Raw genomic sequence first — 123,974 nt, 5'->3', positions numbered from 1 at the left:
GGAATGAAGATTGACTGGTAAATTGAGAGCTTTGCCTTCTAGCTCAGCTCCCTCTTCACCACAACGGTCCGGTACGTCTGCATTACTGCTGATGCTGCACCAATCTTCCTGTCAATCTCCTGCTCCATCCTACCCTCACTCTTGAACAGGACCCCGAGATACTTGAACTTCTTCACTTGAAGCAACAACTCATCCCAACCTGGAGTGAACAATCTACCATTTTTCGGTAGAGAACCATGGCCTCAGACTTGGAGGTGCTGACTCTCATCCCAGCCATTTCACACTCAGTTGCAATCCGCCCCAGTGCATGCTGGAGGTCACGTTCTGATGAAGCCAACAAAACCACATCATCTGTGAAGAGCAAAGATGCAATTCTGAGGTTCCCAAAATGGACACACTCCTCACCTTGGCTGCGCCTTGAGATCCTGTCCATGAATATCACAAACAGAATCGGAGACAAGGGACAACCTTGGCGGAGTCCGACACCCACCAAAAACGTGTTTGACTTTGTGCCGAGAATGCGGACACAGCTCTCACTTTGGTTATACAAGGACCGGATGGCTTGTAGCAACTGCCCCGGTACCCCATACTCCCGTAGTACCCCCCACAGACTGCTCCGGGGTACACAGTCGTAAGCGTTCTCCAAGTCCACAAAACACATGTAGACTGGCTGCTCAAACTCCCATGCACCCCTCAGCACTTCTGCAAGGGTAAAGAGTTGGTCCTGTATTCCACGACCAGGATGGAATCCACATTGTTCCTCCTGGATCTGAGGTTTGACAATCGGTCAGAGCCTCCTTTCCAGCACCCTAGAGTAGACTTTCCCAGGGAGGCTGAGCAATGTGATGCCCCAATAATTGGAGCACACCCTCCAGTCCCCCTTTTTAAATAGCATTGGGATAGGGTGCAACGCAAGCTAGGCGGCAGGCAAAGGCAGGGACCGGGGTGTGCCGACTTCCGGCATCGCAGATTTGTCCCCAGGACGTGGAATGTCACCTCTACCTGGTGCGGGAGGTGGAGCGGTACCAACTAGATATAGTTGGGCTCACCTCCACACATAGGGCTCTGGTACCAACTAGATATAGTTGGGCTCACCTCCACACATTGGGCTCTGGTACCAAACTCCTGGAGAGGGGCTGGACTTTTCCGGAGTTGGCCATGGTGATAGGTGCCGGGCGGGTGTGGGGATACTCACAAGTCCCCGGTTGAGCGCCGCCGTGCTGGAGTTCTCCCCTGAGAATGACAGGGTCGCCTCAAAACGACTGTGAGTCGCTGGGGGGAAGGCTCTGACTGTTGTGTGTTATTATGCACCGAATAGCAGTTTGGAGTATCCGGCCTTCTTGGGGTCTGTGGGTGGTATCCTGGATAGGGCTCTGCCTTGGGACTCTATAGTTCTGCTGGGGGACTTCAACGCTCATGTGGGCAATGATGGAGAAACCTGGAGGGATGTGATGCAGACATGACTTGCAGCTTATTTAGTTTTTACACCGACCACCATGCAGACATGACATGCAGACATGCAGACATGAGCAGGTTATTTAGGTCAAATAATGAGCCAGGGTGATGATAATACTTGGGCACATCTTTTAACACATTGCCTGCGTGTGTGTGTGTGCGTGCACGCACGTGTTTGATTAACCTTTTCTGGTTCAAGTATGGTGCTTGTCAATTTGTACTGCTGTATTTCGATATATTTTTTTTTACCATTAATTATTTTCAGGACTACAAAATAAACTGGCCACAAATTGTAAATGTAATTACATGATACAATTTCAATTGTTGTGCGTCTTACTTTCGTATCTGTTGTCTGATCACACTGATACACTGTCTGAGGCGAGTCAGCCGAGAGGATACGTTTTAATAACACAACACCTTGTGTATCCTATGTCAATGTACACTGTGCCATAAGTAATAAATCCCCTGAAAAACTGTGTCAGCTTTTTATGAGTTAAAAAGGTAGCTTTAACTGAAAATATGAGCTTATCTTGGAAAATACAGTAGAACTCTTACTGACAAACTGGGAAATTGTATGGAAATATTTTTGTTATATAGAAATATTTGATGAAAATATTTTGGTAGTAGAAAAATATTCAATATTAGCTTACTATGCACGTTCTATATATTGTCTTATTTGGTGATAACAGGCTTTATAATAAATTGCAACATCCATTGATTATTGGCAATGACCTGGGATTGAAAAATAGAAACAAAGGGCATATTCAACTACAGTAAATGTTTTGTTTGGTTTTGGCCTAAATTCACGTGGACTCATTGAATATGCTGTCCATAGAGCCAGGTTATTTTCATTACTTTCTAAACAGTCTGAATTAACATTTTTGTATCCAGACTGAAAATGAATAATGTTTATGCTCAGCTCAGAAAGAGTCCGATATGCCAACCAGCCACCGTCTGTCGACGCGGGACATGAGTCGCTGCCTCTTATGAGACTCACCATAGGATTGACTGAAGTACAGAGAATTATACAGTTGATGGAAACATGTTTAGACAACATTGCAAACATAAAAGGAAACACTAATTTTTATCCTGCAATTTTGACTGCTTGGTTGAAATTCAAGCACTGAATTTATATGTCATTGCACATGTCAAAACATTTAGCAGAATGGGAACTCGCTCATAAGGTCTGCGTCTGTGGTGGTAGTCGCACTTTCACAGCATGGGATTCAACCATCCATCTATCCATCTATTATCCAAACTGCTTATCCTTACTCAGGGTTGCAGGATGCTGGAGCCTATCCCGGCAGTCATTGGGCAGCAGGCGGGGAGACACCCTGGACAGGCCACCAAGCCAACACAGGCCCTCCCCCCCACACCCCACACACACACACACACACACACACACACACACACCTAGGGACAATTTAGTATGGCCGATTCACCTGACCTACAGGTCTTTGGACTATGTGAGGAAACCGGAGCTCCCGGAGGAAACCCACGCAGACACGGGGGGGAACATGCAAACTCCACACAGAGGACAACCCCCAAGGTTGGAGTACCCTGGGGCTCGAACCCAGCACCTTCTTTGTGAGGCGACCGTGCTAACCACTGCGCCACCGTGCCGCCCTCGTGCAGATCCTGTCTTACCAAATTCATATCTATAAAATGAGTCACTGATAGTCCCTGTTATTACAGCTTTTATGACTATCTCTCTTGATACTTTTACTAATGTCATGTCAGCTTCTAAACCAACTACATGCCTACTTGACCCCTTACCAGCAATACTTTTTAAAGACCTCTGGCCTTTCCTGGGACCTACAATGCAAGACATTGTTAATTTATCACTTACTACTTCCCAGTAGTTTTAAGATAGCTGTGGTTAAACCTCTACTTAAAAAATCGTGGGATTGTCGATTGATTTTTATAGCCATGTGCAAAACTAAAACCATATATTTGAACAGTTTTAACCTGTGTCATGACTGGCCTATGTGCCATTTGGTGTGTAGTTTCAATGTGCCGGTTTGTGCACACTGAGGCACAACTCAGTCGTGCCTTTCTGGCTGAACGTGATGAGAAGATCAGCGGTGACGCTGCTGCTGCTGCTGCTGCTGCTGCTGCTGCACATCAGCCCACAGGCACCAGACGAGCTGTGTCTGGCGTGCATTGCTGCTGTCTTCCACTAGAGGGCGTCAGATTTACTGGGGCGATGGAGGGAAGACTGACGGAGAATATAAATATAGTCTGTGAAGATGAAAACACACCCCAGTGGAGCTCCAGTTTGAAAAAAGAAACAGAAAGGTTGACTCTTCTTTGTTGACTTTGATTTGTGAAGTAGTACATCAAAAAAGACCACGTCCGACACATCTTAAAAGAGTAGCACAAACAGTTTATTCAAACATACAAAAATGAATGAATACATTCGACAGTTTATCAAAATATGCCAGAAAATATATGGAAATATTAAATTAGGAATTCTTGAATGCACACAACAAAAAGCTACACAACACCACAGAGGTGTAACCACGTTTACTGAAACGTAGCTCACAACAAGCCAGAATGCACTCAGCGTGAAAACGGTTCTGAAATACCATCCGATTTTATTCCCTGTGATCAAAAAGTGTGACGATTCTTTTCTTTTTAAAAACAAGAGGATTTCTGGGGTGTGGATATTGTGCAAAAATGCTTCTACTTTCTAAGCTGCTCTATGTCAGAAGTCTTTTTGTGTTTACTTATGTATTCTGTGCCAAACAGTAATTCCTAGCTGTGCCTGTCACGTCCTGCAGGTAATGTGTAGCTGGTAAATGCCATTACTGAGCCTCTGCACACAGCTGTGTCCACTATGTAATGAACAGAAAATGACTTGCATGACTTCAGGCTGAAGGACAAAGCACAGCATAAACACCTGAGCTCAAAACCAGCAAAACAAACTACTGTCAAAATAATGACCATTGTAATTTTGGGCTTATTTTAACTGTTGTAATCATAAAGTCTTCATAAAACCGTAGAAACAAGATCCAGTCTCCCGTTGCCGAGTTTTGTACCTAGGTTTAAACAGGATAAAGCATTCTCTGGACCGGAAAGGACTAATTATGTACATGCTAATAATTCTCATCATGCTTTTCTCCCCAGCAAACGCATAACATAATATAATCCTCGCTTTCTAAAAGCACACATCAAGCACTTGGAGCAAGGTATGTAGGCTTTGAATGTGAATTGCAGGAAAAAACAAAATGCATATGCTTATTAAAATCCTGTTAAAACTCTTTGGACATTTTGTTGAACAATTCAAGCTCTTGATATGTGTATCATTCATTTATTGCACCACAAAATAATATTGCATAGGAAGTAAGCTGTTCACCAGCCCCTCGTTGCCCAGCCACAATACTGTGTGTAAAAAAAGAAAACTATCCAAATGGCACCAGTGCAGGAGTAAGCACTTAACTTTGAAACCTCCAAATTGTTATAATCGAATAGTGAGAGGGTCCGAAGTACATGTCACAATCCATTTCCCAAAATGTGTCTGACTTTGCAGGCAGTTTTGTATGGGTCTTTGATTTGCCAGAAGGATCTTAGCCCTAAGGTCATTTTTAGATCCAGCGTGCTATGTAGAAAGATGACCTAAGCTCTGACAAGCTTTTTAGAGACTCAGGCCAGATAGAAAGAGTTGTGCTTCTTATTTTTTGGGCCTCCCACTAGACTTGCTTTGGGGTGTTTTCACCGAGGCGGTAATCGCTTGTGTTGTCAGTCTACCTAGCACTCCTGGCTCTCGCTGCAGGTGGAGGTGACCCCGGCCTTGGACAGGAAGAGCTTGCCGCTGGGGCAGACACACACCTCATAGAGACCCTGAGCATTTCCAGACAGCCCTCCTCCGCTCTGACGCAGGCTCGGCAGGCGCACCACCTCAGCGTCCAACACCAGCTGCAAAACAAACCACACCACCCGCGAACAAGGAATCTCTTTTTAATCAGCAAGTACAAATGGATTTATGGAAACTTGTCTCGGTGAGGAAGGCACATCGACGTTTTGCAAAATAATGGAGTAAAATCTTCACTTAGCATCAGCCCTCTTGCAGTAAGACTGCCAACACACAGACCGTGGGCTAATTCATATAGGTCTTCATTTCTACATTTCACAATCAACAGCTGTGTTCATTAACATTGAGACATACAATATTGCTGTTTCTGCAGTGTATTGTAAGGAATTTGTGCTCCGTAGCCAGAGATGAATGAAATTAATTTGATCCAACAACATTCCTCTGGCTGAAATACTACTGATTAGCAGTAGGTTTGAGCAATCAAATAGCTTTTTCTCTACCACCGTTGGTGATAAATATAGTATGATTTAATATTCCTGTTGACCCCTATAGCGAGAGATAAGAGTGAAAATATGTTGCCATATGAATGTACTGCATCCCAGGAGCATGAATTAGAAAGAAGTGAAAAGTAAGATATAAAGGTATATTTTAGCTTGGAACGATTATCAACTCTATAAAACCAGTTGTCTGAGTCTAAATAAAATAAGGAAGCCAGCCTTGTTTGGCTCACGGAGATTTGCACACCTTTTCATGTTGGTGTGTCATGAAGAAGTGAGGTTGCACAGACACACCTCCCATAGAGGGGATGTCAGTGTGCCACAGAAGTACCTACAACAGCCACTGTCCCCTCTCTCTGATGCTGCCTGCAACGCCGAGAGGTTCACATATTCTACGTGTTTGGCATAACTCACCCAGAGACTGAACCAACAAACTCTAACTGCTGGACCACATCTTGTAAAAATCTCAAACAGATGTTGTGTGTATCAAATGAGTACTTGTGTTATTGCAGTCCACAGACACGCGTCCCAGTACAGGATGTCAAGATGTAGCACAGAGCTCTTCATGTTCACTAATACTGACTAACTCCATTTAAGTTAACTGGACAAATGTCAAGTTTCAAATTATGTAGTTTTTTGTTGAAAGTGCAATAACTGAAAGAGCCTTTACAAGTACAGGCAATTTATATACATTATTCCAACAAAAGCAACAGGCGGTTTTGTATGAGCTGAGCTTGATGGCTGCTATCATTCCCAGTTTACCATCCACCTGTCCAAAAACAATGCATGTTGACTTCAAACTCTGAGGGACTCCAGGGGAAAACATCCTAAAATGATGCATGATTTTTAGGATACATGACTGTACTATATCCACTGTCAGATACAGCAAAACTGTTGTCAACCTACCCTAAACCTGCATCTGCCCCTGTGCAGCTGCTCACTGGTCACCAGTGGAAGCTATGGTGGTACTGGGCAGCTCCTGCTGCTGGTGGATGTTGTTGACTATGAGCATGTGTGCTCACATGCACATCACATTTTGGCTAAATGAAAGCAAGAGCAGATCAAAAGAGCTGCTATGAGAATGTGTGAATGGGGTTAGATTTACCAGTCCTTCACTAGACTTCAGTAGAACGTCCATGTTGGAGGCGACTTCAATGTTTCCAGCCAATGCTTTAACATGAACTCCCCGGGGTGCTTCCATACTGAGGGAACGGGTGGGGGACTCCAGCCTGAAACAAAACGTGGCACTATTATAAACCGACGCATCCTCTTTCTATTCCTCACTCTTTATTATTTTTTATAGTGAGCACACAAAATCATAGAAGCAGCTGCTCTTTCCATGAAACAGACCGACCAGCTGAATACAGGTCAATGTTAGTCTTTCTGTAGCTTTCACCAAGTAAATCTACTTCAGTCACTGAGGAGGAGATGCAGATGAGGGGGAAGAAACACTTTAAGTTTTTATTTTTTTTTTGCAATCGGTGTACTCTCTGCCACCACGTGAAGTGGCCGATGAACTACAGCAATTGGAACCAGTGTAACATATACTTTTCCTATGATTAAATAATTTTCTGGGCTCATCATTCATGTGTAATGACATGATCAATACATGATGGTTTCAGGGCTCACATCAGAAGAGGTTCAGACTTCAGCAGCGGCACCTCTACGGAGTGCTGGAACAGCGCTCCCTCAGGACCTGTGGACAACACAAATACACAAATAAACATAAAACAGACACGTTACTCTGCTGTATGCAGCTTAAATACTGACCTCCAGCATGGTTTCTTTTCTCTTCTCTATTACATTTAACTTAAACCAACTGTAACACATATGGGTACTACTTTACAATAAGGCAGACATTGTTAAAGGTCTATAAGTACTGACTAACCACTTCAGTAAGACTTAAAAACGTGTTTGTCTGTGCATTATACATCTTGTTATAATGTATTAATAAGAGGATTTTGTAGGTTCCCAGGTTGGGAGCCCACATTTTATCAGCATGAGAGTCTCCACAGAAATTCCATGTGACCGGCAACGCCTGCCAATTCACATTCTCAGAGGGTCGTGCACAAATAACACTACTATAAATGTTGTGCAATGCACAGACAAAAGTCAACTTTCACTATAGTGATGGAAACTACGTTACAAGTGTCTCGTCTTAAGGCTATGGTTAGCGTTAAGGCTTGGGTTAGTGTTAAGGCTAGGGTTAGTGTTAAGGCTACGGCTAGTCTTAAGGCTGGGGTTAGTCTTGAGGATCGGGTTAGTCTTAAGGCTAGCGTCTAGTCTTAATGTTAGGGTTAGTCTTAAGGTTAGGACTAGTCTTAAGGCTAGGGTTAGGCTGGTTCTGCTGGTGTAAAAAATGTGTTTACATTGGTCATGTGTGTAACCACTGAAGTGAAACAGGCCTTTATTTTCAATCAGTGAGATGAGAAAGACACAACGCTTATTTTTAAACTACAACTCCAACTCTTCAATTCATTCATTCATTCATTCATCCATCCATCCATCTATTAGCTGAATCGCTTCCTGCTCTCAGGGTCGCGGGGATGCTGGAGCCTATCCCAGCAGTCATTGGGCGGCAGGCGGGGAGACACCCTGGACAGGGCTGACACACACACAAACAGTCATACCTAGGGACAATTTAGTATGGCCAATTCACCTGACTTTTAAAAAAATTTTTTTTATTGGAAACCAGTGTTACATACATGTTAGACACAAAGAACAGATCAGTGTTTCACAACATTTCCCCCCTTTTTTTGGTGTGTTAGAACAGAGAACTACAATAACACCTTGTTCCAACCCCCCAACCATCCCAAATTCTTAAAGAAAACAGGGAAGAAAAAAAATTGCACATACAGAACTGAGTAAGTAAATAAGACACACACACACATACACACACACAGGGAGTTGATAAAATGAAATAAAATAAAGTAGGGAGGTCAGTGCAATAAAAAGGATCCTCGGGATGCCCACCTCAAGGAATGGATTCATTGATAATCAGTTGGGGTCCAGAGAGCTAAGAGAATTTACATATGAGATAATAGGCTGCCATTTTTTGTAGAACTTAGCAGTTGAGCCTCTTAAAGAATACTTCGACTTCTCTAATGGGAGAAATGACATTAAATCCTTTAACCAGGAGGTAGCGGAAGGTGGATTTGGGCTTTTCCACTGTAACAGAATGCGTCTATGGGCAATGAGTGAGGCAAAGGCAACAACATCAGAATTTTCCTTGGTAAGACTGGTTGGCATAGGGGGTACAATTCACCTGACTTACATGTCTTTGGACTGTGGGAGGAAACCGGAGCCCCCGGAGGAAACCCACGCAGACATGGGGAGAACATGCAAACTCCACACAGAGGATGACCCAGGATGATCCACCAAGGTTGGACTACCCAGGGCTCGAACCCAGGACCTTCTTGTTGTGAGGCGACTGCCCTAACCACTGTGCCACTGTGCCGCCCAACTCTTCAATTATACAAGCAAATGTACACCCATTTTATATGGTCAGGTAAGTCCCAGGTTGGGCCTTAAATTTCAGGTATTGGTTAGTGAGGCTGTTTGTCTATCTTCATCTCATCACAAGAGATTATCTATGAAGACTCTTCCCTCATGGGCTCCAAGTTTAGCAACCCACGAAGCTGTTTCATCAGTGTCTGGATACAACTTCTTAATTATTTATAGCCCACCAATAAATGAGTTATTAACCATTCATTAAGTAATGCAGTTAACCACTTATAAACCTTCTATAAAGTGTGCCTCATGGTCATGTGCTGGCCATATATGCTAAGTATATGCTAAGTGTGCTGAGCTGTTGGTCGTGGTGTGCAGCAGTAGCCAGTGGCATCAGGTTTGGCATCAGGTTTGAATAATTACATCTTGGGCTACCAGTCGGATGAGGCTTATCACACGAGTCCATACAATGAGCACCAGAATGTTAAGACCTTTTGAGAGAAAATTACAAATAATCTTATATGATTGACTATTCTTGTGACACAATCTGAACGGCCCTGCTATTCTAAGTGGTTTTGAGAATGATTTCTTGATCATTCTCTGAGAGGAGTGTACTGTTGTCTCTGTATGAAGTTTTTTTTGTTTATTTTTTTGAGAATGAGAGTGGCTGAGTTCAATCATCATTAGCATTAATTTAGACACGATAAAAATAGAGTGGAAGACAAAGGTGAGGCCCAGGAAAGAAAGGAAACTGGGGCGGGGCATTGATCCAGAGCAAGCAGCGGATGCATCTGTTTGTCTCCAGAGACAGAGAACTCAATTAACCTCTGACCTCTCTCTGGTCAGGCTCTGGTCTAGCCACAGTTTGGATGTTTACTTGGTAAACAGTTCTTTGGTAAAGGTGGCCATGGGGACCGTCACTGCTTGACGGTCACCATAGCTTGAAATGGGCCAGACATAATAAAGGATGGCTGTGCTGCAGCTGACGGGCTCTTCGGCACTAATTAGCTATCACAGTGTGAAGCTGCTGACACACCATCAACACACTGACTAGATGCTGAGAGACCCTGAAGGCAAGCATGACAGAATAGACCACTCAGGCATTGGGAGAGGATGCATCTGTTAGAATAAATGGTCTTCTGGATTACTTTTTTCAGGACTTGATCAAATTCTGTTGTTCGTGTAATGTGATAAATCTCCTTTAATTCTAATTTTGATAAATTCTCGGCATTCTCTCCCAGGGTTCTTTCATCAGAAGAACACATTCTTAATTTTCACTTTATGTTGATGTACACTTTTATGATATCCGTTTCTTCTTCTTTATTTTTTTAAACCCCCCCCCCTTTTTCTCCCCAATCACCCCACTCTTCCGAGCCGCCCAGGTCACTGCTCCACCGCCTCTGCCGATCTGGGGAGGGCCGCAGACTACCACATGCCTCCTCTGATACATGTGGAGTCACTGGCCGCTTCTTTTCACCTGACAGTGAGGAGTTTCACCTGGGGGACGTAGCGCGTGGGAGGATCATGCTATTCCCCCCCAGTTCCCCCTCCCCCCTGAACAGGCGCCCCGACTGACAAGAGGAGGACACGTACCCACATCCGGCTTCCCACCCGCAGACACGGCCAATTGTGTCTGTAGGGACACCCGACCAAGCTGGAGGTAGCACGGGGATTTGAACCGGCGATCCTCGTGTTGGTAGGCAACGGAATAGACCGCCACGCTACCTGGACACCGTGATATCCATTTCTACCCTTATTTGTGAATGTCTGTAAAGTATATGAAGATGAAATGTCACTGTTTTATCTTCTACTAAAGGCCGTCAGCACAAATTTATAACAGGTTGCAGCATATATGTATATAGCAGTTGCAGACATAGATATAAGCACCTATTTTGTAACTATAAATAAATCATGCCAATAGACAAATACGCCCCCCCTCCCCCACTGGACCGTTAGCAATCACGTGTGTTTGAATTGTTGAACGTCACACCTCTCCTTCCCCATTGGACGTTGTGCGCGTGATGTGCATGACGTGGCAGCAAATGGTACGTTCTTTCCCGAGCAGCTTTATTGACAGCTGATCATTGCTTACGGCAGGAAACAGGCTTGTACTGTCTCATAAACAATTTACTTGACTCACTGGATTATTTTGCCCCTTATTTGTTGAGCACTTTCCCTAGCGTTGAGTGTTTCTTTAAACAGTTATTTTCGCTCTTCATCTTGTTGGAACACTTTTGAAACCGAGATGGACCAAGTACATTTCGGCTACTCGACCAAGAACATACCAGCACCGACGCAGAGAGACTACCCCACGTGTCTTATTTCAAAACCCGAGACGTTCATAAGAGCGGTAAGATGGAGAGCTTTTCTCTTTCTAAATCCGGACGACAAACCAATTGACAAGCAAAATTATGGATTCAAATCTACAAACTCCCCGCCGTCCATCCCCGAATTGAAACTCTTTGAAGATGGCATGCTCGAAATGATTAAAAACATCACATTTAAACCACCAGTTAGAACATAACAGAAGAAATTGCACAATGACTCAGAAAAGATAATGCTTCTCATTGCAGCCAACAAACCCACTAACTTTTACAAACTAAAACCCGAGCAATATGGCGACCTACTAGAAAATAACGTCACAAAATCATACAAGAGGGCCGCAGAGATCGCCGAAAGAGAGGTAACAATGAAAGACAAAAAAAGAAATCACCTCGGACCTAAAATTAGACAACCGCATTGATGTCACTGCCCGGAACCAAGCCTTTATCACCCTGAAGGACCACAGACCCAACTTTCTAAACAAGCCAACATGTAGACTGATCAACCCCTCCAAACCGGAAAGATAAGTTAAAAAAAAAATCATCGAAAACATGAACAATCAAATATTGAAAAAAGTCCCCGTAAACCAATGGAAAAACACGGACCAAGTATTAGAATGGTTTAAGAACATAGTACATGATGATGCTGGTCGCGTGGCTTGGGTTCTGGACTGCTCCGTTGGCACGTGGACACTGCTTGGCATCCTGTGCATCATGTTCTTCATAAATTTTATGTCCATTATAATTCTGTTATCCTCTTTCAATGTTGTGTTATGTAAATTGCGTGAACACAACATCTATTGCACGCTGTCCGTCTTGGGAGAGAGATCCCTCCTCTGTTGCTCTCCCTGAGGTTTCTTCCTATTTTTACTCCCTGTTAAAGGGGTTTTTTAGGGAGTTTTTCCTTATCCGATGAGAGGGTCTAAGGACAGGATGTTGTGTTACTGTTAAGCCCACTGAGGCAAATTTGTAATTTGTGATATTGGGCTATACAAATAAAATTGATTTGATTTGATTTGATTTGACAAGAAGAACTGCAAATTTATATGTTTTGATATCTGCGAGTTCTACCCCTCAATAAGCAAAGAGTTACTATCCAAAGCCATTGATTTTGCCGCCAAACACACAGTCTCTGTCTTGCTCGAAAGAATCACCTTTGTACCACAATGGAAAGCCATGGCAGAAAAAAGGTAATAGCAAATTTGACGTAACCATGGGCAGCTTCGACGGGGTAGAAACGTGTGAACGAGTTGGAATGTATTTGTTGTCTCAGCTACAGGACCTGGACATCAATGTTGGACTCTATAGGGATGATGGGCTAGCAATTTGTAGCAAAACACCAAGAGAGGTCGAGCAAATTAAGAAAATAATCTGCACAATATTCTCAAACAATGGGCTAAAAATCACAATTGAAGCAAACAAAAAACAAATTGACCTTCTGGACATCTCAGTGGACCTTAGTAACGGCACATGCAAGGCACAAATATGGCACAAATCAACAAACGTAGCAGAAAACGAAACATCACCTGGTACAACCCCCACCCTACATTGATACCGTGGCCGCAAACATCGGTAAGCAGTTTTTATAACTTTTGGATAAGTGCTTTACCCCGGACCATCAACTGAGGAAGACATTCAAGAGGAACACCATCAAAATTAGTTACAGCTGCATGCCTAACATTCAACAAATCATATCGTCCCACAGCAAAAGAATCATGACAAAAATCAATGACACCTTCATCACAATCGGACTCGCCCAACTGCAACTGCCGTGTGAACGACTCGTGCCCCCTCGAGGGAAAATGCCAGACGAAGGAAGGGAGTTATCTACCAAGCTACGGTGACGAGAAATGACAACGGCAAAATAGAGACATGCCTCTGTCTAACAGAGGGAACATTCAAAAAAAGAGACATGTGTAGCTTCAGAAACAACCGTTTAAAGAATGTAACATCTTTAAGCCGTTATATTTGGTCATTGGCGGACGGAAACATTAATTATTCTACCACCTGGAAAATCCCCTCAAAGAATAAAGCATATTCAACCAGTAGTAAAATGTGCGATCTATGTCTAACTGAAAAATATTTTAGCATTTGCAAACCACAAATGTCCACACTGACTAACAGGAATGAATTGGCCAGCAGTTGCAGTCATAGATATAAGCATTTATTTTGTAATTATAAATAAACCATGACAATAGACAAATACCAACACCCCCACCCCCCCCAATTGGACCGTTAGCGATCACGTGTTTTTGAATTTTTGAATGTCGCACCTCCGTTAGCGATCACACGTTTTCGAATTTTTGTATGTTACTACTCCCTTCAGAGGACAGCACAAACAGGCTCTAACAGGTACTATTTAATGAAGATGCCAGTTGGGGACCTGTGAGGCGTCTGTTTCTCAAACTAGAGACTCTAATGTACTTATCTTCTTGCTCAGTTGTGCAACGCGGCCTCCCACTTCTTTTTCTACTCTGGTTAGAGCCTGTTTGTGCTGTCCTCTGAAGGGAGTAGTACACACCGGTGTAGGAAATCTTCAATTTCTTAGCAATTTCTCGCATGGAATAGCCTTCATTTCTAAGAACAAGAATAGACTGTCGAGTTTCAGATGAAAGTTCTCTTTTTCTGGCCATTTTGAGCGTTTAATTGACCCCACAAATGTGATGCTCCAGAAACTCAATCTGCTCAAAGAAGTGCCCATCCAACCAATCCAACTTGTGGGAGCTGCTTCTGGAAGCGTGGGGTGCAATTTCTCCAGATTACCTCAACAAATTAACAGCTAGAATGCCAAAGGTCTGCAATGCTGTAATTGCTGCAAATGGAGGATTCTTTGACGAAAGCAAAGTTTGATGTAAAAAAAATCTTATTTCAAATACAAATCATTATTTCTAACCTTGTCAATGTCTTGACTCTATTTTCTATTCATTTCACAACATATGGTGGTGAATAAGTGTGACTTTTCATGGAAAACACAAAATTGTTTGGGTGATCCCAAACTTTTGAACGGTAGTGTATATATATATATGTATATATATGTATATATATGTATATATATGTATATGTATGTATATGTATCTATATATCGGAAATGTACACATAAAATTGTTAAAATAGTTAAAAGAAACACTCAACGGTAGGGCAAGTGCTCAACAAATGAGCAAAATAATCCATTAAGTCAAGTAAATTCTTTATAGAATTTAAAGAACTTACTCGACTCGTTGGTATATATATATAGATGTTGGTCTCTTCACATCTGATGATTTTCCTTATTTCAGATCTTCAAAAACAATCAATTTCTTGCCAGATTTTTCAAGGAGAGCAATGGGTTAAGGATGTTTGGAGGTGCCTATAACATTTTCATACCTGTGACACGAAGTTTGTCTGGTCCAATCTCAGCCTGTTCACTATCTGCGGTAAACAGCATCTTGTCATTGTTGGAATTAATGACCAGATTCTGAAAAAGTCCCTGTGCCTCCTTTGGACCTGCAATGACAGCAATGGAACTTACTGAATAAAAAAGTCAAATCAAGTCAAGTCAAATTTTATTTGCATAGCCCTACATCACAATTCAGTCCCAGAAGACATTACAATCACATTAAATTCAGTACAATATATGACAGGTTTAAAAGAAGAAATAGACTAAGAATTAAAAAGGCTCTTGTACCGAGAAAACTGTATTGGGCAATGTCCACACTATTCCAGATATACTGAAAAATGCTGGGATAGGCTCCAGCATCCCCGCGACCCTAAGAGCAGGATAAGCAGTTTGGATGGATGTTAAACGTCGAAAACAGTTTGAGAGTTTTCTGTCCACACTAGCCCCTTCAGATTGTTTTTGAAAAGTTTTTCGTTCACATTGAAATGCAAATACAATAAAAAAAATTGCTCGTCTCCTCTGGGAATGTGGCGGCCAGCTGCCATGACAACCGTACATCGGCGTTTTCAAAAAGCTCAGTTTTCCTCGTTCACACTACAACACAAGACCAGATTTTTCAAACATATCCACTTGGGAGAGTGTTTGCAAACAGATGTTTTCAGTGGACAAAAATGTTGGCTTAATGTGGATGGAAGGCAACAACAGTGAAGCAATGGTAACAAATAGTGATAAAACAGTGAAAAAAATAGGCCTTAAAACGTATCCATGTTGTGGCCATGTGACAGTCACCAGACACCAATGAAAGCTCACGACACACCAAGGACAAAAAATAAAAGAGCTCCACGCCCGTCCAGCTGCTCATGTGGTGATGTAGTAGAAGAGGTGCGAAGGTGAACAGGCACCTGGACATGCATGCAGGCAAACGACTGAACAGACAAGCAAATGGACAAACAGATGAATGACTGTTAGATGGATCGATGCCACCTACATGTAAACACACAGACATAACTAGTACAAGTCTGTTGGTTGGTAATAATTTGGGAAGACAGTCAAAAGTATACTACTGATGGGTCTTTCCCCAAAAAGTATTTCTTGCATCTGGGTAGCGCGGCAGTCTATGCCGTTGCCTACCAACACGGGGATCGCCAGTTCGAATCCCCATGTTACCTCCGGCTTGGTCGGGCATCCCTACAGACACAATTAGCTGTGTCTGCGGGTGGGAACGCAATGTGGGTATGTGTCCTGGTCGCTGCATTAGCGCCTCCTCTGGTCGGTCGGGGCACCCATTCTGGGGGGGGGGGGACTGGGGGTGAATAGCGTGATCTGCCCAGGTGCTACATCCCCCTGGCGAAACTCCTCACTGTCAGGTGAAAAGAAGCGGCTGGTGACTCTACATGTATCGGAGGAGACGTGGAAGTCTGCAGCCCTCCCCGGATTGGCAGAGGTGGTGGAGCAGCAACCAGGATGGATTCAGAAGAGTGGGGTAATTGGCCAAGTACAATTGGAAGTAAAAGGGGGGGGGGTATTTCTTAAAGTTCCTAAAGCATCTGTGCTGCCTCCACCAGACTATGCAACAGTTTCATTCCTCAGGCTGTGAGGTTCCTCAACAGCCTGAACCTCTTTTAAACCTCCCGTAAAATGACTTTCTGACCGCCTTACTCACTGTCCGTGTCAGGTGTGCTTGTGATGTTTGGGTCTGTGAAGTAATTCTTGTTTTTAATGCACCTTTTTGTTTTAATATTTATTGTGTGTTATTTGTTTTTATGTGGCATTGAGGTCCTTGTGAAATGTAATTTCGTTCCCTTGTATGTATGAGACATGCATATAAGGCAATGACAAATAAAATCAGTCTAAGTCTAAACCCCGTGGGACATGTCTAAATGACATTACTGGTACCCTCCTACATCAGACGAATACTCTGACAATGAACAAGTGCTGTCTTTCTGTGTGCATGTGTCTCCTCTGCCAGCATCTTACCCACAGAGAAGCTTCCTTTGACATCACCCGTTTCATTGCGGGCATTGATGGACACCATTTCAGAAGAGCCCACTAGGAGAGGAAAGTCCTGAAACAACAAGTTAGTGGTTACTGTATGGTAATCCAGTGCAAAGTGCACAGGAATATGGATGAGAAAATAGAAAAGTATTCTTAATATCCGTCACAAAAAAATAACAACACTATTTTGCTCAAACGTTCGACACAATCTAAAAACACATTACTTATATGGTTTGCACAGCTAAACAATAGTGGACAAATCATGACTCAAGCTAGGCCTACAACAGTTTGATAAACATGATATAAACATGCATAATAAAGGCAGAATTTTATAGGTGCTACAGAAAATCACTGTTGTGATGGAAATTCTTACTAGTCTTCCCAGTGAGGCTTAACCAGTCACTGTTTATATGTAATTGCTGAAAAAAAAAACTATATTGTAGGTCTATACTTGGCGACTCAACAATTCCCAAATCTCTTCAAACCATAGCGTTCATTAGTAAACCTGGTGGCTCATAAATAAGAAATACATTGTTTTTTAATGACGCCCATAAAGAAAGAAATGCTGCAACGAGCAAGAAAAACCCATAACATGTAAACAACTGCAGCAAAGTGTTCCCATCTGCTGCGAGCAGACGCACTATAAACTACTTTCCACTACAAATATCCAGAAGGTTAATAGGGAGCTCACTGCAGCACTACGCATACCGTGAGGGACTGCCAAATCACTTTTCATTCAGACACATTTTTCTTCTACTCCAAGAAAGTACATTCAAAAATATTCCATTCTGAGACAAAAGTTTTTCAAAACTGTCTCAGTGTCTGCAGTTAACAGGAAAGGTAGTTTGCAGGGATTCAACAAACTATCGACTTTAAATGTGGATGAACAGCGAGCTGAAATGAAGTACTGGCTACCACAATGCTTCATTCAGCATGTGTGTGCTGACTGGGAAGAGGACGGTGGAGGGAGCACAAATTAGACGAAGGGGACAGAGGAGGGGGAGGAGGTAGAATTACAGAATGAGGAAAAATAAATTGTGTGGTATCTTACTTGTCTGGAGTGGATCTCTTGGGCGTAAAGAGGAAAAAGGAACTCAGACTCGCCCTCGTCCAGTTTAACCCCATCTGAGTTTACTTGAAGTAGTCCCATTCCTTCCTGCAGTAAGCAGCAAGCGGGAGATCCATTTAGCCCTGATACCGGTTTAGAAATAGACATGCTTACCAGTATAGCATGTAACATGAAACCAGTAGTGATCTTAAAACAAAGCTTAAGGTATTTAGACAGAAATCCCCTGAACAGCTTTTTCTCTGAGGCTATGATCCAGAGTATGGAAATGTAAGGAGGTCAGTGATTCTGATTTCATCAGCTCGCATGGCTACAGAGTTGTTCAGAGTGCCAAAGGACATCAGAATCAGATTTATTGCCAAGTACAAGAAAATACAAGGAATTTGTCTTGGTATGTTGGTGCAAGAGGAAAAAATTAACAGTTAATAGTAAAAGTTAAAGTTAAAAAGATTAATAAATAAAACACATATATAAGATATAATAAAATATAAAATTAAAGTACGATGCAATAATCAGGAATCAGGGACACTTTATTTGCTATTTCACTTGATGCACTTGCACACATGAAATGAAACGAAATGCCGTTTCCCTCAGCCCACAGCAGTACAACACAAAGAAAATAAACACATCCAAAAACTACAAGAACTACAAGAACACACATATCCAAACTAACACATATCAAAACTAAAAAAACAAAAAACAAATCACTGTCCAAGGGAACGAACGCCAGCCAGGATGACTGTCGGAACCACCAGTCTGCATGGGCTAGTAGTTAGCTTAGCCCGCCCCGCTTCCATGTCCAGTCAGACTGCAATAAGGTGCAATAAACACTGGTTCAGAGTTGAACATGAGACCATGTGGCAGCCCCTGATGCCCGGCACTGGGTGGCAGGAGTGGTATTTGTAAAAAGTTAAATTAGAAGTTATTTACAGAGTAAATTATTTACAGGGTGGTGCACGTTTTATGCAGGGTTTCCATGTACAGAGAGCACAGTAGGGAAGGTAAAAGGGGGTGGGCGGGCAGCAATGTCAGGATCTGTGGATGTCTGGGGTCTTTTTCAAAAGGCCTACTGCTGTAGGGAAGAAGCTGTTCTTGTGGCATGAGGTTCTGGTTTTTATAGACCTTAGCCCAGGGATGGGCAACATGATCCAGAAAGGGCGGGTGCAGGTCTTTGTTCCAGCCAAGCAGTTACACACCCAAGTCTACAAATAAAAGTCCTTAGCAAAGACTATTGGTTGACTAATAGAATCAGAACGCTAGCCTCTTGCCAGAGTGGAGTGATTTGAAGAGACCATGGTCTGGGTGGGAAGGATCAGCCATGAAGTTTCCTGCTCGCCTCAGTGTCCTGGAGGCATACAGGTCTTGGAGTGATGGCAGTTTGCAGCCAATCACCCTCTCCGCAGAGCAAATCATATGCTGCAGTCTTCCCTTGTCATTAGTGGCAACAGCGTACCAGATAGTGATGGAGGAGGTGAGGATGGACTCAGTGATGGCAGTGTAAAAGTGCACCATCATTGGCTTTGGCAGATTGAACTTTTTCAGCTGCCACGGGAAGTACATCCTCTGCTGTGCCTTCTTGGTGAGGGAGCAGATGTTCAGCTCCCACTTGAGGTTCTGAGTGATAATGGTGCCCAGGAAGCTAAAGGATTCCAGTGTCGACTGGGGAGCCACACAGGGTGATTGGGGCGGGTGGGGCCGGTTACTTTCTGAAGTCCACAACCTTTTCAACTTTCTTTAGAGCGTTCAGCTCCAAGTTGTTTTGGCCGCACCAGGGGCCTCATTCATCAATCATTCGTAGGTACAAATTTGTTCCTACACTATTTAGCTCTGAGGTTTGTCTGAGAGGTCAGTGTAGAACCTGGTAACCCCTGAATTTAGACACCAGTTGGTTAACACTGATGTCTCTGCAAGCCTGGGTGAATGTGCATTGTAAGAGGTAGGCAACAGATGTTAGGGGGGAGGAATTACAAAAAAAAAAAACCCCATCGGGCCTTGCCACTGACTGTCAGACAATTTTGAGAGCTAAAAAAAGCCATGGGTGTGTAGGAACAAATTTGTGCTAAGGAACATTTGATGAATGAGGCCCCGGACACTAGATGGTCAATTTCCCACCTGTAGGTGGCCTCATCCCTACCAGAGATGATCCCAATAAGGGGCAATAAGGTCGTCAGCAAACTTCAGGAGCTAGACTGACTGATTACTGAAGGTGAGGCTATTTGTATACAGAGAGCAGAGTAGAAGGGAACGAACACAGCCTTGAGGGGTACTGGTGCTTCACGTGCTGCTTCCTGTCAAATAGATAGTCGGCGATCCACCTGCAGGTGCTGACAGGTACGTGCAGCTGGGAGAGCTTGTCCTGCAGCAGATACAGGAGAATGGTGCTGAAATCAACAAATAGGATCCTGGCGTAGGTTTTTGCATAGTCGAGGTGCTGGAGGATGAAGTGGAGCGCCATGTTTACTGCATCGTCCACAGACATGTTGGCTCTGTAGGCAAACTACAGGGAGTCCAAGTGTGGGTCAGTGATAGTTTTAAGGTGGGACAGAACAAGAAGTTCAAAAGACTTCATTACCACAGAGGTCAGGGCGACGGGTCTGTAGTCATTGAGTCCTGTTTTGGGATGGGGATGATGGTGCACTTTCAGATTTCGTTGTACTTGTACAATGACAAATAAAAGTTCTACTATTCTATTCTATTCTATTCTATGGTGGAGGTCTTGAAGCAGGCTGGTTTAAGGCATGTCTCCAGTGAGGTGTTAAAATGTCTGTGAACACCGGAGACATCTGTTCAGCACAGTGCTTCAGAGGGTGGAGGGAGAGACAGAGAGACAAAGACTAGTCCAGCAGCTTTGCAGGGTTCTGTGTCTTGAACAGCCTGTTAACACCCCTCTCCAGGATGGAGAGAGTTGTCCTTGTTGTAGGGGAGGAAGGGGCCTCCAAGATGGGCAACTCTGGAGAGGCCCGGGTCCCCTGCTGAGTAAGGGGAAGAGGAGCAGGTGGATGGTGGAGTCATGGGGGATGGTGAAAGAACTGTCCCATTGCATTATAGAGGTTCTGGTGCTTGGAGTAAACTCACAATAAACAAGCCTGATTCAGCAGGTTGTTTTTAATCCCAGTGCTGGATTTGCACAGCAGTAGTTATGCATGCATATGCATATGTGTGTGTAGGTGTATGCTTATGTGTTCAAGTTCAAGTCCTTTATTTGTCACATGCACAGAAATACAAAGTAAAACATGCAGTGAAATGAAGTGAAGAGGGGTACTCCGTCTGTCATTATGTGAAAAGACATGGACCTAGATAAAAGACAAAAGATCAGTGCATTTTTTCCCTATTTTTTTAAGTCAAAATAAACAATAAATAAAATGTGTGTGCATTATTTGCCATTTTTCATGCATCTCTATACATCCACAATTAAAATCTGGACCTCAGACAAGGAATCGATAACAGTGTTATAAAAAACACTGTGTTGACAGCCAAACATCAGTAGATAGTATATATTATTTATTGATTTTATTTTATTACTTTATTGATCCCTGTGGGGAAATTCTTCCTCTGCATTTAAGCCACCCTAGCTGTGTAGCTAGGAGCAGTGGGCAGCTGTTGTGCAGCGCCTGGGGACCAACTCCAGTTCATCTTGCCATGCCTCGATCAGGGGCATGTTAGGGTCGGTCAGGGGCATGTTAGGGTTAATACTGTAAGGGTATTAACCCTAACAGCAGTATAGTACCAGGCAACAGACAAAATATTGGGTAGAGATAAATAAAATTCTTTGTTGTGCCAGACTTAGTGTTAAATACTGTCTTGATGTCTGCTCAAGCCTCTGGACGTTGACTTACGTAGTTGGAAACATAATGTAGTTGGGAAATAGTTGGGAGTATAATGATATCAATATCTATGGGATGCTTTAAAGATCAACTAAGCCCAACACCACTTTTGTGAGTTTGCTACCATCTCAAGGTGAAAAACCATCTATAGTTGCTGAGCTGATTTTGGGACACACCCCTCTGTCCCAAATGCATGCTACATACTAAGGCTAATGCTAACTGTTTTGAGTGTGTGATGTGGTCACACTGGAAAACTGACAAAATTAAGTATACTCCAAAATGCCATCCATTTGTAACCCAGGTCAAGATAACCCAGGTTCAAATAACCTACATATAATTACAGTTGAATCATAATAAATAATTAATTATCAATCATTTTGCAAATAAATAGTAAACCGTAGATAAGTAATTCATGGTACCAATAAATTCATATTCATATTGTTGGTTCAGATTGCTATTTCTTGAACGCAGCGCGTGCAGTGCTGATTAGCCAATCAGCTGCCTTGCTCGAGAGGGAGGACGTCCCAGAACCAGCTAGGTTTCAGAACGCCAGGCAAACGCTTGAGAGAAGCCACTGGAACGAGAGATAAAAGATTCTGCTTTGAAATAGCAGTGAGCTACAGTTGTTTCTTTCGTTATCCAAGTTGAGTATTTTGTTGGTCTGGTCATTCTCCGGGCCCTGGGTTTTGTATTGTGTCCGAGTATCGTCCTGGACTTGGTGAGTCAATTGCTAACTAGCCAAACTTTTCCGTTTTCAATGTCTGTGTGCATAGGCTAGTTAAAGCTATAAGTAGCTGTTATGTTGTGGATCATAATTGGTGTAAAGATTGTTGAGGAGCTACGTTTTTCTTTTGTGCAAACCGAATTGATAAGCTAGCTACTTCCAGCTGGGCTGCAGCGGCATGGTGTATTGGCACAGAAATTAAACTGCGTCACGTGTTAGCGGTCGGTAGATTGACTATGTCAATCGGTACTTCTGCTGTTTTCTTTTGATAATTTTATTGAGAGATATGTAAACTAATGTCTTTGCATGTGTGATGTGCCTGTTATAATGCAGGCCAGGTTTCTTCTTGGATTGGGAAGATCGCGCTTGGTGTTTCTTACCCCAAGCTGGAAACAAGATGGCGAGCCACCTATAGGAGAGCCCTGCTGAATCCGTGTGGTCTGTCTGCGGCTGCAGGCAGCTCATTCTCAGCACTGTAGCCTACAGATTCGAGCACCTGGATTGTGGTAGGCCTGAAATTTCCAGTTTGTTACTGCAAAACGCAGTTGGACTCATTGGAACAACAACGGACTTTCCAAAAAGGACTGATTATAACCTACATTGATTATTGATCTGATTTTTGATCTGATATTGTATTGTTAATTGCAGTATCGGCTGAGTTACTCATTCATACTGTTCATGGGGTAATGCAATTGTGTGTTACTTTTGGCATTCTGATTTACTGGTTAAGTAACTTAGGTTAATGGAAATTAGAACTGAAACTTAAAGGCCTAATGGAAAAAATAGAACATAAAACAAATTAACATAATTTGTTAACTCAAACAAGAGATAACTTCAAATTAGAATTAAAAGGATCCTAAATTAGAGCTAAAATATCTATCTAAATTATCTGAAACTCAAAATAGTGGTTTAATAAGGGTTAAATCATAAAACAAGAGGTTTCAAGGAATTTATCCATTCTCACTGTGTTATTGTGTAATTGTGTATGTTTCTCTGTCTATGTTTACAATTCTTTATATGAAAAACAAGCCAGCAGTTCAAACTTTATTCCCTGGTCTGTGGTCTGCAATCATTTGATGCTAGTTATAAACTGCTCCTACGAACCTAGAACTGGTCCTAGTCAACTGTTAACATCTACAGTTCTACACATTCTCAACCTACTCGATTTTTGAGTGAGCTGTTGGTGGACACTAATATCTAATAATGCAATGCGCTTTGGAATCAGAGGAGCTGGAAAATTCTGAGAAAAATGGTGGACAGCAACGTGACCCAAAGCCTAGAGACAAGCCATGTTCATGGATTTATTCACCTGAACAGCTGAGGAAACAAAACTAATTTATATTTCATGTTTTGTGACAGTAGAAAAGTTTGCTTCAAATTTGCTTGACAGTTGAATGGAAACATTCCAAATGTTGGTTTTTCATCTAGTAGGTAGTAGTAGATAGTAGCGTACTCTTAAAAGTGGCAAAGGGTTTAGTTATTCTTAAGCGGTCAAAGCAATCTGTTCAAAACCAGGACCTCTCAAACAGTAACAGTAAAGGTATATAAGGAAACCAAGAAAGGAACTAACTAAATCACAATGTTATTTCAAAAGGAGTCAATTGGCGTGATGCATACCGTGTTGAACCACATGACTTTGAGGATCCAGATGGTGAGGGCAAAATTCACCACCAGGATGACGATCAGCAATAGCACAAACAGGTACAGGCAGCGCTTCCTCCAGCCATAGATACCAATCTTGTAGATGTGATCAGGTGCTGGCCTTGGGACACTGCTGTCCTGGGTGGTGGTGACATACTGCTCCCGCACCATCTGATGGGGGGCACAACACAGGGACATGGCCATGGAAATGATAGCAGTGTAAGAAAAGCAGTACAGACACAAAACTATCTTGCCCTCGCAGGATGATCGGTGTGTTTGGACATAATAGGTAACTGTAATAGAAGTCTATGGCGCAATGGAAGGTCTCAAACATCACAGAAAATGTTATACCATATCAAAGACCTGGAAAAGGACGATGTTAATTCAGGAATCAGCCACCAGGAACACTGTCATTTCACTTCATGCACTTGCGTACATGAAATGAAATGAAATGCCGTTTTCCCCAGCCCACAGCAGCACAGCACAAAGACGAAAACACATCCAAAAACTACAAGAACACACATACCCAATCTAACACATATATCCAAACTAAACAAAAAAAATCACTGTCCAAGGGAACGAACGCCAGCCAGGATGACTGTCGGAACCACCGGTCTGCATGGGTTAGCGGTTAGCTTAGCCAGCCCGGTTCTGCATCCTGTCAGACCGCCCTCGGCGTTTCCTCTTTTAGGCACAGCTCCAGGCAGGGGCTGTGGTCACTGGGCCCATCAGAAGAAGGAGACCAAACCCTCCCAGTCAGACACCCACTGTTTTTTTTTTGGGGGGGGGGGGTTGTGGATTTTTCTCAGTTTCCCTCCCCAGTTGTACTTGGCCAATGTTATGTTTGGATGTGTGTTGTGTAAGCAGTGTATGCATAAGTAAGCAAGTAAGTAAGTAAGTAAAGCACAGAGCAGAGTAGTAATGATCAATCGTTTCTTATTCTCTTCTGACTTACGTTATGTATGATTCGTAACATTGGTTTCACCTACTGGCGTATGCATAGAACACAACATATTCCTTTCCATCCATCCATCCATTATCCAAACCGCTTATCCTGCTCTCAGGAAGACAATACTATGCCATTAACAGAACCTGGCATAGCTAAAGATAGAATTAATAATTAAGAATAAATGCATAACCTTAAGTACTCAAAAGTATCATCAGCATTCAATACCATAAAGTGTTATCGCTAGGAATGAGAATAGTAATAAAAAGAAGAATACTGTTAACATTCTAAAATATCATTAGTAACTGTTAGTAATAGAATAATAAAAATGGAGCGTCATATCGTTTAACACTCTAAGCATCAATAGAAATTTGTGGAATGATTCACTCTCCATGTCCAAGCAACGATGAACATTTTCAAAAGGTTACATTAAGCAACACGAATATTAAAGGGGGAATATGTTGTGTTTTATGTATACGCCAGTAGGTAGAACCAATGTTATGAATGCCCTGTCGTGTGTAACATAAGTCAGAAGAGAAGAGAAGAGAACTGAAGAAGAGAATAAGAAACGATTCATCATTACTACTGTGCTCCGTGCTTTACTTACTTATACTTACTTACTTATACATACACTGCTTACTCAACACACATCCAAACATAACTAGTGTAAGTGTAACTGTAATTGAGTGTGTGCTTAAGTCGCATAGTCTTGAATCCAAGTAGGTGGTCGTCTGACACGTGCAGGGGTCATGCGAGTGTTCATGGCTTTGGTGTTGTCCTGTTCGGGAACGGAGAAGTTGTGACTCGGTAGATCCCGTGATGAGCTTGTGCATGTGTTAGGCAAAAGAAGTGCATGACCTTTAGATAGATTGAATGCATGCCGTTTCTTACTGTTAGATAAGTGCATGGGCCAATTTTCTTTCTAATCTGCAACGGCTGAGTATGCGCACTCTGTCCCCCTCTTTGAAAACAGGCAATCGTGCTCCACGTCTGGAGTCAGTGTAAGCCAGGGGTGCCCAACTCGAGGCCTCGAGAGCTGCAGTGTCTCCAGGTATTTGTTGCAACCATACACTACACGACCTGATTTAACTAATTCCTTTCCCTCCTTGGTCCAAGAGGTGAGCTAATTAGTTAAATCAGGTGGTGTAGTGCATGGTTGGAACAAATACCCGTAGACACTGTGGCCCTCGAGGCCTGGAGTTGGGCACCCCTGGTGTAGGCTTTCATTTTTCCCTGATGAAAGGACGCTCTCTGACGAAGCGCATTGGCGTTGGTGTTCGTCAGTGGTGGGGCGAGAACTTTGAGGCGTGTGCGCATTTTCCTGCCTTGTAGTAGCTCGAACGGAGACACTCCGGTGGTGACGTGGAGTAGCACAGTACACTTGTAGGAAGTCTGTGACTGTAGTCTTCCACGGCTTCTCTTGCAGGATAGCGGACTGATGCATGACTTGAGTACACAGTGAAAGCATTCAATCGCTCCATTTGCAGCTTGATGGTACACTGAAGTGTGGACGTGTTGTATGGCGCGATCTTTTAAGAATGCAGCGAATTCCGCAGACAAGAACTGAGATCAATTATCAGACATGATGTTACGTGGATTACCTAATCTACTAAAGACTGATGTAAGAAAAGCAATGATGTTTGCAGTAGTAGCACAGGCCATGATGCTACTTCAGGCCACTTACTGTGATAGTCAGTCAGTGTGAGTGCAAAGCAGCAGTCCCATGCAGCAGTCTCGAAAGGACCAACCACGCCAATGCCTAGCTTTTCCCATGGCTCTGATGGAAACTGTACGGGTTGTAACGGCGGAGCAGAGGGAGCAGCAGTCTTGTCTGAAGACTGGAACAAGAGGCAACTCTTAATCTACATGTTCACCAGGTCACCAGTAGACTTTGCGGAGGCGTTGTTTAGTTCTCACAATGCCTTGGTGGCCTTCGTAAGCCAGCCCAACCAAGGTGTGATGCAGTGAGACAGGAACGATGAGTCTTAAGCCTCAGAAAACGTAATCGTCTTGCACAGTCAGTTCATCACGTAGACGAAAGTATGGACGTAGGACTGTACTTACAGCAGCAGAGGAAGGAGGCCAACCATCCGTGATTTGTGAGCGTAAAGCTCTCAGTTCAGGGCAGGAAGCAGGGGCAGCAGCGAAGTCATCTGGAGAGACGGCAGACAGGACAGCAGCAGAAAGCAAAGCTACAAATTCTGGTTCAGCTTCCACACACTTGTCAGTGGCAGCAGACAGAGGCAGGCGGCGTAACTTCTGACATACAGGCGGAAGAGTCTCTGAAATCTTCAACTTATGCACAAATCCTTTTGCTCAGTTTGACAGTTGGGGTCACAGGAGCAGTGGACATCACAGGTGCAGAGTTCATCGAGGCAGCTGGTAGCAGTGTAACCTTTAAAGCACAGGCTCAGGCATTGATGAGATCCATACCGAGCAGAGCAGTACCGGATTCAACGATGAAGAGTGCAATTGAACATGTAGAGTCAGTCCAGGACACAGTCGCAGGTAGACATCCAAGCACAAGGATAGGTGCACAGGAGTAGGCAACTAAGTTTACTGTCGGAGGCTGCAGGTGTTCTCCTTTTTAAGTATTATTCATCGAGATGTTTCAGCAGAATAGAAACGGAGGAGCCCAAATCCACCATCAGTTCCACGGGCACTGTAGCAGTCGTAGTCTTAATGTTAACTGTGCAACGGATTTTGTCAGATGCTGTATGTTCATGCAAGTAGAGAATTTTAACTTCAATTTTGAAGTCAATTTCGTGCACAGAACATGTTTGTGAAGACCGACACACTCGCGCAAAATGTCCAGTCTTGTTGCAATGCTTACATTGAGCGGAGGCAGTGGGGCAGGATGGATCGTTTACAAGATGTCGATCAGATCCACAATGGTAGCAGGTCCGGTTGGATGTAGGACGAGAAAAAATAGCAGCAGCAGGACGAGACAGAGCAGGACGAGAAGGAGCAGCCAGCGATGCAGACGGAGGCTTCGGCGATTTGCGATGGCAGCATGCAGCGCTATGTGCAGACACAGCTTGCACAGGCGTTGAGCGCTCACCAGCAATGACCTTAGCTTGCTCAGCAATGGCTTCCATCAGTGTTGCAATTGTAATGGCTCTTTGCAACGTTAAGTCTGGTTCTAGGAGCAGTCTCCCTCGTACGCGATGGTTTCCACCAACTGATCTCGTAGAATTTCATCCAAGTTTACGAACTCACATGTAGATTCTAAGTTTAATCGGACCATAAAGCGAGCAAAGTAGATCACCTCCGACCCCTCACATCCTGCTCATCACCTCTTCCAGCTCCTTCCCTTAGGGAGGAGCTGCAGGTCACTGTCAACTAAGACTAAACGCTTCGCAAACAGTTTTTTTTCCCCTAGCCATAAGGACTCTGAATTCCTCCCCATAGTCCCCTCCTCGCACACCATTGGCATAAATACCACCATTCACCTGTTATGCCTCATATGTTTATTTCTGTTATTAAGTAATTGTATTGTTCATGATAATATGTGGAGTGTCTGTTGTTGTCCATGTATGTATTGTGCTACAGAGTGTAAAGTGTACCAAAAAACAAATTCCCCCGGCCTTGGTCATGTGGCTGATAAAATAATCTATCTATCTATCTTAATGCTGCAACGTACTGTAGCACAGATTCATTGGGAGCTTGAGCGCACTTTCTGAAGGCGTGACGCTCAGCCACTATGTTCCGACGTGGAAATGTGCTTCTAAAGCTTTTACAGCACCTTCCATGGTCTGACCTTGGTCCGGCAGTGTATAGAAGAGTCTGTGGCCCTCAGTCCCCAGGCAGTGTAGAAATAATGCTTATTTCTGAGTATCGGGCTAGTCGTCTGTGTTCGTTGCAACCACTTGAAGATAGTTGCAGAACATTTTCAACCACGTGTTGAATGGCAGTGGAGGCTCACCAGGGCACGGGAAAAAAAGAAGAAGAAACAAGTGTAGAAAAAGGTGTAACTGCAGCCATCTTCAGTAGAGTGGGTATAGAACTTGTCACCAATTTGTTCTGTTTGGATGTGTGTTGAGTAAGCAGTATGTATAAGTAAGTAAGTATAAGTAAGTAAAGCACGGAGCACAGTAGAAATGATCAATCGTTTCTTATTCTCTTCTTCGCTTCTGACTTACGTTACACGCAACAGGGCATTCATAGAATTGGTGCCACCTACTAGCGTATGCATAGAACACAACAGCCAGTTATCCCACTCTTCCCCACATCCGGCTCTCCACCTGCAGACACGGCCAATTGTGTCTGTAGGGACGCCCGACCAAGCCGGAAGTAACGCGGGGATTCGAACCGGCGATCCCCGTGTTGGTAGGCAACGGAATAGACCGCCACACCACCCGGACGCCACCAGCCAGACACCCTTGACAACACCTCCCCGCACTCCTCATGACATCAAAAACACCACAGCCAACGCCAGGCAAGGCTGCCGCCAGACCACCTGCCGGTCTGCATGGGCTTGCACTTAGCTTAGCCTGCCCCGCTCTCCCAGCCATCAAACGAAGACAAAACTTATTCCGACACCGGCACTGGGTGAGGCCGCTGCAAACGCGAATTCGCGCAACCATCTTCCCACACCGGAAGTGGAATTCAATTGTGAGATTCAAAAAAAATTTTCAACTAAAATCATAAATGAAATGTAATTGTATTAGTCAATGCATTTCCCCCTCAGCTGAACTGAACTTTACAATACAGAAGTTTAAAGACAACGCCTTCTTTAGACAGTATACAGTGTGTTATTCATGAGCTCATATGCACTGATCCAGCGGATATCTGGCCAAAGCCCCAATGGAAAAGTTGACTTAATTTCCAGCATAACAGAACATATAACTGAAAGCAAAGGAAAATACCGCTTATTACAGAGTAGATGCAGAGTAGACTTTGTGGCTGCAATGCAGTCAATGACTAAAAAAAACAAAAACAAAAAGAAAATGACAAAAAACAGAATTTCAGCACCACAGCAAATTACGGGGATGAATCGATACCATTTCTTTTTGAAAATTAAGAAAGTGAAATTATAACTTTGGATACTCTCCGGTGGCCTGTACAACATAAGTAATCCATACTTAAGCATACTCAACCATACATATACATACCAGCAATACAACTTCATCAAAAAGACATTGTGTACCAGATCACTTCACAGGCCACCTTTGGGGATTTATCAACCTCTGTATTTCTCATCAGATAGAAAACTTTTATTCCCATTTGTCTACCAAGTGAAGCATTCAGTATGTTAAAATGGATCAAACATGCATACAACTTCACGGTACTGGTTCTTGGCACCAGTATACTTCACACCTCACAAATGCCAGTTACACAGATTTTAACCAGGAATCAATTTAGGTGAAGCCCTCATAAATTAAACGATATATATATATATATATATATATATATATATATATATATATATATATATATATTTCTGTGTGTGTGTATTTATATAACTTCATTTGTTAAACGAAACACTCAACGGCAGGGAAAGTGCTCAACAAATAAGGAGCAAAATAACCCAGTGATTAAAGTAAATTATTTAATGGACAGTACAATACTGTTTCATGCCATCAGCAACCATCAGCTGTCAGTGATTGACAGCTGATAAGACCGCCATTTGACTAGTGCTCATGTTCTGTATTTTCTACACATGAGGGCAAATGAAACCCTAACCACAAGAGTACAGAACCTGTGGTCCATGTCCAAGCACACTACTAGTTATCTAACAAGCATGAAACAACATATTTTATGAAGACAAAGGCATGTCAGCTGAACACAGAGGTGCATAATACTTCCTCTTTCAAGTCCGACAGGCCGGGCAAAGGCCAATGTCACATTCTATAGATTAATCTGCATCATAAGCAAGCACAGGCTATGATGAAAGCTGCTCTCGCTAAAGACAAAAGCCGGAGAAAGCGCTGTGAATTCTAGATTTATATGGCCCAATAAAATCCCCGCCAAGAGCAAAAACCATGGAAAAAATCCTAACCCAAGTAGTTCAACATGGAAGCCTAAAAATATAACCTTGTCGACAGAAAAAGACAGAGTGAAAAATATATTGTTTTGCAGGGGAGAAACAAAATTTCGATGGCACAAGTAAGAATGACACATATGGAAATACAAGAAAAACAAGCTAACAACAACAGACCCTTACTAAAACTTCTTCAGTTTCGCTAAAGGGACCATTGTTCTCAAACTTGCTGCCACATCCAAACTTGTTGGCAAAAGTTATCTGAACAAATATACACCTACTCCATCTCATCAGCGTGATTCAAACCTGACACGGACTGGGCTGATTTACATATGGGGCAGATGCTGCATCTTATTGCCACATTATACATGCTCTCCATCAAATTTAAAGGGCCACAAGTCATTCTGAGCCGTAATACCTAATTGACATTAGCAGATGTTCCACACACAGGCACCACAAACCACTGTGTTGAGGGCTCGAGGAGTTTGCTTACCAAGTATGGCAGTGACAAAGGAGCATTCTGTTCCAGAGCCAGATTCAACAAATACTTTTGTGAAACTCGAAATAAAGGTCTACTGGAGTTTTTATGATTAATGAAGGCAAACATGTCCCTCTTTCTCGACTATATCTTTGGCAAGCACAACGGATGACAGATAAAAGTGAGCAGTCTTGGCTGTTTGGGTGTGGGGTATCTGAGGTCTGGAGGCTGTTCCAGAGGCAGTATGATAAAGGCCCAGTCTCCATGGCCACAGCTCCTTTCCTACTGTTTGCGGTAAACACTGGGACCAAGATGGTGTTAGTATAAAGGGTTGAGAATATATCTCTCCCAACAAAAGCCGCCTCTCCTCAGGATCCGTCGTACGGCCTGCGAGTCCAGCCGTGATGAATAACCCTTCTTTCACAATAGAAAACAAATGAATGTTGCCTAAAAACGCCTCACCCAGCACTACTTCTACTGGGAGAGGGAGAACAAGGGGGCGATAAGGGCAGAGTTATTTCATGAAATGTGGCTTTATTTGTCTGTATCTTGGCTCATTTATATTCATTAGACTGATGTATGGGAATGAGTCACAATAATACACCGAATCCCAGCAACAACTCAGATCACCAACATACTAACTCTGAAAGACATAAGATTCATTTAATGAATTACTGGCAGGTCTCCCTGCATGAACTTTCAAACCTCTGCAAATGACAAAACAGCACATGCCACTCTGCTGTTCATATCCCTCCACTGGCTCCCAGTTGCTGCCCGCATCAAATTCAATACTTTAATGCTTGCTACAAAACGGCAATAAAAACGGCTCCCGCCTACCTGAACTCCCTCATTCAGGTCTACCCGCTCACTACACTCTGCCAATGAAAGGCGCCTGGGACTTCTGCCACAACAGGCCCCTAAGTCACTAGCCAGTCTCTTCTCTTTTGTAGTTCCCGGTGGTGGAACGAGTTATCAAACTCCATTCGATCCGCCGAGTCCCTCTCCATCTTTAAGAAGAAGCGAATGACCCAGCTCTTTCACGAAGACCTTCACACTTGATGGTATTGTAGCAAATTCAGGGGGCAGCTAGGTACCGCTGCAGCCGGACGCGAACTGTGCTAACCAGTCAACTAAAGGGTCCGACCCCTTAGCCACGGGCTAAGGGGTCGGACCACGACCACGACCACGAGTCTAGTCATTCGTGGTCGTTACACTACCCCCCTCCTCTGGAAAGCGCCTCCCTGCACTTCAGCATATCAGCTCCCTCACGCCTCTGGGCGCAAGTGCTTCCGATGGCCTCACAGTCCAACCATCCCACTTCTGACACCAATGTGTAGCAAATTCAGGTGGCATCCGGGAATCCACCACAGACGGGATGCGAACCCAGGTCACTGCGCTAACCCAGTGGCGCCGGCAGCCGGAATCCTGTACTCTATTAGCGTAATCCTGTATGCTGTGCGTTATTAGCCAGTGACGTTAACACCAATCATCGGCCTTCAAATGTATTTGCATCAAACAGTGTGAGTCGCAAAAGAAAAAAAAAAAAAAAACTCGAACAAATCATAAAAAAATGTACACACGGTGCATACAGGATTACGGCTGCCGGCGCCACTGCGCTAACCAGTCAACTAAAGGGTCTGATTCAGCTCTAGTCCGAGCTCCCTCCAGATGTACGAGCTCCTCACCCTTTCTGTAAGGCTGATCCCAGACACCCTACGGAGGAAACTCATTTCAGCCGCTTGTATCCGTGATCTCACCCTTTCAGTCACTACCCAGAGCTCATGACCATAGGACACTGGTTTTATTAGCTCCCCGACCGTCCAAACCATCCATCCATTCATCCATCCATTCATTATCTGAACCGCTTATCCTGCTCTCAGGAATGTTGGAGCCTATTCCAGCAGTCATTGGGCGACAGGCAGGGAGACACCCTGGACAGGCCGCCAGGCCATCACAGGGCCGGCACACACATTCATACCTAGGGACCTTTTAGTATGGCCAATTCACCTGACTTACATGTCTTTGGACTGTGGGAGGAAACCGGAGCCCCCGGAGGAAACCCACGCAGACACGGGGAGAACATGCAAACTCCACATAGATGACGACCCGGGATGACCCACCAAGGTTGGACTACCCCGGGGCTCGAACCCAGGACCTTCTTGCTGTGTCACGACCGCGCTAACCACTGCGTCACCGTGCCGCCCCCATCCAAACTGGTGATTTTCAAGTTAGTCCAGCTTCTCTTACCTTCGAGGCTTAGCGTTATGATGTAATGCTTCATCAGAAACGCACATGTTTAACAGGGAAGCCCACAGATGTAGTGTATAATATGGTAAAAAAAAAAAAAAGCCTAATCATGGAAATTTCTTCTGGATCACCACCTTGCTGTGGTTGGGGAAGCTTGTGTGTACCAATGATCCCAAGAGGTATGCCATCCGGAGCTTGGGTCCTGGTAGGGCCACCCAAGTCGGACCCTTTAGTTGACTGGTTAGCGCAGTGAGCGACCCGGGTTCGCGTCCCGGCTGCAGCGGATTCCCGGCTGCCCCCTGAATTTGCTACATTCATGTCAGGAGTGGGATGGTGAGACCGCTGTCCCCTGAATTCACTACATTGGTGTCAGACTGGGATGGTCAGACTGTGAGGCCATTGGAAGCGCATGCGCCCAGAGGCGTGAGGAATGGGTCAGACCCTTTAGTTGACTGGTTAGCGCAGTCGCCCATGGTGCTGGCAATCCGGGTTCGCGTCCCGGCTGCGGCAGATTCCAGGTGGCCACCCGACTTTGCTACAGTATTAATCCATCCATTATCCAAACCGCTTATCCTGCTCTCAGGGCTGCAGGGGATGCTGGACCCTATCCCAGCATATTAAAAAAAAATGCTTCTATGCACCCTATGCATTGCCTTTGTGCATTGCCTGTTGACCTATAGGTCCTATCAGACTTGAATCTAGTTTTTTGTTTTTTGTTTTTTTTACACTTACTTGCATTGTCGCCTCCTCACCAGACCCTTGCTTTTGTTGTATTAACTCTCAGATGTACGTCACTTTGGATAAAATTGTCTGCAAAATGAAAATTTGAATTTAAATCGTAAATTGAACCTAATCTTATTTTTGGGCTGTTTCTTTCTCCCTGATATTGGTTCTTTTCTATGGAAACTGACTGTGAAACTGACTCTGAGCACATCGTCCTCATAGAAGACAACACCAGACAGTGATCAACACAATGCCCTTTGGGAGCCAAAGTGAAGCAGCTCTAAACTTCTTCGTTATGGTGTTAATGAATCTGTTGGAATCATCTAAACTGTACATTTAAATGAAAGCGTTAAGGAGTAATTTTGCTTTAAACCAGAGTGGGGGGGGGGGGTATGTTGAGGCTTGACCCTTACCGTTTCCCTGCCAGATCCAGTTTCGGCGCACCACAGCCGGCACGCTGTGTGCAAAGGAAGCGATCTGGACTCTAAAACACTGCTGGGTATCACCATCTTTAACGGGCACAGCTTTTCAACTTCCATGTTCCAAAGCCCCCCAGAACAGGAATACTCACTGCTTCATTTGTACGGGACCCCTCTCCGTTTACACCACCCAAAAGTTTGTCATTCATAAAAAAACAGCCTTTGTTATTATTGGTTTTTAAAATAATATCCTATCGAGTACTTAAATGCACACAAATATACAAAGGGATCAGCAAAAAGGATTTTGAATATAATAGACACCAATTATGTGAGGACTAATGAGCCTGTCCTTTTTCCTCTCTTCTGTACTTCCACAAGGCCATGTTGTGCGCTTTGTTTGAGAGGAAATGTAATAAAATTTGAGGTGCCATGTACACAGTAAAAACCTGAGTGTTAATTTAACTGTTGAGAATGTACAAGCTCAACACCAGTTGTTGAGCTTGTTCTATTTCCTTCGCTCCGTAACGTTGACTTGACTCTGGGAACAGCTGATGTATTGCTAACTAGCATATGTCCACTAACACCTCCTGTCAGAGTGAATGTGCAGCTGCCTAAAGGAAATCTGAATATTTGACTCTGTGTTTTGATTTGTGTCTGAACATGTATAAGTTTGCCTCTAAATGCTACTCACTTTGGTTAATGGGGGATTACTTTTAAATTGGGATTTTTTTCCCCCTCCTAAGCATCTGGGCTGTTGTACTGAGTTGATTTGACGGCTACAGAAAAGGTTTGCAAGAACAAGTCTCATTTCAGCTGACCTTCCACAGACAGCTAACCATGTTAAAGATGAGCCTACATCAGGACAATATTACACTGTTGTAGTGACATGTGAAGGGAGCTTCACAGTCCACCTGCAGGATCACGCTCCCTTCAGGACGTCATATCTACTAACGAAGCACTATGGATGCTTATGTATCAACAGTGACACAGAACTGTTTTTCTCATTGATCTACAACCTGAAACATGACCTGAACACCAGATCACCACTTTTACTTTGAGAAGCTTGTGCACTCTGATCACAACTTACTTACATACTGCTAAATACCAGTTTGTAAAGGTAACTAAAGGCTCTTGGACCCTGGTCCCCTTCCTGAAACTTTACCCCAGTCCTGATGCAGAGTAGGAGCCGATTTGATTGAGAGCTTTGACATTGCTGAAATAGGATGTTTTTAACTGTTGGGGCAGCCTCTCCATGAAAGCCTGTGATGCTCCCCGTTTCCTCCATCCTTTGCCTCCTGATGACGACCCATGACTGGAGACACCTCCAGGGACGAACCTGTCCCTGCCGCAGACCTGGCCACATGCCGGCTGCTGTCACACACTTTTATGATCACGTCTGAAAGTTGCTAGCTCTCACGTCTGAAGTCACGCAGATCATTAACCTGGAACAGGGCTGACGGAGCTCAGAGGAGCTCACAGCTCCACCTCGCTGTGAAGCCTGTCAGTCTAAAAACACCATCCGGCACCATGGACCGAGTCTAAAAACAGCCACAGGACACGCGCGCGCGCGCGTGCAAGTCAGCAGCGGGGGGAACTCTCGCCGAAAGTTACTCAAATCAAATCAAATCAAGTTTATTTGTACAGCCCAACATCACAAATTACACATCTGCCTCCGTGGGCTTAACAGCAACACAACATCCTGCCCTTAGACCCTCTAATCGGATAAGGAACAACTCCCGAAAAGCCCCCCCAAAAAAACTCCTGTCTTTGAACACTGCTGACCATGTAGGGTAAACTGGTCACGGTAAAGGAAAACGACTTCCTTCCCTCGGGGAGGAAAACATCTTTCTTGGGGAGGTCAAAGTCAGTAAGTTGTGCTCTGATACTCAACACACGCACACCAACGAACACACTTGGTCCGAGTTGAGATAGCGGCTCCACTCTAACCGCAGAGGAGGACACGGGGAAACAGGCATCGACCCGAGAGGAGAAAGTACACGGACAGAGAGAAGGCTGAGTTTTCACCTTACCGTGCCCGCAGCCGGCAGCCCCGCGTGAGGCGGCGTGAGGAGCGGCGGTGTCGGCGGCGGCGGAGCCCCGTGTGAGGAGCGGCGGTGGAGCCCCGGGTGAGGCGGTGTGAGGAGCGGCGGTGGAGCCCTGTGTGAGGCGGTGTGAGGAGCGGCGGTGTCGGCGGTGGTGGAGCTGCTGTCAGCAGCTGCGCTCATAAATCTGTCTGTGTGCAAGTGTCTCCACTGATGACGAGGACACTCCACTTCCTGCTGCTCCACCCTCATGCTCTTTCCCCCCCCGACTCTCTCCCTGCCCTCATCCAGCACACACACACACACACACACACAAAACCCTAAAATAGCCACTTTTCCTCATGCGGACCCATAAAATGTCCCCACAAGGTAGGTAGTTCTGGTTTTTCTATCGCAATGAGGACATTAACACACACACACACACACACACACACACACACACACACACACACACAGAGTAACAGAGAAAGCATTAACAACAGATAATAATAATAATGATAATAATAATGGGTTTACTTCTGACACCAAGTGCACAAGTGTTAAGAATCCATAGTCAACCAAAACACACACACACACACACACACACACACACACACACACACACACACACACACACACACTAGTGAGTCACTTTCCCAGCCCAACCCCGGTCTAAATTAAGACTTTTAGGTTATGATGTGTAAATAAGTAGAGGCGGTCTCCCAGACAGCGCCGCCTTGTGACGGGCAGGGAAAACAGCAGCAGTGCTTGAAGAGCAGCTCGTCAGTGAGCGCGCGGTGTCCGCACAGACAGAAGACAGCAGCTGCATGCTGGTCTCTATGGGCCGTGTATTCTTCCGCTGGGGTGGGGACTTTTTCTTTTACTACACAGTTTTCTCTATATATGTACGTATATGTTTCTAACTACTGTTTTTGCCATATACATGATGTTTATATGCCATTATTTTTTACGTGTGTTTTAAAAAGTTTTGAAACAATTGAAGCGATTGTTTACAATGTTAAAACATTAAAAAAAGAGTTTGGGAAAAAAAGGTTCTTGGTTCCTTTCTTAAGCTTGTTTTTGGATGAACGTCATCAAGCCCATTATCCTTTAGGTGACATTCAATGAAATACAGATGATTCACATTGTACAAGTACTTTCATTTGGTCCATCATGATATTCACAAGGCAGCAAATGACCTTGATTCATAAGGCAGCAAATGACCTGACCAGGTTGTCCTGCTGAGGCCTGTAGGAGCAGACGTCACGCTGTCAGCATGCAGCACGGGCTTATTGTGGAGTCAAACTCAGGCCGAGTAATAATGTTAGTGCTGCACTCAACAGACGTTATGTAAAATACTGTATAAAATACACTGTATATAATTAAGTTGTCTCTCAGATGCGAGTAGTGGGTGTGACTCCAGTCCATCTGCCGAGTTCCAATGTTCTCCGTCTGCAGGTCTCCTCCCACAGTCCACACACATATGACAGTCCACACACACGACCGTCCACATATGTGTGACAGTCCACACACACACACACACACACACACAACAGTACACACATGCATGACAGTCCACACATGCACGACTTAGATTTAGACTGCTTTAATTTGTCATTGCCTTATATGCATGTCTCATACATACAGGGGAACGAAATTACGTCTCACAAGGACCTCGGTGCCACATAAAAACAAATAACACACAATAAATATTAAAGCCAAAAGTGCATTAAAAACAAGAATTACTTCACAGACCTAAACATCACAAGCACACCTGACACGGACAGTGAGTAAGACGGTCAAAAAGTCATTTATGGTGGTCTAAGTGTTCAGGCTGTTGAGGACCCGCACAGCATGAGGAATGAAACTGTTGCATATTCTGGTGGAGGTAGCACGGATGCTCCAGTATCTCCTCCCAGCGGGTAGGAGGGTGAAGTGGATGTGGGAAGGGTGGGTGAGGTCCTTCACGATGCTAAGAGCTTTCCGGGTGCACCGTGCGTCAAAGATGGCCTGGATGGATGGGAGAGCAGTTCCTATGATCACCACAGCCCACACACGCATGACAGTCCACATGCATGACAGTCCACACACACGCATGACAGTCCACATGCATGACAGTCCGCACACACATGACAGTCCACATGCATGATAGTCCACACACACGACCGTCCACATGCATGAAAGTCCACACACGACAGGGAACGGGAATTGGGGGGTAAAAATTACCCATAGGTGTGAGGAATGTGTGTGTGTGTACTAGTGATCTGTCCAGGGTGTCTGTGCTTTCTGCCAAGCGCATGCTGGAATAGGCTCCAAATCCTGAAAGTCAAACCCAATGTAATCTCGTGACATTCTGGCACTGCACCATCAACAAAGCAAAACGTGAATTTTCTCGATAGCGACACAGATATTAAGTTGGGGTAGTTAACAATTAATAATTATGATTCCATAAAGCCAGTTTCTCATCCAGTGTATTTTGGGCAGCTGTAATTTGTTAGTAACGTCACTTATTTCAACGTTACTTCTTAGGATCCTGCTCGTTGTTCACGTTTACAGATGTTGGGTCATTATCCTAGATACAGAATATAGATATCTTCTGTATTAAGCATTTTTCACAGAATACTTTTACCAACTGGAAGTGGAACCTTTCACTATCAGTGTAATACTTTTCCCTCTATACACAACTCGTGATTTTTATTGGTACTTTGATAAAGACATCCATCAGCTAATTACAGGGGGAAACTACCTAGACTTTTACAAATCAAGTCGATGTTATCTATCTAGCCAGGACAAATCAGTCTTCATCCGTTCTAGCAGACAAATCAGATCTAGCAGAATCGATGAAGACATGCCAACAAGTTGTCTCAGTACCGCCCTGTAATGTGAACGAGCATCAATACACAATATGACCCGGGTATCAACCCCGCATCATGGATGCACATGGATATGAATGGATGTTGTTTTACTCAGAGAAAGCTGATGTTGTGCAGGGACACGAGGCAAGCCATTCCTGTGACATGCATCTGATCGATACACCTAGCCGTCTTCCTGCTCAACACCAGCCTTCCACGCGACGAACCAGAAAGAGGTCTTTGTCTAAAAAAGTAATGGGGGAGTAGAATAATTGCCTTTTGTTCTGCTTGGCACATGTGCCAGAGGACACAACAGCAGGCGATGAATGGTGCATTTGCCAGTAGTGTTCGTCATGCAGTTTGTTTTGCCATAGCTGCTGGAGGTGGCGCTGCGCAGGGACAAGACACACGAGACATGCGACAGCATCCATCAGAGGGCCAGCCTGTCTCTCACGCCTCCAGCAACAGTAAAAAAGAGAAAAGAAAAGAAAGAAAACAAAAAAAAAACTGCTGAGACAGTAAAGATAGATACTTCATTTCATCGTTTATCAATAACTCATAACCTTCAGCAGCTATTCATGGAGCATTGAAAGACAAACATAATTGATGGAAACCCTGCAGTTTAAAAACCACCCACCTTGCATTAAAACAAGATCATGAGTCAGGGTCTCCCTTTAAATTTACCGGACGGCAACACTAAGTTCCTGTAGCTAAAACAGCCGAGTTCCACTGTGCAGGACAGGGACTGATCATAACTGACAACGTGCCAAATGAGGCACAAACGCACTCAGCTGCAAGGTGCACCAAGGATGGAGCATGGGTCAGCTCCCAAGCCGTCGTCTCTGGTCCACCTGCACTGCAGTGACAGCACAACACTAGTTTAACATGATTTACTAACACTAGTTTCACACGGCATTGGTTTCACCTGCCTGCCATATTGTGCTCCATGGAACTGAACGGTCTGAAGGGGATGAGCGACTATAGTCAACTTAAAATGTCACCAAGACACTTAAGCTTATGAGGGAAAGTTGAATTTTTGCATCAAGTCAAAGCTTTGTAAAAATGTTCCATGTTTTGCCACGTGCTCTTCTACTGTATATCCAACAGAGCAGGGCAATAATTCTAAATTGTCATTTATCATCTTTTAAGTGTTATTGGATTTTGTCATGATACACGATTTTGTCGTCTAAATGAGGACCCATTAGCCAAGATTTCTCACGAAATGAGGTCTGAAATAGTTGGAAGTATACTTTTAAAACTGGTTTTGGTTATATATTATACTTTATTATCCATTACCAAACACCTCATGATAAACCAGAGAAATTCCTTACCATGGCATTTTTGCATACGCACACAGATATTGTGGTACACGTAAAAAATTTCCAAAGATTATCATGATAGTAACATTTTCCACATCACCCAGCACAAATAACTAGTTAGAATGGGTGCAATACCACTTTTCTTGAGTTGTGTCAAACACCCTTTGCCCATATATACCTCAAATGAACATAACTGCACAAAGGACTGGGGACAAGGCCATTTATAACAAGCACGTAACAGTGAAACTCTGGAACAGACCAACATTCAGGGAGGTAGGGGATCAGGCAGTCAGTAAAATGTAAAATGAATGGAGAAGCAATTAATACAGACACCAGATATGTCTTTACAATTTTTATTCACCTTTCATTATAAACACATCATAGGAAGCAAAAACAGCCAAACCTAGAAGAAAAAAAAAGAAGCCATTCAATGAATGGAAATCATGGCTGCAATTGAGTCTGTTTATACAGTTGCCACAGAAACAAGCCCCACCATATCATTACATTAATGAACAGAATACAGATCCACGTTTAGGTGATCATACCGGTTTATGCTTTCTCTGCTGCAGCCTCCTCATCTCCACCCTTGGTGTTGCGTGTGTAGATCAGCTGTGCTCTGTGTTTGGACACAAGTTTGATCATGCCTAGAAAAGAAAACAAATAAGGTTGGCTCATTTTCTACCACTTATCCTCTTTTCAGCCCTTCATCTCATTTACTTCTGTCCCACCTAACATCTGAAATTGTTTTGGAGTGCATTTAAAGGTCTGACCAATGGAAATGTGCCAAGTATCACACCATTGTGGCCACAACATGCTCCAACGCCAATCAGATTCTGACCACGATATACTAAAGATGTTTTTCTTAGATTATGATACAAAGACAAACGTGTCAAAAAAAAAGAAAAAGAAAAAAGTACACGTCAGATTCTTCTAAAGAGATAGTTTCGTGTCTGAGATTTTTCTTTGGATTGCCCCCCCCCTTTTCTCCCCAATTGTATCTGGCCAATCGCCCCGCTCTCTCCCTCTGCCGACCCGGGGAGGGCTGCAGACTACCACATGCCTCCTCCGACACATGTGGAGTCGCCAGCCACTTCTTTTCACCTGACAGTTAGGAATTTCACCAGAGGGAGGTAGTGCGTGGGAGGATCCCGCTATTCCCCCCAGGCCCCCACCCCCCCGAAAAAGCGTTCTGGCCGACCAGAGGAGGCGCTAGTGCAGTGCAGGACACATACCCACATCCGGCTTCCCACCCGCAAACACGGCCAATTGTGTCTGTAGGGACGCCCGATCAAGCCGGAGGTAACACAGGGATTCCAACCGGCAATCCCTATGTTGGTAGGCAATGGAACAGACCGCTATGCTACCCGGACCCCCTGTTTCTTGGGTTTTTACCACGTGTCCTACTTGCATGGAGTCAAACAAAATAGTGGATACCTTTATGTCTGTGTGTGCAGTTTGAAGGTACACTGAACAGCAAGTTTAGCTAAGCTTAGCTCCTGATGATCCTGGTAGACATCCAGTCTACCAGGATCATCAGCAGCTCTTCTCAAAACAAGGGAAATACACTCTCTGAAGCAGATCAATAATACTTTTTACTTGTTAACAAGTTCTCTTAAGCCATCATTTCCAAAAATAGATGCAAAATCATAAAAATAAGATTTACGTTTTGAACCATCTGTTGTCTTCTGCCATAGAAGACAGATATGAGTCATTTTCCACCATAAAAGATGCGTAGTATGGAAAAATAGCCTCATTTTAAAACGGAATTTACAATTCATTCTTTTTTTACAATAGAATGATTAATTTTCAAGGAAAAGTCGGCTTTTTCTTTGATATATTTTACTTCGGCCTTTTTAAACAAATATTCAAAGTAATGTCATTCATCAAAATGATACTTGCATGCATTGGTGAAACTACCGTAAGGTTCCGGTGTGCTGTAATATCAACTAATATCAAACTACATTGTTCAAGTACTTCCTAGGGAAAAAGGGAATGGCAATACTCAATCTGTATCTTGAAAATGTCAGTTATACGAAAAACAACTGTCATAATTAGTAGGGTTGGGCATCGAGAACCAACCAGTCCCAAAATTCCAATTCCAAAGGAATCATTAAGAAATTCAAAAGTCGATTCTGCCTATCGGAAATTTCACTCGCGCTAAAGTTAGTTTCAGTTTCCATGGTGGCGGCATGCAGCTTCCGTAGTTTTCTGCCTCAACAAGTTAACTATGCACCATCATGGACCAGAGTAAGTGGCGGTCGAAAGTATGGCTTCATTTTGCCTTGAAAAACGAAGGGTTGGCACAGTGCAACACCTGCGGCCAACTTATTTCGTGCAAGGGAGGATGCACAACAAATATGGTCAAACACCTTCGCCTATACGGTGTAAAAATTAACCAGTGTACCGTTTGGCACATTGCATCGGTCTCCATCTCCTGCCTCGGTGTCCTCTTCAGCCAACCCTGAGCAAACAGCACCTCGTCGCAATTGGGTAGGCGAAAATTAATAATGTTTGTCTTATTCGCAACAGCGAGACAGCAAACACCTTATACTTGAACGAATTGCTATAAACTATACAAATACTGAAATGTGTTCTTTTTCCTGTGCTGAACACTCGCGTATACAGCCTGAGAAGGCAGATACGCTCATTTTTCTAAACAAGAACTGTTTCTAATTTAAGGAGTTTAATACCTGGTAGTCCGGACCAGGTTGTGACTGTGTCTTTATTCCTTCATCTTCATGTATGAAGACAGTTGTTGTAAATGTGAGTATAAGAATGAGACATTCCCATGAATGATCCGTTCTTAAAACAGAATGGCTTGTATAGGGTCTTTTTTAAATACAATTTTCTTCTGTGAAATAAACATGTGACTTGTTTTGAACCCGCCTCTCAAAGAACCGGAATCCAGCATCGTTAAGAACCAGATTTGAAAAGCAGAATCTGAATCAGAATGATTAAAATCCAAATGATGCCCAACCCTAATAATTAGTCAACGCTAACAGTAATCAAACAATTTTAGTTGCTTGTTTATGAGCAATGACTGCCTGTTGGACCATTTGTCTAAATGAAGTTGTTTTTGCTGCAGTTGGACCATGTACAACAGTTTTACTACATTTCTATATTTTTCATGAGTTTTCAACTTTGTACCATTTGCTTTCGTGAACTCATCTCTCCATCTTCTATTAGTTTGTTTGAGCGAATAACTGTCAAATTAAGCAAAATCCTTAAATTGTCACTGAGCTGTGGCAGGCAAACAATTTTAAAACAGGTTTTTTTAACACCAGAACGACCGGGATTTCACTCCTACCTACCAAATTGAGATATTAATGCACTGCATATGTTAGCATGTCTGTTAGGAAACGATTGACATCAAAATTAACATTTTAACAACTTTAATACTATTTTTAAACAATTTAAACTTTAGAGACATGGTTGAACTTGAATAGCAAAATTGAAAAAGGTAAAATATTACCTAAAAAAAAAGAAAAAAGGAAAATACATATTGCTAATCTGACAAATGTAACAAGGCCTATAAAACGTGAAATGTAAAAAAGAACTGAAAATAAATATTGAAACAGTCCCAATGACCGGAACTTAAAAACTAATAGAATAACCGTGGGCCGTCAAAATGACTGCCAGCTTTTAAACTCTATAATCTGTCAAGATAAATACACAATTGAGATATTTAATAATTACACATGTTTAATTAATTAATGTATGTCTATTAAGAAACGACTGACACCAAAATTAACATTTTAACAACTATAATGCTATTTTTTAAACAATTTAAAATGGCCGCTGTCCAACGCCTGTAAATACTGCAACGTGTCGGTGGTAGTCATGGCGCGTCTGAAACGGCATCTGTGACCAGACATGTTGGCAATAATCAATAACCAAATTTAGTCTATTACTCTGCACTGGAGAACACTAGTGTGTTTCTAGTACAGAGCAATGAACTTCGCGAAGGAAATGATGCGACCAACACACGTCATATATAGTGACATGACGCGCAAATTACGCGTGGTCATTTTGACCGCTCATGGTCATTTTAGGTAGATCTCACCATAATTTTTTTTGTGCAATTGATCTAAAACTCATTTAAATGCAAATATATGCAATTTTAGGAGCATTCAGGGAATGGCAGGCCTGCATCTTTTTCCCCCAACAAAGTTATTAAGTTTTGAAAATCCAAATCGGTCAAAATGACTGCCTTGGTCATTCTATCATTCTAGTGCTAAAAAGGCAATAAATGCATCTCTAACTAATTTAGGGGGGGGGGCTGAATGAGTAAACTGAGAAGTCCATTGCATGTAGTTAAAACCATCATCCAAACTGGTAGATCATTCAAACCACCACTATGTGAAATAAATAAGATAAGATAAGATAAAGTATTAACAACACTTTGATATTTTGGCCCTCAATTTCAGCTCTGACATTAAATGTATTGTTTATTCAGTTTTAAGTAACATTGCCTAAATTTGAGCCATGAGCAGGACGAGGGGTTTACCTTTGGCAAGCAGTTCCTGAAGGGCATTCCTGGCCAGGGAGCCGCGGATCTTCAGTCTCTCAGAGACAACAGCAGGTGTGATGAGTTTGTAGTTTGGGACTTCCTTGTACAGCTTGTCATAGGTGGCCTTGTCGAAGAGGACAAGATTGTTGAGCTTATCCCTCACTTTTCCCTTGGACCACTTCTGCTCAAAAGGAAAGAGGGATTTTATGGAAAACTTGACAGACAGCAGCCAACTGCAACCAGCACACTGCTCTCTCTCTCTCTCTCTCTCTCTCTCTCTCACACACACACACACACACACACACACACACACACACACATATGCATGCTCAATAATCCAGGTATGGAAATCAGAGAAAGGTGAATCAGTTCATCTGGACACAACGTTTAGTGTTCAGATGAAGTGGACAGTGTGTCCAGATGAACTGAGTCACCCTTCTATGATGTGTGTGTGTGCGCGCGCAGTTCGAACGAGGGATACAAATAATACACTTCAACAACTGATAGCAGAACCGTACCTTCTTCTTGGCCTTGCCTCCAGACTTGTTGACTGGGTCCTTGTCCTTCTTGGACTTCCCAGAATCCTTCTTCTTGTCTTGCTTGGGCGGCTGAAATGACAATGCGTACCATCTAGCTATTACAACTCCTTGCCCACGATGCACTCAAGTTCGCCGAGAACAATCATCGTCAATCGAGAGAGGATGTTACAGTAGAAAAACGAATAAGAAGAGCCTACTGCACTAGCTGAGGACACTGGCAAGCAGTCTGGGCATGGCTAGGCTTGCCGACACCGTAAAGGCCTTATCTGTATAAAGTTAACAAATGATCGCCCACATGTGATTCGTGTCTTCCCGGAGCCCTCCATTACAACACGCCGACTACTGACACTGAGTCGCGTCTTCACGGAGTCCCCCGTTATAACACACTAAACACGCTGACTACTAACGCTGGTGTGCTGCTTCGCCACCGCAATACGCCTGGGCCGCATGAGAGCACGGGCTCTAGCTAGCCGTCTGCTAAACAAGCACTCTTAAAGCATCGACTACGCCACGCCAGCGCTTCCTTCATAAGGTAGCCAGGTACGTTTCAACTGCAACATATTCCGATTAATTTAGACCCGCGACAACAAGAAACTGTGCCTTATTTTGTAGTGTAATGTGACCAAAGGGCTAGCTTATCGGCCTCACCATGTTTCCTCGTCAAGATGTCGGAGCGAAAGGAAGTTCTCCCGTGCACGAGCCCCTTAGACAACCCGTACGTGCGGATATGAGCGAGGACCCTCCTGGGATATTGAGTTTTTTTTATTTTAGGGAGTTACCGGAAGTTTGAATACCTACCACAGAATTAAAGATTACATTAGTTATTACATTCAGTAACGGCACACATATGGAAAGCAACGACAAATTCCAAAGATATTTAAGAATCAGTTTTCGTTTTTATTTACACGTTCTGAAACAGTTGTGGTCACGTGAGTCCGTCAGCTGGGCAGGCACACCGTCAAGATGGCGATCTTCAGCGTGTATGTGGTGAACAAGGCCGGCGGTTTGATATATCAGTATGACAACTACGTCCCACGGGCAGAGGCAGAGAAAACGTTCAGCTTTCCTTTAGATTTGGTGCTAAAGATACACGACGAGAAGGTTGTTGTATCGTTTGGACAACGTGACGGAATCCGGGGTAACGCTGCAAACCCAACACACTCACCCGGAGTGGCCAAGCGACTTTCCTTTGCGTCTTTGCCACTACCCACGCTTGGCTTCATGTGTTAACTTTGCAACCAGTGTGCGATCGAAACGAGGCATATATACGTTACTTAACGCGTGAGATAGATGTGCAGATAGAAAACTGTAAGATACGCGTAAACTAAGCAACCTTGCCAAATGCTAAGCAAGACTCATTTGCAGTTGAAATAGTATTTTCCATGGCACCTTTTATTGCTGCTTTAATGACGTGTGTATGTCGGCTGAAATTGGAGTTCTCTTGCTGTCTTTCTCTGCACGCAGTGGGCCACGCGGTGCTGTCCATCAACGGCGCAGATGTAATTGGCAAGAACACCGCAGATGGAAAGGACATCATCGAATACTTGAAAGAGTCCTCAAACTATCCAGTGTCTATTCGATTTGGGCGGGCTCGCTTGAGTTCAAACGAAAAGCTGATGCTTGCATCAATGTTCCATTCGTAAGTCTTTACCCGATTTTGTATTGATTGTATTCTTAAGATGACAAACAGAGTTCGTCCCTCAGACATCCACTGACTTGTCTTGTGTTGGTTCATTTCTCTGGCAGACTGTTTGCGATTGGTTCACAGCTGTCCCCAGAAAGTGGCAGTTCAGGGATTGAGATGCTAGAAACGGATGTCTTCAAACTACACTGCTTCCAGACTCTTACGGGTCAGTGGTGTCAATGAGTGTGACTCTGGAGGGAACCAGCATTTCAGGAATCCTGAAATATGAAAATCATAATTGTGTGTGCAAGTTATACATAGACAATAATTAGAGGTGGTGACATTTTGTGAGGGGAAAACAATGTTTTTAGACTGTGTTTTTACCTAAAAGCATTGTTTTGTGGCAGTATTCTGTACTCGCTTTATGGATGGTACTATATCTATGACCAAAATGGTATGTTAATTACATTTTTGTTATTGACAGCCCCTTTTATGAACACAGTGATTACCCATTCATGTTACCTTAAAATGTTGAGTAGAGGCTTTATGCCTGTTTAACACTGTGTACATTGATTTAGACCCATCTCCCAGTTCCATCTGGCAGATGGTATTATGCCTATTTATTTATTTATTATTTTATTTTATTACTTTATTGATCCCTGTGGGGAAATTCTTCCTCTGCATTTAACTCATCCTAGCTGTGTAGCTAGGAGCAGTGGGCAGCTGCTGTGCAGCGCCCGGGGACCACCTCCAGTTCGTCTTGTCAATTTAGTGCATTGCACCTGTTAGGGACTTTTTTTTTAAAATTTATGTTTCACACCATAGCTGTTTTAAACTGTCATCTGTCTCAATGACTGTTGGATTCCTGTTCTTTTAGGGATAAAGTTCATAGTACTGGCAGACCCCCGCCAGTCTGGCATTGATGCGCTACTGAGGAAGATTTATGAGATATATTCAGACTTTGCCCTCAAAAACCCCTTCTACTCTCTGGAGATGCCTATCAGGTACTAACTGTCACATCTGGGGGAAAGGGGAGACATGACTGTGTGCATCCAGGCTGGTGTGTGGGCTGGATCACAGCCCGTCTATGTCTATATATTACGTGGAACCATTGTGTGTATTGTAATAGACATGTCAAATATCTTGACAATTACTCCCAACAGTTACCACCCAATGATATTGTAGCCTATGTTGGAAGTCACTATAAATGCCTTGTCTTGCAACTTTCAGGTGTGAACTGTTTGACCAGAACTTGAAGAGTTCATTGGAGATTGCAGAGAAAGCTGGTAACTTTGGACCTGGATCCTAAACCAGAGAACACAAAACAAACTGTGACTTATAAACTACATAATTATATGTTTGTGTCTGAAAAAAGCATCTGTTTTGTTTTGACTTGTTTAGAAATTGTATTCCAGTTGCTAACATTCTGGCTATTGATGGAATTTGATATTGTAAATATGAAACATTTTGTAAATACTTTAAGAATAAAATCACTTGAATATGTAACTTTATCATTCCCACTTTTGATTGTGATTTGCATTTTAACTTCTGTATGACCCTATTGTTACAGTGTTCAGAAGAGAGCATGAACTTTTTAAATGATTAAGTAAGGCATGACAGCAAAGACTCATTTATTTAAGCTGAAGATTGCACCAATACATGGGATGAGCATGCACCATGCTTATCAAAAGGAGTAACATCTTGCAATTGTTAATTGAATTCCATTTGATTGTACATATACATATATTGTACAATATTTGACTGTAACATGGACTGGACAATTTAAATTCCAAGTTTCAGTTCTGAGCAGTTGTGCATATAATGCCATCAAATTGGGCAGCACGATGGCGCAGTGGTTCGCGTTGTCGCCTCACAGCAAGAAGGTCCTGGGTTTAAACCCTGGGGTTGTCCAACCTTGGGGGTCATCCCAGGTTGTCCTCTGTGTAGAGTTTGCATGTTTCCCCGTGTCTGTGGTGGGGTTTCCCCCGCCATCAAAATGACATGCATGTTAGGGTTAATACTTCTGCCTGTGCCCCTGAGCAAGGCATGGCCAGAAGAACTGGAGTTGGTCCCTGGGCGTTGCACGGCGGCTGCCCACTGCTCCTAGCTACACAGCTAGGATGGGTTAAATGCAGAGCGTAATTTCCCTACTGGGGTCACTGAAGTATATCAAAATCAAAATTAAAAAAAAAAAATGCTTCTTTGTGTCCTGCAGTGAGAGAAATTATTCCTCTCTCTGAAACATTACAACATACTATAATTTTCGTTCTCTTGGCGAGTGATCAAATACAGTGGTAAATAAATACTCTGCAAATATGAGAAGCACCCTGTGAAATACTTTAAGAAAATGGTTAACAGGAAAACCACATTGAGCCTCATTAGTGCACTCGGTATCATTTTTGTGTGACTGATGCAAAAAAATATTGTGGCATAAAAAATACAGAATAACAGGAGATATACAGTTAGGATTTAAACCATTATGATTCTGTTTTCCTATCAAAAAAGTTTAATGTGTGATGAATTATCAGTCAGTCTTCTTGGGAATCTGACCCATCTTGGTTCTGATGTTGCGCAGCAGGAATAACCCAACAGTAGTGACAGCACAGGTGAGCTCTGCTACCCAGAATGCCATTTCCCAGCCATGGTGTTTTGCTATGGTGCTGAATGGTAGCCCAGACAAGAAGCCACCAACTGTTAAAAATACAGATCAATTATTCATTCATACAGCATAATGAATAAAGAGTATAAAATGGTAAGAAAATCTTCCTTTTATGGGATTATAGCTGTGTGGAGTGGGCTAGCACACTTTCTTCAAAAATATGACGCACTTGTACACCAATCAGCAGAAACATTAAAACTTCCTGTTTAATATTCTATATGTTCCCCTTGTGCCGCCAAAACAGCTCTGATCCGTTGAGGCATGGACTCCACAAAACCTCTGAAGGTGTCCTCTGGTGTCTGGCTCCAAGACGTTAACAGCAGGTCCTTTAAGTCCTGTAAGTTGCGAGATGGGGCCTCCATGGATCGCACTTGTTTTTCCAGCACATCCACAGATGCTGGGTTTGATTGAGATCTGGGGAATTTTGAGGCCAAGGCAACACCTTGAACTCTGTCATGTTCCTCAAACCATTCCTGAACAAATTTTGTAGTGTGGCAGGGCGCATTATTCTGCTGAAAGAGGCCACTGCCATCAGGGAATACTGTTGCCATGAAGGGGATGTACCTGGTCTGTAACAATGTTTAGGTAGGTGCTACATGTCAAAGTAACATCCACATGAATACCAGGACCCAAAGTTGCAGAACATTGCCCAGAGCATCACACTGCCTCCACCGGCTTGCCTTCTTCCCATAGTGCATCCTGGTGCCAACTCTTCCCCAGGTAAACAATGCACACGTACCCAGCCATCCACATGATGTAAAAGAAAACGTGATTTATCAGACCAGGCCACCTTCTACCACTGCCAGTTCTGGTCCAGTTCTGATGCTCACGTGCCCATTGTAGGTTCTTTCGGCGGTGGAGAGGGGTCATCATGGGAACTCTGACTGGTCTGCTGCTACACAGCAAGCTGTGATGCACTGTGTTCTGACACCTGTATCATAGCCAGCATTAACTTTTTCAGCAATTTGAGCTATAGTTGCTCTTCTGTGGGATCAGACCAGACAGGCTAGCCTTTGCTCCCTGCATGCATCAGTGAGCCTTGGGTGCACATGACCCTGTCACCAGTTCACTCATTGTCCTTCCTTGGACCACTGTTGGTGTTCCCAATATGCAGTGGTCAGTACCACAAGACCTGCCATTTTGGAGATGCTCTGACCCAGTCGTCTAGCCATCACAATTCGGCTCTTGTTAAAGTCGTTCAGATCCTTATGCTTGCCCATTTTTCCTGCTTCTAACACATAACTTTATGAACTGACTGTTCACTTGCTGCCTAATATATCCCACCCCCTGACAGGTGCCATTGTAAAGAGATAATCAATGTTACTCACTTCAGCTGTCAGTGGTTTTAATGTTTTGGAATGATTGGTGTACATTTGTCAAAAGTATTAAACTAGACTAAGTTAACTTCAACCAAGGTTCCTCAGCGCAGGGCTAAATCAAATAACGTACATTTTGTATGAAAATGAATTAAAATGCTTATTCATGTGACGTTAATGTCATAAAAGCATTTAGCATGTAGAAAGAGCTTGTTTATAGGGGGCCCCGCTCCACAAATGAATTTTGCTCTTGGAACTTGCTAAATATAAGAGGAGTCCTTTGCCTCAAGATTTATTTGTTTTATATTACAATACATGGATTCTCAAATAAAAATACATAAACTTACTGTTGGCCATCAGGGCGACAATGGCGTGTGATGTTCCACAATAGTTGGATGGAGCGCTTTCATTAGCTATGACCCCAAACAATGCTATCGGTCCATAGGAAGAGAAACCAAAAGCAGCACCCAGTGTGAGTATCCATAGCTGAATGTAGAGATAAAGAGAGATATCAGAGAAGAGCAATCAGTGGCATTCATAGCTTTGAGGAGAAATTCTGACACGCAGTTTGCATGTATAGGTCTCATGAGGATGGGAGACAGGATGTTAGAATTTGAGAGAAATACCTTGGGGCTGTCTGCAGTGATTGTGGCTCTGAAGAGGTACATAGACACACACATGCCAGCCATCATGCATAGCAGGATAACATGGCGAGGGTTCCCGTGGCTTCTGATGCCTTGCTGTACAGGACACACGTATATTAACCAGAGGGCACTTGAGTTTGTGTAAAAGAATGTCAAAATAAAGGAAAAAAAGTACGTGGTATTATCATTTACTCACTTTTGCCACAGCCTTGTCAGAGAAGTATCCTGCTGCCAGACTGCCCAGAAGACCACCGACCTCCAGGGCACTCATGTATGAACTGCCTATGAGAAAAATCAACGTTTAACAGTAGTCATGCAGAATAACAATGCAATCTGTTCTAATATTTAAGTCCTCTGGATGTGACTGTGATTGGACGAGAATGGGCACCTCACCCAGTTCTGATATATTTAGATTTGAAACATGGCTCATGACCGTCTATAAGGAGGGGAATTGTAGCAGTGGGGTGATTCAGAGCTGCGGATACGAAGCTCTGAAGAGCCATAGAATTTATATTCACTCACAATCTCATTGTTTCTACCTTCCTAATCAAACTCGGGGTTGCAGGGGGCTGCAGTCCATCCCCAGCCAGTATTGCGTAGAAGGAGACACCTTGGGCTGTTCAAATCCTTCCCAGGACACACGCACACTACTTTTTTTTAAAGCTTTTAAGGAACACCAGTTGACCTACCATGCTTGTCTATGCTCTGCAGGGAACCTGGAGCACCCAGAGGAACTCACACAAACACAGGGACAGCATCACACAAACACGGGGAGAACATCACACAAACACAGGGACAGCATTACACAAACACAGGGAGAACATCACATAAACACAGGGAGAACATCACACAAACACAGGGAGAACATCAGCCAAACACAAGGAGAACATCAGCCAAACACAAGGAGAACATCACACAAACACAAGGAGAACATCACACAAACACAAGGAGAACATCACACAAACACAGGGAGAACAAGACACAAACACAAGGAGAACATCACACAAACACAGGGAGAACATCACACAAACACAGGGAGAACATCACACAAACACAGGGAGAACAAGACACAAACACAAGGAGAACATCACACAAACACAGGGAGAATGTCACACAAACACAGGGAGAACATCACACAAACACAGGGAGAACATCACACAAATACAGGGAGAACATCACCCAAACACAGGGAGAACATCACACAAACACAGGGAGAACATCACACAAATACAGGGAGAACATCACCCAAACACAGGGAGAACATCACACAAATACAGGGAGAACATCACCCAAACACAGGGAGAACATCACACAAACGCAAGGAGAACATCACACAAACACAGGGAGAACAAGACACAAACACAAGGAGAACATCACACAAACACAGGGAGAATGTCACACAAACACAGGGAGAACATCACACAAACACAGGGAGAACATCACACAAATACAGGGAGAACATCACCCAAACACAGGGAGAACATCACACAAACACAGGGAGAGCATCACCCAAACACAGGGAGAACATCACACAAACACAGGGAGAACATCACCCAAACACAGGGAGAACATCACCCAAACACAGGGAGAACATCACACAAACATAAGGAGAACATCACACAAACACAGGGAGAACATCACACAAACACAGGGAGAACATCACACAAACACAGGGAGAACATCACACAAACACAGGGAGAACATCACCCAAACACAGGGAGAACATCACCCAAACACAGGGAGAACATCACACAAACATAAGGAGAACATCACACAAACACAGGGAGAACATCACCCAAACACAGGGAGAACATCACCCAAACACAGGGAGAACATCACACAAACATAAGGAGAACATCACACAAACACAGGGAGAACATCACACAAACACAGGGAGAACATCACACAAACGCAAGGAGAACATCACACAAACACAGGGAGAACATCACACAAACAGGCAGACCATCCCACAAACACAGGGAGAACATCACATAAATAGGCAGACCATCCCACAAACACAGGGAGAACATCACACAAACACAGGGAGAACATCACATAAACAGGCAGACCATCCCACAAACACAGGGAGAACATCACACAAACACAGGGAGAACATCACATTAAGTTGAATCAGTTCATCTGGACACAAATTTTATTGAGAGAAACGTTTCATCACTCATCTAAGTGACCTCTTCAGTCTCAACTGACTGCAGGTATCCCACCCTTATAAACAACACAGTGGCATAATGACCCAAACCAACAACCAGTTTCATATGCAAATTACCATGACCATTAACTAGAGTTACAATGGCCATGTGTACAATTCAAAGAGGATTGGGGAAAAGTTGTAATCACAGTATTGTAGCGCGTCAGGCCAGGACTCCACAGTCTACACCCATCTACAGGCCAGTGGCCACTCTTTCAAGGATGAGGATATGCACATCCTTGATAGAGGACACTGGTTTGAATGGGGAGTCAAAGAGGCCATGCCATCTATGTGAAGAGGGAACAACCATCCCTGAACCAAGGGAGGGGGCTAAGAGTACATCTGTTACCATCTTACAATGCTGTGATTGCAACTATTCCCCAATCCTCTGTGAATAGCACAAATGGCCATTGTAACTCTAGTTAATGGTCACGCCTATTTGTATATAAAACTGGTTGTAGGTTTAGTTCATTATGCCACTGTATAGTTTATAAGGGTTGGGATACCTGCAGTCAGTTGAGACTGAAGAGGTTGCTTAGATGAGTGATGAAACGTATTGCTCTCAATAAACGTTGTGTCTGATTCACCTTTCTGCGATTTCCTTACCTGGATTATTGAGAATGCATAAAGACACAGGGAGAACATGCAAACTCTACACAGAAGGACCAGGATCGAACCGTGGGACCCTCATGGTGTGTGATAACAGTGCTAACTACAAAGCCACTCTCCCACTTGTGACCAAGTGGAGACGTCTATTGCCTTCCCTCTTCTGTACCCATGAGTGGAGACTGGCCCTTGTCCTGGATGAGGAAGAGCTGGCCCCAGTCGGTGAGAGCTGTCTTCACTCCAAACACCACCAGGTAGGACACAGACAGCAGCCACAGGTAGGGCGACAGCAGGAAGTCTTTCAGCGTGCTCTCATCACTAGAGGATCCTAAGGAGATTTGTGTGTGGGGGTGGTGGTGGTGGGGGGGGTGGGGGGTTGAGAGCATTATGGCTGAGCTGTTACACCTAAATTTACAATGGATACCACTGTGAAACTATAGTCAAACACAGTTATACACAACCAACAACTACACAAAATGATGATAAGTAAATAGCAGGAGAGTAAACAGTGTTGGTGGAGTGCTGCTTGTTGTGATTGCAAGTTACAGCAGGTATACTTAAATGGTCATAACTAGTCTATCGCTTTGCCTGAGCACGAGGTGTACACGGTTTATGGAAGTGGCACATGAGCAGCACTTCAGGTACAGAGTCCAAAGTTCCGTTCATGCTTAGACAGAGGGGCACATGCCGTTCAACACATGCACATCTAAACACTGTAAGGGGACATGTGTACTGTGTGTGGTATGTTGAAATAAGTATACTAAGCATAGCTAAATTATACAATACACTATACATGACAATTAAGATGAAGATTAACTGTACCCATTCTTCCGTATTGCTCTCACCTGCTTTGCCCTTGTTAGCTGACGCCTCTATATTGGGCAGCCCTACATCTTTGGGCTCATTCTTGATGAGCAGCAGGCAGACAAAGGAGACCACCAAACAGGTCAGCCCTGAGATGGACAGGGTGGTCCTCCAGCTGTAGCTCTGGGCCATCAATGTAGCGATAATGGGACCCAAACTACCAGCCAGATTCATGCTGCAGGAGAGTATCGCCCACCACGTCCCAAACTGAGAGGGCTCAAACCACTGACAGAAGAGCAGAGGGAGTAATGGTATGTAATCATGGCAGAATTGCTGGGAAGTATGAGAAAGCCTGACAGCTAGACCTCTGATGAAGAACGAGGATGAAAAGATTGATGTGGTGAAGCGTCCTAAGCTGACAGCAGCAAAGTACTCGGTGACATGTCAAGATGGTGACGGAGTGAGTCAGTGAGGAAGAACGACAGAGAAAAACCATGTGCAATTTGAAAAACATGTACTGTAGGTTACTGACAGGGACAGCAATGTGAATAGCTGCCCATCAGTTGCCCTTCCAGGATGTAGGTCATGTCAAATTTATATGCCAAGATGTGTTTAAAGGATAAGTTCAGTTTTATTAAATCTAGACCTTGTCAAAATGTTGTGTGCTATCATTTAGAATCATACAAACAAAAACTTCATTCACTGCTTCAGCATTGAAAAAACTCACCACTGGGCTGAATCTTCTTGCTGGGCTTCAACACTGTCCAGTGAGGCCATCATTTTAGCCTTCAAAACCCATGACATAGCTCCTTTTCAAAAACTATATTCTCACAGTACAGTCAAATATATTGTGATTTTTTTGTAGTTTTTTGGGATTACATACGTAGTTGCAAACCATGCTTTCCAGGTACATTTCCTCAAATACATTTTCCTTGCTATGTAACTCCATGCTGGTCCCTGGTGTCACACACAGCTATCAATCATGCTGCAGAACTTCCTGTACTGGTCTTACAGCTGTCAATCATGCTGCGGAACTTCCTAGTCTTACAGCTGTCAATCATGTTGCGGAACTTCCTGGTCTTACAGCTGTCAATCATGCTGTGGAACTTCCTGGTCCTACAGCTGTCAATCATGCTGTGGAACTTCCTGATCTTACAGCAGTCAATCATGCTGCGGAACTTCGTGGTCTTACAGCTATCAATCATGCTGCGGTCCGGGTAGCGTAGCGGTCTATTCCGTTGCCTACCAACACGGGATCGCCGCGTCGAATCCCCGTGTTACCTCCGGCTTGGTCGGGCGTCCCTACAGACACAATTGGCCGTGTCTGCAGGTGGGAAGTCGAATGTGGGTATTTGTCCTGGTCGCTGCACTAGCGCCTTCTCTGGTTGGTCGGGGCGACCCCCGCATCGGCAGAGAGGGGGTGGAGCAGCGACCGGGACGGCTCAAAAAGAGCGGGGTAATTGACCTTTCGCAAAGTCCCGCCCCCCTTAGTTACTGTTGCTATGACCGTCAAGCATTTCAGAACTATCCAGGAAGTAGCCGGAAAACACCAAAACATGAAGGAAGAAATCAGCGCACTGTGTGGGTAACAGTAATAATACGTTAGCTGTATTAGCTATCAATAATAGCTAGTGGCGAGCTTAGCTTGGAGCAGACAGGTATTTTTGTTGATTTTGGATGGATTAAGCTGGCCATGGGGTCTGCTGTACTGCCAAATCTATTGCCGACATTGCGCTTCTTGCGTTCTGGGTTTCGGGGAGGGGAAAGAAAATTACACCCCCTCCAAACTTTTCAGATATCTAGTATCCGATTTGCAGATCCCATAGGCACACCGTTTCAGCATTTTGTTGTGTGTTTGAAAGCTTGACGGACCGTTGCTAAGGTAGGATTGGACAAGCACCGTTCTGGGGCGGTACTTAGCGAAAGGTCAATTGGCCAGATACAATTGAGGAGAAAAAGGGGGGAAATTGAAAAAAGAAAAAAATCATGCTGCAGAACTTCCTGGTCTTACAGGTGAGACCATTTATAGATGGTTAAAATGTACTGCATCAACTGCAAAAAGTAGTTCCAAGTCAAACTGGATTTTTCATCTCTTCAAAACAAACTGTAAAAAATAAATAAAGATATGCATGACCGTCAGGACACCATTTCTGAAAATGAAGTATATCTTGGTATATTTTTGGTATATTTTTTATTTTGAATGCTTAAATTGCCCTCATCATTTAAGCATTCTGTATTCGCTGTGTTGAAGCCCAGCAAGAAGATTCAGCAGAGTAGTCTGTTTCTCAGTACTGAAGTAATCAGTGTGTTTGTCTGTAGCAAACCTACCCTTTAATTTTTTTCAACATATTACTCTCTGGAGCCAAATCTGTTCCCTGGCCATCATTTTCTTGTTGGCCCTAGACCACCTTTGGCCAAAGCTTTCCACGCTGTTGCCCCCCTCTATTTTCCTACGATTGATAACCAATGGTAAAGGGGTTTGGACTGCCCATTCCCATTTTAGAGGTAAGAAGTCCTGCTTGAAATTAGAGGTTATATGCCAAACACGACAGGGGAAGTAGCTGAGGAGGATTACTTGTAGCTGAACTTAGTTTTTACGACACAACATAGACATTAACGGTAGTTGATCTCATGCATGTGCATATCTCCTTCTCATTCATTCTCAGGATGAACTAATAATCACACGTAGCATTTTTCATGTACCTTACGCAGCACCCTGCCACAGGGAGGCCAGCCCAGGCCCTGGCCAAGGCCATTGAGAAACCAGAGACCAGAGAATACAGCCACAGTGGAAGACCAGGAAAAGATCACGTTGATGCCTCCCACCATAAACAAGCCAATGGAGAAGAGCCAGCGGGCACTGATCTGGTCCGAAAGCACGCCGCTGATGAACTTACTGATAGCATAGGCCAAAGCCTGACTGCTGGTGATCATGCCTGAACAAAGGGGGAGTGAAGAGGGGGAGTGCACACAAAACAAATACAAGAACTGAAGAACAAACTTTGGAAAAAAAATGAAAGTGAAGTTTGTTGTCTTATTAGCAAATAAAATGACCCCGAGAAGTTTCCAGGTTTTATGAGCATTATTTTTTTTCTCACACAGTCCCGTGTGAAAAATGGGTAATCATAGAATTTTTTTTTTCTTTTACACATTACTATACAAAAACTATAGCCATGTGCACCCCATTTCTACAATAATAATATAGGAGCAATATGAACACTTTGTAATATGATGGGAAAAAAACAGGATAGACTATAGTGATTTGTATAGTGCTGGCTACAGCGTGTGTGTATAGTAATGTATAGGGGAAAACACATGGTAATTCTTTATGATTTTTCCATTTTCATATAGCAAACATCCTGCAAAGCAAAACATGCAAATGCCAATAACTGGTGTTGCCATTTCTGCCTGATTGGGTGCATACTGCACCGGGGAACATTTCTGCCTGAGTGGGTGCATACTGCACCGGGAAATATCTCTGCCTGCATGGGGGTGCACATTGCACTGGGAAGCATTTCTGCCTGTGTGAGTGCATACTGCACCGGGAAACATTTCTGCCTTTGTGGGTGCATACTGCACCGGGAAACAGGCCAAACACACTCAGTGACGTCAGTCCAGTGTACCGCCATCTTTAGGCACCCGGACCATTAAAGACAAATTGAACAGAATTCTCTGCAGGACACCAAGCGAAGCAACACATAGCATTGTCACAGCAAAGTAAATCTATACACAGTAATTTTGTTTTAGGAAGAGTGAATGAAACTCAAATGTGGTAGTACAGTGTTTAATTTACTTCTCTAAATTAATCTTCTTCTTTCGGCTTGTTCCCTGTTTCCCAGGGGTCGCCACAGCAGATTCGACAGTTTCCATCGGTACCCTGTGAGGGCACAGCGCCGATGGCGGTCTTGTCAATCCGCACAATGATCTGGCAACATTTTACGTCGGATGCCCTTTTCTGACACAACCACTAACCCTATGGACGGGGGCACAGGTGAAGCGCTGGATGCCACCCCAGTATTCATGGACTTGCGCCCATGCTTGTCGCCATGCTTCTGTAAGCATTATATGCGTGCAGATTGTTAACACTCATCAAGAAGAGCAACCCAAAAATTGCTGAGGTACTTTTTCAATAGTTACTTCCCATCTTGATACCAAACTTTAAAAAAACAAAAAAACAAAACCAATAACGTCATGAACAGACACAAATAGAATGCAAAGCCACGTCTGTCCTACCCAGGTCGTCCTTGTCCAGTTTAATTTCTTGCATTAGCGAGGGCATCACAAAGGAGAACGTCTTTCTGTTAAAATAATACAAAGTGTAACCAAAAAACATGGCCAGGAAGATTGTGCTGCGATAGTAGCCATACTCTGCTTTAGCCATGGTCGCTGTCGTCGGCAGTGAAACGACAACTATTAGGAACAGAACACAGCACAGCCCGCAGCAGATAAGTGCTGCCAGAGAGGCGCTGACGGTGAACTTTGCCTCAGGAACTTCGCGGAGGGCTGCTAGTTGTAAGTGGAAGTGTTTGTAATTGATAGGTGGGGTTAATGGTCAACTATAACACCCCGGGAGCGATTACTATTTGCAAAACTGAAAAGGTAAGAGTCTTTATGCAGGCTCAGTAATCCAAGTATGAAAATCACAGAAAGGTGAATCGGTTCATCGGGACACAACGTTTATGGAGAGAAACGTTTCATCGCTCATCTAAGTGACCTCTTCACTCTCGATTGATTGCAGGTATTCCCACCCTTATAAACAATACAGTGGCGTAACGAAATTAAAATTAACATCCCCTCAATATTTTTGGTCGTGTGTGTGCGTGTGCGTGTGTGTGTGTGTGTGTGTGTGTGTGTGTGTGTGTGTGTGTGTGTGTGTGTGTGTGTGTGTACGTCCGCTGGTAATCTCGCATATTACTGGACCTACAAGACATTTCTGCCACTTAACTCCGTCATCTCCACTTCGTCAAACGCTTCCTGTCGGCGGGTTTATTCTTGTAAGATCCACAGGCTGAGATCTTTTTGTTGAGAGGGTCGTGGGTGTGTGGGGGGGTAATGCTGCCCTTGTAGATTGGTTATGTTGCAGTTCGTTAGCTATTTAGTTACAATGTAGCGTTTTGTGTGCTATATTATTAGCATGTCTTATGTAGGTTGCTCCTCAGCGCAGGGACCCGTGCGTGGATGGCTGCTGTCGAAGTCCCTCCTCCTTAACGTCTGTGTGGATGTTGCCATAGTGACGCGACAACAAGAAGCGCGGCCCAGGTCGTAGAGCAGCTCATAAACATAACCAACCGTCTGTTTTGATGAGCTTATTCTGTGTAGGCCTTGGAGGGGCTGGATTCACTGTCTTAGCTGCTTTATCTATTTGTTTATTTTATTTTATTATTTTTTGTCGGGCACATCGAAATTCTATCTTCGTAATGGTGAGTTCTATTTAGGTTGAATGAAAATATGGTACACACTGATGCGTTAGGCTAGCTAACACTAGCAGCACTTCGCTTAGCCTTAGATAGACGTGTGATGACATTAACCCCTCTCAGTCTCACAGCGGCTCTTCGGCTCCACGGCTCCACGGCCGCTGCCTCCCCGGCCGCTACCGCACCCGGTTTCTCCCCTCTGTTGTGGAGGAGAGCTTGTTTGGCCTCCCAAAACTTGTAAGGTTTCAAGTATTTGAAGCAGAATATGTGATTTGTATGTGTGTGTGTGTGTGTGTGTGTGTGTGTGTGTGTGTGTGTGTGTGTGTGTGTGTGTGTGTGTGTGTGTGTGTGTGTGTGTGTGTGTGTGTGTTTGTAGTGTGTTGGCTATGTTGTCACAGAACATGCTTACATCTCTTCTTGTGTCTTGTGTTGGTTGCTATCCAGGTATGAAGAGAACACATACGATGGGTGGGTTTGTGATTTTTTTAAATTAATTTTTTATTTTTTTTATGTGTCTCACCCTGAACAGCAAACACCCTTGACCATCAAACAGTCAGAGAAATGGGGAAAGCCAGTCCTCGGGGCCAGGGATCAGTCCCGTTCTGCCCCCCAGCAAAGGAGCCAGCCAGCAGAGACCGTCCGCATCATCACCAAGGACCTCATCCGGGATCTCAAGTAGGACATGACACACTTGCAAATCACAAATGAGTCAGTGGTTTCCCCCTATAAAGGAAATATGAAGTTCTGGGAAAACAATACGACAAAAATAAAGGAAAACAAATAAAATTGATACAATCTGACAGTCATCTCTTGAAATAAGGAATGACTATTATCATTTAGTTTCTTTGTTGTCTGCAATGGTGATGGACAGGCTGACAGACGAGATCAGGCAGGAGTCTCTGTGGACTATGATGTTTGCGGATGACATTGTGATCTGTAGCGAGAGTAGGGTGCAGGTTGAGGAGAACCTGGAGAGGTGGAGGTATGCACCAGAGGGAAGAGGAATGAAAGGCGGTAGGAGCAAGATGGAATACCTATGCGTGAATGAGAGGGAGGACAGTGGAATGGTGAGGATGCAAGGAGTAGAGGTGACGAAGGCGTATGAGTTTAAATACATGGGCTCAACTGTCCAAAGTAACGGGGAGTGCAGGAGAGAGGTGAAGAAGATAAGTGCAGGCAGGGTGGAGTGGGTGGAGAAGCGTGTCAGGAGTGATTTGCAACAGAAGGGTACCACCACCAAGAGTTAAAGGGAAGGTTTACAAGATTGTTGTGAGATCAGTGATGTTATATGGTCTGGAGACAGTGGCACTGACGAAAAGACAGGAGGCGGAACTGGAGGTGGCAGAGTTGAAGAGTTTCATTGGGAGTGATGAAGAAGGACAGGATTAGGAATGAGTATATTAGAGGGGCAGCTCAGATTGGATGGGTTGGAGACAAAGTGAGAGAGGCAAGATTGAGATGGCTTGTACATGTGTGGAGGAGAGATGCTGGGTATATTGGGAGAAGGATGCTGAATATGGAGCTGAAAGGGAAGAGGAAAAGAGGAAGGCCAAAGAGGAGGTTTATGGATCTGGTGATAGAGGACATGCAGGGGTCTGGTGTGACAGAGGAAGATGCAGAGGGCAGGAAGAGATGGAAGCCAATGAGCCACTGTGGCGACCCCTAACGGGAGCAGCCGAAAGTAGTAGTGGTAGTAGATTATCATTTAGTTTGTCGGTGACACAAGACATGTGCTATCTTGTAAGTACCATAATTGGTGCTTAATTTCTGTCAGATGGTGGATATTTCATTTTTGACTCAAACATGTCCAATATTTTCATTAGATTATCTACTACTACTATTACTTTCGGCTGCTCCCGTTAGGGGTCGCCACAGCGGATCATCCGTTTTCATTAGATTATGATGCAGTGAAATGTACTGTGCGCTATGTTTATAAAACCAGCACGCACACTTTTTAGTGAATAACAAGGTATTCCACCATCATCATTTAACCAGGATCCCAAGAGAGGATCCATCGGGACTGTCCATCATCCTAAGTGCAGCTGAGATAAAGCGAATCAGGTCAGCATCCCGCGTTCTGACTGAAGAGGAGAGGGAGACCATGATGGAAGCCTTTCAGAAAAAGAAGGAGGAAGCCATGGTTTGAACAGCACAGTCATTTCACTTCATATTCCTTGCAGAAAAATCGTGTCCAGTTACTTGACAAATCATTACACATCTTTCCATGTCTCCAACATTCAAGACGAAAAATAAATCCACCCACTTAGTATTGACAGGAAAGGCAACAATACTGCTGTACAGCTTTTGACTCACACTCACAAGGCAAAAGGACAGCTTGAATGGAAAGATAGGACTCTATCTGATGACCTTAACACTTTGGTTGTAGAATCTAGGTTTTATCTCTTCTCCACAATTATTAGGTCAGTGAAATGATTCAGACAAAGACAATATTAGCTGTGTAAGTGCATGTATGTCTGCATGCTCATGTGGTCGGTTCATATTTATGCACAGAAAGTCCTTTCTATGCACTCTCTGGGAAACTGGAGCTATTTGAACATGGGGTCCATCCGTTTCTTTAAACTGTCCCGATGAAGTTACGAAAACTAATGTTGAGGTAGAGGCAGTCGGATTTATTGGTGTGTGTGTGTGTGTGCGTGTGTGCATGTGTGTGTGTGAGTGGTTGGCTCTATTAATGACTGCAAAGTATTTTCTTTACATTTTGTGGGAAACTGGGGTGCCTTCATTTGATACTACCATAACTCAACTATGAATCCTTTGCCCCTCATTCAGTATGCAGCAGAGGAAAGGAAGGCCCAGATCCGTCAGGCAGACCTGTCTCGCAAAAAGAACCAGGCACTGAGTGAATTGGAGGCAGAGGCGCAGCACCGGGCCCAGTACCTACTCGAACGGGCCAATGCCATAAGAATGGAGCAAGAGGATGAGGTCAAGAAGCTCAATAAGGTGAAAAACAAACAACCTTACCTTACCTAGGTCATCCGTCAGGACGCCCCATAACTGCTTCCACATGGCACTTCCAACTATCCCGCTCTGTCATGATCGTTTTTAGCTTCTGTACGTTCTCCACCCGTGTCCCTTCATAGGTTGTCTACATAGATGATTCTTCTTCTACCATGTTGAGTTTTTCCATCAGATGGTTGCCAGACCACAAGTTTGTTGGCAGCTTCATCAATGTGACACATGCAGTGGCCTGCAAGATGCATCCTTCTTTGTTGCACTTTTGTGGATACCATAGGGAGCTCTTCGTATAGCTGTTCATTTGTCAGATGTCTCTTGAATGATATGGAAAACAAGAAAAAACAAACAAATAAAAAAAGGTTGAATGGGGTGGAAAGGGCGGCATGGTGGCGCAGTGGTTAGCGTGGTCACCTCACAGCAAGAAGGTTCTGGGTTCGAGCCCCAGGGTAGTCCAACCTTGGGGGTCATCCTGGGTTGTCCTCTGTGTTCGCCGCATGTCTGCGTGGGTTTCCTCCGGGTGCTCCCATGTAGGTCAGGTGAATCGGCCATACTAAATTGTCCCGAGGTGTGAATGTGTGTATGTGTTGGCCCTGTGATGGCCTGGCAGCCTGTCCAGGCCACGGTGTCTCCCTGCCTACCGCCCAATGACTGCTGGGATAGGCTCCAGCATCCCCACGACTCTGAGAGCAGGATAAGCAGTTTGGATAATGGATGGATGGCTGGATGGGTTGGAAAGTAGCAAAGGAGTAGTGCCGCCATAAACTTAAAATGTTCCAATATGATGGAAAAGTTACTTTTAAATATCTGATTAAAAAAAAGAAGGAATTTTTGTGTGTGTGTATGACTGTGTATCTGTGTGTGCTCCCCATAGTTGATTCTGGATGCTCAGTGCCATACAATGCGTGACACCCAGATCCTTGAGAAGAGAAAGATTCAGGCAGAGCTGTTGGAGGAGGAGAGGCGCCTGGATGCCATGATGGAAGTGAACCGCCGCAATGCCATTGAGGCCCAGGAGCAGATCGATGAGCTGCGCAAACAGCAGAGGATCTCGTGAGGGAGCTCCGCTAACAACACATCCAATGCCTTGATACTAATCCTAACCCTAATCCTAATCCTAATACCAATACTAATCCTAATACTAATCATAATACTAATGCTGATACTAATTAACTGTCATTCATGCAATGAGTCATGTTTCAGCTAATATGTACCACACATGTGTGAGCATTACCTGAACAAACAAATCTGACCACATTTTACTGTATAGAATTATGATTACTTGTTAGTAATTATTTAACCCAGCAAACTGACCAAAAAAAAAAGGGTTCTTATTTTAACTTTTGATATCACATCAACATTTCAAAGGTATTTCTCATGCAAAAGAAAGGCCTAGTGTATTAAAAACTAACATCAACGTGCAGGTAACTAAAATAAAAAAGAGGGATATTTAAATGATTAGAACAAATTCACAACAATCAGAAGGATGAAGAGAATAACTTTGCAATTTAAAGATAAAGATAGCTTTAGAAATGATTCAGAAGATGATCACAGATAGGTGAATCAGTTCATCTGGTCACAACGTTTAGTGGGAGAAACGTTTCATCACTCATCACTAAGATGAGTGATGAAACGTTAAATTGATTCACCTATCTGTGATTTCCTTACCTGGATTTTTGAGCATACATAAAGACAGATTCAGAATATGATATAGACAAAGCTTGAGCTTCTCTGGCAGGCTGTTCCATAGCGTTGGGGTCTTAAGTCCAGCCTGCAGAACAATGAGCAAGATGGTCTCATGCTCTCGATCTCTTGTGGGCTGAAAAGCTAATTAACCTACAGCGGACAAGGCGGCCAGAACACCACCATGTCTAAATAGTATTCTGACTTGCAGGAGGCTGCCTAGGATATCAGCTGCAGGCTGTGGTTGAACACATATAGCACATATACACCTAGTAGCTGCCCAGCTCAATGAAAGGATTCTGTTGCTGTCCACTTAACAGACAGGGGAGGTAAGGCTCAAGGACTGTGCTCGAGGACCCGTGGACAGTACTTTTTCAGGGACAGGAAGTATTTGGTTCTTGTATGCTTCCCCTTGTCAGATTTCCAAGCTGGAATTGACACCAGTGAAAATGTGGCCTGCTGTTTTAACCATTAGGCCATGGTCACACCTAAAAGGATTGAGTATGATGGAGCTGTGTTTGAATTTATTGTATTCTAGTGGGAAGCAACAGATTGTCGACCAGATGGAAGAGCGTCTGGAGGAGAGGCTGTTGCAGGATGAGCTGAAGGAACAAGAAGGACAGCAGATTGTGAGGAACCTGGAGAGGATACAACAGGAGGAGCTAGAGGTATGGACTCACAGGAGAGACTTATATATAGAGATACATAATACATACAAATACACATTCTCTCTCTCTTGTTAGTACACACATGCACACACATTCTATCCTGGAATCCAAGTTGGCACCATGGGCAGCTGACTCAATGTGTTACATACTGCACAGTAAGATACATACCATTCTTTAATTCCCACCTTGTTTGTCAACTTAGATATAACTTTGCATTCGTATCAATATCTCTTTAGTACTTTACAAAGAATGTTACTCAGCTAATCAAGAAACCTGGTTATTTCGATGTGGATGGGTGTGTGTGTGTGTGTGTGTGTGTGTGTGTGTGTGTGTGTGTGTGTGTGTGTGTGTGCGTGTGTATGTGTACGTGTATGTGTGTGTGTACATGTGTGCATGCGTGTATGTGTGCGTGTGTCTGGTCTGTTGTTGCTTGTCTTGCTCCAGGCCCTGGAGAGGAGGCGAGAGGAGCAGAAGTGTCTGCAGCAGGAGATCATGCGAATCAATGCTGAAACCCTGCAGGCCAAGGAACGGAGGAGAGCGGAGGAGGCACTGGCTGACCTAAGAGCCATGGAATACACTCACAAGAAAATGGTCAGAAGACTATGAGAACATTGTACGGAACAGCTGCACTGTATTGTTACCCTGCTTTATGTTTTCATTTAACTTTGTTTGACTCAGCTATGAACCATTCACCCCTCATCAATGTATATCCCCTAGTCAAGACAAGTCCATTTTATTGGTATAGCCCACACAATTTACACAAATTACAGATTTGCCTCAGGGGGCTTTACTCAACATCCTGTCCTTCGACCCTCGCATTGGATAAGGAGCAACTCCTTAACAAACCTTTAACAGTGAGTAAAAATAGGAAGAAACCTCAGGGAGAGCAACAGAGGAGGGCTCTCTCTCCCAAGATGGACAACGCGCAATGGATGTTGTATGTACAGAATAAAACACAATTTATAGAACACAACATTGAAAGAGGATAACAAAATGATCATGGAATTATAAAATATATGAAGAATATGATGAGGAGGATGCCAAGCAGTGTCCAGGCGCCACCAGAACAGCCCAGGACCTGATCTACGTGACCACCATCACCATGGAGACCTGACAGGAGGACAGGCTGCACGTGCACACAGGGGAGACCACATACACAGGAGAAAAGAAAGGAGAAGACATCATTCAGAGAGAGAGACAAGACGTGAGAGAAGATAACAGTTTGCAATAGTCAATAATCTATACTCTATAATCTCGTCAGCAGAACAGTGGTTGGTAAATTCACTGAGACAGAAACCTACCCACCATGTAGTACAGGTTGTAAAGTATTCAACTTAAAGGCAACTAATTGTAGGTTAAGGCAAAAAGATGAGTTTTAAGTTTGAATTTAAAGGACTCAACAGACTCTGATTGTCTGATGGCAGCAGGCAGGTTATTCTACAAGAACGAGGCCCGATAGGAAAAAGCCCTGCCAGTAGAGTGAGAGTTTTCACAGTGAGAATATAAAGTTTCAGTTCAAGTGAACAGTTTCACACATTTCCTTGTCCGAGTAGTTTTGGCTTTGGTGTCTGATCCAAACTGTCTCAGGACTGATCTTTGTGTGACTGCCTCCAGGAACGTGAGGCTGAATTTGAAGCAGAGCAGAGACGAATAAAGAGGGAGAAGGAGAAGGAGGTGGCCAGGCTGAGGGCCCTGCAGGAGAGAGAAAGAGACTACAAGGCAGAGCAGGTAAGCTGCAAATGCAAAAGATGTTTCAGAAGGCGGCGAAAGTCAGTTCAGAAACGGCTCAAAGATACTGACTTCACCTCACCTATTAACATCAATTTAAACATTTGTTTGCTTGTGTGTGTGTTTCTAAGGATGAGCTTCGTGCTAAGAGAAACCAGGAGGCCACAGAGAGAGAATGGAGGAGAAAAGAGAAGGAGCGAGCAGAGAAGAAAGCACAGGAGGATGCAATGCTTAAAGCTGCTCGCTTGGAGCAGGTTGCCCACAAAGAGCACCTGCTGTCCATGGAGGCCGGCCGGGAGAGGGCCGAGTTTGAGAGGGTGTTGAAGTAAGCAACCAGTCCCCCCATATACTTAGCTTAGTCATCCATTTTTACTACTCCTAAATATTAAAGCCTAACCCTACTCCACTTAAAGGGAAATTTCACTACTTATAATGTGTACAGCCAGGAAGTACTGATGGTCTATATTGTCTATTAACACTTGAACTCCTTTGGTGTAACTCATATTTACAGAGAAAATATTCATTTCCTGTTCAGAGAGCCAGTCCCGCAGTTACTGCAACTACCAGCAAGCATTGCACGAGGACGCAGCCGTCTTGACAGAATGCTACTGCTTCTAATAAGCCCACACTCTCTCTCTCTCTCTCTCTCTCTCTCTCTCTCTCTCTCTCTCTCTCTCTCTCTCTCTCTCTCTCTCTCTCTCTCTCTCTCTCTCTCTCCTATAGTCTCTTAGTTTTTTACTTTTCAATTATGCAAAGTAATCTGACATGATAACGGAGAATAATTTAATCTACGTACATAAAATAAGTTTAGTCAAGCAAATCACCATTGTCTATGTGATGGCATGGTGCTCTAGTGCTGAGCCTTGTGTCGTTTTTGAGTGCAGACTTCCTTTGAGGATTCCTACTCCTATAGCCTAAGATAGTTCAACCAGTATGTAAGGATGGGATTCAAATCCTTGAACCTACTTAAACATGGTTGTGCCATATCCCAGTGGCGGCTGCTGACCAAAATGTTTGGTGAAGCAACTATGAAAAAAAAAAAAAGGCGCATCGGCAATCTCACTTTTTATCTTCTGAATGGTAGCAGCAATGGCTTCAATCAGATCATTTTGTATGGTCTTAGACATCCCAGAAAACACAGTGGACCATTTCAAATGAGCAGCCAGAACATCATCATAGCGGGGAAACACATCTACCGTCTCTCTGTAGTTTCCTTTATTATTGGACTTTTCACTCTCATCATGCCCCCTAAATGCCTGCTCCTTGCGACCCAATAATGACACCTAATCAATCAACCTTTTCAGAATGTCACGGTTTTTCCGGACCATGTCGTTATGCTTTGCAAGTATCAATCCTCACATTTCCCTGCAGACTTGATTGTGTGGCTGCACTGACATGTTCCTTTGATTTTCCGTGAAGCTTAACAGATCTGTCAAAATTTCTCAGATCCTAAAATCCATCCCTTGCAAACTTTGAAGAACACCCATCTCCTGCAGCAGCACACTTAAACATCACGCGAGGCCAGCAAGCGGTTTCTTAGCACACTCCCCATTAGCCACTCCACCTTGCCATACCTAGAACGCTTAAAACCCTGACTTACCGAGCCCACTCTCTGCACCAGCTTGATGGGGGCTTTAGTCTCCCTGTGCCTTCACTCCTAGTTTTTCCTCATAGGAGAAAGTGTTAAAAGATTCCCGCACATTAGGTTAGTGAAGCAGAACACTCACCTGTTTCACCTGAAGAGGGCGCTGTGTTGCACAATACCCACGACACTTTTTTTTAACAGTGCCACTTTTTTTTGTTTGATTCACAGGGGAAATAGTCATTCTAATGAAATGTTGGCATCTAAAAAAGACTTTTTATGTCATTTTTTTTGGTAAAGCACTGCTTCACCTGTTGTCTTATAGAAACCTCCCATGCATCATACTACTGCAGATTTAATCTATATTCAACCTGAAACAGGAACCTAATATCCCTGTGGGTACTATTCTTGTGAAAGTGAGAATCTGCTCCCAGTGAAGCTGCAGAATGTTACTGTATCAAGGTTTTTGTTCCTTTCTTTACTGGTTTTAACTTTAATGTTTGCTTAAGTTTAATGTTAAGCAAACAATAAACGTAAATGTCATTGTCACGGGTCAGGGCCCAGCAGGAGGCCATTGCCAAGCAGAAAGCAGAGGAGGAGAAACAGCAGCAGAGAGCGCTGGGCCATGCAGAAGCTGTCCGCCTGCAGGTGAAGGAGCGGGAGCTGATGGCTGTGGCCAAGCGCAGGGACTTCTTCAAAGAAGGGGACCAACTGGACGAGGAAGCCCGCCACAGACGCATCCGCCTCGACGAAATCAAGAGGAAGAAGCTGATGGAGCTCAAGTAAGCACAGGATGGACAGCATGGCGGCACGGTGGCACAGTGGTTAGCACTGTTGCCTCACAGCGAGAAGGTCCTGGGTTTGAACCCCGGGGTTGTCCAACCTTGGAGGTCATCCCAGGTCATCCTCTGTATGGAGTTTGCATGTTCTCCCTGTGTCTGACGTGGGTTTTCTCCAGGTGCTCCGGTTTCCCCCACCATCAAAAAGACATGCATGTTAGGGTTAGTACTCCTGTGTGTGCCCTTAACTGAGGCAAGATGAACTGGAGTTGGTCCCCCAGCACTGCACGCCAGCTGCCCACTGCTCCTAGTTACACAGCTAAGATGGGCTAAATGCAGAGCATAATTTCCTTATGGGGATCAATAGAGTATATCAACAAAAAAACAAAAAAAATGAAGGGCATAGTTCAGTGATATGATTGTCCGCTTTCCATTTGGGCACTGGTTTTCAACTCTGCTGGGTATTCAGCCAGTCTAATCAGGGAGGTTTTTTTCCCAACCTGACACAACAGAAACAGGGGGCTGTGGTGGGTGGTGGTGGTGTTGCATTAGATTGCACATTACTGAGATAACTGCCATTGTTTAGATCAGTTAGCCTGAGTCCAATAAAGCTTCCATTCTTGTGCTGTAACTATTATGAAACTGAGCCACAGCAATATAGTTTGCGCCTCCAGTTATATACATATACAGATGGGTGACAAATGAAAGGAAAAATCTGAATGCTTGACCCCTACAATGAGGGGGTCCTGGGACTCTGTTGTGCTGTGGGGGCATTTTCCTGGCATGGTTTTGGTCCACTTGCCCCCTAGAGGGAAGGGTCACTGCAAATCAATACAAAATTATTCTGACCTTATCTTATGGTAAAACATTTCTATCCTGATTAGCATGGTCTCTTCCAGGATGCTGCTGCCCCCATTCACAGGGTAGGAGGGGTCACTGAATGGTTTGATTAGGATGAAAATTAATCATATACTATGGCCTTCACAGTCACCAATCTCAACCCAACCAAACACCTATGAGAAATTTTAGACCAGCGTGTCAGAAAGTGCTCTCCACCACCATCGTCAAAACACCAAATGAGGGAATATCTTTTGGAAGAATGCCGTTCATCCCTCAAGTAGAGTTCAGAGACTTGTAGAATCTTTGATAAGGACCACTGAAGATGTTCTGGAGGCTTGTAGTGGCCCAACACCTTACTAAGACACTTTGTGTTGTGTTTTCCTTTCATTTGTCTGTATATTGCAGTATGTTACCTATTTTAAGACATTTGTAAATGTTTTTATAAAGCAACTAAGCTTGAAATCTGTGTGTTTGTAGGGCTGCAGGACTGCCTGAGAAATATTACAGTAAAGTGGAGCGGAAGGCCTTTACCTTACCTGCTTTGATTCACTAGTGGGGCAACTCGGATCCAGAATGAAGATTGGAGAAAAAAAAACATCACTCCATCACTGATGAATGAGCAAAAAATAAAGTTAGTTTGACCGCAAGTGTAGCGTTATTGTAAGAAATGTACTAGTTAAGGAGTATATTTGCATTATTGTGTTACCACAGCTTTTGGTCATTGGTTTTTACTGATCAAGTTGAAGATTGTGTGCTCCCCTCAGCTGATCCTGAGGGATTTCTTCACTTTTTTTTTGAGAGAAGTTTTCCTTCCCCCAATATTTTGTTCTTCATAAACCAAGTTGATATTGTGCCCTTTTAACATACTTTGGTCAATCATTTGTTGTGTTTACTGATCATTTTAAATCTTGCTTGAGGATAGAAAATGAAGCTTAAGGACATTCAGGGTTAAAAAGAGGAGGATGTACACTTTGTGTGAAACACCATTCTTAAAACGTCCAAATGTACCTAAGTGGTCTTTATCTGACCCCTCAGTACAAAAAAATCAAAATGCAAGTCATACTATATTAAGTTGGTAACACTCCATACAGAAGCACAATAATCGGTCCCTGTCACACAGATACACTCCAAATTGAGTTGGTCCAATTTTTTATTTATGCTAGTATTTCCTCTTCAGTTAGATCAAATTCTTCCACTTAATTCAGTGACAGATCATCTTTACTCTTAATATGCAAGACAACAGAAAAGGAATCCAATCTCATGGGAGGGTTAAGATGACCACCTCTCGCCGCTCTGATGGCCAAGCGGAATAACCCGCCGTTCTTGCAATCCGCTCGTCATGTGGCTGGGAGGTTCGTATCCCAGACTCGCCGTAACCGGTCATGGCCAGAGCGTCCATAGTGTAAGGGATTCATTAGGCCACCCTTACCTGAGGGATTGAGGGTGTAGATTGGTGTAGTGTTCGGGGACTCGTCGTTCTCCAGCAGCCCTTCTGGCCCATCCGGGCGCCTGCAACCGAAAGCATTCTCCCTACGTCTCCTTTGCGGCCTGAAGGTAATGCAATCCATGCGAGGCTTCAGTGTGTAAAATAGCGAGAGCAGCCGACACGAGTTTGAAGGAAGCTGATGTTGAGACTATCTCCTTCCTGTGGAAACGTGAGCCAGGGGGGTTATTCGACAAGAGTTCCAGCCATATGCCATTGGGTTAATCGGGTGGGATAAGGGGAAAAACTAGAAAAAAAATGACAACCTCTCTCTCTCTCTCTCTCTCTCTCTCTCTCTCTCTCTCTCTCTCTCTCTCTCTCTCTCTCTCTCTCTCTCTCTCTCTCTCTCACACACACACACACACATCTTAAAACTCCATAAAGCTACACTTGGTGCAGAATATACGATTGTCAATTAGTGTTGATAGCTACAGCCATCCAAATGGCAATATATGTTCAAATATTATACGTGACTTTTTCTACTCAGAATATACAATGATGAAATGCATTATACAAACAAGAGACATTGTAAGCTGTTGACATGATCAGTACATCAAAATTAAGAGCTTTCTACATTAATTCCTTGTCACGACAGCGTGCAAATCTAATGCTGCTGCCAACTAAATGTTTTAGTAAGTCCACTTTGCACAAAAATACACCATTAAAAAAACCCATCATCTAGACATACACAAAGAAGAAAATGTTCTTAATTAAAAGTAGTCATAAATATGGAATGTGGAAAGGCAAACCTGACATATGGCAAAGATGGATAAAGACCAGATTGAAATAACAGACCTTAAGAGGCAGGTTGAAGCTACATCAACAGTGCTATTTGCTACTATACCCACTTTATCTGTCCAAGACAGGTAGCTAAATGGAAGGACTTAGAACAAAATCAAATAAGTGTACCTACTACTACTACCACTACTACTACTACTACTACTACTTTTGGCTGCTCCCGTTAGGGGTCGCCACAGCGGATCATCCGTTTCCATCTCTTCCTGTTCTCTGTCTCTTCCTCTGTCACACCAGCTGATAGAGGAAGAGATGGAAATGGATCATCCACTGTGGCGACCTGCATGTCCTCCCTCACCACATCCATAAACCTCCTCTTTGGCCTTAGTCTTTTCCTCTTCCCTGGGAGCTCCATATTCAGCATCCTTCTCCCAATATAACCAGCATCTCTCCTCCACACATGTCCAAGCCATCTCAATCTTGCCTCTCTTGCTTTGTCTCCAAACCGTCCAACCTGAACTGTGCCTATACTATACTCATTCCTAATCCTGTCCTCTCCCGTCTATATTGGGAGACAAAACTCTGAAAAAAAATAAAAATAGATAAATTGACTAACTGGATTGTAACCCCTCTAAACAGTTGGCATAGAAAACATAGCGATCTGAAATTTGAAAGAAATTACACAAATGTTACGCTGAGTAGCATGTGATACAGATTTCACACCAGCCGAATTGAACAGCAGATTTAAACATTGGACTCTGCTGGAGCTTCCTGCTCCTCTTAGCCCCATCCCTCCTGCTGCTTCTTCTGCACACACACCTCCACTCATTCGCCAATCAGCACCTGCCAGCTGTCCCCACCAGTACACTGTCTCCACCCACTGGCACTCCCCCTGCATTATCCGTCAGTCTCTCAGTTGCTCATTCTGCCACACGTTGCATGTCTGTTTCATTACCCCAGTATATATCGTTCTTTCGGACTTGTGCCGTTTCCAAGGGCAACGCGACGCCGGGCGCCATCTTCCAAGGATCAGAGGCATTGTTTATATTTGCACAAACGTTACCTAGCTAACGTTAACGGTATGGATCATTAATCATTGTATCACAGCGAGCTAAATTGAGTATAGCTAACTCAAATCGTATCCAAGTACAACGTTAGCCAATGTTATCATCATCCATCTAACGCAGTTAGACAATCAGTTTAACAGTTCTGTGCCTGTGAGACTGTACAGTAATGTTAGCTACGTAACATTAGCTAACGTTGTGTGTGTGTGAGAGAGAAAGGAAAGCTTATCTTTGTGAAAATGCAAAGAACACACTAACATTGTCACCGAAATGTATTTGAACGTGATCGATTTGTGTCTCACTGCTGCAACCCAGGCCATCCTGTGCCTCTTGGTTAAGTCCTCTATGTTCTTTCCTTCGTTTCTCTTCCAAGAGGGGAAAGAAAAAAAGCGTAACCCATTCTCGAGTTTAATACCACAGTCAGGATTTCTCAGTCATCTGTATTTTGAGTTCCTAGTATAGACTATGTGTTTCCTTCTTATTCCTGTCCCTTCCTATTCTCGAGGCTGGCGTAGATGTTGGGTCACTCCTAGGCGCTGTGACCCTACCAATCTCATCTATCCCACTCTCTCTACTCACGGTGAGTAAGTGGTGATGGGAGGGCTCTGGAATTGCCAGTCTGCAGTGCCGAAAGCTGAGTTTATCTTAGGCTATGCATCCTTGCTCTCCCTCAACTTTCTTGCGAGACCTGGATCACGCCAGAAAACACTACCACACCCGCAGCTCTGTCAGATGTGTACTCTTTTTCTCACACTCCCAGAGCTGGGAGGCAGGGTGGTGGTACTGGCCTGCTAATCTCCCTGAAACGGAAATACCCTCTTGTTTCCATTCCACAATTTTCTCCACCCTCTTTTGAATTTCATGTTGTTACTGTCTCTTATCCAGTCAAACTCACCATTGTGATTGTGTACCGCCCACCAGGCCCCTTGGTGAGTTTCTGGAGGAGCTTGACACATTTGTCTCGCACTTCCCTGTTGATGACTCTGCACTTATCCTTCTCAGTGACTTCAACATCCACACTGACAAGCTAGATCCTCTTCTCTCTTTCCTCTCCTCCTTTGACCTTCACCTCTTACCCTCTCCTCCTACCCATAAGGCCCGCAACCAGCTGGACCTTATCTTTACTAGACACTGCCCTATTTCGAATCTCTCTGTTACTCCCCTCCGGCGCTCTGATGACTATTTCATGTCCTACTCTCTTGCCCGCTCTTCTCCCCTCTCAGCCCCTCCCGCTACCCACATGGTTTCCACCCGCAGACACCTCCTCTCTCTCTCCGCCGCTGATCTTTCTTCCTCTGTTACCTCTCTCCTCCCTACACCTGAATCTTTCTCTCTCCTACCCCCTGACACTGCTACTGATCTTCTTCTCTCTACCCTCTCCTCTTTTCTGGACAATCTCTGTCCCCTCACCTCTAGGCCTACATGCCCAACTTCACCTGCCCCTTGGCTGTCCAACTCAGTACATACTGACAGACGGAGCCTAAGAGTGGCAGAGCGCAAATGGAGAAAAGGCAAACTCCCAGAGGACCTTCTCAACTTCAAATCTCTTCTTTCCACTTTCTCCTCCTCCCTTTCTGCTGCTAAGGCTGCCTTCTATCGCTCTAAAATGCTATCCTCTGCCTCTAATCCTAAGAAACTCTTTGAAACCTTCTTTACACTCCTTCAACCCCCATCACCTCCTCCTACTTTCTCCCTTCTCCCTGAATCTATCTTAGCATCTAATTACTACCACTAAACAAGTGCAAAAATATGTATGATGGAAGAGGAGAGACAAACTCCACAACTTCGTGAAGCTCTTGGCTTGATAATCACTATTTTAACAACACCCGGTGTCATAAAGCCATAGCAAGTGCAACAAACACGGTTAGTGGTAGTGTGGAACACGGGGGTGTGGAAGATGAACTGAGACATGCATTCCGGCCAGGCACTAGCAGTAATCTCCGATTGCAGCCATCAGTGGTGCCATCACGAGAGAGCCATGCAGAGCAGCAACAAACAGGGCAGCTACAGTGCAGCGCTGGCTGCACTTTGTGTGGATGTCTCTGCCAAGTAATAGAAAGATCTCAGCCGCAGAGTCAAGAGGAGGAACCTTGTCAGCTACAGGATTGAGGATTTCGTCCATATTATTGGGAATTAGGTTGCACTCACTAAGGGTTGGCAGTGGTAGGTGAAGTTTCCCGTGAGCTGACTCCATCATGAATCCAGTGACCTTCCTTCCAGCAGTGTCTGTAGTTCCTGAGCACGTTTTGAGGGTGTAGGGACTAGTATCACTCTGGATATCAAACATGTCAAAAAATGCTTATCTAGCTAGTGACACATTGCTTTGATCATCTAGTATCACGTATGTCCTCATCTTTGCTCAGGGTGCCCCTTCGGATAAACGTTGACCAGACAGATTTTCGAACAGGATTTGCCTTGAAGAACCTCACCACAGACCCCTGTGCATGAGGAAATTGCTATATCTGAAATATGTTCAGTCGGCTCCCTACCATGTTCTGCAGCAGGTGCATTGGAACTCGCAGCCCAGGGTGCTGGTCCTGCATGAAGTGCTGAGATGTGTTGGTCACTGTTGCATTCTGAACAATGGGTGACGGCTTTACACTCCTTAGCCTGGTGTGTTGTCAAAGCACAACATTTAAAACATATGGAGTTCTCCATCAGGAAGCGCCTTCAATCAGTGGGTGACGTTTCTTGAAAACCTCGACATTTCCTGAGGGAATGAGGTTTTTTGTGGAAAGGACACTGTCTATCTCGGTCCATAACAGGCCCTTTATAGGAGTCTGAGGAGGAGGGATTTCCTACTTCAGTTTTGCTGACTGATATGGGAGGTTTGATTTTCCATTGTTTGGGTGAAGACCCATCACCTTTGAACGCAGCTGAGCTGGAGGTAGGGAGAGCAAAGCTAGGATCATTCGTCATCTCTGCATAGTCGAACACGAAGTCTGTGAAGAATGAGAAAGCGGGGTATGGAACGTGATGCTCCCTCTTATAGCGAGACCCCAGAGTTATCAACTGTTCTTGGATGTTGTGGGGCAATTTCTCTACAATAGGGTTTATTCCCTTTGCTGAGTCCTGGTAAATAACCCTCATGCTTTGCCACTTCGATTTCTGGAAGCAGATCTCCAAGTTCTTGAAGCTTCTGGTGATCTCTACTTGAAAGCTTTGGGAAGTGGTCCAATCTATTGAAGAGAGAAGCTTCAGTTGCCTCTGGAGAGCCATAACACCTGTCTAGCCTCCGCCAAAGCATGTCCAAACCCATAGACGGATTGTTGACGTGAACTGCTCTTATCCTCTTGGCATGGTGCAGTGAATCCCCACCAAGCCACTTAATGAGCAGGTCCATTTCCTCGCTAGGTTTGAGGTTTAGCCCCCCTACAGCATTATTAAAGCTAGAATTCCAGGACAGGTAACTAGCAGGCTGGTTATCAAACACTTTCAGTCCAGCCGTGACAAGATCTCGACGAGCCAAATACGCAGATAAGTCAGATACACCTGGTATCTCTGATCGTGAGCCATGTGGAAGCTGGTTTGCTGAGTTTGAGTGATGCTGTGTACGGAAGGCGGGGACATTCACATCTGTTTGAACGAATGCAGCAGCTGAGAGATTTGTCCTCTGACGGGTTTGCTGCACGGCTTCAGTAGGATAGGCTGAGGGATCTGACTGCCGTGAATTTCGACTGTCATGTTGACCTTCAATGTCTGAAAGGCGTCTATGTTGTATACGAGGAGCCTCTGTTCCTTCGTCAATTTGCGCTGTAGCATAATTTTGACGGGAGCCAAAATGTGCTTGGATGTACTCACCGGATCTGGTGGACTTTAAAACTGCTCAAATCATTTACAAAGTGTTAAATCATACAGTACCCAACAGTATCCAGGGGTTGTTCCAGTTGAGGGAAAGTAATAATGACCTGAGAGGAATATGTACGTTTAAACAAAACCCAGTAAGGACAAATGCAAAATATCATTGTGTCACAACCAAAGGTGTCAATATATGGAATCATTGCAGTGATGAAATGAAAACATGTGAATCAATAATCAAATTTAGAAGACTCTTTAAGGATAATGTTTTGAGCAGATATGGGATAGAGCTGTGACATCTTGTGTGAGTTGTTTTGATGTTGCTCTGCACTTGCTTTGTTCTTGTTGTGTTGAATGAATGATCTTTGTATGGTTTACTAGATAGACGTCATGGTCACTGGTGGTAGATGATTGAGTTTTCATTTAAATCACACAGTTCACTGTTGAAATACTAAAATGGAAAAAGGGGGTAGGACTAGAAATTTTTTTTAAAACTTCTGCCTACTCCTTTTCGAGCTGCCGAGATTTGAAACAAATGTTTGATGATAATATTACTTGTTTGTTTTGATTTTTTTCTCTTTTGTTTTCTTTTATTATACATTTTAATTTTTATTTAACGTTCGAAATAAACAAAATAAATGATAATAAATAATCAACGCTCTCTGCTTAGTGACCGAGCAAAAAATCGAAACAGCGCCCCCTAAATCTCCTTAGTGGCCAAAAATGGAACTGATCAGTAATGTTAAGGCTTACCATAGAGAATGAATGGGAAAATTTAAGAGGTAAGCTTAACTATAGCAGGCCGCGCGCGGTCGGTCACACTAGACTTAGTATGATTTGATAGTTGACCATACATAACCAGTCACAAAGAAAAATTACAAATTACAAAAAAAAATCATAAAAATGACAAAGAAAAAAATATAACACGTCGTCAGAGATTATGCTATATAGCTTACAGCTAGCCGCTCACAGGCAGCCAGTTCCCGTAGTGTAGTGGTTATCACGTTCGCCTAACACGCGAAAGGTCCTCGGTTCGAAACCGGGCGGGAACAGCATTTTTCGCTTTTGGATCCGACAGCGTTCTAAACATGTCAAATTTTTACGTTGACATTTAATGTTTACAAACCTGTAGAGTTAGGAGGACACCGGGTCAAGCCCGGTTAAATCAAAGTCCTAACTGGGTATTTGCTCCACTTACCTATGTATTAAGCCAGCTACAGAACAAATATGCGTGAATGAGAGGGAGGACAGTGAAATGGTGTGGATGCAAGGAGTGGAGGTGATACGTAGGAGTTTAAATGCTTGGGGTCAACTGTCCAAAGTAACGGGGAGTGCAGAAGAGAGGTGAAGAAGAGAGGGTGGAGTGGGTGGAGAAAAGTGTCAGGAGTGATTTGCGACAGAAGGGTACCAGCAAGAGTTAAAGGGAAGGTTTACAAGATGGTTGTGAGACCAGTGATGTTATATGGTTTGGAGACAGTGGCACTGACGAAAAGACAGGAGGCAGAGCTGGAGGTGGCAGAGTTGGAGATGCTGGGAGTGACGAAAGACAGGATTAGGAACGAGTATATTAGAGGGACCACTCAGGTTGGACGGTTTGGAGACAAAAGCAAGATTGAGATGGCTTGGACATGTGTGGAGGAGAGATGCAGGGTATATTGGGAGAAGCATGCTGAATATGGAGCTGCCAGGGGAGAGGAAAAGAGGACGGCCAAAGAGGAGGTTTATGGATGTGGTGAGAGGACATGCAGGGGGCTGGTGTGACACAGGACGGTGCAATGGAAACGGATGATCTGCTGTGGCGACCCCTAATGGGAGCAGCCGAAAGTAGTAGTAGTAGCAGCAGTAGTATGTATTAAGACAGCTGATTCTAAACACCACTCTCTAGCAAGGTAGAGGAAACTAGTAAAGTGAAATCAGCTGGTTAAGTGCATGTGTAAGGCAAATGCACGGTTAGTACTTTAACTTGCTTGACCCGGTTCTCCCACCTCTGCAAATCTGCCATTGGTTATGTTCATTATGTAAAAATCTTTAAGGATGTTGCACAAAACTTTAATCTTAGCACATTCTGTGAAGCCCCTGAGAAAGACCACATGTTAATGTCTTTATGCAGGCTCAATAATCCAGGTAAAATAAAATCTAAGAAAGTTGAATCAGTTCATCTGGATACAATGTTTATTGACAGAACCGTTTCATCACTCATTTAAATGACCTCTTCAGAAATCCTCTGTGAGTAGTACACATGGCCATTGAAACTCTAGTATATGTTCACGTCTATTTGCATATGAAACTGATCGCTGGTTTCGGTTGTTATGCAACCGTGTTGTTTATAAGGGTGGGGATACCTACTGTAAGTTTCGACTGAAGAGGTCACTTAGGCGAGGCAGGTTTATTTGTATAGCACCTCATCATTCCAGAGGTCATTCAAAGTGCTTTACAGGCAAAAGATACATATATATATATATATATAAGCTTAAAATAAGATAAAATAAAAGTACAGACAAGTTTAAAGATGAGTTAGTAAAATAAATAAAAGTGCAATAAAAACTGATTAATCAAATGTAACAACAATCGGAGTAGAATATATATAAAAATAGCATAATATACAAAACACACACACACACACACACACACACACACACACTTAGAACTTAGCTGGAGGCTCTTTTAAAAAGTAAGGTTTTTAACCTGTTTTTAAAAGTGTCCAGTGTGGGGGCCTCTCTCAGGTCCTCAGGCAGGGCGTTCCATCTACTTGGGGTGTAAATACAAAATGCAGCTTCCCCTGCTCTTGACCTAGCACGAGGGATGGTTAAAAGAGCACTGTGGACTTGAGAGTTCTTGCTGGTTTGTAAGTAATTCGCATGTCTTTTATATAGTGTGGTGCAAGGCCATTTAATGCTTTGTATACAATTAACAGCATTTTAAAATCGATTCTAGTTTTGACAGGAAGCCAATGCAGAGATCTAAGAACAGGTGTAATGTGCTCATACTTTTTAGTTCCTGTGAGAACACGTGCTGCCGCATTTTGAATTAACTGATTTTGGGAGGTCGGTGAATAGTCTAGTCTACTTGTTATAAATGCATGGATTAATTTCTCGGTCTGATTCTGATAGAAAGCCCCTTAGTTCTGAACTGTTTTTAAGATGGTAGAAGGCTGATCTTGTGAGATGATTGATGTGGCTCTTAAAATTCAGATCACTGTCTATGATTACACCAAGGCTTCTAGCTTCAATTTTGCACTCCAGAGACAAAGAGCTGAGATAAGCTGCAATTCTGTCTCTGAGTCTTTGCACCAAAAATAAGTATTTCTGTCTTGTCTTTGTTCAACTGTAAAAAGTTCTCCGACAGCCATAGATTAATATCGTCAATACACTGAGTTAGGGAATGTATGGGATCTAGGTAATCAGGAGATAGGGATATGTACAGTTGCTAATCATCTGCATAATTATGGTAATTCACTTTGTGTTTCTGTTTTAACATGTGCGAGTGGGAGCATATAGAGATTGAACAGCAATGGTCTTAGAATTTAACCTTGGGGTACCCCACACATTATACCCACTTTGTCCGAGGAAAAGTCTCCAACTGACAAAGAATTGCCTTACCTTTAGATAGGTTCTAAACTAGTTGAGAACCGAGCCAGAGAGGCCGACCCATTTTTCTAATCTCTCTAGCAAAATGTCATGATCAACAGTGTTGAAGGCGGTACTGAGATCCAGGACCACAAGAATAGATAGTTTTTTAGAATCTGTGTTCATAAGCAGCTTTGATAAGTGCTGTTTCTGTGCTATGATGAGATGGAAAACCTGATTGATAAATGAGTAGAAGGTTGTTTGATATTAAATAGTTATTAACTTGTGAATAAACTTTTTTTTAAGTATTTTGCTGAGGGATGGTAAGTTGGAGATGGGCCTATAGGTGTTCAATAGCTGTCACATCAAGGTTGCTCCTCTTCAGAAGCGGCTTAATGACAGCTGTCTTAAGTGCTGCAGGAAATATACCTGCCTGAAGAGAGCATTTAATAATTTCTAAAACATGTGCTAAGCAATAAGAAACATTTTTTTTAAAAATGTGGTAGGGAGAGGATCCGAGCAGCAGGTGGAGGACCTGAGCTGCCCAACAATATTGTCTAGACTTTTAAGGTCCAGCAGGTCAAAGTGAGACATGGCGCTAGTGATATTTCTTGCGACCTTGAGGTTAGGTTTATTACTGAATCTTGAGGCACTAATGTTCTGTCTAACGGCAATAATTTTGTTATTGAAGAATGTAGTGAATTGCTCACATTTTTTTCAGTCGGCAGTGTAACAATATTGTTATGTGGTGCTTGTTTCCATACGGACTTTTTAGAGTGGAACACTTGTGAAGGGCGGTGGGCTGTTTTCCACGGTTACCATTGATGGGGGGCCTCCGATGGCATAGGGCAGAGCGGTTGAAAAAACAGAGTGGCGACACGCCCATAGGCTCCCATTGTAAAAAATGGCGGAGACTTTTCCGTGCAGCTTCCGGGTTATGGGGACCATGAATAGTTCCAAACATTTGATATTCACAGCATTGCTTTCCATTGCGTATCAAGCCATTTCAGCAGTAAGTTGATACGTTAGGAGGTAAGATTTTTGATAATTCACTCCATTTACTGCATTACCTGTCATTAGTATAGTAAATACTGTTATTTTTATATGTGCTCAACATTATCTGTTCAACATTTTAACTTAATTATTGTTAACGCAAAGACTGAACTAGGTCCACTACCGGGCTAGCCTGTTCAACATTTTAACTTAATTATTGTTAACGCAAAGACTGAACTAGGTCCACTACCGGGCTAGCATGTTTGAAGAATTTCTGTCAAATCAGTTTTTAATACATCAAGTAATGAAGGTTAATGTAACCGGTTATTTTCTTGCCCGGTGCGGGATTCGACACGGGTGTACTGCACCACAAGGCGACATCACTAACCGCTCGGCTAAAGGGTCAGACCCGTTAGCTCGGGGCTAATGTGCGTTATTAGTAGTTTACAGTCGTCACTCTCCCCGGAAGCGCACCCTCGCGCTTTGTTATTCCCGCGCTCCGAAGAGTCTTCTGAGGATCTGCACACTTCCGGATCCCACCGCTGCCACCAATGTAACCGGTTATTTTCTTGCCCGGTGCGGGATTCGATACGGTGTGTACTGCACCACAAGGCGACATCACTAACCGCTCGGCTAAAGGGTCAGACCCGTTGGCTAGGGGCTAACGTCTTTTATTAGTAGTTTACATGAACATTAAGTAGGAATGTAGGTTTATAATTACAGGTTGTTAATGATTACAGGTTGTTAATACACCTGAATGAAATTATTGTATGAAATGTATGGACAAGTAGGACTTTGGCGATCTGATACTTGCTAGTTAGCTCGATAGTTTTACACAAAATATGAGGGAAATCCTACACTATATATAACATTTAATTCAGTTATTTCCATTATGTTCCATCGATGTTCTGGTTATCAACGGGTCTGTGATGGCAGTTTGCTGTATTGCTACCATATATTGTTACACTTGAATAAAATTAATGTCACTATATTTGGCTAATCTGCTATTGATTTGTTAGCTCGTTAGCATAGTTTTAAGTTTTTTTGAAATGGAACTCGTGAGCTCGTGATCAGGACATGCACAGTCGTGTACAGAACTCGTGAACTCTGCGCTCTCAGCAAACTTCCACTTTCGAGGTTTTTGATATTGGTAGGGCGTTCAACTGGTGAACAAGGTAAACACACCATATGACAACAACAGGAGAAGGTAGGAGGTAAACCGAGAATGTGTTCTTTCTGGAACACATTTCATTACCATCGTTTTCCTAATTAATTTGTGGCGAACATTGCATATGTTGAGAGAGGTTGCCGTGGTCATTGTGTATTATTCAGGTGGACATTTATTGTGAGTGTGCAGGGTTATTTACTCTGATATGTATTGTACGGATTATTGTATGGATAACTATAAAGGACAGATTGCTCATGTTATGACTGAGTTGTAAATGCCACTGCTCAGTTCACACTCTACAATATACGAAAAATCAGATCTGACACAACATGCCACACAACTTGTGCAGGCTTGGATAATTAATACGCTATCAAAAGTTTGTGGTTCTTCTCACAGATCGCTACAATGCATTCATTTGTTGTTTCTGGAATAGCAGAGCAGCTTGAGCAGAGGACACAATGCTTTGGCCGGGTATAGCGTCAATGTTTGCTCATAGTTCATTAATTAGGCATATATCTTGTCATAAAACAAACAAACAAAACAGGCCTTGTAAACAACTCTTTATGTCCATAGGCAGCACCCAAAAAAATTCAGGGAAGCGGGCCCTTTATTCAGTCAGCGGACAGTCTTTTTACGATAAGTATGGCGTATTTAGTGTGTTATTTCATTTGAGTCAGTATGGATAACTTTAAAAAAGCAATCAGGTTCATTATATTATGAGAATAAAGATATTCGGTTTCACCCTCACAACCCCCGCAACCTACCTCTTCCGTTCCCTCTGGGCCTCCACGGCGCTTGGCTTCGCCTGAGTTTCCACTCCTCACCATCAGAGCTGGGGCGCGTTCACGTTCCCCATCACCGGACTCAGTCCCTGAGGTTCCCAGCACCTCCCAGCGGGCACGGCGCGCCCTACGGCGCCTCTGATGCCATCTGCTGGCAGAAGGGCAGCATGGCTCTGCATTTCCCCGGCCACTCATTCACCAGCTGTGCCCCATCTAGTCATCTCAGCTGTTCCCCATCTGCAATCCCTTCAACCCCTACAAGAACCTGGTCTTGTCTCTACTCATTGCCAGATCTTCCCCTAGCATTCCTATGACCTGTTGTGCACAGCCGGCTCGCCTACCTACCAACCAGCCTCCTTGGACTACTACTTTGGCTTTTGAACTTGGAGTACTACTTTGGCTTTTGAACTTGGCGTACTACTTTGGCTTTGAACTCGGACTACTACTTTGGCTTTTGAATTCAGACTACTCCTCGATTCCCCTTTGCCTACGGACTTGGCACTTTTGCTGGTACATGCACACTTCCACAACACCCAACGCTCCATTCACATATTACACACACTTAGGATAATTCAAACTAACACATTGCTAGACACATGACTGCCGGTCACTACACTTAGCATATTCACACACCCCACAAACAAAACTACCTGAACACCATACACATCCCTTATTATTTTCTCCTTTTACTTTTCATTAAATGTTACTAAAAGTCCTCCACCTCCCGAGTGGTCGTCTGGGTCCTCCTGAAGATGTTCCATCCATTGAATAACGTTTATTAACAGTTAATGACCAGAGATTGGAAGCAATTGGATTGAAAGGCATTGAGGCTAATTAAGCAGTTAGGAATGTATTTTTACAAATAAGTTTGTTGACCACAATAGGTGTGGTCACTGGCCATTGCAGTAACCATTGCTGGCAGGATTCTCAGTGAAGGGGCCTTCCTCCTGTTAGGCCTCAGGCGATGCACAAATATTGTGGGCATAGCGTCAGCCCTCAACTTCATTTGGATTTTTTTTTTGTGGCAATGAATTGTCAAATTCAGTGTCCACCCATATTCCAGACATCCCCTTTAATCATTGTGCTCTCCATTTAAAAGTGTAAAAAAAACCCTTTGTTGATCACAAGTAGCTTGTCTTTCACCTGTGTAAACACAACTTAATTGACAGTTTTCTGTTGTTGTAGTCTCTTCTGATTGTCAGGTTGCTTCTGCTGACCATTGCCAACCATTTCTTCCTTCTGTCCATATTCTTTGGGAAGCCATACGTACATCCACACTCCTTTTCTTGGACTGATTGGTGCATCCAAATGCCGCACAGCCAACCATGGTATGAAAATTGATCTATAAAATGATTAATGTAGCCATTGCTGTCAGACAATAGTGCAGACCACAGAGCAAGTGACAACCTCTTCCTATCCACTCATGTCTCCCTGACTTGGATAAGGTGAGATGCCGGAGGTCATAAGACCAGGAAAACAAATCCTCACAGAAAATGGTGTATTGATTGTGTTACCTTTTGATATAGTTTTGTTCTCTTATGAACACCAATACCAGTGGTGTTGGAGTGTTCTATTCAACTTTGTGTGTTTGACACCCTTTCTTTTTTTGGTAGGCCTCACTGTGCTGAGTACTTGCAGAAGATCCAGCATTCATGAGAGGTGTGGTGCCCCTCTGCACCCTGGCCAACTGGCCTTGCAGTGGGATTGCACTGGCAGTTGGCAGTGTATGGCCATGTAGCCTGGTGTGCCTGTAGTGAGGTGGCTTTGTATTGCTTTTTTGCGGTTTCATTTCCCCACAGTATCCCTCTTTTATTCGTTAGGCTATGGTGGCAACAGGGAGGAATTATTAGTTAGTCACACCTGGTAAGGTGTGCCCAGTACATGGAGACCTACCCTTACCGTACTCGCACTCAATTTTGCCTTGTCATCATGTTTACATTGCCATACCATTTGGAAAAAAAATCTATTTATTGGAAACCTAAGTTTGTGTCAGCCTCCCTCTTATGTTGCAGGCTCACCAGCCAAGCTGTAACATATTATGATTGTTTTCTTGAATGCAGTTTGTTGCCTTGTATTTTTTTGCACTGCTGATCAAACTTTCTTGTTTACTGTGAGCAGTTATTGGTATTTTATTATTCATTATGCATGCTTACATTGTATGTGAAAGTCAGGGCTGTGTGGTGGAGCTAGGGTTACCACCTGTGTCTCATTTAAAAAAAACAAAAAAAAAACGACACCAACACACTGCATGCCCACTCGCTAACACGTTCCAACATCAAATGTTTGACAGATCTTTGACAATGCAGGTAAGTGATGTGCAGTAGATCGAACCCAATAACATAGCTGATGGGTAGTGTATGTCTAAACCTGTTGATAACAGGAATGTAAAGGGAGGTTGATTGATTAAAATAAAGCCCACTACCACAGGAAACTTGGATATGTAATGTGTGCTAACATAGTGTATGCTAACATGAACGAACAAACTCTTTCCCCCGCCGAAAAATAAATCTAAGTAACATGACGTTGTCACTCCGCCACTCCACATACCAAATTAACATTAAAGTATATGCAATAAATGTAAAAGCAGTTAAAAGTACAAAGAGGTGGTTTCATATTTTAGTATTTACCGTTTAATCTCGCACTCGCTGCTGTCTGTCCCATAGGAGAGCGTGACAGCGGGGGGATTTGGAACTATTGACGTGTACATGAACCGCGTGGTGGCGAGATCAAGTGTCGCAACTCTCTCAACGGCTCTGCCATAGGGGGGCTAAGGTGCCGTTCTGCGCATCTTTGCATCACGCCGCTGAGCCGCGCCGTTTCCAACCACGGCCGGAGGTCCACGTGGGTGGGCCATAAATTCGCTAGCCTCCCCCGGGGATCCAGGCGGTTTAGGTTGGACGGGGTTCTCGTCGCTCTCCAGCGTCCCCTCTAGTCCGTCCGGGTGCCTGCAGCTAAGTGAACAGAAAGTATACTCGCTTTGTCTCTCCTCCGCAGCTAAGCAGTGATCTCTCTTCGCAAGGTGGCAGGCAGTGTTACGTGAGGGCTTGTCATTTGACTTGGAGACACGTGTCACGACTATTGTACAAGTTAGTAGACTTGCTAAAAAGAACGACGGCGTATTCGAGGACAACTTGAGATGCTTTATCTCGGTTATTGTGTCAACTTAACATCTTGACAGCCCAGAGCCAACTGCCCTACGTAACATTGGTACACTCGTTCCCTGAGCACGTGCGCATGTAGACATACTAATAAAATAGTCCACCCGAACAGTGCATTCACATGACATCTTCCCTCCTTTTGAGTCGTAGACAGCAACCAAACAACACCAACTGGTAACCCAACAAAACTACAGCCAGAATGAACAACATCAGCACAGCAGGTAAGTACTACTGTAGGTCCAAAGTAACATTCAGCAACGTGCATAACACATTCAATGATGGTTAAACATTTTTCCTTTTGTCAACATTCAATATTTTTTTTTCCAACATTCAAAATATATATGAACTGTTTTCTTGCTCCTTTTTTCTCTTGAGGTTATGGGATAGACTGCCCAGTCACCTCCATAGCTGCCGGAGATTATTCTGCTCCATTGTGGCAAGCTATGCATCAAGTAAACAGTCTTTAAACCTTTCAGGCGGATGGATGACTCCTCCCCTGGAAGTCACCCGAGTTTGATCAGGGAGGTGTCCCGCTGGCTTTGCAGGAACAGTCTCTGATAGGTGAATTTTGAGGTGAGAGCTGTGGTGGTGATGGTTTTTCGCTCACCTGTGGGCTCTCTGTCGCACCTGGCTCTTGATCAGGAAGGAGAGTTGGGCGCAGATGGCGCCAGTTCCTCCGCAGAGTTCCCCGGTCTGTCTGGATCAGGCAGGATCTCGGAGTTGAGTGTGGGCGTTTAACTGTCCCTGCTGTTGTCCAGCCCGACTCATTGTCAAGTTTCACTGCCACGCTCTCCCCTGGACTGAGAGGTGGGAGTTCTCTGACGCTGTGGCGTTTGTTGTAGGCACGCCTGTAGCCCTCTTTCGCCTTGGCATCAGCTTTACGCACCTCTGCGAAGTCTGGCCACTTTGGAGACAGGACTTTGACTGTGGGCACCGTCGTCTTGCTCTGACGGCCCCGCATCAACTGTGCAGAACTGGCACCAAGCACGGCTCCAGGATTTCAGTTTTGGATGGGCCTGGAATTCCCTAGGGGGATCTGGGGGCATGCTTCCCTGGAAGAACATTTTTCAATATTGATAATTTAAATGCATCAATTTGGTGCATTTTGAGACCAAAATCGAGAAGGATAGAATGACAAATGTAATCACAAAAAACCCCTTATAATTCATGCACCATTGACAAAATGAGCCAAAATGTTAAAAATTACTCAGTGCAAAATATATATTGCTTGAACTGCAGCAGTACCATCACTTGCCAACGTTGAAAGCCAGTGAGTGACCATTTTGAACTATAATTCTATCACTGACCGACCAATAGAGGGCGCAACAGGTCTGTGACCTGTTGACAAAGATGCAATACACGAATAAAATAAACATATTTTGGATTAAAATGGATAAAGGTGACATGTTTGCAACACATACCTGGGGCTCAGAGGTGGAAAGTAACGAAATACATTTACTCACGTTACTGTATTGAATACTTTTTTTGTGTATTTTGTATTTTTTAAGTACAATTTAAAATCGGTATTTTGTATTTTACTTGAGTACGTTTTGACTCAAGTATTGTACTTAGTTACTTTTTAAAACCTATCCGTTACTGAGTAAAAATAACAATTCAACCTACAGGGGAAAAATACGCGCCAGAACCATAGACAGTAAACCAATGGCCAGAACCAACAGTGACAAATGATGATGTGATTAGCACTGGCGCGTGAACATAGAGGGCGCGCGCGGACAAGCTAGGTTAGTGGGCGCGAAGTTTTTAGTTTCTAGTGCTAGAATGGGGGTCGACAAAGCAGGCACGGCCAGCGGTCGCGGTCCAGAAGACCCGGACCTAGAAATAATAGATGAAGCTCAAGCTGAAACATCGAAGTCTGTAGAACTAGATGCAGAAAAAAAATCCTTGGCCACATTTGGAAGATTTCTTTTTGTTCAAGCGTAGGAAAGGCAACAGCATCATCATGCAGTGCAAGATGTGCCTCCCAGCAGTGAAGTACCTGTCTGCTTTCAACAACTCCACTTCAAATCTGCAGAAGCATGTTTTGGTAAGTATTTCTGCTGTCTCATTAGTAGTTTTATTTAATATAGCTGTTATGTCTGCACACATCGACAGTGCTGCATTTGATTTGGTGCTGTTCTATTGTGCTGGGATCGATTGGTGATGCCTGCGGGCTCTGGGTTGTTTGATCGGGTCTGCCTTTGATGCTGTGTCAGTCTAAATAAAGAATGCCACGGAGAGGTTGTGTCGAGCGACAGCGCTGTGTCCTGACGTGATTTAAAAATACAATAATAGCCAACCCAGGCTCACCCCATTTCGTGGGCATTTTTATGCTAGCACCTGCAACCATTGACAGTAGAAGAAACCCACAGCTAGCCAGCACATTCTAATTAGCTGCTATGCTAACATAATCAAACGTGACACATCATTAAGTACCAAATGAACTCGCTCCAGCCGACAATCCGCATGTTTATCGTACTTCAAACAGATACAAAACGCGTAATGTATATTTGCAGTCTGTTTAAGTCTTTAGGACATTGGCTAAATTTGCATAACAGCTAGCCCCTGGTACTTGAATATGTAAAGGCTAGCTGTTAGTTGCTAGTAGTCTTGAGTGGACTCGGGGAAATTAGCCTTGGTTAAATTTAGCTGCTATGAATAGTCGGTGTTACCCCGTCGAAATTGCCACGGGTTTCAATTTGATTGTGTCTTTGAATTTACAGTCAAATCAAATGTATCAACTGTGTTAACAGAGAGGGTTGTAGTGTGAGGCACTTTGCCTAACCAACATTACAGGGCACTCAGCGCTCCTCCACAATAGGCGGGGAGCTAAGGGGCCTTACCGTCTGACCATGCTGAACATGTTAACAAATGTTAACATTGAAAATGTTGGGTTGCATTTCATGTTTCAGGTACTCAATGCATTTCAATGTATTTCCCTCCATTGGAAATGCGTTACAATTACAGGAACATGACTCTCCATGAGCAAGGGGAAAGTGTGACATCTGTCTTTGCAAGTTTAATCACATCTAGTGATAAATGTATGGTTTTAGTGGTATTATTGGCTTTCTCTTAATAATAAAGGCCAAAATGTAAAGTCTTTCTACTCGATTTACAAGGCAAATCAAGTAGAAAGACTTTAAATTTTGGTCTCTACTATTATGGAAAGCCAATAATACCACTGAAACCATACATTTTCCAAAGCTTGTGTCCTCTAGATGTGATTAAACATGCAGAGACAGATGTCACACCTTCCCCTTGCTCGTGGAGAGCCAATGGAGGGAAATACATTGAAATGCATTGAGTACCTGAAACATGACGTGCAACCCAAAATTTTCAATGTTAACATTTGTTAACATGTTCAGCATGGTCAGACCTTTCAAAAAAAGTTGGTTTCGTTCGATTGTAAGGAGGGTGCACGACTGCACGGTAAGGCCTCGTAGCTCCCCGCCTACTAGGCAGACCCAGAAAAGATTGTTTTGACTCCTTCATATCGACGACAAGGGATTAGATCACTAGTAGGCGATTGTTGCTCTGTGTGCATGCAAGCAGCTATGATGATTACACATGCATTGATATGTCTCCTTCCTCTGTATCATAATACTGGTAGGCTATAGAAACACATTGGCTTTTGATGTTGATTTGAAATCTCAATTTTAGCATTCAAATCCAAATCATTGATTTTGTTGGGAAGGGTGCAGCATTGTAATGCCCTCTGGATTGTGGCATATTGTGCTTAATACAATGTAATAGACAAAATGTGATGACTAAAGAAATAGAAAACTTTTATTTATCAAAGTTTTAATTTCAGTGTGTTTAATAAGCACCACATTGATTCCTCTACTGATAATACCCTTTTCTGTTTTTTCACAGAGGAAACATCCATCGAAACAGTTGGCTTTTAGCCGAGCAAAGCCAGGGAAGCAAACCCACCAAGCAAATCCACCAAGTCCAAGCAAACAAACAAATATAAAAGATGCCATGACAGTGGGAGGCAACCGCCGTGTGCCACAAGGCAAGATCGACAAGATCATCATTAGGCTAATATGTGAGGGCCTTCATACATTTAGTTTGGTTGAACAACCTGCGTTCAAAGAACTTTTGACAATGCTAAATCCACAATGCAAGGTCATTTCCAGGCCCACTGTCCGGCCTAGATTAGAGGCATCTGCCATTCAGATGAAGAAGAATGTCATGTCCCATCTCAGTAAAGTGAGCTACGTTGCCACCACTACAGATTGTTGGACTGCACACCAGCAAAGTTTTATTGGGGTGACGGGTCATTGGGTGGATGAAGAAACCTTTGAGAGGAGATCAGCTGCGCTTGCATGTAAGAGGTTAAGAGGGTCCCACACCTTTGATGTCCTTGCAGGGGCACTTGACGACATACACTGTCAGTATAGAATTAGGGGCAAAGTGGTGAGAACCACAACAGATAGTGGCTCAAACTTCGTTAAAGCTTTTAGTGTCTTCGGAGAACAGAGCCAGTCTGAGGATGCAGAATCAGATGCTGAGTCGGACAGAGATTCAATTGATGATGAGCCCACAGCCAACTACCTGGACACATTCAGCATCCTGGAGCAAGATAATGGCCTGGAGTACCAACTTCCTACACACCAAAGGTGTGCATGCCATCTTCTCAACTTAGTTGCCACAACAGATGCTGAGATAGCAGAAAAGAAGATGGACACATACAAGAGACTATCGCGTGCAGCCTTTGGGAAATGTCAAGCCATGTGGAACAATACGGGTCGTTCATACATGGCAGCAGAAGTTGTGGAAGATCATTGCCGACTCCAGCTCATCCGACCAAATCAAACGCGGTGGAATTCAACATTCATGGCTGTGGAGAGAATCATACGGATCATACAAGAGAAAGGGGAGGAGGCAATCAGGAATATTTGTGAAGAATTCAAATTGAAAACGTAAGTTTTAATTTGCATTTCAACAGTATGAAAGTGTGAATGTGTGTTTACATACTTGAAACTTAACTTTTCCTGCTTGATTTCCTGACAATTCTTTGTATTCTATTTATGCCAGGCTGACTCAAGCAGAAATTGCTTTCCTGACTGATTACTGCTCGGTGATGAAACCTCTGGTAAAGGCCTTGAACATACTTCAGTCAGAGACCAACACACACTTAGGGTGGCTTCTTCCAGTGATATGTCAGCTACAAGCAAAACTCAAAAGGCAGGAGACCTCATCCAAGATGTGTCTACCACTCATCAAAGCCATTCAGGATGGTGTCCAAAAGCGTTTTGGTGAGATGATGATGGACCCAGAACTGATTGCGGCAGCAATACTTCTACCGAAGTTCAAGACCACCTGGACAGAGAGGCCGGATGTCATAGAAACAGGTATGATTGCATCTTATAATAAACTGCTTTTCAACAGTGTATTGGAGATCTACTTTGTTTTATACTCAATACAATGTGGTCAGTGCTATAAGGCATTATGCATTATGGTGCACGCTTGGTAAATTAATCAAGTCTTAATTGTCAGAAATGTGTTGTTTGTCACTCGACAGGTCTGGCTCATGTCAGACGAACACCTTGACCAGATGGCAGAGGTGGAAGTTGAGCAAGTTGGACAACATTCCTCAGATGAAGATGATTTCTTCACCTCAATGAAGTCCAGAAGGTCAGAAGGTACAGGGGAGTTGGAAGGGTACCTAGCCTGTATCCCAAACGATATGGATCTGCTAAACTCCTTTCCAAATTAAAAAAAACTCTCTCTGAAACTCAACACTGGCCTGCCTGCTTCAGCTGCCTGCGAACGGCTTTTCAGTTGTGCTGGATTACTGTTCACTGCAAAGCGAGCAAGGATGAGCTCAACTAACTTTGAAAATCAGCTGCTGCTTAAACTGAACAAGAAGTTTGTAGACTAGGTTATAGGTGATTTAGGGTGTCACAAAACTAGTGGCCTTGATTTGCAATATTCCTCTCTGGAATATTGCTGCTCTTTTATGTTAGTTCCTTTAATTTTGTAACACTTGTGCGCGTCATCATGTGGACATTACTTTGTAGTTTGTACCTCTCTGAGAGAGAGAGAGAGACAGAGAGAAAGTAGGCGTGCACAAGCCTGTTTAATGTTTTTTACCACTAAATGGATGAGCTCAATTAACTTTGAAAATCAGCAGCTGCTTAAACTGAACAAGAAGTTTGTAGACTAGGTTACAGGTAATTCAGGGTGTCACAAAACTAGCAGCCTTGATTTGCAGTATAACAGCTGTTGCTGTTGGTGTTGACATGTATGTTGTTGTAATTACACTTACATTTGTGTAGGTATTCTTTGTTGTTATCGCACTTACACACACATGCCCTCTATAGCGCTCTTGCAGCTGTGGAGATGGCATTAACACATTCTCATTCTCTGACGGTTAACAAACACACACACACACACACACACACACACACACACACACACACACACACACACACACACAAGCATGTCTCCTCTGGAATATTGCTGCTCCTTTATGTCAGTTTGACTTTGTAGCAACACTTATGAGCGTCATCATGTGGGCATTACTTGGTACTTTTTACCTGTGTGTGTGAGAGAGAGAGAGGGTGAGAGGGAGAGAGAGGGAGAGCGTGTGCGTGTGAGAGAGAGAGTGAGAGAGAGAAAACGTGAGAGTAAGCATGTTTAATGTTGTACCACTAAATGGATGAGCTCAACTAACTTTAAGATGCTACTTAAACTGAACAAGAAGTTCAGTTGTTGTGAAGTTGTTGTTATTGCGCTTACATTTGTTACACTTGTTCTTTAATTAAAAACAAAATAGTTATGGATTTCTGACCCCTTGTCCTATTTTTACTACCCTCACACCCCACACAAAGAAAGTAACTAAGTAACTTTTACTTAAAGTACATTTCAAATGAACTACTTTTTACTTTTACTTGAGTACATTTTCAGATGAGTACTTTTACTTCTACTTGAGTAATATTTCATCAAAGTATTGGTACTTTTACTTGAGTACAATATTTTTGTACTTTTTCCACCTCTGCTGGGGCTGAATCCTCCACTCGCAACGAGGGGGAGGGGGATGCACTAGCATCCATGCTGCTTGTACTAGCATGATCCATACTGCTGCTAGCATAATCCGTGCTGCTGGTGCTAGCATGCTGAGATGGCGGAGAGGAAGAGCGTGGAGTTGTGGATACAAGCCCTTGGTCATCTCCTGGTTGCAGTGACAACTCCGAGTGTGACACCGTTCGTGCACGTTTAAAGAACTTAAACAAAGTTGGTTGCGCCGTAGCCTACACCCACATACGGTAGCATAGCCGACCGCTTATATGTTTATGTGAAAAAAAAGCAACGCTTGGTATGGCAGTTGGAACTAGCCTAGCCTATCCCGCCGGCGTCGAACATCATATCACGTGTCTCATGAACTTGCTTGCGCATGAACATCAACATATAAAATTGTTTATAAAAACTATTTTTAACACAAAATAATGCGATTATTGGCTGATTTCGAATCGTTTGACTACATGAAAATTTGTAAAAAAAAACATTTTTTTGGGGGTAGGAAATTTGTAGGGTGGGCCTGGTGAAAAGTGGGCGGACCTAGGACCGTCAGGCCCACCCATAACGCCGTGCCTGAGCACCCGTGGTTTGTAGCTCTAGCTCATGAGGGCCAGGAACGGGTCAGCCTGCCGGAGAATCCTTTCCGCCGTTTGCAAGGCTCTCTCAGCCTCACCGTTGGACTGAGAGTAGTGAGGGCTGGAAGTGATGTGTTTAAAGTCATAAGTCTCAGAAAGGTTTTTAAGCTCCTTACTTGAGAATGGACCTACCGCTCAGTCCCGCCCCTCGAACGCAGACGAGCCAATGGCAGTGTAGTACCAAATGCACGCGGGAGCTCACTCGGACATCTATAAGTAACGACTCCATTAAGTAGCATCAGAGTTGCATCAGAAGTCTTGGTTTTTGTGATGTTTTATGGATATAAGTTGAACAAAAATGGTCAAACGATGTGCATGGGGTACATGCAACACTGATACGAGGTATCCTGAGAGGCTAGGCAATGGGGTATATTTCATCCCCTTTCCCAAACCAAAACAAGACGGAACCAAACGTCTCCGGTGGATTAAGCTGAAGTTGTGTGGCAGACCACACAGTCAACTCAACGTAACGAAGATAAACAGGGATATCTACATTTGTGCTAAAGTAAAGCAAGATTGTGTTTAGTTTTGACACCGATAGCTGCCATTGTAACTCTAGTCAGCCCGGGTAGCTTGTCCGAGTTAGCAACAGTAACTAAGGGGGCGGGGCTTAGCGATAGGTCCATTGTCCTCCGTTGTCTGTGTGAAGCTCATCTGGACACCCCCACCTGGCGAACATGTTCTTCAGCCTTGCACAGGTGGTCTCACTCGTCATGTCGGGTAGGTGAGCTATTTCCAGGTAGCGACAAAAATAGTCAATGATAATGAAGTAGTTCTGCTTTGCATACTCACAGATGTCTGCTTCAATCATTTGCCAGGGCCTTGGCGGTAGCTGTGTTGTCATCAGAGGCTCCTTCCTCTGTGTCGGTCTTGTTTGCATACATTCAGGGCACTTCATCACCAGCTCTTGGATCTTGTTCTCCAGCCCGGGCCACCACACGCTCATGCGTGCCCTCTCTCTACACTTGGTGATGCCCTGGTGCCCGTCATGCAGACGGTGGAGTATGTTACCTCTCATGTGTGGGATGACAATGCGATCCCCATACAGCACAAGTCCTTTTGAGGTTGACAGGCTATTACCCCATTGGTGGTATGCTTTGGCTTGAACTGGAACGCTACTCGCATGCTTTGGCCATTCCTGGGTCACCAGTCTGCTCACCACCTGCAGGTCGTAGTCCGTGCTCGTCTCCTGCTTGATCCGTTCCGGTTTGGAGGAAGACACAGGCCATGCTGTGTGAGCTGCATCTTCAAACGCTGAGACATCACAGGTTAGTTTCGACACTTCACTCTGGATTACTGGTAATGGGTGTCTGGATAGTGTGTCGGCTACTGTCAGTATTTTCCCTGGCATGTACTCTGCAGTGGGGTTGTACTTCATCAGACGCATGAGTAGGCGCTGGCATCTCAGGGGAACTGTGTCAATGTCTTTGTTGTTGATTAGGGGGACCAGTGGTTTGTGGTCTGTGTGAACTGTGTAATTCTCTAAACCGTATAGGTAACCATGGAATCTCCCACAGGGCCAGACTGCTGCTAGACACTTTCTCTGCCTGTGTGTAGCACTTCTCCGAGTCAGTTAGTGTTCTTGAACATAACGCTACTGGCTTCAGCCCATCAGCATGTTGCTGTAGCAGAATGCCACCCAGCCCGTAGCTGCTTGCGTCTGTGCTCACTATTGTGGGTTTGTTTAGATCATAAAATGCAAGAGTGGGTGTAGTGGAGATGAGTTGCTTCACCTTGTTGAATGAGTTGGTTTGCGCTGTGTCCCAGGTCCACACAGCCTCACATTTCAGCAGGTCATTGAGGGGTCTTACTGTGTCTGACAGGTTGGGTAGGTATCTCCCCAGGTAATGGACCATGCCCAGGAACCTCCACAGGCCTGGCACGTCACTTGGTTGTTGTAGCTCTGTAATGGCGCTCACTTTGGAGGGGTCAGGCCGGATGCCATTACGGTCGATGCTGTGCCCCAGGTAGTTGAGCTGTTTTTGGCGCAGGAGGCACTTTCTTGGAGATCCACCTCCGTCGCATTGCTCCGCCATGTGGAAACTGTCGTTGCTCTGTCTCCCTCCCCGTCCTCTGTACTGCTGAGGAGGTGCTGCGCGTGTAGGTTTCCTCGCCACTTCGCTGAGGTAACAAGCATCATCATCAAGGGGGATCAAGGTAAGATGCCCATGGGCAAACACCCCATCACGTAGCTTACCTCTGTTAGACACACAAGGTTAGGAGCGGTTGCCACCTTCTGTCTTTAGGTTTGGTGCTTTTCAGCACTGTCAAAGGTGGGTTACTTTTGTTAGTAGTTTGTTTTGGCAACCGTTCGGTTCCCTTGTCCTGTCATGGTGTCAATAAATGTTTATTTTATTCTATTTATACGTTTATGTCTCACTGTGCTGCACCCTCACCTCACTGTTACCCAGTACACTAATTGTTGTACCCTCTCCAGACCGAGGGACGTAACAGAGTCTTTTAACCAGTGTTGTAGTCAAGTCAGTAGATCTCTTGGATTCCAATGTCTGAGTCACCATGTTTGAATCCGAGTGCAGACCTTGATGACCATTCTTTGTTAATGAGTATTACCACTGACCAGAATTGTGAGAAAGCTAGCTTCCCCCATACAAAGTCGAGTCACAAAAATCAGGACTTGAGTCAGCAGACTCCAGTACTACAACACTTTGAGCAGCACTGCACATCTAAGAATACTGATTGTCTGATCATGTCAGGAGTTGCTGGCAAATATGGATCCTGCCAGTCCGTCACCACCTCCCAGATGTCTCCTCCTGCAAGTCTGTCACCACCTCCCAGCCCATCGCTGTCTCCTCCTGCCAGTCCGTGAGTAATGAATATTGGCTTTACGTAGATATTTAAGAAAAAATTGAGAGGGATGTTGTGGTTTTAATGAGTAATATGCCAAGAACAGTTACTATGAGTAATAAGAACTGAATTCAAACATAAGAGCTGATCTTCATATCTACTACTAGTACAACAGTTTACCACCAAATCTTTCTAATCACATTATTCCCTTGTAAGACATGACTTGCAAGACTGTCCCTGTTCTTTATATATATGTTTTTTTTTCTTTTTCTCAGAGATGTGGATGTTGCCGTCATTCTTCGAGGTCTCAGAGGCCCATTAGAGCCAACCAGATAAATGCTCTACGCGGGGAGGAGTTTAACTGTGCTTCCTGAGCCTTTAGCAGGGCTAATTTTGACAGTCAAAATTGGATGTTTTTGTTGACGGAGAGGAGGCTATTGATGAAGGGAGTTCTGGCAAGACGGCTCCAGAGCCACCAAATGTTTGAAGGTCCACTGGAAAAGATGCACCTAGTGATAGTGTTGGTAAGCTTACATGTAATGGCATTTGTATATTTTAACATACATTCTAAGTTCTCAGCATCTCTACAGCACAAAATATATCCACGCTTTCACCTTTTTTTTTTACTTCTGGAAAATATTTTATTACTTTATGTAATACTTTTTTTTTCTTTTCAGCTTTGCGCTGTCACAATGGTAGCAGGAAGAGGACCCAAGTGCAGACAGTGGAAGCAAACCGGTTCCGACAACTATCTTATTACAGGGAGCAAAAACAGCAGGTACGGATAGCGGGGAGGGCTAAACAGCACGTGGCAAAATGGCAGGAATGGACACGGGGAAAGCTCACAACAGACGACACACTTTGGCAACCAAAAGTCTGAGTCTCAGTGGGAGAGTAAGACGACCCGACAAAGTGTCAGAGCAACCAAGGGACATGTATATACCCAGGGGAGGCCAATCGGGGAGATTGGGCGCAGGAACCGGCCAGCCAATCGGAGACGGGGGAGGTTGACTGAAGCCAAGCAGTCCGGGTCATTCAGGAACACGGGTGCAGGTGGATTAAAACACCAATCGGGATGGGAGAGCCTTGATCAGACCATGACGGGATCCCCCTCTCAAGGAGCAGATTCCAGACTTCCCAAAACCAAAGGACCCAGAGTACCCAGCAGGACGGACAGGGGCCCAGGGGGAGGAGGAATGGGGCCAGGGATCTCGGGGTGGGACCGATCGGGAGGCAGAGCATCTCCAGCGGTCAGGGAGATGGATGACACCCACAGTACCGCCGTGGCTGGAGGGCCATTTGGCAAACGGACTCCAGAGGCGGCGGCGGCCCGGCAGCCGCTTGTGGAGCAGTTTTCGGAAGCAGCTTGGGGACACTGGGCAGCCGAGCCCAACAGGTCGGCTGAACAGGAATCTGTAGGAGTCAGCCGGCGACTGGTAGTCGGACAGGACGTTGGCCAGATGCCGAGGAACATGGGACTGGCAGAGACTCCAGGGACCTCCCCTGGCCAGGCGGGCTCCCCAGAATGGGTCAAGGGCTGGAGCTGGCTCGGCACCACCCTCGATTGGTGGTTTACCGGGCGGTAGGCTTACGTTGTCTCCGGTACGCCGAACCATCTGATGGGTCCATACTGGTCAGGTCGTACTGTCATGATGGTAGCAGGAAGAGGACCCAAGTGGGGGCAAACCGGTTCCGACAACTCTTCTATTACAGGAAACAAAAACAGCAGGTACAGAAAGCGGGAGGGCTAAACAGCACGTGGCAAAACAGCAGGTACAAACTGCAGAAATGGACACAACAGACGAGGCACTCTGGCGACCAACAGTGTCTGATTCTCAGTGGGTGTCTCGGTGAGTGTGAGACAACGCACCAGACCAACCAAGGGACATATATATATATATATATATATATATATATATATATATATATATATATATATATATATATATATATATATATATATATATATATATATATATATATATACCCAGGGGAGGCCAATCAGGGAGATTGGGAGCAGGAACCAGCCAGCCAATCGGAGATGGGAGGTTGAGCGAAGCCGAGCAGTCAGGTCATTCAGGAACACGGGCGCAGGTGGATTAAAGCACCAATCGGGGGATGGGAGAGCCATGATTACAGACACGACATGCACAATGCGGTCTGCAAAATGCTTGTCGTTTGCCTTCTGCAAAAAAGAGTTTCTCCAAATTTATTTTCAGAGCGGCTCTATAGACAGATTTGTGGTTCATCACCTCTTCCTGGAAGTATGGAAGAGGTGATGGACCACACTCTGAAAGAAAAGCTCCGAAAGGCAAGTAAATTAGATAACAATTTACCATAAGGTCACATGAATTGGTATTATTAACTAATGTAGTTGTCAACTTGAATTAATGTACAAATACATTAACAAAGCATGAGAATAAATTTTCATTAGTTGGTAAACAAATGCATTAATGTATTTACATGATTATGTATTATGAAAATGTAGGCTAATCTTATAGTTAAACAGTAACAAATGCGTTGTTTATTCATTCTAATGAATTGGCATTGACTAATGTAGTTAACTTGAATTAATGATGCAAAAATACATTAACAAAGCAAACTTTTCATTAGTTAGTACTTTTATTAACTAATGTATTTACATTTAACTACTATAATGAAAAGTTACTATGATGCTTTGTTAATATACTTGTACATAATTGGTTCATGCCAATTCATGTAACGTTATTGTAAAATGTTACTTATTTATGTACATTTAAATTCATCCATTTAGCAGCTCATTTTATACAAATCTATGGTCCGGTGTGTACTTGCATATACACTCACCGGCCACTTTATTAGGCACACCTGTCCAACTGCTCGTTAACGCAAATTTCTAATCAGCCAATCACATGGCAGCAACTCAATGCATTTAGGCATGTAGACATGGTCAAGACGATCTGCTGCAGTTCAAACTGAGCATCAGAATGGGGAAGAAAGGTGATTTAAGTGACTTTGAACGTGGCATAGCTGTTGGTGCCAGACGGGCTTGTCTGAGTAATTCAGAAACTGCTGATCTACTGGGATTTTCACACACAACCATCTCTAGGGTTTACAGAGAATGGTCCGAAAAAGAGAAAATATCCAGTGAGCGGCAGTTCTGTGGGCGAAAATGCCTTGTTGATGCCAGAGGTCAGAGGAGAATGGCCAGACTGGCTCGAGCTGATAGAAAGGCAATAGTAACTCAAATAACCACTCATTACAACCGAAGTATGCAGAAGAGCATCTCTGAACGCACAACACGTCGAACCTTGAGGCAGATGGGCTACAGCAGCAGAAGACCACACCGGGTGCCACTCCTGTCAGCTAAGAACAGGAAACTGAGGCTACAATTTGCACAGGCTCACCAAAATTGGACAATAGAAGATTGGAAAAACGTTGCCTGGTCTGATTAGTCTCGATTTCTGCTGCGACATTCGGATGGTAGGGTCAGAATTTGGCGTCAACAACATGAAAGCATGGATCCATCCTGCCTTGTATCAACGGTTCAGTCTGGTGGTGGTGTAATGGTGTGGGGGATATATTCTTGGCACACTTTGGGCCCCTTAGTACCAATTGAGCATCCTGTCAACGCCACAGCCTACCTGAGTATTGTTGCTGACCATGTCCATCCCTTTATGACCACAGTGTTCCCATCTTCTGATGGCTACTTCCAGCAGGATAACCCGCCATGTCATAAAGCTCGAATCATCTCAGACTGGTTTCTTGAACATGACAATGAGTTCACTGTACTCAAATGGCCTCCACAGTCACCAGATCTCAATCCAATAGAGCACCTTTGGGATGTGGTGGACCGGGAGATTCGCATCATGGATGTGCAGCCGACAAATCTGCAGCAACTGCGTGATGCTATCATGTCAATATGGACCAAACTCTCTGAGGAATGTTTCCAGTACCTTGTTGAATCTATGCCACGAAGGATTAAGGCAGTTTTGAAGGCAAAAAGGGGTCCAACCCGGTACTAGCAAGGTGTACCTAATAAAGTGGCCAGTGAGTGTGTGTGTGTGTATATATATATATATATATATATATGTATATATATACTGTACTCATGTAATTCATCTGTAATGTTGCACACTTAATATGTAGTTATGTTGTATTTTAATGGGTGATCTATATGTAATTACTGAGGTATTAGACACTTCATTTAAAGTGGGACCCATAAAATAATGCATTATGTAGTGTAATGTTTTGCAACCTTATAGGTGTTTAGAACTCAGAATTAGGATTATTGAAGCAGAATGTTATCAAATATGACTTAGATTGCCACTGCAAAATCCATGGAAGAGGCCAGAGAAGCAGTGAATGACAGCGGAGGAGCTGTCTCTCATGGGGTTCCTGCATTACCTCTGAACGTTGGAGTCGAGAGATGAATTGGTGACTGCTGTTCTGGATTTTTACACGGGGACGCATCCATGCAGCTCTCCAACAGTAAGTAAAGCATGGTAATGTTCATAATTTAAATTACTACTGATGGACAGAGACAGTAAGCTTAGTGAAATGAGAAATTTTTGTTTTAAACAGTTAAAAGACTTAACTTTCAAAGCATAATTGATTTCATAATTATCTGCACAGAATATTCATAATTTTCACACGCTGTACAATAGAAGCAGTCAGTAGGTTGTTACTGTGCTTATTTCAGAGCAACTGACACATTTAGATTTATCTCTTCTTTTACTTATCCATACATCTAAAGATTCAGAGAGGCCTGAGCATGTTTGGTTCCTTGGAGGTGATGCAGGCCCACTACACGGCCTTAGCACCAATTTTCCTGGAGGACCAAACAACCTTGTTTGTAGCAGATGTAGTGGCAGTGTTTAAGCTGTCAAGCCTATCCCTGACTGGGTCCAACAGGTGGAAGAGTGAGACCAGGACCATTGCCTGCTGGAGGGACTGGCTCCTGCAGATGGAGGGTAAGAGTGCCAAATATAAACACATTGTATTGTTTGTAAGGAAAAAGTACACCTACACCGTGGTTGAGCTTCACTGTTAATTGTTTACTGTTTCTTGGTAAATCATTATTCAGGCCAGTATTTACACAGTCACACAGATCAGCAGAGGGTGCTCTTAATACTGTACAATGTACATATTGTGAGACACAATTAGCTATCAGTAACTAACTCTCACAGAGAGGGCAAGTTGAGTGTTGTGCATGCACATGAAGCCTACTATGTGCTGGAGTTGTTCGGACCAACACCAAAACACATCAGTAGTCTAGTCTATTCAAGTGTGCAATATTAACATAATCTCCTCTTTTAATTTATTATAATTTAAATGGTAAAATAGCTTTCTTTTACATTATTTAGTCAAGTTCATTGATTACATTTTTTTTTGACATGGAGAAACCCCGCTGAGCCTGGGAGACAACCTCGCCTTTGCCACTGGGTTGGAGAAGATCCCAACTAGGGGTTTTCCCTCACAACCTGACCTTGACTTTCTCCACCCAGAGGATGGACCAGCCTTTTATCCCACAGGAAATACCTGTGCGCTGATACTTCGCCTTCCAGTACATTAGACGTACAATAAATTCAAGAGTGCCATGGAAACGGGAATTGGCTGTGCTCTTCATTTTGAGGTGCAGTTAGACACTGAAAAGCAGAAACAATTCCTGTTTCCATGGCAAGTAAATTGGTCTTTTGCTCAGCTCTACCGACTATTTGTGTTTTGGATGAGCAAAGTCAAAGTCCTGACCTAAATTAAATAGCGATGCTGAGGCAGGACTTGACATGGGCAGCCCATACCAGACACACTTCCATTCTCACTGAATTGTCTCAGGAGTGGGTAAAAATCCCTCAAAACAGATGTGGATATCGGAGATGTTTACTCCAGTCGCCACAAATCGGTATTCCACATCTGTTTTGAGGGACTTCTGTAAAGTTCTGAGCTAATTCGGTGAGGAAGTGTCTGTGGAAGTGTCTGTTAGGTCCTGCCACTGTGTGTGTGTGTGTGTGTGTGTGTGTGTATGTGTGTGTGTGTGTGTGTGTGTGTGTGTGTATATATATATATATATATATATATATATATATATACACACACACACAGGGGCATCTGAGAGCAGGCCTGCAGTCATATGCTTATCAGAACAAGTGAACAACAACAAAACAGAAAAAGCGCGTGTGTGTGTATGTGTATATATATATATATATATATATATATATATATATATATATATATATATATATATATATATACACACACAAACACACGCGTACATTCTCTGGTTCCTAGGGCATGTCATTTAACTATTCAGAATATGAGGTAAAGTCAATCTTACACATTGAGTGGGTCTCAGGGAAATTACCTCTTCCTTGTTTGGTAGTTGGCCATCATTTTGCAGTTTTTAAGAAAGCCAACTCAGTGTGAGGGTTGTGCTTTATTTTACAAACCCCAATTCCAATGAAGTTGGGACGTTGTGTAAAACGTAAACGGAATACAATGATTTGCAAATCCTTTTCGACCGATATTCAATTGAATACACTACAAAGACAAGATATTAATCTTCAAACTGATGAACTTTATTGTTTATTTGCAAATGCTCACTCATTTTGAATTTGATGCCTGCAACACCGTTAAGGCCTAGGTGAACATGCGGACCCAAGGAGGGCAGGAGACAGTGCAGTGGTGCTCAAACAGGTTTATTCGCCTTAGCAAAATGGTCAGCAACAGAAAAACAGGAATATGGCAGGTGGCGGAGACTGAAGGCAGGCTGGCACCTTCCCGGGATCTGGGCTGAAGCAACGAGGTCCTGGATCAATGAGACAGAATTATCTGGCGAGGTGGTGGAGACTCAACCAGGCTTTTATGGAGGTGTTCCACCCCCTAGTGGCCAGAGGACCAAGGCGCAACATTTATCACAACAGAACAAACCAAATGTGGGTGCAGCCACACAAAACCACAACTTAAGCAGGAAGCCAATATAAGAAATATTTATATACATTAAACATAAACACAAAATCAGTACGGGACGTAACCCCCCCCCCCATAAAGAGTCAGCCCATGGCTGACAACACCAACAACCCTACCTCCACTACCCATCCAGCCAACAACCAAAACCTAAACTCTAGAAAGGGCATTTGCAAACACATTGTCAGTGCCCTTGTTGTGCCAGATAAAAAGGTTATACGTCTGCAGCATGACAGCCCAGCGCATTAAGCACTGGTTGTGGTTGTACATTCTATCCAAAAAGACAAGAGGGTTGTGGTCTGTAAAGACCACCACAGGCTCCGCGCTAGAGCCAAGGTACACTTCAAAGAACTGGAGTGCCAGCAGCAGCGCCAACGTCTCCTGTTCAATGGTCGAGTAGCACCTTTGGCAACTGCTAAACTTTTTGGAGAAGTAACCAACAGGATGGACCAGACCATCCGCATCCATCTGTGTTAACAGTGCACCAGCTCCATGGGAACTGGCATCTACCTCGAGAGAGAAAGGGGTAGAGAAATCAGGCACACTGAGAACCGGGGCACTGCACAGGAGGGCCTTACAGCTCTTGAAAGCTGACTGGCACTCATCAGTCCATACAAACGGAACCAACGGACTAATCAAATCAGTCAGTGGTGCTGCCACTGTCCGAAAGTTCCGACAGAAACCCCTGTAATACCCTGACATCCCCAAAAACCGACGTAACTCACGCCTAGTACTTGGCAACCTTGTCCTCTAGAGGGCGCACCTGACCCCCCCCCCCCACCTGCTTACCCAAATATGTCACTGTTGCCTTCCCAAACTTGCATTTTGCCAAATTGAGAGTGAGAGAGGCATCAGCAAATCTCAGGAAAACCGTCTTCAAGGAAGACACATGGGCAGGCCAGTCAGACGAATACACCACCACTTCATCTTAATACGTGGTGCAGTTGGGCACACCCGCAAAAACGACATTCACCAGCCGCTGAAAGGTAGCGGGCGCATTTCTCATGCCAAATGCCATTACCGAGTACTGTAGAAAAGCGTCAGGGGTCACAAATGCACTTATCTCCGAGGCTCGAGATGAAAGTGGCACTTGCCAATAGCCTTTCAACAAATCTAGTTTGGTTACATAGGAGGCAGAACCTATCGTATCAATACAGTCATTTTGTTTACCTTACGATAGTCCGTACAAAACCGAACAGTGGAGTCAGGTTTCGGTACTAGCAAACACAGAGAGCTCCACAGGCTGGTACTAGGCTGGACTAAATCATGTTCTAATAAATAAGCCACTTCTCCATCGGTGCTCTCTTCACCGCATTCACTCTGTACGGATGTTGTTTTATAGGCTGTCCCCCACCCACATCTGTGTCATGTTCCAGAACCATAGTGCGAGTGGGCACGTCTCCAAACAGACTGGGAAAATCAGAAATAAATCTAACAAGGTCAGACTTTTGCTCATTACTCAAATGAGGCATCAGAGAAGGCAGATCCCTCAACATCTCCGAATTGCACAGCCGAGGGGTCTGTTGCTGGAGTTTACTCAACGCCAGGCCATCCTCATCCCGCTTGGGAATAGGAGCACATGTGATTTCAGCTGGCGCTGCAGTGACGGTCGTGAGCACCGCAGCAGGCGTAGGCCTACTTTGCGCAGCAAGAGACGTCTCAGATGCTCCATCACCTCTAGCGCAGTAGTGCTTCGACATGTTTAAATGACAGACCCTGGCTTTCCGTCTTCGATCAGGAGTTCTAACTACATAGTCCGTATCACTCAACTTCCTGTCAATGCGATACTGACCTGTGAACCGAGCATGTAGAGAAGAACCAGGGACTGGAAGCAAAACCAAAACTTCATCACCGGCCTGCAATGACCGCGGGACGGCCCCCTTTTCAAACTTGCGTTTCATACTGACTTGAGCATCAGAGAGACTTTCCCTAGCCATTTGACAGGCCTCATGCAGCCGCTCACGAAAGCAACTCACATAGGTCAGCACAGTCTTTTTAACAGGCGAGCTCCCGCCCGTAATCTGATCTTTCAAAACCTTCAAAGGCCCCTGGACAGTATGGCCAAACACTAGTTCCGCGGGACTAAAACCCAGGGATTCTTGTATGGTCTCCCGCACTGCAAATAAAGCCAACGGGACCCCCTCGTCCCAGTCTCGCTCCGTCTCCATACAATACTTGCGCAGGACGGACTTAAATGTTTGATGCCAGCGCTCCAGCATGCCTTGTGATTGGGGATGGTAAGCGCTGGATACCCGGTGCGTAATGGACAATTTTTTCATTACCTGCTCAAAAATGCCTGATAGGAAGTTGGTACCTTGATCAGTTTGTACTATTTTCGGCAGCCCAAATGTAGAAAAGAAATTGATCAGGGCTCTTACTACTGTCTGCGAGGTGATCTTTCTAATAGCAATAGCTTCCGAGTATCGGGTGGCAACGCACATTATACTGAGCAAGAACTGGTTACCCGATTTGGTCTTCGGGAGAGAACTGACACAACCCACCAACAAATGCTCAAAAGGCTCCCTTAACGCTGGAACAGGATGCAGGGGAGCAGGTGGAATCACTTGATTCGGTTTCCCCGTTACCTGACAAACATGGCAAGTGCGACAAAACCTGGCCACATCTTTTTTTAACCCTGGCCAGAAAAAATGCTGACTAAGTCAATCTCAGGCGAGTTTCGTACCTGTGCACAAGTGACTGCACAAATGGGAAATACTTCTGGAAAGTTTTGAGCCAGCGTATCTGGCTGCAGAACAACTGGGCGATCTAGAACCTCAACAACCGGAGCTACCCTGCCACCCGCAATGTCATTACCTAAAAGGAATGAAACACCTTTCAACGGTAGCGAGGAGCGCACACCCACCTTTTGAATACCACTGGCTAAACTGCAGGATAAGTGTATCTGGTGAAGAGGCACGGATTCGTACCCCATTTCAAAACCCTGCACCAACACACTAGACCCACACGAGGAGCCCTCAGAAAATGGTAACACGTTGGACAATATGAAAGACTAGGCAGCTCCGGTGTCACGTAAGATGCGCACCGAACACTGATCAGACTCATCTCCCGAGAGAAACCTTCCCGTCCAATAGGAACGGTTTTAAAACAGGGTTCACTGGTGAGTCACAACCCCTCACCGGAAGAATAGTCACTAATGACACCTCTTTTATCGTTTGGTCTGCGCCATCTTTTGTTTTAATATTGGGCAGTCTGGTTTTATGTGACCCACACGATGGCAAAAATAACACTCCCGCTCCTTATTGGAGGGGGTCGTGGGGCTGGGCAGACTTGACTGCGCTTTAAGTGGAGCAGAGGAATTAGACCAGCTCTTGTATTCTTGACGGGAAGCCCCAAACATGTGTTTGTGCGTTAACACAAACTCGTCAACGAGGATAGCAGCCTGAGTTAGCGTGGTGACTTTCTGCTCATTAAGATACGTCACCATCCTGCTATTTTCCAAGCTGTTTTTAAAATCCTCGAGGAGGGTTAGCTCAGATAATGTATCAAAGTCAGTGACACTGCTAGCCGTGCACCAGCGCTTGTACAGAGCTTCTTTTTCAAGGGCGTACTCCACAAATGTTTTACCAGGTGACTTTCGGTGATTTCTAAACTTTTGTCGGTACGCCTCCAGCACCAGCTCGTAAGCGTGGAGCACGGCAGCTTTAATGGCGTCATATGATAAACTGTCATCCAGGGTGAGAGTGGCTATTATCTCCCGGGCTTTTCCTGTCAATTTACATAATAGCGCCCACACATCTCTCGGCCATTTCAGTGCGTCAGCTACCCGCTCAAACGCACCGAAATAAGCGTCATCCTCACGGAACTGAGGGACCAAAGTAATGTTTTTGCTCTCATTAAATGCTACAGAAGAATCCGCGCTACTATACTTGAGCGCACAGGGCTTCTCTGCTGAGGGGGAAGACTTCACAGCGGCCGCAGCAGCTTCAACTCTATTCTCTTTAACCTCACCTCCTTCTCTGCGGCTATTTCGAACGCCGTCCTGCGGTGAGACATCTCCATCTCTAACTCCAGTCTCCGGAGAGACAACAGATGGGCATATTCCCTCTCCTGTGCCTCACGCTGAAACTGATCCCGTGGTGAAGTACGCCGTAACTCCTCACTTACACCAGTAGACGAGGGCATGGAAGAAAAACGTGCCATAGATGGCCTACCTGTCAATGCAGAAGCCCCGCCGAACATGGCCTTCCCAAACAACTCCCCTTTATCCTCCTCCCTCTTTTCCTCCCCTTCTCCTTCAGAGCCCTCATGGCCCTCCTTAAAGACCTCATCCGAGACCTCCTCAGAGCCCACTATAGGGTCATTCTCGGACTTCGGGGGGGGGGGGGTCAGGGGTAATAGCATCGCCGGTGCCAAGCACCTGCTGTTCCACCAACCCATGAACCACTGCTTCCCGCAAAGCAGGCTTACTCAGACTCTTTGACACTGCAATCCCATAATGGGCGGCTATGGCATACAGGTCGACCTTCCTACAGCAGTCAATCAGGTCCACCGATGGACTACTGATAAACTCATCCAGGCTGAATACACTCATGGTCAACGTTACACAACCACTAATAGAACCACAGCACAAACAACCAGCACCACCTACCCTCTGTCAGCCTAAATGTACGTGTGCACTACACACCAACATGTGGATCGTATCTGTTGTGGGTGAAAAGGATCAAGGATCCCGAACGAGCCCCCATTAAATGTTACGCCCCCTAGCGGCCAGAGGACCAAGGCGCAACATTTACCACAACAGAACAAACCAAATGTGGGTGCAGCCACACAAAACCACAACTTAAGCAGGAAGCCAATATAAGAAATATTTATATACATTAAACATAAACACAAAAACAGTACAGGACGTAACAGAAGGAGAGGTGGGTAATTGCACATCGGGATCAGGTGTGCCTCACTGCACTCAGCCCAGAAGTAGGTCAGCCACGCCTCCATGTCATCGCCCATCCTGCAGGTACTCAGAGAGAGGCGGAGAAAAACAAACCAAATACAAACAGAAAACACTCAGACCATAACAGTACCCCCCCCCCCCCATGGACGCCTCCTGACATCTTACCAGGCTTGTCTGGGAATCTGTTATGAAAGTCAGTTAAAAGGTCAGGATCAAGAATCAGGGAGCGCGAAACCCAAGAGCGCTCCTCGGGGCCGTACCCCTCCCAATCTACCAGATATTGGTAGCTGCGGCCCCGCCTGCTAATGGAGAGACGGGGGGGGGGGTGGAGTGGGGTCGGCCGGAGGATCCAGAGGACTGTCGGTAACCGGTATCAAGAGGGAAACATGGAAGACGAGGTGTACCTTGAGTGCTGCAGGGAGCCTCAGTTTGACTGCACTGGGGTTCACGATGCGCTCCACAGTGTAAGGGCCAATGTACTTAGGAGCCATCTTTTGAGACTCTGTCTGGAGAGGGAGGTCCTGAGAGGAAAGCCAGACCTGTTGGCCCACCTTGTACTCCGGGGCAGGGGTTCGGTGTCGGTCAGCGATCCGTCGGTTCCGGGCAGCAGTTCTGACTAGAGCGGCTGGGCTTCACGCTACACTCGACGAGCTCGGTGAAAGTGGGCCTGGACTGATGGAACTGCCACCTCGGTTTCCTGGCTGGGGAATAGTGGAGGTTGGAAGCCATTAGTGACCATGAATGGAGACATACCGGTTGCAGAGCTGACCAGGGAGTTGTGGGAATACTCCACCCATGGCAGGTGCATGGACCAGGAGGCTGGAAGACGCGATGCCACGCACCGCAGGTAGGACTCCAGGCTCTGATTGGCTCGCTCTGTCTGGCCGTTGGATTGTGGATGGTACCCCGACGTCAGGCTGGCAGTGATGCCTAAGGTTTGGCAAAAAGATTTCCATACCTGGGAGGTGAACTTAGGGCCCCTGTCTGAGACGATGTCTTGGGGAATGCCATGCAGGTGGAAAACATGTTATATTAGAAGGTCAGCAGTTTCTAAGGCTGATGGGAGTTTGGGCAATGGGACAAAGTGTACAGACTTAGAAAAACGGTCAACTATTGTTAAGATGGTGGTATTACCTTCTGACGAAGGCAGGCCAGTGACACAGTCCACCACTATGTGCGACCAGGGGCGATGGGGAATGGGCAAGGGTTGAAGAAGTCCAGCCAGTGCCCGGTGGGAAGGCTTGTTGCGAGCACACATTGAGCAGGCGGCAATGAACTCCTGGGTGTCAGCTGCCATGGTCGGCCACCAGAAGCGCTGTTGAAGCAGGAAGATGGTCCGACGGACCCCGGGATGACACGCCACCTTGGATGCGTGGGCCCACTGGAACACAGAGGATTTCACGGATGATGGAACATAGTCGTCCAGACGGACACTCTCCCGGCACGGCTTGTCAAATCAAATCAAATCAAATCAATCTTGTCCAAATCTTGTCCTTGCTGGGCCTCCTGGACACGTTTCTCAACTTTCCACCTGGCCGCTCTGACCACGCAGGCTGACGGAAGGATTGTCTCATCGGGGGTTCCCTCTCTCACTGGGGTGAACTGCCTGGAGAGGGCATCTGGTTTGACATTTCGTGAACCTGGCCGGTATGTGAAGGTAAGATTGAACCTGCCGAGGAAGAGGGCCCACATGGCCTGGCGTGAGTTGAGTCGGCGAGCAGTTTGGAGGTAGGAAAGGTTTTTATGGTCCGTCCAGACGATGAATGGGTGAGCTGCTCCCTCTAGCCAGTGCTGCGATTCCTGGAGGGCCAAAACCACCGCTAGCAACTCTCAGTTTCCCACGTTATAGTTTCCCTCTGCTGGAGTTAGGCAGCGGGAGAAGTACACACATGGGTGAAGTTTGTGGTCTGCAGGGGAGCGCCGGGAGAGGACGGCCCCGACTCCTGAATCAGAGGCATCAACCTCAACGATAAATTGGAGGCCTGGATCTGGATGAGTTAATACAGGAGCACTTGTGAACCTGCTTTTCAGTTTGTCAAATGCAGACTGGGCAGCAGGCGACCAAACAAAGGACTTTTTGACAGAGGTTAGCTGGGTAAGAGGGGCAGCAATGCTACTATAGTTACGTATAAATCTCCTGTAAAAATTTGCAAAGCCCAGGAGTCTCTGGAGGTGCTTGCGTGTGGCTGGAACTGGCCATTCTACAACTGCCCTGATCTTTTCTGGATCTGGTCTGAGCTGCCCCTTCTCAAACAGATACCCCAAAAAGCTTACTGTGGTAGTATGGAAGTCACATTTTTCAGCTTTGACAAACAGTTTGTTTTCAAGCAGTCTACTCAACACCTGTCTCACGTGGTTAACGTGTTCTTCATGGCTGCGGGAGAAAATCAGGATATCATCCAGGTACACGAAAACAAACCTGTTCAGCACGTCTCTGAATACATCGTTGACTAGGGCCTGATAAACAGCAGGAGCATTAGTCAAACCAAAAGGCATTACTAGATATTCAAAATGTCCCAGATGTGTGTTGAATGCAGTTTTCCATTTGTCTCCTCGGGTTCTGACCAGGTGGTATGCGTTTCTTAAGTCCAGTTTAGAAAATATGACTGCTTCGTGAAGTGGTGTGAATGCTGAATCTAGGAGTGGGAGAGGATACTTATTTTTGATTGTGATGCTGTTTAGACCTGTGTAATCGATGCAGAGTCACAAAGATTTGTCCTTTTTCTCTACAAAGAAAAAAACGGCTCCCACTGGGGAAGAGGAGGGACGGATGAGGCCTGCAGCGAGGGAGTCGTTTATGTATTTCTCCATAGCCTCTTTCTCTGGTTTGGAGAGGTTGTATAGTCTTTTGGTGGGCAACGGTGAGCCAGGGAGCAGGTCAATAGCAGTCATATGGTCGGTGTGGGGGGAGAGCGAGAGCACGGTCTTTACTAAAAGCCTCTTTTAGGTCATGGTATTCATGGGGGATGTTGGTTAAGTCTATGTCCGCAATGGCTTCTGTGGTGTGAGGAGGCTGTTCAGGAATGGCTGACAGCAGGCAGTGTTGGTGACAGTAGTTACTCCAATTGCAAATGGATGTGGTGGACCAGTCTATGTGTGGGTTGTGCATCTTTAGCCAGGGCAGGTCGAGAACTACTTGTGTGAGAGGTGACGATATGACAAAGAGTTCAATGTACTCGTGATGGTTGCCAGACAATGTTAGTTTGATGGGCTGGGTTTTGTGGGTAACGTTCTCAATAATTTTCCCATCAATGGCTAATACCTTCTTGGGGGTGTCCAGGTCATAAACTGGGAGCTTGTGGTTTTTAACAAAGTCAAAGTCTATGAAGTTGTCCTCTGCACCAGAGTCAAGTAACACCTGGACTGGAAGTGTCTGATGAGGGCAGTGTATCATACCTTTCACTTGGACTCGGTTATGGGAGGAGGTTGAGGCGGTTTGGCTCACCAGCGTCCTCCCTCCTACTGATGAGCCTGGCCTTTTGGTCGTTCCGGACACTGGGCGAGGAGGTGTCCCTTTCTTCCACAGTAGATGTAGAGGTGGCTCCCGAGTTGTCGCTGTCTTTCCTCAGGTGTCAGCTTGGCCCGTCCCAGCTGCATGGGTTCCCCTGCTGCCAGAGGACTTGGAGGGTTGGCACACGAGTCCAGAGAGCCAGGTGAAGGGGTGTGGGCAGATGAGGGGAACTCAAACAGGTTGGGTGGCGTGTAGGTGACGGAAAGTGATCTCCGTCCCAGGGCTCTTTCCCTACGCCTTTCCCTCTTCCTGTTATCTAGTCGGATGGCTGATTTTATCAACTCCTCTAAGGCTAGGTTTTCGGCCTTGCCGCTTACGTGCAGAGATTTCTCCGGATTCTCTGAATCTTTTGATGATATTATGGACTGTGGATGACGAAATCCCTAAATTCCTTGCAATTCTACATTGAGAAACGTTGTTCTTAAACTGTTTGACTATTTGCTCACACAGTTGTTCACAAAGTGGTGAACCTCACCCCATCCTTGCTTGTGAATGACTGAGCCTTTCGGGGATGCTCCTTTTATAACCAATCATGACATTTGCCTGTTTCCAATTAACCTGTTCACCTGTGGATTGTTCCAAACAGGTGTGTTTTGAGCATTCCTCAACTTTCCCAGTCTTTTGTTGCCCCTGTCCCAGCTTTTTTGGAACGCGTTTGCAGGCATCAAATTCAAAATGAGTGAATATTTGCAAAAAACAAAGTTCATCAGTTTGAACATTAAATATCTTGTCTTTGTAGTGTATTCAACTGAATATAGGTCGAAAAGGATTTGCAAATCATTGTATTCTGTTTTATTCATGTTTTACACAACATCCCAACTTTATTGGAATTGGGGTTTGTAAAAGGAATCCTATTTTGGAAAAATGCATACAAAATATAAACACGTACCAAGTGAAATATGTATATTTTTAATTTTATTTATTACATACAGTGAATAACAAAATGTTGAGGGAGAGGAAACAAAGACTCAGATTATTGTGTTAAGTAAGTACATTTTATTGTCGATCAGGAAAAAAAAAAAAAGACGAGGCAAGCCTAGCTCAGCCGGACCCCCTGATGCAGCTAGTTGGGAACATTGTCTGTCAGAAAGTTAAACCTATGACTTTGTTTTTGAATGTCTGTCGTTACCTATTATATTGATTACCTGTCACACTGAAGCCATGTTTGTGTAGTGTAGCGCCCCCATGCCGCGGTGAGGGGCATGTTACTTTACATCATCAATTCTCTTAGAGGCGCCCTGAGTTCTTTTAAACGTGTGTGTGTGTGTGTGTGTGTGTGTGTGTATATAACATGTATAAATGCTTTGAGGGTAAATTGCTCTTTCCACAGATTCTTGTCAGTTTAACTATGAACACTTCCTCATGAAATAAGTAATGGCACTCCATCAATTAAAGCAAAATATAGTCTTTTCAAAGTATAAATGAAATTACAATAAAATATCAAATCACATTGTCTTGTTTCTTAATTCCGTTAAATTGTAGATAACCACTTTTCAATATACTCAAACAATGTTTCCCTTGAAACCAGTTTCCTAAATGAATTTACTTTGCTTCAAATCAAAATGTTTCCAGTGAAATCCACTTTCGCTTCAGATAAGACTAGTTTCAAACCCACTTTCAATGAGCCTAGCACTCACAAGCATACACTGGCTATTGATATCAAACCTATTTTAAATGAGCCTAGCGCTGTACAGCAAACACTATAGATAAACTGAAAATTCACCCTTGTGAATACCAAATATGAGCATTACATTCAATATATTGTAACGTGCATGGATAAGATAACACGCTGGCCACCAGCTGGCGGGTTTGACGCTTTAGTCGAGCGGTTAGCGATGTCTCCTGCGGTGCGGGCGATACGGGTTCGCTTCCCGGCCGCGGCAGTTCCTGTGGTTGCATTGTCCCCCGAATTCGCTGCATTACTGTTTACAATAATGTGTACATGCATTTTGGTACTTTTTGGAAATAATGAAAATAACAAAATATTAGCACGGGCTACATGTTGTTCCCCCCTTTCCACCAATCTTCCCCATCTCTTTAACTATAGCTAGTTGTGCACTGTTCATGTAGACCGAGATGCAGCTGGCTGCAGACAAAATGGCGGCTCTCCGCAAGAGGCACCTCCGCAGTTGACAGGAAATCACGTGACCTCCGCGGTTGACAGGAAACCAGACGTTGGTCTTCTTCGTGTTGTTTTTAAGATTGCAATTCGCCATAAAACGGAAAGAAGAAGTAGAAGGTACTGCGACAGCGGTAAGAAGATACTTTAAAAGGTTAGTTGTCTTTTCTAAGGTTTTATTCAATGTTGTCTATCAAACTTAATGTATCGAAGAATCCAGCGAGCGTGGGTATAACTGTTACCGATATGGAGAAAATACATTCGAAATGTCAAGTGGCTCTAAGCATTTAGCTAACGTTAGCTAGTGATGTTTCGTTGCGTAGTTGTTGCGTAGTTGTTGCAGGTCATGTAGCTAGCTAAGCACTTATTAAAATATTTGTGTAAATTAATTAGTTTAATTGAGTTTAAAATGGATACTGTTTGAGTACAAACTGTTTGAATCACTTCTCCGCTAATGGGCAGTGGCTGTAGCTAGCTGGTCGGATGCTCAGTCTGGCTAACTCCCAGAGCGTGCAGTGTAGCACACAGTTAACGTTACTAGCCTGACGGCGAAGGTTAGCGGGCTACTACTAGCTAGCGAGTAGCCTATTGTATGGTTACATTCATTTTATTTAGTGTATTTAAGAAAAATGTAATGCACAACAATAACCTTTATAAGGAATTTGTTGAGAGTTTTATATGGGCACGTGCAGAACTGGTAAGTGCCCCGACGGCTTTGTGTGTATTACTGGTTAAAGTCACTTTAAAATAACAATCTAGAATGGCCCGAAATAATAATAATAATAATAAAAACTACACTGTTTTCCAGATGCACCCATCCATAATCCAGCCTGGAAGCCAGTTAGGATGCACAACCCACGGGTTACAGTTGGGTTGTCCTCTGTGTCCCAAATTTACCACACGGGAGGAGACCATTTTTAAACACCTGGATGCCCACATCCAAAATGCAGTGCGTTTACAAGGTAAGTAGATGAGAAGCAAGCAAGTTTGGAATTTGTTAAGCCATCTTTCCCATTGAATTTACCATAGATGTAAAGGTCAACAGTGTTATTTGGAGTCAGTAGATCACCTTGGCAAGAAAGCAGAAAGTTACTTTCAAGGGACTGAGATTTGTTTTGTAATTTATTTAATTCACTGTTGGATGTGATAAAATTCATAATTGTACATTGTATATTTTATTTAAATTACATTTTTGTGTGTGTGTTTTTTTTCCTTTCTGTGAAGTTGTACTTTTTAAAAGTTGGATTACTGTTCCCTTGCAGACAAAATAATTTACAGATGCAACCAGCCATGCCGAGGCACGGGTCATTACCACTGCCCGTATTGTGCAAAAACGATCATGCGCAAAGAGGATTTGACAATACATGTGACTGGATGCCAAAAACCATTGGCGCTACCCCCATCAGTGCCACCTTCAGCTGAAATCAGCCCATCTGTGCCATCCTCATCAGTAGGGTTAGAATCAGTAGTGAGTGTAGACCATTCATACACACTTCCTCCCCCAGCTTCAGCAGAGAGTGTAGACCCTTCGGACACACTTCCTCCCTCAGCATCAGTCGAGAGTGTAGACCCTTCGTTCACACGTCCTCCCTCAGCATCAGTAGAGAGTAGTGTTGCCATCTTCACGTGTGACAAATCTAAAGTCAGTGAAGTGCCCTCACTGCTCTGTTGTTCTTTACAAAAAGTACTTGTTAGTACACATAGAGAGAAAACATGCAAGGCCAAAAGACATTACAGCTGCATCTCACCTTCAAAGCGTATGTGTTGATCAAACTCGTGGCCTTTTTACCATCCCAAAAGGTACTCATGGGTTCAGTGTGCCCATACATGTACAACGTAAAACATGGGGCAAACAACATGTGACGAAGTGTGAATTGGAGGACTGTCGTTAATATCAGTTGCTTGTACAATGGAGTTGCCTCAGGCACAGTCTGTGTGAGCATATCCGGTCACTCGATTACTGCAGCAAGACTGCTACTGAGGAACCACTTAAACATGAGGTCCTTGAAGAAATGGTGGAATGCAAGTTTTTTGGAGATTCCAAGGTGGCCGCTTGCAAAAACAGGCAAAAAAACAGCAGAGGAAGCTCATGCACCATTGTCTGTATTGGTGTAAGTTGGAGGTTCTCCAAACCAGATTCGTCTCTCCATACAAGAGCCCAAAATCTACCGCTACTGTTGTCTTGGCAGAGTCATGGTGACGTATAACAGAAAAAAAAACACCTGGCATTGCCCCTGTGCAAAGGCGCGTACATCATGTCCGCACAAGAACATTGCTAAATGGCACCTTTTCCAAACCCAGAAAGAAATCTTCGTGACTGCACCATGTACCACAGAAAACTTACCAGAGGCTACTCACTCTGTCAGTTACCCTCCTACCACAGGAATGGAGAGAAGTGTGCGATACGTTTATGAAGAGAAAAAAATACCAGCCACTCTTCCTGGAGATGCCACAACCCCGAGAGGTTCGACGGATTACCCTTCAAAGTTGATTCCAACTGAAACGACATGCAAGCTCTGTTCAGGCAATCCCAAATTGGAGGAAATCTCGCACATCACAGACAAAGCCAGAATAGTCGGCATGAATGGTGTAATCCAAAGTAAGTTAAATGCATCCTTTAGTTTAGTTTATTTAGTTTATAAAAGGACAGTGTGCATGTACATTAATCATTGATTTAATGTCCTAATTTATATCCTTATGTCCATTACAGACATCTCTACTTATAATAGAAGGTGTACTGAATGCCACACGATCTACCGTTATCAGGAATGGACAGATGGTCTGCTTAATTTCAATGACCATGTCATTCTGTCAGATACACATTTTCAGTTGTGAAATTATGAATTTGAAATGACGAGGTCCTACGGTCAAAGTAACTGTGCAAATGTGTGTCTGTCTGTCTGTCTGTTTTTGTGTCTGTGTGTGTGTGTGTGAACGGCTGTGTGCCGTAGGACCCCTAACTACTGTGATCCTTTTCTTTTAGAATGACATGACTGCAATCAGAACGTGGTGGTGCGTGTTGCTAATGGAGAATTTTGTGCTTGACCGGTATGATTCATTTGCCCAAAAGAGCTTGCTAAACTATTTTGATTAGGGGAGGGGTGGGTAATTTGTGTTGAAAGTAGTTGCAAACTGTGGTAATGATTGGCTGTTGTCCCTAGGGGTGGGAGGAGGGGGCGGACACAAGTTACTCACATGATCGTAGCTACTGTGTGTGGGAACGGCTAAGCTTCGTTCCGACACATTGGTTATGTTTTCTCTCATCCCTGCCTGCCAAGTAGTTGCAGTGTTGCGCTCTACAGTATGACGGGGAAAATTGAACTAGAATAGGGTCTAATTGGCTTTCCAGATTTAATGTTTTCATCTTTTGAAGGCATGGCAAGGTTTTTGCCCACTGGACAGAGCAGTCCAAAGCTCTACTGAGAGGTGACCTGCCTCCTGTCTTCAGGCTCCCAAGACTCCGGAAACGGACGTTTTCGGAAGTCGTCCAGGTCAGATTGAAATTCAATTTAACTACCGGTATAATCAGAATCATTAATAACTAATACATTCAGGTGCTTCAAGCACTTTATTAACTAATGTTGAAAAGTGCATTGTGAAATAAATATATTTTTCAGTCATCATCTGTCTTGTTGCTCTCTTACATTACAGGAACATAACGAGAGCTTAGAACCAGAGGGGGGTAAGTGACATTTGACAAACTTTACAGGACAGCCACAACAAAAAATGACCATACATTGTCATTGCGTGTTGTGTTTATTACGATATTTGATGACTTACTCTGGGTTGGTTTAGAATTCACAAGTTGTCCTTTGCCACACATCCCTAGAGGTTCCTTTACATTACTTGATGACCACTACACCCACTACAGCAAAGATGGCAAAACGTGCAAGAGAAGCCCGCAGGTCTGCCCATGAAAGATTGGCGGACTTCATCAAGAAGCTGAAGGGGTCGGACAAACGGCTACTGGTATGATACCAATAATAATAATGCTTATACATGAAAACATTTCTAATAGCAAAAAAGATGATCAAAGCCTGATCTTCTGCAGTGCATTTATTTGACATGGTCTTTGTTTCTATAGGAAATAATCACAGGTGAAGGCAGCTCCAAGTGGCTGGTGAATGTCAGGTCTGCGAAACCAGACAGGGTCTTCACCTACCTGGAAGAAGACGACCAAATTGATGAAGTTTTTAAGCACATCAACTTGGTCCTCAAAGGAGCCACAAAATGTGCACCTTATGTCCCAACGACAGAGTTCCAGAGAGTCAGCTTCGTGTTGGATGTGCTGATGCCTGAGGTGAGGTTTAACTCAACCATCTAATCTTAGTTGCATTGATTTCAGTAATTGTCTGTTTATCAAGTCATCAAAGCCTGTATTATAGCTGTTAAAAGGGCATTCCGCGATTTAGTGAATGGGCTATGCTCGCCCCACCACTAATTTGTATTGTGTTGTAAATATGGGACCCCTTTTAACTGGAGGTTATCTATCTCTACCAGGCCATTGTCCACGCTCTTTTGGCAGTGGAAACCTCTCTCTAGCTGAGGCAAAGAGAAGATTTAACGCAGGACCATTTTATGATGAAAGGTACAAATGTCTGAAATCAGTCTACCACTTTGTGCCTAACATCCCCTAGCTGTGTTAATATTCATGATATACCATGAGTTCTCATGTCCGATCGATTGTATTTCTTATCTCTCCTTTTCTGTCTCTTTTCTTTTCCCAATGTATTCTTTAGTGAAGTGCAAGAATTTAATATTATCAAGATGCAGAAGAGGCAGTAGATCGAGGCCGAGCATTAATATTTTTATTTGTATTTTATTTTATTTTTACTTTATTTTATTTATTTTGTTTTTGTTTTGATGTTTTTGTTTGTTATTATTATTATTATTATTATTATGTAAAACCTCAACCACATTCTGTAAAATGCTGAACCCGATGATAACACTGAAAAATAATAAAATAAATTACTTTACAAAAAAAAAAGAAAGAAATGTGCGTCTGCCTTGGGGGCCCTCCACCCCGGGGACCCCCACCAAGCGCCTGGTCACAGATGTTTACCATGTGAAGATGTCAAATGTTGCGCACAATGTCACATTAATAAAGATTATTGTTATATTTAACCATATTATCAAGATGCAGAAGAGGCAGTGGATCGAGGCCGAGCATAAAGGCAGGGGTGACTTACATGTGTAAATGTATTGTTTAGTGTGTTAATTTTATTCTTTGACATTAACTAGTTTAACAAGCCTGTTCATTGACCGTTATTCGCATCACGTAAGCATACGTGAATGTGCTCTTTCACACAGTAGCCCTGGTTAAGTTTAGTCTCTTTACACAGAACTGAGGTGCTTTGATAACATGTACAAAAATGTGTACTGGTTTATTTACATGGATAGACAATATGAATGTAACGGTTAGAAATGTGCGTCTGCCTCGGGGGCCCTCCATCCAGCCCTCCACCCCGGTGACCCCCACCAAGCCCCTGGTCACAGATGTTTACCATGTGAAGATGTCATATGTTGCGCACAATGTCACATTAATAAAGATTGTTATACTTAACCCAATTTATTCTGTTTGTACATGCATATTAACCCGTAATAGAGTGGGATATCCCACTGTTATAATGGCTAAAACAAATAGACTCTGTCATATGTATCTTAGACTGTGTGCACAACTGCACTGGTAATTGTAAGATTTGACTGTATGAGAGGAAATGCCAAATTTCTCAATTGAGTACACATCACATTAGGGATCGGCTTGACAGGTTTTGAAGATATTTTACTTTTAGATATTGAATACTAAAAGCCTATGTTGACTTAACTATTTCACCTGGGCCCTATACTACAAAGCAAGTTTGTGTGCATTTGTAAGTTTCGGCAGATAGCCCCTTCAGTCTCATTTGTCCCAGTAGTAGATAATGGAAGGTTTTATGGGTGTGTTTAAACTGTGGTTAGATAAGGCACCATGTTATCAGAGCCTGTGTATTGTGCTCACAGTGTTTGCTCAAAGGGGCATCGGTTTGCCATTGAGTCTAGTGTAGTGGTTATAGGGATACATGATTCACCTTATTGAGCTAGTAGGAACGTTTGTTTACAGCTACTGTTTTCTCGGTTCGGGTTTACAGTGATACACTTCCGCTGCGCGGGTTTTTGTTGTTGTTGTTATGGTGAAGGAATAAATGGCGCACGTTGTGTAGCCGAAAGATAAAGTTGTCACGACTCCTGTTTGAGCTCCTCTACACTAGGTTATTTTGCCCAGGTTATTTTGCCCTCGATGGGCTTCTGTAAATCTTACCATAATTGTTACACACTCAGGCAGTGACTTTCTGTATCCGAACTGATTGAGGGTCGAGTCGTTAGAAAAATAGCCCACATTCTAACCATCCATAGCAAACGTTAGCTGGCATTCGCTAGTGTTGTTAGACATCTAGCTAACGTAACACAATTGCTAACATTGTTAGCTAACGTTATCTAGCTAACAACGCAATTGTTAGCTTGCGTTACGTTAGCTAGATAGCTAACAACACTAGCGAATGCGTTAGCTAGCAATCGCTATTGTTGTTAGCTAGCTAGCTAACGTATCGTTATTGTTGTTAGATAGCGAACAAGTAATCAATTTGCAATCGATACACTAGTGTCACGGAGACCAACTTCCCGTTTCCTGCGGCGGTCACGTGATTTAATGTCAACTGCGGATGTGCCTCTTGCGCATGCTCACGAAAAATAGAACGAAACGAAGACCGACGTCCAGTTTCCTGTCAACTACGGAGGTCACGTGATTTCCTGTCAACTGCGGAGTTGCCTCTTGCGGAGGTCCGCCATTTTGTCTACAGCCAGCTACTCTTGGAGAGTCCAGGTTTACAGGTGGATCCCACAGTTTGTCTTGGAGGTCACTCTGACTGTTCTGTGGTTGAGTTAGGTAGACCCTGGGAGTTTTCAACTACTATAGCATTAACCTGGTGTTCCTCTGGGTACACTGGATAACAGTCAACTATTCTCTGTATTCTCCCTAGCACAGTTTTACCTGGAATCATGATGTCATGGTGTGTGGTGTTTCTCACATATATGTTCACTCTACATGACGAGGAGGAAATTTTGACCAACTGACAGGTGATTTTGAGCTCTTCATCCAATGACAGGTTATCCTCAGGTTCAAAAAGCATTTCACTGTTCACTTTAAGATCTGTTCTGACAGGGCAGCTAATGCACTTCATTTGTCCCCCTGAAACTACAACAGATGTCCTACCTGTTTTGACAGTGTAACATTTTAGTTTGTGGCACCTTGAATTAGATTTAGAAGCACTTCTGCCTTTCCTGTCCCTAGACTCAGTGAGTTTCTGAGCAGAGCTACCTTGTCACTGGGCTGAACCTGATCCTGCCTATCGCTCATGAGCTCATTGATGGCATTAAACCCGGTTATGGGTCTTTGTACTTTGTCCCTGCTCACTAGTACAGGAACTAGTATCTCATCAGATCCTGTTGTTTTAGTTTTTGGGTCGTACAGACTGAGACTTAACTTCAACCCACCCCTGGAATGGGATTTCTGAGCCA

At 44.0% G+C, this 123,974-nt stretch overlaps 6 protein-coding genes and 1 non-coding gene across 8 annotated transcripts in view; 3 read left to right on the top strand and 4 right to left on the bottom strand.

Moving 5' to 3' along the window:
• Positions 1 to 3,820: 3,820 nt before the first annotated feature.
• sgcg (sarcoglycan, gamma) lies at positions 3,821 to 37,216 on the bottom strand. Of its 2 annotated transcripts, none has more exons than XM_056283481.1 (8): positions 36,990 to 37,216; positions 24,140 to 24,334; positions 17,960 to 18,064; positions 16,891 to 16,978; positions 14,901 to 15,020; positions 7,396 to 7,462; positions 6,872 to 6,995; positions 3,821 to 5,373 (listed from the first exon to the last, which is right to left on the bottom strand). In XM_056283481.1, exons 1-8 carry the CDS (start codon positions 37,182 to 37,184, stop codon positions 5,206 to 5,208), a joined length of 1,062 nt encoding a protein of 353 aa, XP_056139456.1. In that variant the 5' UTR covers positions 37,185 to 37,216; the 3' UTR covers positions 3,821 to 5,205. The 2 variants fall into 2 exon arrangements, with proteins under 2 accessions (XP_056139456.1, XP_056139457.1); XM_056283482.1 differs by having other exon boundaries at positions 36,985 to 37,110.
• Positions 37,217 to 41,490: 4,274 nt separating this feature from the next.
• rps25 (ribosomal protein S25) lies at positions 41,491 to 46,912 on the bottom strand. Its single transcript, XM_056283510.1, has 5 exons — positions 46,849 to 46,912; positions 46,180 to 46,269; positions 45,659 to 45,842; positions 41,697 to 41,795; positions 41,491 to 41,554 (listed from the first exon to the last, which is right to left on the bottom strand). Exons 1-4 carry the CDS (start codon positions 46,849 to 46,851, stop codon positions 41,701 to 41,703), a joined length of 372 nt encoding a protein of 123 aa, XP_056139485.1. The 5' UTR covers positions 46,852 to 46,912; the 3' UTR covers positions 41,491 to 41,554; positions 41,697 to 41,700.
• Positions 46,913 to 47,163: 251 nt separating this feature from the next.
• trappc4 (trafficking protein particle complex subunit 4) lies at positions 47,164 to 49,325 on the top strand. Its single transcript, XM_056283994.1, has 5 exons — positions 47,164 to 47,338; positions 47,665 to 47,839; positions 47,947 to 48,050; positions 48,702 to 48,828; positions 49,055 to 49,325. Exons 1-5 carry the CDS (start codon positions 47,164 to 47,166, stop codon positions 49,131 to 49,133), a joined length of 660 nt encoding a protein of 219 aa, XP_056139969.1. The 3' UTR covers positions 49,134 to 49,325.
• A 134-nt stretch (positions 49,326 to 49,459) lies between these two features.
• slc37a4a (solute carrier family 37 member 4a) lies at positions 49,460 to 60,449 on the bottom strand. Its single transcript, XM_056283585.1, has 8 exons — positions 60,293 to 60,449; positions 58,763 to 58,995; positions 56,101 to 56,344; positions 55,425 to 55,583; positions 52,640 to 52,725; positions 52,426 to 52,539; positions 52,147 to 52,285; positions 49,460 to 50,515 (listed from the first exon to the last, which is right to left on the bottom strand). The coding sequence occupies exons 1-8, from the start codon at positions 60,438 to 60,440 to the stop codon at positions 50,349 to 50,351; spliced, it is 1,290 nt and encodes a 429-aa protein (XP_056139560.1). The 5' UTR covers positions 60,441 to 60,449; the 3' UTR covers positions 49,460 to 50,348.
• Positions 60,439 to 72,279, top strand: cfap45 (cilia and flagella associated protein 45). The gene is made up of 12 exons (XM_056282864.1): positions 60,439 to 60,531; positions 61,597 to 61,710; positions 62,003 to 62,148; positions 63,469 to 63,613; positions 64,264 to 64,434; positions 65,321 to 65,499; positions 66,668 to 66,797; positions 67,242 to 67,388; positions 68,412 to 68,525; positions 68,657 to 68,850; positions 70,665 to 70,889; positions 72,204 to 72,279. Exons 1-12 carry the CDS (start codon positions 60,439 to 60,441, stop codon positions 72,277 to 72,279), a joined length of 1,734 nt encoding a protein of 577 aa, XP_056138839.1.
• Positions 72,280 to 79,785: 7,506 nt separating this feature from the next.
• Positions 79,786 to 79,858, top strand: trnav-aac (transfer RNA valine (anticodon AAC)). Its single transcript has one exon. It is a non-coding gene; the product is annotated as a tRNA-Val (tRNA).
• Positions 79,859 to 114,249: 34,391 nt separating this feature from the next.
• The window catches only part of LOC130115249 (zinc finger protein 83-like), a 16,529-nt gene continuing 6,804 nt past the window's right edge, over positions 114,250 to 123,974 (bottom strand). The window contains exon 4 of the mRNA XM_056282863.1: positions 114,250 to 114,613. Coding sequence (XP_056138838.1) covers positions 114,250 to 114,613 — 364 coding nt within the window. The remainder of the gene's footprint in view (positions 114,614 to 123,974) is intronic.

The sequence above is a fragment of the Lampris incognitus genome, chromosome 7 (genome assembly GCF_029633865.1).
Source record: "Lampris incognitus isolate fLamInc1 chromosome 7, fLamInc1.hap2, whole genome shotgun sequence".
In the NCBI taxonomy this organism is placed as follows: Eukaryota; Metazoa; Chordata; class Actinopteri; order Lampriformes; family Lampridae; genus Lampris; species Lampris incognitus.
Note: the sequence above shows the minus strand (reverse complement) of the source record. Positions and strands in the feature narration are given on the sequence as shown.

Coding starts and splice junctions, on each gene's coding strand:
- sgcg (XM_056283481.1), bottom strand. CDS start 37,184: ATGAGCGCAGCTGCTGACAGCAGCTCCACCACCGCCGACACCGCCGCT. Junction 18,065..24,139: donor AAGTCATGTGGTTCAACACG/GTATGCATCACG, acceptor TGCTTACTGCAG/GAAGGAATGGGACTACTTCA. Junction 6,996..7,395: donor AAGTCTGAACCTCTTCTGAT/GTGAGCCCTGAA, acceptor GTTTTGTTTCAG/GCTGGAGTCCCCCACCCGTT.
- rps25 (XM_056283510.1), bottom strand. Junction 45,843..46,179: donor GAGGCAAGGCCAAGAAGAAG/GTACGGTTCTGC, acceptor CCTTTTGAGCAG/AAGTGGTCCAAGGGAAAAGT. Junction 41,796..45,658: donor TCAGGAACTGCTTGCCAAAG/GTAAACCCCTCG, acceptor TTTCTTTTCTAG/GCATGATCAAACTTGTGTCC.
- cfap45 (XM_056282864.1), top strand. CDS start 60,439: ATGGTCGCTGTCGTCGGCAGTGAAACGACAACTATTAGGAACAGAACA. Junction 60,532..61,596: donor CTGCCAGAGAGGCGCTGACG/GTGAACTTTGCC, acceptor AACCCCTCTCAG/TCTCACAGCGGCTCTTCGGC. Junction 67,389..68,411: donor AATACACTCACAAGAAAATG/GTCAGAAGACTA, acceptor GACTGCCTCCAG/GAACGTGAGGCTGAATTTGA.
- slc37a4a (XM_056283585.1), bottom strand. CDS start 60,440: ATGGCTAAAGCAGAGTATGGCTACTATCGCAGCACAATCTTCCTGGCC. Junction 52,726..55,424: donor GGGCCAGTCTCCACTCATGG/GTACAGAAGAGG, acceptor TTTTTCTCATAG/GCAGTTCATACATGAGTGCC. Junction 50,516..52,146: donor TGTCGCCCTGATGGCCAACA/GTAAGTTTATGT, acceptor TATTTTTAACAG/TTGGTGGCTTCTTGTCTGGG.
- trappc4 (XM_056283994.1), top strand. CDS start 47,164: ATGGCGATCTTCAGCGTGTATGTGGTGAACAAGGCCGGCGGTTTGATA. Junction 48,051..48,701: donor CTGCTTCCAGACTCTTACGG/GTCAGTGGTGTC, acceptor CTGTTCTTTTAG/GGATAAAGTTCATAGTACTG. Junction 48,829..49,054: donor TCTCTGGAGATGCCTATCAG/GTACTAACTGTC, acceptor TGCAACTTTCAG/GTGTGAACTGTTTGACCAGA.